Source organism: Odocoileus virginianus, chromosome 24 (genome assembly GCF_023699985.2).
Source record: "Odocoileus virginianus isolate 20LAN1187 ecotype Illinois chromosome 24, Ovbor_1.2, whole genome shotgun sequence".
In the NCBI taxonomy this organism is placed as follows: domain Eukaryota; kingdom Metazoa; phylum Chordata; class Mammalia; order Artiodactyla; family Cervidae; genus Odocoileus; species Odocoileus virginianus.
The window spans coordinates 20,364,839-20,509,017 of NC_069697.1; the positions used below are offsets into that span (position 1 = coordinate 20,364,839).

The 144,179-nt window shown below is 40.5% G+C and overlaps 1 long non-coding RNA gene across 1 annotated transcript; it reads right to left on the reverse strand.

Annotated features, from left to right (window-relative positions):
• Window positions 1-4,935: 4,935 nt before the first annotated feature.
• LOC139030910 (uncharacterized) lies at window positions 4,936-109,397 on the reverse strand. The gene is made up of 4 exons (XR_011483351.1): window positions 109,355-109,397; window positions 75,971-76,068; window positions 38,705-38,759; window positions 4,936-5,256 (listed from the first exon to the last, which is right to left on the reverse strand). It is a non-coding gene; the product is annotated as an uncharacterized lncRNA (long non-coding RNA).
• Between the last annotated feature and the right edge of the window lie 34,782 nt (window positions 109,398-144,179).

Consider the following 144,179-nt stretch of genomic DNA (forward strand, 5'->3'; position numbering starts at 1 on the left):
AGCACTGAGTATGTATCCCAAATAGTCTTTTACTTCATGGCAGGAAAACGCTGAAAATTAAAGATATATATATATATAGATAGAGAAAAACTACTTGAAATTTAGAACCATGAAATGTTATAACTCTAACTAGTCTAGAGATCACTTACTTCAATTCGCTAATGTTATAACTGAAGAAACCAAGTCTTAGAAATAAGAGACATACTCTCTATCACAGTACCCTGATTGCCAATCCAACTCTATGTCTACAAATTTAAGGGGAAACAAAATCCAGACTTCTAAAACATTCATATCTGGAATAAAGATACCACTTGAATTTTCCAGGGGGAAAAAAGCTAATCTTAACTACATATAATACACAAAGATCCACTTTGTTATGGTATAAGGCAAGACCATAACACTGCCCCTTAAGAGTTTTAAAGGATGAATTCCACTCTTTAGCATGCTCTGGCGTATTTTCACAGTATTTTTAACCTTGGTCTTCATAGTCTGATTGACATCAAGAAAATTACATGGATTCCTAAAGAAAAGAGAAGCCATATAGCTGTGCTTTTTAGTGTTGGTGAACTAACCACACAAGTCTTTGCGCTTCCTTTCAGATGTTTTATTTACTTCTTAGAACAGAAAAAGACTAGTTGGAGATGTGCTGATGCCTGAGATGGTCTTTGGTTGTGTCTCTACCAGCCATGCTGGGCCACATGAAGTTCCTCCAGGCCCAGTTTTGACCCATCTTTACTATATATATAAACTAAACTAGTGGTTTATATATATATAAAACCACTATATCATTTTTAAAAAAATCTATCTGATAAGATCAAGGTAAGGTTGAGATAAGAAAAGTTTGGAACGAGTCTCATTTGAGACTTATTTCCTGAGAAAACAAATTGCTTTTCATAATCTGAAAATGTATGGAATTTTGACATGCAAGTTTGTGTGTGTGTGTGTGTGTGTGTTCGTTCACCTTCTGAGGGATTCAAATTGAGTAAAACTGTGGTTGGGAGTGGCTGAAATGACCCAGGTGTTAGCTACTATAACCGCATCTTTAAATATTAAACTCAAACCCAGACTCCATGTTCTAACTCATACTGAAGCTTTATATGGCCTTGGAGTAGAGGTATAGTGATCTCTTGGGAGCAGCAAGGTCCAATTAAAATTCAGTTCACTGTCTTTAGGAAAGACATAAGCAGCTATATATCCTTTGAGAGAGTCTTAGGAAATACACACCTGAGCTTTAAATGGCTACTCATTTGACTGTGAAGTTGAATTTCAATTCATCTGGGAGACAGAGCATGAGAAAGAATTCAAATAACAACACTCTGTATTTCCTGGAGTGTTACCAGGGAGAAAAGAGCTCCTGGGAAATGAATGCCTTACACATTTGCAGATATTACCAGCCACTTATAAAAACATGACTATTGTTACGTGTAAAAGTCATTCCTTTTAGGGGACGCCTTAGAGTGAACTGAAATGTGGCTGACATTTCTACCATATGATAAAATGTTTTTTTTAATATCATGTTTAAGTTCTCTTAGTTAAAAAGAGAGAGAGAGAGAAAAGGAAAAGGAAAGAAAAAAATCTATAACCCAGTATTTATAAGCAATTCCAGGCACTTCACCCATAAAATAACTCCTGGGAAGATATACTTCTAAACACAAAAGCTATTAGCAGCCTTTTCTAATTCTCTTTCAGTTTAGTAAGGGAATTGTTGACTATATTTCCTATATAAAAAGACAAAAATATACAACAGATTGAATAGAAAACATACAGACAAATGCTTTCCATTTCATTCATCAGCTGACTACTAAGATGAAACACATCCACAATGTATGTATAAGAGTTTCCCCACTGCCACCTCCCTCAGAGGTTCTTCGACTTCCTTCTCTTTTTTATAGCATGGGGCTAATGTATTTTTTAAAATAAAAAAGAAAAGCTATTATATTGCCTCAAAGCTACTCTGTCTCACTGCCCCCACTTCAAATTCTTATTGACTATCACTGTTTTTACTTGAGACCACAGACAGATTGATGAAATGAGATGGACAGGTGTATCATATACCCATATTTAGGTATGAAATGGCATTGTCCTAGGAGTGGTTTAGTTACACAGCCCACTTACTCCTTCAACAAATATGCTGAACAGTAGTACCAGTTAAGGCAATGCAAATGGACATATTACGTAAACCCTTACATTTCAACGGGCAAATTTTATTACCATAAAGGTTTAATTATCATTGACAGAAGTAGTGCAATGAGAGTGACTTAGATTCAAACTCAGAATCCCTTCTCCCTGTGTTTCTTGCACCTTCTAGAGCCTCAGAGTCTTCTACATTTATCCCAGATAAGAGAAAAAATGCTTGTGAAGGGTCCCCTGCTAGTAATACCTTGTGTTCACACATTATTGAAATGAACAAATCACACAGTCACCCCTAGATGTGAGATGGATGTGAAGTGTATTTCCCAATGGGGCAGCCACCTTCCAGTGACAGCTTCATACTCTGGGAATGTTTTCAATACCTATGATAGGATACTGTGCTGGGCATTGCAATTTTCAAAAATAAATCAAACTGGGATCTTGTGTTCCAGTAGCATGCACTTTAGCAAATTTTTCCAAGTATCTTATTTCATTATCAATAATAATGGCTAATATGTATTAAAAGTTTGCTGTATGTCAAGCTCCCAAGGACCCAGAGGGTATATAGGTGGTATTTCAGGACTCAAACCCTGATTAAATGTTCACATGTTCTTACCTCCTGACCTCTGCTTTCTTCTAATCACCTTGAGGCAGGACTCAAGTCTGGTTCTCCTAAAAGTTCCTTTCACAACGCAGAGCCCACACCAGACAATTATAGCAAACAGAACCCTGGCACCTACTGGTACTTGGGTAGCTGGTGGTCAGACATCAGGGCCTGACTTCAACTCATAAAAAGCTGTATGGAATCTAGAAAAATGGTACTGATGAAGCTATCTGCAGGGCAGGAATACAGGCACAGAGGAAGAGAACGGACTTGTGGACATGGGCGGAAGGGGAGGTGGGGGACGAATTGAGAGAGTAGCATTGACATAGATACACCACCTTGTGTAAAACAGACAGCTAGTGGGAAGCTGCTGAATAGCCCAGGGAGCTCAGCATGGTGATGACCTAGAGGGGTGCAGTGGGAGAGCGGGATGGGGGCTCAAAGAGGAAAGGGATATATGTACACATAAGACTCATTCATGATGTACAGTAGAAGCTAACAATCATTGTAAAGCAACTATATCCCCCCAAAAAAGGGGAAAAAATAACCACAATAACTTATTAAAGAAAGATTTTCTAAAATATGGGGTGCCTAGACTAAAAAACTGATTAATCACTTAGAAACGAAAGCTGAGTCAATTGAGATGGATATGCTAATTCACTTGAGTAGAAAAGCACATGAGCATTAATGGGAAAAGAAGCCAGTTAAAAAAGTCCTCACAAGAGTGCAGGATGCCCAAGGCATGTCAACACAACACTTTAACCATGATGTTCTACCGTATTCTTCCTGCACATCCACCCTCAGTGGACATGCTTCCACATGATCCATTCCCAATTTGACCGCTTTTTCTCTCAAAGAAACAAAGACAGAATTTCTCTAATTCTGGCTTCATATGACAATTCTCTCAGATTTTAGGGGCAGGGTTTCCTAAGAAGGAATTTCAGATATAGAACAGTCCTTGATTTGAAGCAAAAAAGGTATGGATTCTAGTAAGCGATCTTCATACGCATAAATAACTTGAATATTAAGATATATTGGGGATAGATACCTATGTGTAGTGAGATTCTATCTGAAGACATGCTATGAGAAAAATGTCGTATGTCTATCAAAGGACATGCTACATAGTCAAAGCTATGGTTTTTCCTGTGGTCATGTATGGATGCAAGAGTTGGACGTAAAGAAAGCTGAATGCTGAAGAATTGAAGCTTTGCCATTGTGGTGTTGGAGAAGACTCTTGAGAGTCCCTTGGAGTGCAAGAAGATCAAAGCTGTCAATCCTAAAGGAAATCAGTCCTGAATATTCATTGGAAGGATTGATGCTGAAGCTGAAACTCCAATACTTTGGCCACCTGATGTGAAGAACCGATTCATTGGAAAAGACCCTGATGCTGGGTAAGATTGAAGGTAGGAGAAGAAGGGCATGACAGGATGAGATGGTTGGATGGCATCACCGACTCAACGACATGAGTTTGGGTAAACTCCAGGAGTTGCTGATGGACAGGGAGGCCTGGTATGCTGCAGTCCATAGGATCGCAAAGAGTCAGACACAACTGAGCAACTGAACTGAACTCAACTGATCAGAGGACAGCAACTACATGCAGTTCTGCAAAAAGAAGTGAATTGTAGCTAGGGCTTTTAGAAACATGTAAAATGAATGGAACTGACCACATGCGGAGAAAATAGGAAATTGCCATTTGGAAACATATGATCTGCTCAGTTACTCAACCAACAAATAAGTTGAGTGTCTCTCTGCAAGGTAGGGTGTAAAGTGCAGAGGGGAGGAGGGACTCTAAAAGTGTGCAAGACAGCATCTGCCATCTTAACTGTCAGCAGCTAAGAGCAAAACAGAGGAGAACAACTGGCATGTATGGAACACCCACCTGTTCCTGGCAACAAGCTAGATGCATCAATTGTATTATCTCATTTGGCATTAACACATGTAAACCACTCAGCCAGGTGCCTGGCACAGAAAGAGAGCAATGGTGGTAGCTGTGATTTCAATGCCAATTTTATGTGGAGGTTATTATCATCTCTGCTTTCAAAATATATATTTAAAACCCCTTAGCTGGAGAAATCAGACATAACACAGATGGAAAGTTCAAACATTCTGGGAAAATGGTGGCCCAAGCACCCACCCTGATACCCCCTCTCCCGTCGTCCCACTGCATTCCAATTCTAATCAACTTCTCCCTATTTTAAGCAGAGCATCTTTGGGGCAGGGTGATGGATGGGGTCTGGAGGATGCATGTCAAACCTCTCATCTGTGAGAGTCCACCTGGAGAGAGTGAGGCCCTGCGGGACCTGCGAACCCTTACAGGATAGTGTGGCCGCGGGAGGGACAGTCTGAAGGGTACCTGCTGGTCTCTTTCGCTTTGGGGAAGCTGGACAGATGGGCTCAAGTCCTCTCTGCCCTTGAGGCTGATCGACCACCTTGCAGCTTTGTGGGAAAGTGACTTCCTTGTGACAATTTGCCAACAGGAACCAGGACTGATGTAGCTCCTTCCATTTCTGCAACTCCAGGTCCTAAATGCTAAGCCAGGCAATTAGAAACAGGGGTCAGTAGTGAAGATAATGAACACCCCCAAGGGGACTTAGATCAGGGAAAAATAATCCACACACCAAGATGAATATTTTGTTAACATTAAACTTCCAGAGGATACAGAAAACCACTTTAACACAGAATAAAAAACACACTTACAGAAATGTAAAAGCAGCATTAATATAATTTTCTGGCAATCAAAAACACAATCTTTAAATTTTAAAAATTTAACTGAGTTAAGGAAAAGATAATCCCAGATGAAGAAGGCTCCCTAACAATATGAGGCAGGATACGGTAAATGCCCAGGGAGTAGTTTGAATTCTCAAACTGAGCTGGCTATTAGTCTTACCTGAGAAGCCTGTTAAAAATACAGATTTTCAACTTATTCAGTCCTAATAAATCAGAAGCTCTAAAAGTAGAGCCAAAGAAACTGCACTTTTGTTTGAAGTGGGCAGTGCTTTTGTTTGATGAGCACTGATTATGGGGAAGTGTTGAGATTTGGAGCAAACACAGAATAAGTTAGATCACCAGCCTGTGGGGGTGGTTGGAAGGGAGCTGAATTTGACTGTGATGGATGGGTAGTGTTTATAAATGGTGTGATGGTCTCGTCACTAGGTCGTGTCCAACTCTTATGACCCCATGGACTGTAGCCCACCAGGCTTCTCGGTCCATGAGATTTCCCAGGCAAGAATACTGGAGTCAGTGGGCATTTCCTTCTCCAGGGATCTTCCTGACTTAGGGATCGAACCCATGTTTTCTGCATTTCAGGTGGATTCTTTACCAACTGAGCCACTAGGGAAGTCCATTCAGTGTTTATAAATAATGGTTTACAAATATGAAACAAAGATTAATGAATGTTTGGTTTGCACAATCTCCACTTTTCATGGAATAGTCACAAACCTTTGTCATGATTGCAGACCAAATTATCAAGTCTAAAACTTTCTTATGTATAAGTCTAGTCTTAAATAATGTAAAATATATTGGAGAAATAAATTGAAGCACTTCAACTTTGAAAAAATTTTAAAAGCCTGAGCTCAGCCTGTCACTCTGTGATGACCTAGAGGGGTGGGATGAGAGGAGGGAGAGAGGCCCAAGAGGGAGGGGTATATGTATTTACATATGTATATATAAAGCTGTGACTGATTCATGTTGTTGTACAGTAGAAACCAACACATTATAAAGCAATTATCCTCCAATGAAAATTTTTTTTTAAAAAGTCTGGGCTCATCAAGTCCACATTTCCCTCACTCTGTGTTTAATAACTAAAATAATGCAAGTTAAGTTTTTGCAGTCTTATTTTTTTTTAATCCCTACAATAACAAGTGTCCACTTCTCTTCCAGTGTTCCATTTCAACAAAGATGGATCACCAGGTTAGCAAGGTATGAGGGAAAAACAGTAGGAATAATGGAGGCCTTGGAAGGCAAAGGTGAAGTGGTGTGCTCGGTTTAATAGAATCACCTTTCCATATTTTTCTCCTGCATTTCCTGAACCACAAAGGTAGACAACATAGCACCCTTTTTCCCTTCCACAAGTGGCTTCCAGCATCACTGAAGTAAAACATCAGGAATCAAAGGATTCATGGATCAAGAGAGATGGCTTCTGATCATTTCCAGTAAGTCCTACCCTGGGAGCTGATTTTTTCCAGGAGATGTGATGGATTTGAAGGAATGCATTCAAAAATTTTTACCACCCCCCAAGTTCCACCCCCACCCTGCTCTTATTTACTGAAAAAGCCAAACTCCATGAGGCTGACCTTCCAGTATCAAGACCCACAGCATGACTACTTCCTCCAGAGAAGTGAGCCCAACATTGCCTGCGTCAGAACCACACAATACCAGTCTCTCGAAATCCTCTGCAATGAATGAAAAGCACTCTGTTATCAAATTTGAAATGAGATGCAGACTTTGCCCTCTCTCAGAGGGCCCTGGGTCACATTAGCATGTGAGATTAGCATCTGAGCTTCTTTGGGTCTTGTAGCAGAAAAACTCTTTTAACTCAGAATTTCCCAAACTTATTTAACCACTGGTATGAAAATAGTTTGCTAGGGCCACTGTAAGAAAGTACCCAGAGGTGGTTTAAACAACAGAAGTGTTTTGTCTCCCAGTTCTGGGGACTAGGAGGCCAAGATGAAGGTGTGGGCCGAGTCTCTTCTGAGTGTTGTGAGGGAAAGATGTTCCAGACCTATCTCTGGGGCTTACAGATGTCATCTTCATGTTCACATGCTGTTCTCCCTGCATGTCTGTCCATGTCTGAGCACCACTTTCGGTAAGACACAAGTTATATTGGATGAGAGTTGACACAAATGATCTCATTTAAACTTGATAATCTCATAAAACCGTCTCCAAATAAGGTCATGTCCTTAGGCTCTGAGAATCAGGACTTTTGGGAGGGGAGGGGACACAGTTCAACTCATTACACCCCTCGATCCTCTGTCCAAATGTCATCTGCAGCACACATGTTAGGAAATGTTACTGCGACCTCCCAGGTCACACTCTGTCTCAGTCATTCCCAGATGCCATTTGCAGAACACACACAGAGTCACTGGGATGCTTTTCAAGATTCTAGATTCTTGGGTCTCACCTCCACAGATTGAAATTCACTAGATCTACGGAGCAAGTCAGGCACTTGCAATAGTAAAACCTGCCCAGGTTCAGATGTGTAACCAGATGGGAGTTCTACTGCCATTCAGCACTCTCCTATTATTTTGAGACATGATTTGAGCTGGATATCTTAGAATAGCTGCATGAAAATTGTACCTTTTCTTAAAACGGTATGAACATAGGATTGTTTCCTCATCTCTGGCTTTCATCCTATCTTATATCTGCCTCCATCACAATACAAACTACTTAGAGTACATATAGAGACCCTGTCTATTCTTCTTTTTTATTCTCAGTGCCTATCAGAGAGATGGCATGTAATGAGCATTTAAAAAGTGTTCACTGAATGAGCAAGTGCCTAAACAACCAATGTACAATGGTTTTACTGGGTTTTCTTTAAAAGTTCTTAATGTTGGCATATATGTAAGAGACTTCATCTATGCTTAATTTTAAAACATAACCCACACTATCTTCTTCCACTGCCCTTCTTTATTGCAGCCCTAATAAGGGCCTTTAGTTTTCAAGACATTTCATACTCTTTCTAGCCTTTTTGGCACCTGCTATATTGAAATCTTCTCTCTACCCACTTCACCCATCCCACCCCCAAATGTTTCCACTCTTTCCTAACTAATATTGGTCCTGCCCTTCAAATATGAAGTGGTGGCCCAGTTAAGCATTTTGATACAGTGTTTTGGTTTTCCACTGAGACACTGGTTATACTTGTGAAAATTAGTTCAAAGGATGCTCTCTTCACCAAATTCTAAGCTACATGTGGGCCAGCTTCATGTCTGTCATGTTTATTTCTGAAACTACAGAGGCTTACACAAAGTATGAACTCAAATATCAATTGAGCGATTCTGTACTTTATGGTGGTGACATGCTTTTCTCCACCATTAAAAAGGGAGCTTCTCTAGAGAAGGGACTGAGTTTAACTCATTTTTCTATTTTTGGCAACTGGCCTGGTGCCTAGAAGACAATGTTTTCAATAAATTTCTTTAAAATTGTTACAGCCTTTATTTGTATCTTTGTTTATTTACTTTTGCCTAGATGAAAGCCTGGGATAGAAATTTACGACAAAGAATAGATGTTACTGAAAATATAAAGATAGATTTGCTCTCTTGTCATTAAAGCCCAAACTTAAAATATCTTAAAAACAAGAATAACAGGAAATGTTTAACAGAATCAAGTCACCCCCAGACAGTCTGATAAGCTTCTAAAAAGCAGAAGGTAACAGTAAATGAACTAATGTTTTAAAAGTCAGTTTTCAGATTGCCAAAAGACCATTTGAAATGCAGCATTTGACAGTCATCTTCCATAAAACTGGAGTATTTGTGAGGTGATTCCACCAGTTCACTATTTCTTTTTTTTTTTTTTTCCATTTATTTTTATTAGTTGGAGGCTAATTACTTTACAACATTGCAGTGGTTTTTGTCATACATTGACATGAATCAGCCATGGATTTACATGTATTCCCCATCCCGGTCCCCCCTCCCACCTCCCTCTCTACCCGATCCCTCTGGGTCTTCCCAGTGCACCAGGCCTGAGCACTTGTCTCATGCATCCAACCTGGGCTGGTGATCTGTTTCACCCTAGATAATATACATGTTTCGATGCTGTTCTCTTGAAACATCCCACCCTCGCCTTCTTCCACAGAGTCCACAAGTCTGTTCTAAAGGCAGAAACCCCCCAAGGACACATACATAGTGACAGCTCTTTGGGACTGTGGCAACGACTAGACTTCAAGTTACAGAAGTGACTGGAACTTTGTGGAGCATACATCTCTCTTACTGAGGATGCTACTGTTTTTAACTGTTACGTTTTGTTCTTTCAGTGACAGTCCACAGCAGACAAATTGTTTCTTCTATAATATTGAAAACTGGTTTCCTGGTAACTTGCTGTTCCTGCTTTTGTACAATTATGTAAGGTAAGGGGAACAAGCACCTATTGCTGCAGGGAATGTGGAAACATCTCTTGTGTCTCTTCCTAATATTCCCAGTGAAGGTCACAGGGAATGGAGGAGGAATATTGCACTGGAACCAAGCTACCTCCTTAGAAGGAGAGAGGGTATAATTCCAACCATTTTCCTTGAAGATTAAACAGACTTTCAAATCGCTAATGGATTGGGATGATATGTGAGCCTCTTGGCAGTAAAAGGAACCAAAAAAGGGGCTCTTTCTTAGGGAAAAGATGTCTGGATTAGTTATACACCTCTAAGTCGGGGCTTGGGGGTTCTGGCACAGAGTGGGTAACTCTGGAGGCACCTCCTGATATAAATATGAAAGTGTCAGATAAATAGCTGAGCCCCTCGGAGAGGCCAAGATCATCCCTACCTGAATCACCAAGGCTCTGGCCCAGAAAGGCCATAACCACAGCTATAGGCACTTGTCGGCACTGAGATATTGTGAAACCCACAGCCATCTCTGGTGGATCAGAGTCCCCTCTCTCTTGCAGCACTGGCCTTTTTGTTCTAGACTGAGTCCTGAGATTCTGAGTTACAGAAAGAGAAAAGCCTCAAGGGAGAGAAAAGCGAAGGTTATAGTGATTCAATTTTTTCTTTCTTTTTTCTTTTTTTTTTTTTTACAATGTTAGCTTTCTTCAATACTCAAGGCTGATGAATGGACCATTTGACCACAGTGGCAAATAATGAATTATTGTCACTGTTAGAGTTTCTCATTACTGCCATAACAAATTAACACAAACATAGTGGCTTAAAAACAATACAAGTTCATTATTCTACAGTTCTGGAAGTCAGACGTCCAAACTGGATCTTACTGGGCTAAAATTAAAGTTTGTTGGAGCTGTGCTGCTTCTAGAGAGTCTAGGAGAAAATTTGCTTTGCTGGCTTTTTCAGGTTTTGGAAGCTGTCTACATTTCTTGCCTGGTGGCCTCTTCTTCCATCTTCAAAGTCAGTAATGTACCATCTTCAAAACTCCCTTTTCCTCACCTCTACCTCTCTCCTTTCTCTGTTTCCAGAGTCACATTTCCTACTCTTTTTAATCTGAGCCTCTTGCCTCTCTCTTAACAGGACCCAGCCAAAAAATTAGGATAGTTTCTCCATCTCAAGGTCTGTATCTTTCATCACATCTACAAAGTCCCTTTGGCCATGTGAGGTAACCTATTCACAGTTTCCAGGCACTAGGATATAGACATACTTGATGGAGATACATTATCCTGTCTACCACATGCACCCTTCATCATTTTAGCAATGAATGACATCACCTCAGCAGGCAATAGGGCTCTTTAAAAGGGCAATCTCTGGTCAGTTCAGTTCAGTTCAGTCACTAAGTTGTGTCCGACTTTTTGCGACCCCATGGACTGCAGCACGCCAGGCTTCCCTGTTCATCACCAATTCCCAGAGTTTACTCAAACTCATGTCCATAGAGTCGGTGATGCCATACAACCATCTCATTCTCTGCTGTCCCCTTTTTCTCCTGCCTTCAATCTTTCCCAGCATCATGGTCTTTTCCAATGAGTCAGTTCTTTGCCAAACTGGCAAAAGTATTGTAGTTTCAGCTTCAGCATCAGTCCTTCCAATGGATATTCAGGACTGATCTCCTTTAGGATGGACTGGTTGGATCTTCTTGCAGTCCAAGGGACTCTCAAGAGTCTTCTCCAACACCACAGTTCAAAAGCATCAATTCTTCAGCACTCAGCTTTCTTTACAGTCCAACTCTCAAGTGCATACATGACTACTGGAAAAACCAAAGCTGTGACTAGATGGACCTTTGTTCACAAACTAATGTCTCTGCTTCGTAATATGTTGTCTAGGTTGGTCATAAATTTTCTTCCAAGGAGCAAGTGTCTTTTAATTTCATGGCTGCAGTCACCATCTGCAGTGATTCTGGAGCCCAAGAAAATAAAGTCTATCAGTGTTTTCACTGTTTTCCCATCTATTTCCCATGAAGTGATGGGACCATATGCCATGATCTTCGTTTTCTGAATGTTGAGTTTTAAGCCAACTTTTTCACTCTCCTCTTTCATTTTCATCAAGAGGCTCTTTAGTTCTTCTTCACTTTCTGCCATAAGGGTGGTGTCATCTGCATATCTGAGGTTATAGATATTTCTCCTGGCAATCTTGATTCCAGCTTGCACTTCATCCAGCCCAGCGTTTCTCATGATGTACTTTGCATATCAGTTAAATAAGCAGGTGACAATATACAGCCTTGACATACTCCTTTCCCTATTTGGAACCAGTCTGTCGTTCCATGTCCAGTTCTAACCATTGCTTCTGGACCTGCATATAGATTTCTCAAGAGCAGGTCAGGTGGTCTGGTATTCCCAACCCTTTAAGAATTTTCCAGTTTGTTGTGGTCCACACAGTCAAAGGCTTTGGCATAGTCAATAAAGCAGAAGTAGATATCTTGACTCTCTGGTCAAGATAGGGGAATGAGGAATGAGACTTAAATGTGAAATCTCATTAGTGCAATGGACAAGACTTGGTGACTTTGGATTCTGTTTTGGATACACAAAATGGATGTAAGTGCCACTAAGTGAGGTCAGAAATAGTAAGAAGCCTTCAGAAAAAGAAATATATATATGATTTTAGATTTTTTTTGATTTGAGAGATAATGTGGCATAAATTAATCCAGTACTGGATACAAATGCAAATATCCTAACCATGTATTTTTGCAGGGTTTTGTGTATATACTGTTACAAGTCATAAGCTAACATAGTTCAGAAAAAGATCATGGCATTTAAGATACTGCAACATAGATAACACCTATGTCAATCACGTCTCAACTTTTTTTTGACCTCACACCAATCAAAATGCAGACGTAATTTTTCACCATTTTCAGAAGAAACAAACACAGTGGGCCTGTTGTGATTTTTGCAGTTTTTCCTGAAGGTTGACGGGGGTTTGGGGAGCAGTCACAGGGCACAGAGCTCTTCCATGCCCCTCCCCTTTTTTGCAGAGTTATTCCTCCATTATTTGAAGCCATGATCCAACCAACACTCAAGCTCTGGAAAATTGCCCCAGAGCAGATCTACCATGAAGCCAGTGAGAGTTACGCTTCAGGCCCCAATTTCACATACCCCATGAGTTCTGGAAGTCACCAGGAACCAAAGAGTTCTTGCCATTAGGCAAAAAACTAGATAGCAAAATGGGGCATTTCTGCAGAAATGCTTCAACAGAACTCAGAAACCAAGGACCTGTATCTCCAAGGCTTTAGTAATTTTTCTGTGGTTTCTACTCTTATTCTAGATAGCCACTTTTGAATCTGATTTTGAATTGATAATCTTATGTTTTCTCAAAAAGGACACTCCAAATTCCATCAGCTTTACAAAACCTATCATTTTATAAATCCTAATAAAAGTACTTATAAAACAGAGATGGCCCTCCCCCACGAGGCCTTTTCATACCGGACTCCTAGATAACAATGTTTCTGCATACAATTATGTCTAATTAATTTTCCTGCACCTGTTCTTTGTTGGCCAAAGTCATCCATGTCCAATTCATTTTTGTGTCCTCGGTGCCCAAAAAGTTATCAGGTGTTCGGTCAGAATTTTAGAAAACTATATTGAATTGTATAAAAATGCATCTTATTAATTTGTATTAGGTAAAAGGACAGATTCATTTAAATTAATTATTACACAGGATCTGATCTAATGGATAAAACTAGGGACTGAGCATGAGCACTCACTGTGCACTTGCATTCATCATGTTCCAAGAGTGGATAGAATTAGAGGGGCATCGCCAAGGCTGAAAAACAAGAGTTCTCAGCAGACCCTCATTTTTGCCTCCTCATACTGAGAGACACCTGGGAAAGGTCACAACATGTGGTTGGCTGGCCGCTCTACCAGTGACCAGAAGAGATAATTTAAAGTAGAAGCTTGGTTTTGACCACAGGTCAAGTCAGGGTCACTAATCCAGCTTTATTAGGAATAGTGACTCTTTCATCTCCCATCCACCTCCTGTCATCTGTTCAGCTTTCATAGCTCCTGGTGGGAAAGGGCACGTGTAATTATCACACTTAGCCCAAAACAATTCCTTCTGAAACACAGCATCTTATGCTCTGGTGTTGGCTTTGCTAGGAAATTCCTGCTCTGAAAGTTCCCGAAAAAGATCTGCCTAAATTTGAACTAATTTCAGGGAAAAAAAATCAAAACAAATCAAAAGTCCCTCCAAGGTTAAGAGGTGGCTTCTGACTAACAGCAAAATGAACAGGAAGGCAAGGAAAAGAGGCCTCAGGCCAAAGGGGAATGAAGAGAAGGATGGCGGAGCAGCCCAGGGGAGGATCAGGCGATGGAAAATTCGGGAAAAATTAGTGGGAGGACAGAACAGAACTGAGGGCCTGGAGGATCATGGGAGAAAGAATGACAGGAAGCAGAGCCAAGACTCTAGAGCCCAGAGAAATGGCCAGGCCCCCTGAGGGGTGAAGAGGGAAGGGGAAAAGGAGGCAGCAAGACAAATCGAAGAAAAGGGTAGAAAAATAAGGAGACAGCATTGACAGATTGTACACTGCTGGGGTGGAGACACAAATCCAGTTGTTGTGTTAATGTTTTTTGTTAACGTTTTTCATCTAGTTCCTTTACAATTTTAGTTTAGAACTTCTTTAAATAGTTCTAAAAACAGGACCATTAGCTGGGAGTTATTATAAATCAAAAACAAAACAAAACCATTGCTAACAAGTGGGAGTTCTCATACCCCTGATCAGAAAGGCCTGTGTCAGATTTCCAAGTCCTATCCCTAGAGACTATGAGAAGTTTTTTTTTTTTTTAATGATAGCATTTCCATAAAAGCCTAATTTAATACAATCACCACCCAGACCAAATGTGGAGGAAATAAAAAAGTGCTTTCAAGTTCAAGTCCTTCTTTGAAATTTAAAATTATATTCTAGGACACTGGTTCATATAAATTCTAAGGCAAGGGAACAAACTAAAAGCAGCCCAAAGAAGATTTTTTTTTTTTTTAAGTAGGGTACGAGAAAGGACAAGTCAGAGTCTGGTTACATCTACTCATGGAACAGGCTTCCCTGGTGGTTCAGATGGTAAGGAATCTGCCTGCAGTGCAGGAGACCGGGTTTCGATCCTTGGGTCAGGCAGATCCCCTGGAGAAGGGCATGGCAACCCCCTCCAGTATTCTTGCCTAGAGAATCTCATGGACAGAGGAGCCACTGGTGGGCTACAGTCCATGAAGTCACAAGAGTTGGACACGGCTGAGCGACTAACACAGACACTCATGGAACACAACAGGTCTCATGCATGTGAGATATAAGCCTAGCAGTTACAAGCCTTAGAGACTCATTTTAAGCAAACTACCTGGAGAAACACCATACTCAATTAAGGGTTCAGGAGTTGTACATTCCTAGTTTAGCAATATATTCAAAGTACGCAAAAAGCCTCCATAGTCACTAAAATGGTACAAGCTCCAGAAAACCCATTGCCAATCACAATAGCCAATGATTGGTAGAGCCTTCCTTTTTTTGATATCTGTTTGTAATTCTGCAGTTGGGAGGTGTTTATGTTCATACGAAAATAAACGTAAGCAAACCATCTTACAGTAAACATCTCTCCACAAAAAAAAAACTTCCATCTTTTTACATAAAAAAGGGCAATGGCAAGGTGAAGTTAATCCTGTTGGCTCATGACATGTACAACTATCTGGAAGCTCTTTAACACTGCCCTAAGAAATCATTAATTTGGATTATTTCAGGGTATATCTCTCTCATAAAGCTGCTCTGGGCAGCTGCAGCTTTTAATGAGGCTGATTAGATAACTGGAACAAATACTTTCTGGATTGAAAGCTGTCTCAACAAATGTGGAACAACTAACTGTATTTATTTAATTCAACCATTGGGTTTATTTCTACCCTTCCTCCCTCCAGAAAGGATTTAAGGCAGCTTAGCTAGTCTGAACGTATAGGGACTCCTGAAAGCCTCAGATTAGTATCTAGAACATATAACGTGTCCAGATAGTTTTCAATTATCAATGTGTTAATCAAAGCTTGGAAAGAGCTTTGAAACAGGAATGAAACATCAACTAGCTTTGAACTTGCATTTTTAGTAAGCTATTTTGTCATTTGGAGGCCTGCACAATAAAGCTTTTGTTCCTTTTTTAAAAAAAGAAATAAAGAAAGAAAAGCTTCTGGTCTTGCTTTTGTTCATCTTATCATCTCATCATTCAGCAGCCTATTCAGGATCACATGTGGGAAAGTATGTATGTAAGATTGAGCCTTATACTCAGTGCATGAATTCCTTGAAAAAAAAAAATCCTTCTTAAATGGGTAGCTATGTAAGAAAAAAGAGAAATTCTGCTTTTATGCTGAAGTTGGCTTTTTATTCCATATGTTGAAAATCTACTGTTTAAAATTAAGAAAATGGAAAGCAAACTATCTATGTGGATGTTTTCACACCCCATTTTTATGACAACAGCCTGCTTAACTGAGATTTTTAGTGGAGTCTTGCAATAAGAGCAAGGGAATATCATCTTTAAGACACTCCACTCTATTTCAATATCCCCTTGTTTCTGAGATTAAAGAGTGACAAAGTGATATACTTTCTACGGAATTATGCCAATATTACATGAATATTATGGGGATAAGAAAAGTCACTAAGCCTCCTAACTATGTCAGTGTGTATGATTTCAGGGTCCAAGACAGAATCAAAAAATAATAATTACTGTGTTCCAATCTCAACACTAAAACAGACTCATTTTGGAACTCTGATAACTGGAGTAAACCAACTTATACCTAGATTCCGTCTGGGAGATGTAGTGGGAACAAACTCTCACAATTGAAAAATACTCATTACAAATAACATTTACAGATGTGACAATCAGATGCTACTGGGCATTTAGAAATCTCACTGAATTTTTCCACTACATTTTGTGACAGCTGATTAATTAAAAAGCCCATTCTACAACTACCACAATTTTCCCTTGAACGATTTCACAGCTATCACTTCACTGAAAAGAAAAATGAATTAAGTATGATCTCAAGAGTATGTGAATAACTATCACAAACACATTACTTTCTACAGGGTTTACTCCTATCTTATACCATTGAACTTGACCATGGCCCAGGGTTCCATTACTAAGAGCAGAGGAAAGGCTATTGGGAAGCGAGTAGTGGACTCCAACCTCTAAGCCACCTAAAGTCTATGTACCCATTCTCACACATGGAACAAAGTTCATCTGTTTGCTACATCGTGCTGAAAACCTAGTCGCTGTGTGCTTTCCTGTCTGTCGGGTTCAGATGTGGCTGCTACAAGACTAAAAGACAAGTTATTACCCCCACTAAGCCAGATAGAAAATGGTAGTGAAGGCAATAGAAAAACTGCAATAAAGAATTCTGGGGAAAGAACAAAAAGGAAATACACAGCTGTTACAGTCCCCCAGCAACAAGCAAATTCTGAGGGGCAGAAGAGCACACCCATGGCGGGACTATGGCAAGGGGAGGTTGACTGTTGACCCAGTTGACAGCCCTTGGTCCTAATCTCTGGGAGAGTTTCCCTTGTCCATTGTCCTTTGGGACCCCAACACCAGTTACTCTAGGAAGTTCTTCTTTGTCCATTATCTTTCACAACTACAGCTGAGGTAGGCATTAGCAGAGTACTTCTTTCCTTATTATCTTAGCCCGGGGTGCCATAACGAGGCATAAAGTAAAGCAGGAAAAACCACTAGGCCTGTCAAGGTATGACCTAAATCAAATCCCCTGTGATTATACAGTGGAGGTGACGAATAGATTCAAGGGGTTAAATCTGTTAAACAGTGTGCCTGAAGAACTATGGACAGAGGTTCTTAATATTCTGCAGAAGGCACTGACCAAAGTCATCCCTAAGAAGAACCCTTAGGAGCAGATTAAAGTAGAGCTGGTGGAAAGGAAGACTAGGAATCCTTGGCATGTGTCTCCTACTCATTCCCTTACTCAAGTAAGGAGGTCTTTGTGCTCTCCTTACTCCAATTATCAAATCGTCTCACTGCTAGAATGCTAACTGGCCTGCTCAGCCCAACAGCCCATACCTGAGCTGTCCAATATGGCGGTCACTAGCCACATGTGGCTCCGGAGCATTTGAACATGGCTTACCTGAACTAAGCTGTAATGGGGATGTGAAATACACATCATAGTTTGAAAACTCAGTACAAAAAATGTAGACTATCTCAATAAATTTTATTGATGACTCTTACCTGAGCGATCTGATGAAGTTATCGATTCAACTTACATTGTAATTCAGCAACCCACTGGATCAGTCCCACCACTAATATTTGCTGCTAGAGATAGGAGATGGTCTGAAGGCAATCACTGAGACACCATGGCTTATTAACCATGACTTGAGCAGTGAATTTAAAACTTTGCACCTGACACTTTTTAAAGTTCTTTAGTTCAGTTACAAAAGGCCAACAAACCAGCTTTCTGTTCCTGGTTATAAAATAGTCATAAAAAGAACAAGTGCTAGAGTCCTATCACTTGGGGAACTCTGCTGGGAACAATAGTTTTGTGGAAACAAATGCATTGAAAAATAGTGAAAAATCCAGATTCCTCATCAGTTTTAAAGCAGCCTTCCTGGAAGGAATGCAATTCCCATCATTCCCCATGATTTTAGCAGCTTCCAATGATCTGAGGTGATATCCTTTTCTTTTTTCTCCATATGAATATCTATGTATAGTCAAATGTCATTTCGAAAATTTAAGTGGTCACCAGAGGATCCCAGATTATAATGTTCTCATTTTCCTTTATTCCTAAAGGGTACTGTTGTTTCTGGCTTTGGTTTAGATATATATTATATATACCAGGCTGAATAAGCCAAGCAAAATGTAAACCATCCACACCCAATACTCAAATGTATTTCTTCATTGTCATATAGGAAGAGTCAGTACTTAAAATAGATACTGACTGGTCTAACACTACTACAATTTTCAGAGAAAATATCATCAGAAATGTAAAGCCAAGAAGAGATTAGAAAAAAAATCACTTCTGTGGAATTTTTATCCATCATCAGAAAAATCACTTCTGTAGAACAGAACCTGAAGTCAGTGGTTCTAAAACTTTTGCTGACATCCTGTCATCTGGTGGGGGAATGAAGGAACAGAGAGACTTGTTGAAACAATCTGCTGAAATAAGCTCAATAAGCTCAATCCCAGAGCTTCTGATTCAGCAAGCATGAGGCAGGACCCAAGAATCTGCATTTCTAATAAGCTTACAGGTGATGCTGCTGATCCTATTGGTCTGGAGAACCCACCATGACAGCCATTTTTAAGGTTTCACTGGAAAGGAGAATGTGCTTCATCTGATCAGTTGTCCTGCAGCTGAAATGCTTCTTAGTGGGGCAAGGGGGAGGGTAAATGTGCAGTCAGCTTGTGATATAGAACCCTAACCTACCACCACCTCCCAGATCACCTTTTTGAGGGAGAAGGTGGCAAAATTGAGATATAGGAGATACTGCTTCAAACACTTATAAATAAGTGCAGCTTATTCATCACTCTTGGAGGAAACAGGCTTGAAATAAGATTCTCCTCAGAAATCTTCACTGATAAAGAATCGGGGAAACACATGACCTTTCAACTGCCACACTTGACAGAAATCTTAGGTTTTATGGCTCTTCCCAGGAGGAGAATCTAAGAAGCGCCAACAGAAACCCCTCAAAGATTCCAGCGACAGCAATGATCAGACTAAGTCCTGGTGTGCAGGAGTCAAACAGGACAGTTTCCTGTCTGGAGAAGAATCTCCAAGTCACAAGAACATGACTGATTTGGGTGTAGTTTCTGAGTGCCTACTCTATTCCTCACCACTAAGAGTACTCTAAGCATCTCACTCAGGGTCTTGTATATAGCAGGGCCTTAATGAACACTTAGTTAATTAGTTAATTATTAATTTAATTAATGTCACAGAGCACAGCAACCCACTCCAGTATCCTTGCTGGGAAAATCCCATGGACAGAGGAAGCTTGCAGGCTATAGTGCATAGGGTCACAAAGAGTTGGACATGACTGAAGCATCTTAGCAGGCACACTTGTTTGCTACATGATGTCACACAAGACCAATGAACTTGATGAGTTAAAGTCTGTGCTTTAGCAATATGCACCTCAACTTCTACACTTTCTATCACCAGTTACTTTGTGAGGAAGGCACAAATTGTGGCATCTGCCTGGCTCAAAGAAATGCTTCCAGTGTCCCCCCCAATTCATTTGGTTGCAGTCTTCTTAGCCACAGAGAGGGCAAGATCAATCAGTACATCCCATTTCCCTGGCCATGGGAAATTGTAGTCAGGCGACCCACCAGGGCCAGGAAGAGTCTTCCCCCAGGGTATTTGAAACTTAAATTCCAAAAGATAAATTATTTTTCCTTTCTAGTCGCATAGTGTATAGGATGTTACCCAGGCTGATGGCAATTAGGCAAGTACACAAGTTGAGTAGCAGTTAAAAGAAGGAAGTTTGCGGCCATAGGCAAAAAGATAAAAACTTATGAGTATGATTACAGACTCATCTGCAAACCTATCTGTTTTTCTTCCTGGGTTCAGATCTGGATTCACCTTTCCAGCCACCTCTGCAATTTAACCTAATCTAACCAGATGACAATTCTAGCCATGCATATAAATGTAAATGATAGATACAATTCCAGGCCTGGTCCACGAGAATCTACTGTGCCAGAGCCTTCATACTCTTTAAACTTTTTCTAGCTTGTTACAAACAAATATGACAACTTTAAAAGCTGTAAGTTAAAGACAGCAGAACCATACAATAGAAGGAGCCTAAATCTCCACCCTGAGGAGAGGTGTCAACTGATCAAAAACACCCAGGATGAACTTTCTGTCCATTAGAAATAGATGTCTACCAGGCTGCATTAGTCTGAATTTGTTAGGCAGCTAGCATTATCTTAGTAATGAAGAATATTTAATAGAAAAATGCCATTTTTTAATGCCACATTTAAAACATGAGGTTACATGACATATCCAAAGGAGTGGCTTTAGATCAGGGGTCCACAACCTCTGGGCCACAGACCAATATCCCCTGTCAGATCAGCAGCAGCATTAGGTTAGAAATAAAGTACAAGTAAAGTTAATGCTCTTGAGTCATCCCCAAACTATCCCCCTACTCCACCTCTGGTCCATGGAAAAATTGTCTTCCATGAAATCAGTCCCTGGTGCCAAAAAGTTTGGAGACCACTGGCTTAGACAGAGCAGAGAAGTGGTTTGAAGCCTAATCCCTGAGGCACTTCAACATTTAAAAATCAGAAAAAGTGAAAAATTAGTAAAGAAACCTGAGAATGACCATCTCAAGGAGTAGAAGAAAAACCAAGCAGGCTGCCACATTCTAGAACTAATGTAAAGAAAACGTTAGGGAAGGGATGGTTGATGTACTATATGCAGTTCCTGAGACCCTTTGCTTCTGTACCTCTTTTTTCAGTTTTTATAGGATACTTCTATTTCCTTCCAATAAATTTCCTATTTTCTTAAAATAATTTAAGCTAACTTCCTGTCTACCAAGAGTCCTTGACTAAGGCTGTTGTTTAGTCACTAAGTCATGACCTACTCTTCTGTGGCCCCTTGGACTGTAGCCCGCCAGGATCCTCTGTCCGTGGTATTTTCCAGGCAAGAATACTGGAATAGGTTGCTATTTCTTTCTTCAGAGGATCTTCCCAACCCAGAGATCTAACCTGCATCTCCTGCATTGCCAGGTGGGTTCTTAACCACTAAGCCACCAGTGAAACCCCTTTGACTATAGTAGGAATGCTCAAAGATGGACACCAGTGAATCCTGCCCACTGCTATTCATGCCCTTGTATCAATATTATCTCCCCCTTTTGAGTATGGCCTTACTGGTTCCCTTGTAATAAATAGATAGTGGCAGAAATGACAGAATGTCACTTCTGAAATTAGGGTATTTAAAAACATGGCTTTCAACTTGGGTGTACTCTCCCATGTGCAGAGGCACATATGGTATGGGACTCAGATCTGCCAACATCCACGAGTGAGCCTGGAAATAGATCCCTCATCCCAGCTAAGACTTCAGATGAAACTTCAGTCCCTGCCACCAATTTGAGGGAAACCTCACTAAAATATCTTGAGCCAAAATCACCAGCTAGGCCACATACAGTTTTATTGGCCCACAGAAATTGTGAGATATATATTATTTTCAGCCATTAAGTTTTTTGAGGCAATTTGTTATGCAACAATAGATAATTAATGCATTGACCAATATGAGTACAGGTTCCCTGAGAAAGGAATGGCTCCCTACTCCAATATTCTTGCCTGAAGAATTCCATAGACAGAGGAGCCTGGCAGGCCACAGTTCATGAGGTTTCACAGAGTTGGACACAACTGAAGCAATTTAGCACGCACGCACATGTTACTAGAAATCGAGAGGGGTCTTGGTCAAAGGTGGTGATGAGATTCATCTGCACTGAGGCAATTAAAATCTTGAGTCTGTGAGCCTCCAAGAAAAATGAAGAAAAGCAGTGTAGTTGACACAGTGGGTTCCCAACCACTATTCCCCACCTTGACCTTCCTAACTGAATTCTTAATTGGTTCCCTTATCCCACATTCTCTCAGCTATAAGCTTTATTCCAACTTGTACCCAGATCCAGAAGGTGGATCTCCATTAGTTGAAGCCAATAGTGGCCATTATTGTTGTTAGGAATGTGCATGGGACACAAATTTAGGCAATGAGATCTGACAAGTCCACTGAGAAGCTTGTAGGTAAGTCTAAGAGGAGATGGTCTCTTGTTTTCCTCTAGAAGTTGTTCTGTCTCTGTCTTGACATGAAACCTGGAGCTGCTCTGCCATCCTGGGCCCCTGGAGAGTCAGGCTTCACTGGGCACAGGCATCCAGTAACACAACCAGAAACCAAGCCTTGGGAAATTACTCTAGTTCAGAGATCTGAAAGAGGAGACAAAAACCAAAGAAACACAGAGAAGGGCTGGTCAGATGCTAGGAAGATAAAGAAAATCAAGTTAGCCTCTGAGACCAAGGTACCAGGGAATTGAAAAGCAGACAGACATGGACAGCCTGGGCCAGGGTGAAACATCCCAGTAGAGACAGATCTGCACTAGACCTGGGAGGGCACACTGGGAGACAATCATCATTTTGATTCAAAGTGCAGCTTCAAAGAGCTTCACTGGACAGAATTCCTGGGATGATTCTGGGGTCAGCAAAAGGATGTTTCTGAACTATTAAACACATTCTCTTCTTAAAAAGTAACATTCATGTTGGCCAGGCAAGTCATTCAAAAACCAGTCTCAATACTGCTATTATTCAGATTCACCCTGTCAGTGTGAGAATATGGGTTGAAATGGACTTTGCTACTTGAAATTAAGTGTGATCACACTCAGCAGCCTTGGGACGCTCTCCAATTTAGACCTCAATTACAAGAGGCTTGGAGCCATGGGGAGCTGGGAGCAGCATTCAGAAAAAGAGAAGGGTTTCTTTCTCTGCAATTTTCCCTGTTTGCAGCCTGAATCCCAAGTGAATGTTATTTCTCTTCGATCACTCTTTTTGTCTGCTTTCGGCATTTTCCTCTCACTTTTCCCTCACGGTTATCTCTCCCTTAAAGAGAGGGTCTGGACTCTTGGGTGAGAGCCACATGTGACTCTGCTGAGCAGTTGGAATTAACTAAAACTTACTCTTTCCCAATAAATCTCCCCCAAGCCATCACAGAGCAGCTGTGAATTCCCAGCATGGGATGTGGCTGAGGAACTAGCAAAAGCTGACTGTGTTCCTCAACCTTGTTCATCCTCTGTCCCCAAAGAATCAGCAGACATTGATGCTAAGAAAACTACACAGCTCTCTAAACACAACTCTTAATCCAACCCACCTTGAAGACGCGGTACTTAAGATTTCCCAGAAGTTTGGGCTGGGTTTACTTTGAGAAAAGGCAAAGCTGACAAGAGACAGAGCTCAAAAAATGGCGATCAAATACAAACCTTGATAGTTATAAGGCAAGATTCAAGCCTTCAGGAAATGAAAATAAAATTACTGAGGGTTGTTCAGGCAGTGGCTCATCAGAAGGGGAAGAAATAATTTGATTGTAAAGTTAGGGTACAGCCATTCTTTTCTGATTTAATACATTTGTGGGCAATTACTTCTTTCCTCAGCTATTACTCCTGGGTGTGTGTGGAGGGGGAGTGGTACTGAGGATGGAAGGTGTACAGAGTTACAGCAAATGTATAAAGCATTTACTAGCTAACGATGCCTCAGTTCAATTCAGTTCAGTCACTCAGTCGTATCCGACTCTTTGGGACCCCATGAACCGCAGCACGCCAGGCCTCCCTGTCCATCACCAACTCCCGGAGTTTACTCAGACTCATGTCCATTGAGTTGGTAATGCCATCCAACCATCTCATTTTCTGTCGTCCCCTTCTCCTCCTGCCCTCAATCTTTCCCAGCATTAGGGTCTTTACTCTGCTAAAATTGTGTTTGTTAAAAATATACTTCATTGTATTGTAGCAAAAATAAACCCCTCCCCAGTCCCTACGGAGAAAGGGTTTTGGGTTTCAGGGTGAGGTGCCAGCTAGTGTTTTCAGGGGCATTAATGTGCCAGCTGCTCCTGCAGTATTCATTTTATTTCCAGTCCCCAGGCTGGTTTTACACATTTTTTGCGTAAGGGAATCAGGATTAGGGAGTCTTTTGTTAGTGAAGGGGAGAGAGCGAGCAGCATCACCATTGAGCTCCGTACACAGGGGCAGCCTAGAAGGCAAGGCTCAAAGCTTTGATTTACTTCTTGCTTTCTGACGTTTTCAAAAAAAGAAAAGATCCATCGCATCAGGCTGCTCTGTTGGAAGCTTGTATGGCAGTGGATTGGGGTGACTGGTGCTTCCAAAATGCAGTTTACAGCCACCAGGCCAGGGTCACATTGGAACTCTGTGCAGATAAAACGTTCCCAACCTGCTAAGAAGAAATGCTCCTATAGGAAGAAATGCTTCTTCATTGCATGGTGAAAGGCATTATTGGGTGGTCCTTGTCTGAGAGCTGAAAGAGCATGTGGATTCCCACTTGCTTCTCTGAAGGAGCTAACATTATTTTTGCCCACTTGGAAATGCTGAGCCGCTACCCGTGTTCCGAGTACCCCCGCATTGGCCAGCTCGTCCAAGCGCAGTGACTTGCTCATACAATGCCAGTGAGCTTCTCCTCCACTGAGCAAATTCACAGCCTCCTAAAGAAAGAGGGGCCTCTTTTATGAAGCAACTCCTCGTAAGATGGGATTGTGAAACAGATACACATGCACACACCGCACGACATCGTTTTTTGTGTGTGTGTGTGTGTTTTTTTTTTTTTTTTTGGTTGTTTTTAAGACTGGGGACAAAATTACTAAGCAAAATTTCCCAATGAACACTTCTCTTATTTTTAAGGACAGAGAAAGGCAAAGTGAGAAAGGAGCCTCGCTTATCCTCCTTCCCTTCCCCCCTCACAGCCCAGACTCAAAACACTCATTCTGAGGATGGAGCAGAGGTGGCAAAGGTCAAGAAAATGGGGCCTTGTCTATTTACTGGCTCTGTAAGGAACTATTGTGGGGCAGCAGCTGTTCTTCGTGCTCCTTCGGAAGCCTTGCCTGCAGTGGATGTGGGGGAGGGAGGGTGAGACACTGGCAGGCAGGGGGTGTGGGGAGTGACATCTAATATTTTCTGCACCTCAAGAAAGATGGGCTTTGTTTCTTAAAAAGAGCAGAGATACTGTTTCTGGGTAGCTGTTATCAGAAACTGGTTTTAACCAAACACAGTTGGATTGTGTGTGTGTGTGTGTGTGTGTGTGTGTGTGTGTGTGAACGAGGGGGGGGAAGATACAGGAGACAGAGAGAATAAAGTCACAGTCCACTCAGGCTTTCATTCTTCATTTTTTTAACCTAGAAAAAAATGGAAAAATTTCAGCCGAATGAAAAGCAGTGAAATGGCTGAGAAAGACCTTGTGACTAAGAGAGGACTGCAGTGGAAAATATGTAAAAAGAGAAGTTAAACCAGCTGGCTTATTTAACTTTGGCTTTTTCCCCTCTTTTCAATTTTTTTTTTCTTTAGCTTAAATGAGGGGGAAATGTACTATGTAAATATCCAGTGTTTTTCCTAGTATTTAGCCCTAACAAACTTCTTCACAGGACTTAGTCTGGTGAATTTCTGGGGATCAGGTGTGATGGAGACTTTTCACACCTGGGTCACAGGCAGCTTCCTGTCCCATCCTGTAAGTTAAAATTCTCCCAATCCCATGGGTCTCCTGTGCGCAGGAGTCAGTTGGGGTATGAGTGGGAGATAGGAGTGTGAGGAGTGGGGAATGGGGGGTGGGGGAGCTCAAAAACAATTATTCCTCAATGATTTTTAGTGCGGTAACACACTTCTCTCCCCATTTTTATATTTATGAACTCAAAACTCTATGACAAAGTGCATATTGATTAATATTTCCAGCTTACCAAGTTATCCATGCATTCAATAAATATCATTTAAAAGCACTGTCTAGGTATTGTGCCTTGTGTTAACTGCTGGGGAAACCAAGATAACTAAAATATATCCCCTGCCTTCTACGTCCTCAAACAAGCAGGAGAGACATATCAGACCAATATCTATAGCAATTATGGTAAGTTTTATGAGAAAACAGAACACAGAGGGCATTGGAGGCACCCAGGAAGTGATGATATTGGAACTGAGTTTTTGGAGCTAACTGGGAGCACACCAGAAGACCAAGGAGAGAAAGAGTGTTCCAAGCAGAAGGAACAGTCGTGGAAAAGTCTTGATTTCCCCTTGGGGAAGGTGGCAAGTCTGCAATGGTGTACTCTGATTTGGGTTCTAGGAATTTAGGATGCAAAGTGGAGTGAAATGAGACAGGACTGGCCCATGGACTTCAGAGTTTAAAACCAAGAAGCCCCCAAGGGCAGAATTTACGAATAAAGGTAGAATTAAACCCAGTGGAAAATAATAACCACACGTGACCCTAATGGGACCAAGTAGGAAGGAAAGAAGCAGCAATAGCAACGCAGGAATTGGAAGAAACACAGGTTTGGGGCTAGGGTAGAAGGAAGAGCCTAGGGAAAAGCCTTTGTACTGAGCTGTAGGGTATTTTTAGAGGTAGGCTAAGGGGCTGTCGGGTTGTTAAGGGCAGCGTTAAAGGTACAGAACCTGTCCAGGCAGGCAAGACAAAGCAGAGAGTGAGTGCATGCATGCTAGGTCACTTCAGTCATGTCCAACTCTTTGCAACCCCATGGACTGGAGCCCGCCAGGCTCCTCTGTGCATGGGATTTCTCCAGGCAAGAATACTAGAGTGGGTTGCCATGCCCTCCTCCAAGGGATCTTCCAGACCCAGGAATCGAACCCGTGATTCTTATATTTGTTTCCTGCATTGTCAAGCGGGTTCCATACCACTAGCGCCACCTGGGAAGCCCCAAAGCAGAGCATATCGAGGGAGTTAAGCCAGTACTCACGACTGATGCCCAGACAACTGAAGAGGAAGATGGAAAAGAGGGAGTCAGGACCTCCATTGATGAACAGCCTTTAAAAGTACCCTTAGGGGATTAACATCATCCTCCTAGCTGGGGTTTCCCACAGGATGGCATGGGCCCCACCGGAAGTTGTCAATGTGCTGTTTCATGGTTTACAAATAATATTTTAAAGATTTTTAGGAGATTCCTTAAAAAAAAACACAACAACAACAACAACTAGGACTTCCCTGGTGGTCCACTGGTTGGGAGTCCACCTACGAATGCAAGTAATGAGGATTCAATCCCTGGTCTGTGAGGATCCCACATGCCACCGGGCAGCTAAGGCTGTGCCTCACGACTACTGCGCCCATGTTCTAGAACCCAGGAGATGTGACTACTGAGCCCATACGCTGCAAATACTGAAGCCCACACGCCCTAGAGCCTGTGCTCCACAACAAGAGAAGCCATCACAACTAGAGAGTAGCCCTGCTCGCCGCCAGCGAGAGAAAGCCCACACGCAGCAACAAAGCCAACCACAGCCAGAAATAAACAAAGCTTTCAAATCTGAAAATAGAACTGCCATATGATCCTGCAATCCCCTTCCTGGGCACAGACCTGGAGATGACCATAATTCAAAAAGATACAAGCCCCCCAGTGTTCACAGAAACAGTATTTACAATAGCAAAGACATGGAAGCAACATAACCATGAATGGATAAAGAAGATGTGGTATAGATATGTTACGGACTATTACTCAGCCATAAAAAAGAATGAAATAATCCATTTGCAGTAACATGGATAGACCTAGAGATTACCATACTAAGTGAAATAAGCTTGACAGAGAAAGACAAATATCAGATGACACTACTTATATGTGGAATTCTTTAAAAAATGAAACAAATGAACTTATGTTCAGAAATAGACCCACAGACATAGAAAAGGAACTTATGGTTACCAAAGGGGAAAGGAGTGGCAGAGGGATAAAACAGGAGTTTGATATACACACTGTAGGATGCTGTGCTGTGCTAATCAGTCAGTCGTGTCCGACTATTCGCAAGACCATGGACTGCAGCCCGACAGGTTCCTCTGTCCAGGGGATTCTCCAGGCAAGAATACTGGAGTGGGTGGCCATGCCCTCCTCCAGGGATATCTTCCCAACCCAGGGATTGAACCCAGGTCTCCTGCATTACAGGCAGATTCTTTACTGTCTGTGCCCACCAGGGAAGCCCTAGAATACTGGAGTGGGTAGCCTGTCCCTTTTCCAGAGGATCTACCCAACCAGGGAATCAAATCGAGGTCTCCTGCACTGCAGGCAGATTCTTTACCAGCTGAGCTATCAGGGAAGTCTAAACCATATAAATAGATAACCAAGGAGGACAAGAAACCATACTCAATATTGTGTAATAACACGTAAGGGAAAAGATCTGAAAAAAATGTATGTATGTATAACTGAATCACTTGCTGCATACCTGAAACTAACATAACATTATAAATCAACTATACTTCAATAAAAAAATTTTTAAAGATTTTTAGTATTTTGTATTTATTTTTGTACAAATTAGAAAAATACATAACTAGTACCTTAAATCCAAACTATATAGATACAAAAATTGTTTAAAAATAAAGTAAACACAGAACCATGGTAAGTTAATCTATAGTAAAAATTAAGAAAATACAAGAGACAGTATTATACAGATACAGCAAAAATTAAGAAGGTGGCTTATAAATGATTAAAGTCTGAAAATGTTGGTAATAAGCAATGGGGAGTCCGTGGAAAGTTTTAAGTATGGACTATATCCTAGAACACTATTTGTGTTGGGGCTAGGGGGTTGGGGAACTAGAGGCATTTATTAAAGGGGATTGCATTTCTCTTCCTGAACCAATGTAGACTACAAACTTTTTGAGTTCATGCTTTAGTATAAACTCTAATTTGAACCCTGAAGTCCTTAGACAATTCTCTAAGACCCTCCTTTTAATAATTTTAAATACCTATGGCTTCATTTGAGAAGGCAATGGTAACCCACTCCAATGTTCTTGCCTGGAGAATCCCAGGGACGGAGGAGCGTGGTTGGCTGCCATCTCTGGGGTCGCGCAGAGTCAGACACGACTGAAGTGGCTTAGCAGCAGCAGCAGCAGCATTTTCATCTTGAACAACTGGATATATATTTAAGTGAATAATTTTGGTAGAAATGTACAGTGGTCAAAATGACTTCTGTGGTGTACAGTAATGAGACACTAACCATGTCTACTGAATGCTGGTGATCTATGTAATTAGTTAATTTGATTTACATAGACCCTGGTGACTAGTTTTTAAAAATATGTCTGGTACATTACATATTGGGCTTCTCTGGTGGCTCAGTGGTGAAGAATCTTCCTGCAATGCAGGAGATGCAGGTTCAGTTCCTGGGTCAAGAAGATCCCCTGGAGAGGGAAAGAGCAACCCACTCCAGTATTCTTCCCTGGGAATTCCTATAGACAGAGGAGCCTGGTGGGCTATAGTCCATGGGGTTGTACATGACTTAGTGACTAAACAACAACAACATTATATATTAATCATGTTTTTTTTTTAATTTTCTATACTTCATGAAAATTTGACATCAGGGGCCTTGTGGACAGAGGAGGACCTACCCATTCCAGGCTTAGCTAATTCCTAGAGATAAACAATGTGCTTGTAAGCATACCTTTCATAAGCAAACCAACCCATGCTGAGTCAATACTCCCACCCACCTCCATAATCAGGCACCTGCAATCTGGGACACTACCCCCGGCCCTCAGTCACCCGAGAGTCACCCCTCACTCCTTCTGCCTCCTGACTAAACCTGCTGCTTCTCCAGCGGTCCTGTATGGCTTGGTGTATCTTCTCTTCCTGGGAACTATAAGCAAAATGCTCCTTTCAAAAACAGTTGTATCTGTGTCTGTTATCTTACCATATTTGACTAAAACAAGATTCTGGGTACATTTTAAAACACATTAAAGAAATTCAATAGACAAATATTTGTTAAATAAATGAGTAAATGACTATCTCTACCCACTTAAAACATGTCTCTCTTTTACCTTAATTATTCTCATGTGGTTAAAAGACATTTTCATTATTAATAGTTCTCTATGGTAATCATCTTCTCATGCAACCAAAGATTGGATTTGCAAGAAATTTGAGCTCAGAGTAACCTCAGTTCAGTTCAGTTCAGTCGCTCAGTCGTGTCTGACCTACACATGGTCAAATGACACCAAGAAACTATGGCCTGCAAGGCAGCATTATTTCTTGGTTCCAGGAAGAAATCCAAAAAGAATTGTCCCCAGCCAACAAAAGCATTTTTCTGTATCTTCCTACATGAGATGTTATTTTTGTATGCCAGAGTAGATTAACTGGCATAACAAACAACCCTAAATCTCAATTGCATATGATAATAAAATTTATTTCTTAATCATCAAAATCCATTGCAAGTGTTAATAGCTGGACAGCTCTCTTGGCTGCCTCTGTGACTCAGTAATCAAGGATTCTTTCATCATGCGATACTGCCAGTTTCAAATGTGGTCTTCAAAGTCATCAGAGAAGGTGAGAAAATTATGCAAAAGGCTTATCAGATACATATTCAACTCTACACACAAACGGCAATCAAAATGTCTACATACATTTTATTGGTGAGTAGTCATAACCCCCCTAGCCCTTCCAAAGATGCCAGGGACTAGGAAATGTCTCTCGCTTACCAGCAGTCACCTTGCACTAAAAAAGAGGAGCTCAAATCTTCAGCAGTCAGTTGACCTTCTTTCATTATTTCAAGACATGTGACCCACACCTGCATCCTGGTGACAGAGTAACTATGGGTTGGTCAAGTGATAATGCAAACCAATGGTTTTTAACTGCTTGGGAGATTGTGAATCTGATAAAATTTATGGACTCTCTCCCTAGAATAACATATAAGCATAATAAACACACACCATTTTCAAAGAACTTCAAGAGCTTCATGGACTTCCTAAATAGCCCATCATTGAAGTAATAAGAGGGCCATAAACCTATACTCCTGGTGTAACTGGCATATTTGGTTTGAGTTATATTTTGAATAGTGTTGTAAATCATGAACCATGGACAAACTTAGATTATTTTTCTTGCTGGATTGAGTTTTTAAATGTAAATGCTATAACTAAGAGATCCAGAATATCAGCAGTGTGTCATCCAACTTTTAGATGCCAGTTTTGTGCTGAGCAGAAATTTTTCTCTCTACTACTGCAAAAGAGTTTATGTTGGCATCCTGCCATCCGTTTGCCACTCTCCAATCCATTTTACATGCCAACCAGAGTGATATCTAAAAATTCTAATTTTTTCATGTCACTCCCTCCTAAAGACCTTCCAGTGGATAAAGACTTAACCCCCTAACATTGCGTGCTGCTCCATTTTTTCACTCCCTCCAACTGGCCTTTCCTTCCCTTCCTCCCACCTCAGGCCTCTGCACGCGCCTCTGCAGCTTCCGTAAGTTGCTTTCCTTTCATTCTGTATGTATATAGTTAACTTCCATTCCTCCTGCAGATCTCAGCTCAACTGCCATTTCCTCAGAGAAGCCTTCATAGACACATGGAGTAAGTCACGTCTCCTATATGTTCTTAGAGCACCCTGTAAATTTTCCTCCTAGTGATCATCATCGTTTATAAGCATGTGTGATTATTTGATTTGTCTGGGTCATTACCACTCAAAAGGAAGGTCCATGAGGGTACAGACTGTGGGTAAGCTCCTGGTGCCACAACTCGGCACTTGGCTTAACACGTGGACTATAATGGGCACTCATTATTTACTAAATATTGGATGAATGAGGATGAGTGAATGAACGACTGTTGCCTATGGTTTACTTTATATCTTGAGAAAGAAAGAACGAAGTGATGAAGGGTCTTATAATCAAATTATTTTCTCTTTCTGAGGAATGAATAGAATAACCAAATTAGTGAATGGTATGATTTTAAGGACCTTCACAGTTAGGCAACGACTTTACTGCTCTGTGCGGCAATCTCTTCTCTTAGATAACGTCTAATACAAGAGAAGAAACAGGTAGGAAAACATGTGTCTATCATTATTTTATACCTACCACAAAGGGAAGGGCTCATTGACAGAGTGAGGGCACCCCCACTGCTCTCACTACATCAATACAAGGAATTGGTAAGTAAGAGATTGTTGGATTCATCCAGGAAGATTTCCTGGGGGAGACAGTTTGAAGGCCTCGTTATGAAACTCCTTTATTGAAATATATTTGGTAGCCTGAATGCCAACAAAAGATTTTCCCCACAAATCTTGCTTTCTAGCTTTTCTGTGTTGTTATCACAAGGGTAAAGCCATAAATTAAGAGAAAGGCGGCAAGGCAAAAATCAGGATGCCATTCTAGTTCCCAAGCAGAGAATAAGACTTTATTTTACACACACACACATACACACACACACACACATAAAATTGAAATATAATTGATTTATAATCTTGTGTTAGTTTCTGGTATACAGTAAAGTGATTCAATTAAATACACATTTGTAAATGTATATACAGAGAGAGAATATAAAAAGATTGTATATATAAAGAGTATGTAAACATATTCTTATATCTCTTATAAATATATTCATGCATATATATTCTTTTTCAGATTCCTTTTCATTATAATTTATCATAAGGTACTGAATACAGTTCCTTGTGCTAGATGGCAGGGCCTTCCCCTGCTTCCATCCTGGTTTCCCCTCTGACAGCTGTAAGTTTGTTTTCTATGAGTCTATTTCTGTTTTGTAAATAAGTTCCTTTGTATCATTTTTTTAAGATTCCACACATAAGGGACATCATATAATACTTGTCTTTCTCTATCTGACTTACTTCATTTAGTATATAATTTCTAGGCATATCCATGTTGCTGCAAATGGCTTTATTTCACTCTTTATGGCTGAGTAATAGTCCATCACACATCTATGCCACATCTTCTTTATGCATCCAACTGTTGCTGGACATTTAGGTTTTTCCATGTTTTGGCTATTGTAAATAGTGCTGCTGCGAACATTGTGGCACATGTTATCTTTTCAAATTAGAGTTTTCTCTGGATTTATGCCCAGGAGTGGAATTGCTGGATCATATGGAGAACAAAACTTTAAATAGTTGTGTCTCATACTCTCTCTGGTAGATTTTATTATTTTTTAAAATATTCACTTCCACGTGGGGGGATTTTACATTCCTACAAATCACAGTCATGTGATTTTCTCTGGCAAATGACACAGCAGTGGCAGTGACATATATAGAAGCTTTGAGAGTTACTGTGAGGTTCCACCACCTCTCTCTTTGTCCTCTGACACAGAAGTCTACCATGTCCTCCATGAAGCTCTACCAACCTGGATGTCAAGGTGAAGAAGACGAGGAACAGAGCCATGACTGACCTACCACCTACATGTAACATGACCAACATGTTAGCTTTTATTCCTGTAAGGCGCTGGATATTTAGGGGTTTGCTACTGCAACATTACCCAGAAAAAGACGCCTGATAAACTCTCCTTCACAAAAACTGTATGTAATTCAACTCAAATTTAGAGCTATATGCCTAATGAAAGAATCATCATTCCTATTTGGATGGGCCATTTTTATCCAAGTGCCCAGCATCAAAAAGTATAACAGCAGTCACAAGGAAGAAAGTGGAATTCTCAACTACGGAGCCACTGGCCTGATTTCTGCACTCACTGACTGGAGAGATGGGGAAGCCAGCTTGTCTTGTAGCTCACTACTGGACATCCAGGAAGATTCTACTTTAGCTAGAGAGGAACACTAACAGTAGATGCCTGACAACTGGATGAGGACTTCCTTTCTGGGGAAGGAAAATCAATGGATAAATAAACCTGCTGATATTACTTAAAAAAAAAGAAAGCTGAGTCAAATCTCATCATGATATAATTTTTTAATAGTATCATCTCATAAAGAAATTTTAAAAAACTTATTCAAGACAAAAAAATTATAAAATTTGGCTAAGTTCTTGTGTGGGCTTCTCAGTTGTCTGAAGTGGTAGAAAGTCTGCCTGTCAATGCTGGGGCTGCAGGAGATGCAGGTTTGACCCCTGCGTTGGGAAGATCCCCTGGAGGAGGAAGTGGCAACCCACTCCAGGATTCTTGCTGGAGGGGTCACAAAGAGTCAGACACACGACTGAGCAAATAGGCAGAAGTTCTTGCTTAACACTCTTTCTTCCTTCTTGTCTCCTTTCCACTTCCTCCTGTTACTGCTCCTCTTCTCTTCTCTTTCTCCCTTGTCCTTGCCTAAAATCTACTCATGGCCATCTTTGAAAGATGCAAAGATGATAGAAATGAATAGACATAGACATACAGAATTTTAGATATATCCCTATTGAAAGCAAAAGATTAATATACCACTTATTTCTAGGGGTTCAGTTCATAATTCAAAAACATTAAAAGAACTTGCTTAACCCTAAACCTCTAAAGCTTGAAAGACTCTCTAAAAACTGCTTGAAATTTAAGACTTTTGACACTTTCTTTTAAGTATGCTGAAGTATATTCCCATTTCCCCCAGGGTTAGCTGCCATGAACAGCTTTAATTCAGCTTCATAAGCTTTCCTTGAGTGCACGCTAGGACCATAAATTCTTCATGTACAACTTGCAGTTTGAAAGTACAGGTTAACTTACTGAAGAGCCTTTTTATCATGAACTTTTTATCCCAAGATCAATTCAAGTTTAACAGCACCTCCCCCCAACACACACACTAATATTCCTGAATTTAAATTTTGGTATACATTACCAATTATTACTTCCTATTGTCAAGCAATACTGTCCACCTCTAAAATGTGGAAAGGTTTTTAAAAGCTGCATGTGCCAAGCTAGATTTACCATTTAATCATTCAAGTCACTTTCTGGAACCTGAGCATCTATGTGTAATTCAGACACCTCAGTGTTTAGTCCCTGTGAAACCCATTTAAAACTAGGAGTAGAAGCAGTTAGATTTATATGCCATGGTGTCTGAATCTGCAAAGGTTTTCTGGTAATCTGGTGATTCATACTAAATATTTTGTATTTACTTTTGTACTCAGCAAATATTTTGTAAATTTGTGAAAAAGGGCAAAGAGTCCTGGATATTGGGTTGGAACACAGGGATTTCTAAAAGGATTTTATATATAATATCTTTGTAACCTAACAAAAAATGTAAACGATTTACAATTTCATGACCATGAATATGATGAACTATTCTTTGTTCTGAATCACCCTAGTCCACTGTGAATGATTATAATTAGATAGATCTTCAAAGCCAATTATATATATATATGTATATATGAGAGTTGAATTTTCATAGTGGTTCTATGGTTTAAAACCACCAAGAGAAAGGGAGCATTGCAAAATACTCCAAATATACTACAGTGCATCAGTTAAGCAATACATGAAGCATATAATGATGATAATTCCTGGGTATGTCAACCAGGAAACAGAAAAGCTGGTTGTTAAGTTGCCTCACCAGGAGAGTAATGACCCTGTTTAGCTTGGGTAGGTCATTCCCTCTCCCAGCTCAGACCGTGAGGGAAGACAAAACAGGTTTGCTGAGCTGGCTCTTTTCTTTAATGCCAGATGACAAGTAAGACAGAGCCTTCAGATATCTGTGTCATCAAAACCACAAAACCCCCAGTTTATGACTTTAGAGAACACTAAGTGAGCAAAGGTTAGAACTGAGCAGAACTATCTGACATCTTGTAGTTTATTCTGTTCATTTTTAGTGATGCGATTACTAGGGCCCAGAGATGGGGGTGCCTTCTTTACCTGTACCAATAAAGCAATCACAAACATATAGAAAGGATTAGGCCCTTCTCCGTCACTCCCAGGACAGAGGTTTCCTCTCTCCCACGTCATTTGGCAACAATACCATTTCCCAAAACTGAACCCAGGAGTAAAAAGCATAAAATGTGAGCTTCTTACTAGTATTAAAATTTAAAACTGCAGTATATCTCTTGGAAATTTTAAATCTAGCAGCAATAACAAGAATGAGGTTTTATTATAAAAATTTCAAGTATGTTCATTTTTTCCCCCTGTGCTATAGGAAAAAGGACTTGCTACTCATATATCAGGCTACCAAGATAACTCCATAAATTATCTTCTGTTTGGGGTAACTTTGCATTACTCTTATCCATTCTGAAAACTCCTTAAAGGATTATAGTAAGGTATGGCAAAAAAAAAAGACATGGTTTTATCATAAAATTATCTCTAAACCAGAAGTGCTGACTTAATTTGACTTTTCTTATTATCAAACAATGTTAGAACATAATTTTTCCTATTATTAAATCTGAATATAAATTAAGAGCTATTGCTCAAATATATATATCATGTGGTTATAAAATTTGAAATGGAGTCTTATAAACACTTAAGTGAATTCAAACATACAAAAAATTACTATTAGGTCAAGAGACCACAAACTCAACATTGTCACAATTTTTGTTGATATAGCACTTGCTTTTTTGGAAATCACCTTTACAGCAATAAACTTACATAATCACATTTAATCTGATTCTTATAGTCACACCCTGTGTTTCATCAAAAATCTATGGCCTTTTTTAAAATCACTGATGTTTTTCTACAGACTCAGCTCCTAATTATTTCCTACTATTAAAAAAATGAAATTTGTCTTCAAAGGGTAACCATCTGTTACCAACCAAGATCACTTGGAAAGAATATTGATCAGGTTCTCTAAAATATTTAAAGAAAATCTGATTGGCCATGATAAAAACATCGGGATAAGTACACAGCTTTCCAATCTTGACTACAGGAAGAGATAGCTTTCATCGATATGAACACACTTTGGCACACTTTTAAAAATCAGTCTTTTTCACTTAAATAAGCAATGTCATGCTTGCATGAGTATACCTCTAAGTTTTTTCTAAAAGTGGTTTGAAGCCAAAGCTGAAAAATATTCTGCTATACATCTTGGACTATTTATTACTTCTCTTACTCTCTGTGCAGAAAAAGCAGAAACGTTAAGCTGTAATGATTTTCATCTGCTCAGTGCAGCCACAATGTGAAGAGATATCAATTGCTTAACGTTTGAAATATAAAATTCAAATGTGTACTCTACATATGTGTGTGCATTAATGTGTGTGGGTAAGGATGTGGGGGAAGTTATTTGTGGTTTAATTATTCTTAGTAAAAAAAAGTTTCTTCAACCTGCTCCAAACCAACTATTCCAACTAATCTGTGCTGGAGTTCTTTGGGGAAATTCGGAGAGGAGAGAAAGCCTTTCATTTCCCCTTTCTCCACTAGCCTACATCCTCCTTACCTCCTCCAGATACCCTGACTCAGCATGGGCTGCAGACTCAGATCCTCCTCAATGAGTAGGTTGCCCTTTCCTCCTGGAGGTAGGGCTGCCGTCTGAACAGGAGTAGAAAAGCTGTGGGCATCACCTAAGAAAGGACAGTTCCCTCTTTCTCTTAGAACTACATCCTGAAAATCCATAAAAATGAAAAGCCAGAACTTTCCTCGTGGTCCAGTCATTAAGACTTCACCTTCCAATGAAAGGGGTGCTGGTTTGATCCCTGATTGGGGAGCTAAGACCCCACAAGCCTCATGGCCAAAATATCAAAATGTAAAACGTAAGCAATGTTGTAATAGAGTCAATAAAGACTCTAAAAAACAGTCCACGTCAAAAATCTTCTAAAAAAAATAACTAAGTAAAACAGATAGCCAACAAGGACCTACTGTATAGCACAGGAAGTGTGAAGTTAAGTGAAGTCGCTCAGTCGGGTCCGACTCTTTGCAACCCTATGGACTGTAGCCTACCAGGCTCCTCCGTCCATGGGATTCTCCAGGCAAGAATACTGGAGTGGGCTGCCATTTCCTTCTCCAATAGCACCGGAAACTGCTCAATATTCTATAACAACCTAAATGGTGAAAGAACTGAAGAAGGATATAAAAAAAATAAATTAATTAAAAATTAAAATAATAAAAGCATAGGAAAGCAGACCATATGCCAGGTTGGTGGGCAATAGAATATAGGGAAGGTTCTCAGATGAGGCTCTGGAGTCAATGTGACTGAAACTGAATTCTAACTCTGAACTTCCTTTGTGAACCTAGACAAGATCTATAGATTATCTATGCCTCGGTCTCATCATCTGTAAAATGGGTATAATACTGCCTGTATTATAGAGTTATTATGTCATAGAGTCATTTGAACAGTTTTTGGTACATAATGAGCACTCAATCAATGTTAACTAAAGTTTTTTATTAAAGACTATCATCTATTGAGAGCTTACTGTGTTTCCAAGCACCCAGTTAATACAGCTCACACTTTCCTTAGAACTCTTCTCATGGATTTCTACCTTCCAAAGTGAAATCAATTCTCAACTAGCTCTTTAATGTTTCCTTTCTTTGGTTAGCGCAATCATTAGCTGATAGCACATAGAAACATGTCATTTTAATCTTTTTTTAACAGGAAATTTTACATTCTTCAATACACATGCCCACTCCTTGAAAGTTTAAAATGAGAATTTAACAATCATGAAAAAATGTATAGCCTTCACTCACCCAAACTGCATCTGCATTCTTTCATTCTTCAGTGTCAGCCAAGATAACTCACATCCTAAAGAAAAGGCAGGACAGAAACCAAAAGTATGACAACACATTCTGCCCAACTCCTAAGCATGGTTACTGAGCTAAATATATCCAGACTCTAAGGCAGTAAGGATTATACATTCTGCCAAAGGAGCCACAGCCATGACAGCAATTGTGAAAAGCTGGTGACCCTGCTAGAAACTGCAAGAGAGACTGTGTTAAGATACTTTGCGAGCTGTCAGGATGGAGTCCCAGGGCCTGTTTAAGAAACCAGGGCTTCAGTGGAAATGCCTCATCCTTTTGTAAATGAAAGGGCAGTGGTTTCCTTCCAACCCCTTCAGTGGCTTTCTTCAAGCTGCCTCAGCTCCAGAGCCTGAATCTAATTGCAGATATTTTTCATTTGTTCACCAACCACTACATTGACAACGGCAATTCAGGCCCAGGAACTTACTTACAGCATATCCAAATTATCTACTCTTCTGGAAAGCCATCTTGAAACCAGATTTTTAAAGGAAGTAGAATTTTGGGAGGGACCCACAATCCTGTTTTGCATCCTCAGGAAAACAGCTTCCCTGTAATCCCTTCATTTAAAAAAAAGTTCTCATGGATTAATCTCCCTTAGGCAGGTATAATGACTGGTATTTCAACTCCATAAACAATTCAACTGCAATAAATAAACTAAAATAATGATAATAATAATCTTTTAATAACTACATGTTTTACATGATCAATATCTTTCTTTCATTCTTTATAAACTGCTTTCTTATATATAAGATCTCTACCTTCCCATTCCTGTCACTATTTCCCAGCAGCTCTGATAAGAAAACACTCTCAATAACTCTGAGAAATGGCCAGTGGGATTATTCTAAAGGGCATAATTGCAGCTACTGAGAAAGAGACTCAATGTAATTAAGATTAAATTAGGATAAAATTGTTTTCAGAGACTGATAATTATACCGTGGGCTTCAAAATAACCAAATCTAGTGCCTGCAACCTCACCCAGACTGAGGGCAGGTGCCTTCCCACACATCTGCCATATTGTTTCAATGTCTCTTGAAGTGTGGCCAATCATAGTTTTGTGGACTTTTTTCCCACACTAGCACACAATTATATTTATCTAAGATAGTTTATATATTTGCAAATGATAGCCTTTTACAAGGGCTGCAGTGTCTATTGAGAAAATTAACCTGTATGCTATTGTTGGAGATGCTGCTCCCTCTCTCTGGGAAGTGTCTTTTGATTGCTTTCTCATGTCAACAGCTTTATTCTCTCATTGCCTTCGTTCAAGGCAACCCAAACTATATTGCTAGTGCTTACCAACAGCCATAACCCCTTCTTCTTGCCAGGCACAGAGTTAGGAAAAAATTTTCAGACTCTTTTTAAAAAAAAACAAAACAAAACAAAACACAGAACATATAGAGAAGTGATGGGTACCATTTCCAGTCCCGGGCCATGAGAACGTCCTCCTCATGACCCTTGCTCTCTTCTCTTGTCTGGATGGACCGAGAGCAGATGGTGGAGCCTTTAGATGGAAGGACTTGGTTCCTAAATGATTGTGCGGAACAGAGTCTATGCCACTGAACCCTACCATTTCACACTGAACTACGAGGTAAGGAGGGCTTCCCAGGTGGCATGAGTCGTACAGAACCCACCTGTCAATGCAAAAGACATGAGACACAGGTTCCATCACAGGGTTGGGAAAATCCCCTGGAGGAGGGCATGGCAACCCACTTCGGTATTCATGCCTGAAGAATTCCATGGACTGAAGAGCCTGGTGGGCTATAGTCCATGGGCTCGCAAAGACTCAGACATGACTGAAGTGACTTAGCTCTCTCGAACACATGATGTAAGAAATAAATCTTTGTTGTCTTGAGAAACTGAGACCTGATCTTGAAGGGTTCATCTGGTACGGGAACTAGCATTGTTCATCAAAGACAGCTATTTTTTCCATTTTCTTCTGTCTCTCCATCTCCACAGTCATCTCACATTTTCCTCCATTTCTTCCTTCTTTCATTTATACTGCAAAGAATTACTGTGTGCCCAACATACATGCTAGTAACAGAGTACACTGCACATTAACTGTGTTCAAAGTAGCCCAAATGAATAATTAACCACCTTACAATTCGACAAGCACAATTATGTGGGTCTACTAATTCTTTAGGAAAAGTGTCAGCAAACTACAATCTGGCTGTTTTGGTAAATTAAATTTTATGGGGACATAGCTGTGCTTATTCATTTACATCTTATCTGTAGTGTAGTGATCTTGGAACCTGCAAGACAGCAAGAATGACCAAGAAAGTCTTATGAACTGCAGCTTTCTTACCTCACTAGCTGAGTTGAATAGTGCTGACAGAGAAGGGTCTACAAAACAAAGTATTTTCTTGTCCTTAGCAGACAAAGTTTAAGAAAAAGCTTTAAAGATTTTGGAAAGGATTCTCAAAGGAGAGTATGCATGAAGTGGGTTTTGGAGTTCACTGTAGTAGAAAAAGAGGAAAAGTGCATTCTGGGGAAGGACAATAATAGCCAAGCAAAAATATGTGAGTTTAAGGTTCCTCAGCCAGCACTGAGAAAACACACAAGGGGGAGTGAGCATCCCCCCGGATCATCACTTACTAGTGGGAAGGAGCAGCAGGAAGCATCAGGCCAAAGGGAGATGATGCGAAATAAGCAAACCTGTTGACCTCAGACCCTTCATCCTATCTGGGTACCAAATTTTAATAAATAATATTTAATATTATATCAATACTAAATAGCATCAAGCTCAACTATAGATCAGTGAGCTGTAAGTCTTCATCTACCACTTATCAATAAACTGTAACATAGTTCTGTTTCCAGGTAATCTTACACAGACACAAAAGACCTTTTCATATATGGTAATCGTAAGAAATATTCAGACAAAATAAAAATCATACTTCTCTGCGAGATGTGCAGTGGCAGGTGCAAGGAAGACCTGATGAACTGAATTTCAGAGAATATGCCTTCTTAGATAAACAGAGTAAGTTCCCACACCTGGGTGTGAGCACACAGTCTGGGTAGAGGTGGACAGAGGAGCCAGCTTGCTGTAGTTTGGGATGTCTTGAATGAAAAAGAAATCAGACAAATGTTATTCAACATGAAGCCTAGCAGAGCAGACTAAAGCCTGATTGAGTCCTAGATGAAAAACTAATCTCTCTGTCTGACAGTGCTCTCCTTGACATACCCCCAGATTGTAATGAGAGGGAGACTGGAAGAAAAAACATAATTACCAAGTCTCTCACATTCTCATGATGCTCAAATTCTTGGGATCCTCCATATTTTGATTCAAAGATGAAACTACAGTCTAATCTCCTCCCAGCTCAAATACTGACAAGGTCAAAAGTCTGTGAAGGAAGTTGGAAATGTGGTTAATCACAGGTGAATACGATACAATGAAAGCTGTGATTCAGCACCAGCTGAACACCCCTATAGGAGAGAGATGAATTACTAGTCCCTCATTGTAATCAAAAAACAAAAGAAAGAATTTACACTCTCTGGATAATAAAACAAAAAATAATGTAACTCAGTCTCCACTATTCTTTCCTATATCCAGAAAACAGTAAGAAATTATGAGACAAAGAAAAAGGAAAATGTGACCATATTTAAGAAGAAAAGCATAGCCTATTCAGACTGACAGATGATCTAACTATTGGAATTAGCAGACAAATATTCTTATTAATAAACTAATTATTTTCCCCCTTTCATCATAGGGAACTGGAATGCAAAAGTAGGAAATCAAGAGATACCTTGGAAACAGGCAAGTCTGACCTTGGAGTACAAAATGAAGCAGGTCAAAAGCTAACAGAGTTTTGCCAAGAGAACACTCTGGTCATAGCAAATATCCTCTTCCAGCAACACAAGAGATGATTCTAAAACATGGATATCAGCAGATGATGAATACTGAAATTAGACTGATTACCTTCTTTGCAGCCAAAGATGGAGAAGTTCTACACAGTCAGCAAAAATAAGACCAGGAACTGCCTGTGGCTAAGATTATCAGCTCCTTATTGCAAAATTCAGGCTTAGATTGAAGAAAATAGGGAAAACCACTAAGTCATTCAGTTATGACCTAAATCAAATCCCTTATTATTATACAGTGGAGTTGACGAATAGATTCAAGGGACTAGATCTGGTAGACAGACTGCCTGAAGAACTACGGACAGAGGTTCATAACATTGTACAGGAGATGATGGCCAAAACCATTCCCAAGAAAAAGAAATGCAAGAAGGCAAAATGGTTGTCTGAGGAGGCCTTACAAATAGCTGAGAAAAGAAGAGAAGCTAAAGGCAAAGGAGAAAGGGAAAGATACAACCAACTGAATGCAGAGTTAATAGCAAAGAGAGATAAGAAAGCCTTTTAAAGTGATCACTGCAAAGAAATAGAGGGAAAACAACAGAATGGGAAAGACTAGAGATCTCTTTAAGAAAACTGGAGTTACCGAGGGAACACTTCATACAAAGATAGGCACAAAAAAGGACAACAATGGCTAGGACCTAACAGAAGCAGACGATATTAAGAAGATATGACAAGAATAATACACAGAAGAACTATACAAAAAAGCTCTTCATGACCCAGTCAACAATGATGATGTGGTCACTCACCTAGAGCCAGACATCCTGGAATGAGAAGTCAAGGGGGCCTTAGGAAGTGTTACTGTGAACAAAGCCAGTGGAGGTGATGGAATTCCAGCTGAGCTATTTCAAATCTTAAAAGAAGATGATGCTATGAAAGTTCTGCATTCATTAAGCCAGCAAATACGGAAAACTCATCAGTGGCCACAGGACTGAAAAAGGTCTGTTTTTATTCCAATCCCGAAGAAAAGCAATGCCAAAGAATGTTCAGATTACTGTACAATTGCACTCATTTCACATGCCAGCAAGATTTTGCTCAAAATCCTTCAAGCTAGACTTCAGTAGTATGTGAACCAAGAACTTCCAGATGTACAAGCTGGATTTCGAAAAGGCAGAGGAACCAGAGATCAAATTGCCAGCATATGCTGGATCATAGAAAAAGTAAGGGAATTTCAAAAAAACACCTACTTCTGCTTCATTGACTATGCTAAAGCCTTTGACTTTGTGGATCACAACAAACTGAAATATTCTGAAAGAGGGGGGAATACCAGACCACTTTACCTGCCTTATGAGAAATCTGTATGCAGGACAAGAAGCAACAGTTCAAACCAGACATGGAACAACAGACTGGTTACAAATCAGCAAAGGAGTACGTCAAGGCTGTATATTGTCACCCTGCTTATTTAACTTATATGCAGAGTACATCAGGTGAAATGCCAGGCTAGATGAATCACAAACTGGAATCAAGATTGCCAGGAGAAATATCAACAACCTCAGATATGCAGATGATACCACCTTAATGGCAGAAAGTGAAGAGGCACTTAAAGAGCCTCTTGATGAAGGTGAAAGAGGTGACCGAAAAAGCTGGCTTAAAACTCAACATTCAAAAACTAAGATCATGGCATCTAGTCCTATCACTTCATGGCAAATAGATGGGGAAAATGTGGAAACAGTGTCAGATTTCATTTTCTTGGGCTCTAAAATCAATGTGGAAGGTGACAGAAGCCACGAAATTAAAAGATGTCTGCTCTTTTGAAGAGTTTGAAGTTTAACTGTGTCAAACCTAGACAGTGTTTTAAAAAGCAGAGACATCATTTTGCCAACAAATGTTTATATAGTCAAAGCTATGGCTTTTCCAGTAGTCATGTATGGATGTGAGAGTTGGACCATAAAGAAGGCTAAGCACCAAAGAACTGACACTTTCGAACTGTGGTGCTAGAGGAGACTCTTGAGAGTCTCTAGGACTGCAAGGAAATCAAACCAGTCAATCCTAAAGGATATCAACCCTGAATATTATTGGAAGAACTGATGCTGACACTGAAGCTCCAATACTTTGGCCACCTGATGCGAAGAACTGACTCATTGAAAAAGACCCTGATGCTGGGAAAAAGGAGGGCAACAGGAGAAGGGGGCAACAGAGGATGAGATGGTTGGATGGCATCACTGACTCAATGGACATGAGTTTAAGCAAACTTGGGGAGATAGTGATGGACAGAGAAGCCTGGTGTGCTGCAGTTCATGAAGTTGCAAAGAGTTGGACACAACTTAGTGACTGACGAATAACAATTATTTTAACTATTACAAATCTTTTAAAGAAAAAATAAATGTAATAAATGAATAGATCGGGGATTTAAGAAAAGAAACAAAAACATTAAAAAGAGCCAAAAGGAAAATTATAGCACTAAAAACACAATATCTGAAATTAAAAATAATTAGATGGGCCTAAGAACACTAGTGGAGAAGGCAATGGCAACCCACTCTAGTACTCTTGCCTGGAAAATCCCACGGACGGAGGAGCCTGGTAGGCTGCAGTCCACGGGGTCTCGTAGAGTCAGACACAACTTCAACTTCACTTTCACTTTTCACTTTCATGCATTGGAGAAGGAAATGGCAACCCACTCCAGTCTTCTTGCCTGGAGAATCCCAGGGACGGCAGAGCCTGGTGGGCTGCCGTCTATGGGGTCGCACAGAGTCGGACACGACTGAAGCGACTTAGCAGCAGCAACAACTCTAGGTTAACCATAAATGGGTGCTGTTCAGACCTGCAGTATGAAACAAAACTGACTAAGAGCCCAGCAACTGTTCTCCGGATCTTTCATGGCAGTCATACAAAAGCCAAGCCTCCTACGGGCTTCTCCCAGCCAATGGCTGAGAATGACAGCTAAAAAGGCCCTTTCCTGTGAATTCCAGGAACTCTCCAATGGGTTACTTTGGATTGAGAAATTTCCATCAGCCTGGCAAAACTTTTTTACTTTTGGGTAACAAAGTCTAAATTTCCCATACAATCATGTTTCCATATCCTTTTCATCTCCTTCACAGGCACCAAACTTTACAATCTGAAAGTTCTTTCTCTTTTTTTTTTTTCTGCTCCCTCATCTTTTATCCTTCACAGATATTTTCCCAACATATCTTTTGGAAATCGAATCCCATCTTTACATTTGCTTTCTCAGACAATCCAAACAAACACAAAAGCACTGTACACTTCAGAAGAAATCATCAGTGGAATTAAAAACAGATCAGTAAAGATTTTCCAAAGCAAAAAAAAAAAGAGAAATGATTGAAAGAAAAAAGAACAGAATACGTCAGTGACCTAAGGGATCAAATCAAATGATCCAATAGACATACAACGGAAATCTCAGGAGAGGAGAGACAGAAAATATTATAAGGGCCAATAACTGAACAACTTTCTAGTTTGATTTAAAATATCCACTCCAAAAGTCAAGAAACTCAGTAAATTTCAAGCAGAAAGAATACAAGCCAAATAACACTGGGGTATATTATGGCCTAATTACTAAAAACCAAGGATAAAGAGAAAACCATATGCGATGAGTTAAGAGGGGACATTGTACACAGAGAAACAAAGACAGGGATATTTGCTTTTCTGCAGAAGCAAAGTGGGCCAGATGGCAATGGAATAACATCTCTGAGGTCCTAAGGAAGGGGGATTGTCAGAATGTAGTTGTAAAACCAGGAAAGATGTCCTTCAATTGTGGGAATGAGATAAGAGATGTTTTTAGACTGTTAAGGGTAAAAGAGGTTATTGCCAGAAGGCTCTCACTATAGAGCATGCTAAAGGAAATTCTTTAGGTTCAGGGAGGACCAGGGGGCATAGAGGTTCAGTTCTACAGGAAATACTAAAGCATACCAGAGATAACACATGTGGAGGTTTTTTTTATCTTTTTCTCAGTTTATTTGGTGGAAAGTTGACCATTTAAAGAAAAAAAGACAGCACTATGTTGTAGGGTTGGTAACATGTGTAGAATTAAAATGTATAAGGTTCACAGCACCAAGGCCATCCACCAAGGGTGGATGGAAGGATATTGTTGGGTTGTTGCCTTACGTACAAGGTGGCGTCATGTTATTTCAAAATAACTTGAAATGAGCTGCGGATATATATTATGTTCCAATAGAAAAGACTAGAAAAAAATTTTAAAGGGGTTAAAAAATAATCAAAAGTAATAACCTATAATGACTACAAGCATTTTGACCATGACCTACAATAATAAATATCATGTATCTATCACTACCTGAACACAAGGGCTCCACATCAATCTTACACACACAAACATATTTTAAAAACAGAAAAAAATTATTGAAAGTAATTATTAATTACTAAGTGCAAGGAATGCATTTTATTCTTTTTCATTTTTTAACATCAATCATTACCTATTGAATGAATGTTACTACTAATAATTTTTCTATACCATCAGCTTTGTGTCAGGCCATTTACTTAAAAATATTTTTAAATTTACTTTTGTTACTCAGTTGTTTATCAAAATACTCCAAAATATAAGTTATCCCAATTTTACCAGTTGAGCCACAAGGGAAGCCCCCATCCCTACTTTAGAAATGAGGAAACAGAGGTGGAGAAATTAAGATTCTTAAGATTGTAAGGTTAGTAACTGGAAAAAGTAGGATTTCAATACAGATATAGGAAGTCCATTTGCTGTGCTCTTAACCACTATATCACACTATCTCCAGCTTGGCCTCTATGTTTGGGGACCTGTGCACATGTAACTATTTGCATTTGGCGGGAGATAAATACTAGTTTTTATCTAACCTGGAAAAAGCTTAAGAATCACAGTACTACCACCCAAACCCAATTTACAGTTTGTTTTTTCCTACCAGATAACTAATATTTGTTCACACTGTCTGAGTAGATGCTTTAAAAAGCTCCAGCCACTTGACCATGAAAGAACTGTAACTTTTAACACTTTATAGCCTACTCTCTCCTTTGTATATGCTATTGGTAAGTGGCAACATAAATCTACGGAACATACAAATGAGAAACTTTAATCTACTGAAGCTATTTTTCAGTCCTAAGATTCTATAAACCTATAATTCTAATCAAGGACCCAGCCACCTGCTATTCTATAACTAAGCCACAAGATGGGCAGTTGTCTAAATTGCTCAGAAAGATATACAAAGGCAAGGTTTCCTTAGGTTCTTTGTTAGTCTGCCCTGAAGTTTTGCAAGGCCTAAAGTTAATTAGAGTCTCTTGGTGTAATTTAAGCATATTCCTCTTAGCTTATTGTCTGTCATACAGATGGAATAATCCAGCTTTCCTCAGGATAATCATTTTTATTCACATACTTATATAATTGAAAATAACTACGTATTTTCTATTTAGCTTTTCCTCTCTAGACTAAATAAATACAATCCCCTTAATCTTCCCCCATCAGTTTGACTTTCTCTGTAATCATTTCGGCCATGCCTCTTAGGAGATCCTCTGTAGTTTCCCCACATGCATGTTAAAGGGTGGAACTCCATATTGATTGCATTACTTTAATAAGGGCCTGACCAATGCCAAATATGGCTGGATAATCTGCCCTCTTGCCTGCCATGTTTTTGCTAACAGAGAGTTGAATATTACATTAACATTTCCAAAAGTATCATTGCCAGTCTTCTGGATCATCATCAGCTGAAGCTAAATCCCACTCATACAAACTGCCATAGACCAACTGAACAAATGCCCTGCATTCTCCATTTTAAAATATCTGTTCCGACGTTTTAAAGGCATTTAGAGTTCTTCTTTCATGACTTGAATTTTCTTTCTTCTGGGTTTTTGTTTTTTTTATGTTTTTTCTCTGTTGTGACATTATTGTTTTTATTGATTTCGAGTGCTCTTTATACTAAGGATTTCAGTCCTTTGGTGTTTGTCTATGTAGTTTTCTTTTTTTAATATTTGTGTGTGTGTGTGTGTTTAGTCACTCAGTCATGTCCAACTCTTTGCAACCCCATGACCTGTAGCCCACCAGGCTCCTCTGTCTATAGGATTTTCCAGGTAAGCATACTGGAGTGGGTTGCCACTTCCTTCTCCAGGGCATATTTTAAGGATTTCAATTCTTTGGTGTTTATCTACATACAGTTTTTCTTTTTAGATTTGTATATAATCAAATAGAATGCCAAATTTTTCTTTGTTCTTTCCATCATCATTTTTATGGAAAGTTCTTCCCAGTCCCAAGATCAACTAATAATTATCTGTATTTGTTTTAATGGTTTTTAAGATTTCATGCTTTTTTTGCATCAACTTAACTATATATCCTTAATTTTGGTAATTAAAATAGTGTGAGATATGGTAAAAAATCTCACATATGTGTATGTGAGAATTTGCCAACTTTTCCAATTTTTCCCTTTTTCATTGGTTATTGTACTTTAATATGTAAAATTCTCATATGACATATGTTTGAGAGTTGGTAGTGGTGGTTTATTCACTAAGTCATGTCCAACTCTTGTGACCCCATGGACTGCAGCCTGCCAGGCTCCTCTGTCCGTGGGATTCTCCAGTCAAGAATACTGGAGTGAGTTGCCATTTCCTTCTCCAGGGGATCTTCCTGACCCAGGAATCGAACCCAGGTCTCCTTCATTGCAGGCAGATTCTTTACCAACTGAGCTATGAGGGAAGCCCACAAAGTATCAATATACTTAGGGGCTTCACTGATAACTCAGTTGGTAGAGAGTCCATAGGGTCACAAAGAGTTGGACATGACTGAGTGACTTTCACTTTCAAATTTTTAAATCAATATACTTATTTATAAAAGGCTCTTCAGAAATAAGTCTTCCACAGAGGCATGGACAAAGACCATTCATAAAAAGGAAAGTTAAAGTTCTTTGAGACATGTGAAAAATACTCATCTTTATAACTAAAGAAGTAAAAAGCTAAAATTGTATATCATTCTTTTGAATCATGTGAGATCTTTTCAAAATTATTTTAATATTAGGATTATTGAGACTTGTTTTAAAATTCATGCTTTCAAACACTGTTGGCATTCTTTTTCCTAATATTTTCTTTTGCTAATTTTCAAACCTTCAAAAAATGTAAAAGTATAGTACAATGAATATCCAAGTACCTCTCATTTATAGTCATTAACTGTTAACATTTGTCCAATTTGCTTTCTCTCTCTGTATATGCATATGTATATCTGTGTGTTTATGTATACACACATATGTGATTTTATATATATATGTATATATATACACATGATATGTGTAATTTTTTGCTGAACCATTTGAAAGTTAGTTGCAGACACCATGATACTTAAAGATCTTACTTAAAAGGCTTAAAGATTTTAATCTGCAGATAGAAGTGTTTTAAACATGAACAATATCTTTTAAAAGCAATTTAGAAGATGCATCAAAGCCTTCAAGATATAAAATTAGCATAATAAATTCACTTCTGAGTATCTGTTCAAAAGGTTTTATTCTCATTCCTCAATGTCAGCCTCCTTTTTCATGGCATCCAGTATAATAATGGTTCTTATTTATGATTCATTAGAAAACTACTCAAGTAATTACAAAGAAGACATGTAAAATTAATTCTAGCTTCTGACACTAAAGGAATACATGTATTTGGTAGATTTTTTTCCCCCAGAAATTGGCTTTTTCATACACATGTACCAAACTCTTTGTTATAACCAAATAGATAAGATATGGACTTCCTCTCAAGAAGTTTGTGATCATTAATGCTTTTAAGGCCCTGCCTAGAAATTTAGACTTTTCTTAGAATGGAAAAGTCTAAGTCAATTAAACTATGAATCACTTATACTACAGAATATTGTGCTACTAAAAATATAATTGGTGGGATCCATATTACATGAGCAGAAGAGATGTCCAGAGGAGTTAGTAAGTGAAAAAAAACAAGCTTCAAATTCATGTGTATAGGGTGATTCCAATACACACACAGTTTCTCCATATATGAGGATGTGAATTTAGGTTTATTTGTATAAACAGGAAGAAAAAAAGAAATGTGAGGAAACCTATACATTAAACTACTGAGATTTGTTTTTCAGAGGAGGAAAAATGGATTGAACAGAATAAGATTATCAACTTTTTATATATACACATTCCAATGGTTTCAAACAGACTTTATATTAGTAATTTTTTAATTAATAAAAAACAAAGAATAACACACAAAGGGGTAACTCAAGAACTGTCAAGAAATGAACAGGTATCAGTGACTGACTTTTGCTAATGAAAACTGATTTTCATTTTCCTGTATTTTACAATGTATTTTATATATTACATCATATTTTACATAAAATATAAGTATAAAATATAAAAACATTGTTCAAATAAGAGCAAACATCACATCTCACCACTTAACAAAAAATTCTTTTCACATCAGTGGGTCATAATTTGCGCCTAAGTAGTTCTCATCACTGTAGGAGTCAGGCGTGCATGGGCATGCATAAAGTCAGATCCAGTGGGGCTGATCTGCATAAGAAACTGCAGGGCTTTTGAAGAAAATCTAACTTAAACAAGTTAGAATTGGACACATACTTTTGGTCAAACAGTGTTGGGAAGAGTGTGATGATTTGGAACACAGCATAAGGACACAGGTCAACATAACATCTTACCATTTAATGTTTTTGACCCAATTGAGAAGATCAGTTCAATTCAGTTGCTCAGTCGTGTCCGACTCTCTGCGACCCCATGAACTGCAGCATGCCAGGCCTCCCTGTCCATCACCAACTCCCAGAGTCCACCCAAACCCATATCCATTGAGTTGGTGATGCCATCCAACCATCTCATCCTCTGTCGTCCCCTTCTCCTCCTGCCCTCAATCTTTCCCAGCATCAGGGTCTTTTCCAATGAGTCAGTTCTTCGCATCAGGTGGCCAAAGTATTGGAGCTTCAGCTTCAGCATCAGTCCTTCCAATGAACACCCAGGACTGATCTCCTTGAGAAGATAAGGTTGTACAATTTGGGGACCTCAATGTAGGAGATGTGACACTAAAGTGAAAGCATATCACATCTAGTGTCACAACAGCAGCAGGCACACTTGCTGGGCAACGGTGGCATCGTGTAACACTGGAAGCTTTATCATGCATCTACAGCGTCTGCACCTACAGTTGCAAGATTCAGAGTGGCAGGAAGATGTGCTTCCATAAAGGGCATCGGAGGCTGCAGAAAGGCTCCTCTATATTTTGCTTTATTCATTTACCATTATGGAATCCTTTTCTACATCTCTATGGAGATGTCTATGTCTTCTTAAATGTCATTTTAAATGCATAAATAACATTACTTATACAATCTGTAAGGTTTGTTAACCTCTGTTTCTATTTTCTTTCCCTGGTATTGTAGAAGTTCACATGTATAGCTTTGCTTTAAGGTTCAACTATTTTCTTAGAACAAATTCCCAAGAGTACACTGATGGACTCAAAAGATTTGAACATTAGCATATGCACAGTGAAACACAACCTTGTTTTCTTATTTTTCCCAAATGCTGAACCAATTTAGCATGTCATCAGCAACGTTTGAATTATCAAGCTTTTGCCACAAACAGGGCAGCTAAGTGTTGTCTTTTACATTTAACAAACATTTATTGAGTAACTACTCTGACTAATCACTCTTAGTGGTGTAGGAGAGCAGCAAAATGAAATCCAAAACTCTTTGTCAGCACTGAGCTTAGATTTAGTGGAAGGAGGCTGGTTTATCAGACAAAAAGTCATTTTCCTGAAGTGCTATATCAGCTTCACGTGCTTGGGTACTCGTGAAGGTGATCTGTGTTCTGTTTCTTAGTTGGCTGTCATTGCTGGTGTATGAATTGCTTATTCATGTCTTTTTTTCCCATGTACTAAATGAGTTATTGATGTAAAAGCTCATGAGATGCCTCAGAGCTTCTGTTTCCCTCCAAGTTCCCACGTGGCCTCCTGAGTCCTGGGATTTTCCTTAGAAATCACTGTCCTGTCATCACCACATAAAGAATTCACTTACAGCTAAGAAAAATCCACCTCCCATGGCATCCTGTTTCTCCTGCTTACAGACCTTCCATTTTCCAGCGGAGAAACAATAGGAAACACCATTACACCACCTTCTCTACCCATGAAAGGAGTTACTCTCCTTGCCAGTGAGGTGGATTTTCTAGGCTGGCTCTTCTGATTTGCTCCACATCCAGACTGTATCCTCTCAGTTTTTCCTTCCTTTCTTCCTCTAGAGACAAAGACCTTCCAAGATACAAAATTTCTGGGTGGCCACATTCTGTCCTACCCGGGGACCACTCCAATCCACCAGCCCCCAGGGCCTGGCCAGAGCTCACCAAGCCGCAGGTCAGCCTTCTTCTCTGTGGGCACAGGCCACGTCCAATGCGGACACCCCAGGTGCATCCCCAGAACACAAGCCCTGCTCCCACTTGAAAGAGGGTCTTCTCTGCTCCCAAAGCTCAGCATGGAGAAAAGAACTGGTCCACTGCTTCCTCTTCTCCTTTGAGGGTTTCCACCACAGATGGCGGCCTCTGTCATGTCTGATGTGATCCTTTCCCATCTGGTGACCTAAGTTATTTTGTTCTTGTTGTTGTACATGTGTTTACAAGTTTTTATGTAGCCAAATCTGTCAGTCTTTCCCTTTGTGATTTCTTCTGTCACTTCATAGTAAAAAAATAATAATAACAGTAATAATGGTTTCTCCAGACATCTGACAGGCAATAAATTATCTGTTCTGCTATGTTCTCTCTTACCTATCATGTTAGCCATTCAAAACTTATTTCGATCATGAGGTATGAAATTGGGCTAGGAAGCTGATTTCTTTTTTTCAAAAAAGTGCTAGCTATGAATCTCAAGTAATGTAGATTAAATAAGTCATTCACTGTTCATTTAAAATGTCTCTTGTTATTTATTATATCCTTCTATACGATATGCTTATTTCTGGACTATGCTATTCCATTTATCTCACTGGAGATAAATGTTGTACATGCTCACTGAGGACTTCCCTTGTGGCTCAGCAGTAAAGAATCCACCTGCAATGCAGGAGACATGAGTTCAATCCCTGGATTGGAAGATTCCCTGAAAGGGGAAATAGCAACTCACTCCAGTATTCTTGCCTGGGAAATCCCAGAGACAGAGGAGCCTAGCAGGCTACAGTCCATGGAATTGCAAGAGTCGGACCTGACTCAGCAACTAAACCACCACCATCACATGTTTATTTGGGAAGACTAGCTCCACTTTAATGTTCCACTTTGCAAAGTGCTAGTTAATGCTCCTAGCTGAGCATGGTGGTACATGGGCGCTGGGCCTTTAGAACCCTGGCTCAACAATTTACTAGTCATCATGTGAACTTTCTATTGGCCTCTGTTTCCTTATTTATAAAATGAAGATAATAAAGATACTGTTTTATGTGAAGTGCTTATTCTATGTAAAACATTTAGAATAATGGCCATCACACAGTAAGTGCTCCAGAATGATATGTATTTTTGCAGAAACAAATTATAATCACCATTAAATTCAAAAATCCTATTCAGATTTTGAGTTGGATTATGTCTAACCTATAAATTGGCTGAATTAAATAGAAGTCTTTCTGATTTATCATCACTTTCAAGGATATTGTTTATTTTTCCATTGGTGTTCTCTAATATTATCTAATATTATTATCTAATATTTCTAAAGTTTTACACTTTTGTCTATATTAAATAAAACATGCAACTCCCTTATAAAAATATATATTATTGAATAATTTAGATGCTTTTTCATTATTCTGACCTGAGATAAAAGGTTCTTTGGGATTTGTATGTATTTATTTTGCATTCATCTCTCTGCTTTATTGATGCCTAGAGTTTTTTTTTTTAAGACTTTTGATTTTAGTTTTTAAAAGTATACAATCACAGCATGCAAAGATAACATTTTAATTTTGTTTTCAAATACTAATTCTTCTGATTTTTGTATCTTCCTGCACTGACCAGAACTCCAAAACAACATTTAACACATATTAGAAAGGTTGTCTTTTATTTTTAACTGATTTAAACAGGGACATTTCTAACAGGAAAAAGGAGACTTTGGAACAAGACTTGAAGTTTGCTTTATACTGATGGTGTCTCTCTTAGTTTGGAGTCCATAGCAAACCCACAGTCCCCCAGTTTCTTCATCAATAAGCTGATATAAATATCTCTTATAGCCATAGAAATAACTGAGATGTCATATGTAAAGTGCACTGATACACAAGGTAGAGACAATATATTTCAACCCCATTTATTCTTTATATTCCATATATCCATCTATTAAGGAAATCCATTATTCTGTTCCTAAATTTCTAATGTTCCTATTATAAATAGGTATTCAAATGGATAGTTCTTAAATGTATTTGTGACTTTGTGATTAAAATACAACTTGGAAACTATCACGTAGAGGAAAAAAAGGCATCTTCAGTTTCACGTCTCCTGGAATTTATAAGTCATCTCTAGCCCCTAAAATTATACTTCATAATACCTATGCAGTAAATATTTGCTGAATATTTTGTTGAATGAATAAGCCCAGTTAATTCCAAAAGGTCTCTAAGATTTTTTTCTCCAAGTATTTCATAGATAACAATTCACAATTGAAAATCACATTCTTTGTCAAATCCAGCAAAAGGAACGTGAAAACTGAGTAAATACACATACACATACATGTATACATAGGTAGACATGCATATGGGCTTCTCTGGTAGCTCAGCTGGTAGAGAATCCTCCTGCAATGCAGGAGACTTGGGTTCGATTCTTGGGTGAGGAAGATCCCCTGAAGAAGGGACAAGCTAGTCACTCCAGCATTCATGGGCTTACCTCGGGGTTCAGACAGTAAAGAATCTGCCTGTGATGCCAGAGACCTGGGTTTGGTCCCTGGCTTGGGAAAATCCCCTGGAGGATGGCATGGTAACCCACTCCAGTGTTCTTGCCTGGAGAATCTCCATCGACAGAGAAGCCTGGTGGGCTACAGTCCATGGGGTCACAATGAGTCAGACACGACTGAGCGACTAAGCACAGCACAGCACAGACATGCACGTGGGTTCCCCCATGGCTCAGTGCTAAAGAAGCTGCCCGCCATGCAAGAGACTTAGGAGAAGCTGGTTCAGTCCCTGGGTTGGGAAGATCCCCTGGAGGAGGGCATGGCAACCCACTCCAGTATTCTTGGCTGGAGAATCCCACGGACAGAGGAGCCTGGCGGGCTACAGTCCTTAGGGTCACAAAGAATCAGACACAGCTAAAGCAACTGAGCACGCATGCATACACGCGCAACATGTATACACATAATATTCAGAACTAAAATGTTTCTAAAAGTAAGAAAAGCTTTGCAGGCTAGGGAGAAGATAAAAAGGCTTTTTAAATAATTGTTTTACTTTCATGCACTGCTACTTATAAATTTTAAAGATTAACATAATTGAAAAAGTTAATCGAATTCATTAAATCATCAAAATTTTGCTAATCCAATGCCACCAATATAGAAATGATTAAAAATCAGTTCTTATGGTTACATTTAGTTTTCATTAGGATTTTTATTGTTGTTGTTTGTTTTTTGGCCACACCACATAATTTGCAGCATCTTAGCTCCCCAACCAGGAATCAAACCCATGCCTCCTGCAGTGGAAACAGAGCTCTAACTACTAGACTACCAGGGAATTCCCTTGTCTGTATTAGTTTTGCTCACTAAAAGTGTCACACTTTTAGCCTAGCATTCTAACATATCACATCTTGACTAAAAAAACATTTACTGTTTGAGTTCTTTTTCTCTTGATGACCTATATGAAACATTGGCAAACATGTTAAAATCAAATGGTAGACAGTGAGAGATAGACCATTAAGAAAGAGAAAAACTAAAAAGCAAAAGGAGAAACAATACAGACAACCAAATTTAGATTCTGCATATTTCCTTAACAATAACTAGCACACTTTACAGTATTTCAAGGAGTCATTTAGTTTTTCCTTTGAGCTGAATTGAAACTCTGACTACCTTTAATTGAGTACTAACCAAGCAGTTTCTGCACATTTATTCCTTTAATTCTTATCACCACACTGAAATGCAGGTACTTCTCATATCAGCTCCATTTCTTTAAAGATTTTTTTTTTAATGTGGACCATTTTAAAACTCTTAACCACTGGACTGCCAGGGAAGTCCCTTCATCTCCATATTTACAATGAGGCTCAAAGAGGTTATGCTATTAGACTGAGGTCATACAGCTGGTTAATGCTAATGGAAGTTAGAAATGAAGACAGATCTACTAGACTTCGGTACTTATAGCCCACACTTCCAGCCCATACTCACAGTCCTGTGCTCTGGAGCCCCTTCAAGAGGAAATGCATCTGTGAGTAGACTGAACCTCTCTGTATGGGAGCAACATAGTCACAGATCTACTAGCAGTGGCAAAATAGACCCTGATCGCTAAGCTATTTCTCTGTGAATTCTCCAGTGTTCCTTCACATACAGCATCACATACAGCTTAACAGACCTGAAATATCCAAATGTCAACTGTCAGGAAAATGCCAACTCAAGGTGGTGGCTACCTCTGGGAGGGGAGCGGAGGGGGAGGGCATTAGGCTAGAGGAGGAACGTATGGGGAGATGCAAGTTACTGATACTATTCTGGTACTTACATCGGGATATAGTTTCACGGGTCATCACTATATTATCGTACTCTAGTATGTCTCAAAGTTTATATAAAGTATAACTTTAAACTATTAAAGCAAGAAGAATTCTCTGGGCACACTTCAAATAAGCAATGAACAACTCCTATCCTTTCTGCCCTGACTCACCCTAAAGTGATCAAAGGTGTGTAAATCATGCCAAACTCCTGATTCTTTCCTCTTCAAAATCACAATATCCTGTTCAGAAGACCTATGAGCTACCAGACCTGGTTTTTGAAGTTTGTGTTGGAAAATAATGCAAAGTTCTTTCTTTTAAGGACTGGTTTCCTTTCATCAAGGCTTCAAGGAGCAAAGAAAGAAAGAGTTTAAGAAAGCATCTTGTTTCACTGCTACCAATTCATAAGCTCTTTGCCCAAGAGCTGGGCTCATTCTGACTTCTCTTATATTCCCCTCAAGGCACTCAGCACAAGGCATTGCATGGAGTAGGTGGACGATTGATGTTTGTGAATCAATGTATAAATGGATGAGTCAAGTCACACTATTTTCACGGAGAATCTTAAATGTCACTCTTCTTGAAATTTGACCATGCTGCTCAACCTACTAAAAATTTCATAATGAACCGCCTACAAGCACAATCTTGTATGAATATCCCCTGTGTTCCCCAAATCCTTTGTGACCTATGGACACAATTGCCGAATATGAGTCATGCTTCTACCACGCTCCCACACAAGTGGTATTTTTAATGCTCCAGCATTTCCTGAAGTCGCGCTCTCAGGAAATGGTTTTTTCAATAATGACCTCACCCTCCCCATGTTCCCTTCACCCCCACCACTGAATCCCAGAATAGCCGAACAGGTGTTCAGATACCCAGAATTACCCAAAACACTCCACAACCTGTCTTATGCCTCCTATCAAAGTCACGAGGATGACCTCTTGTCCTTTGGAGTTTGAAAGGAATATTCCTGCTTTATTTATAACTAGATATAGTTTATTATTAAAACTGGCAATAGCTACCATGCACCAGAACTAAATCAGTATAACATAGTGGTTAAGGTTATGGCCTCTGGGGTCCGACAGCCTTGGAGACCAAATTTTGACCCCATGGCTAACTATGGATTAACCATCACTAACCACAATGGATGTGGTTTCAGGCAACTCATTTAAGCTTTTAGAGCTTCAATGTTATCATCTGTAAAATGGGAATAATAGAAGAAATAATTTTCTTGGAATGCTGTGAACATCAAATAATGTTAATACAACTCCTATAAACTTCTGACCTCTGGCCTGAAAGAGCAACTGCTCAGTACTTGCTAATGGTTATTACTGTGTCAGGTTTTCCTGGACAGCAGGCCTGAGTTGTCTCTCTTGAAAATTGTTGACCACGATGTGGGCACTGTGACTGCCAGGAGTCTTTAGATGTCCAGATACCTTCAGAAACTTATCTGGCTCAACCCATTCTGGAGGGCACTGCCCTAGCACCCTCTGGGAATCAGAAAGGTCAAGGGAGAGCAGAGGGTGAGAAGTAAAGGATGAGAGGGGATGGGGGAGATTATATCAATAAAGCCACCTGGTCTCACCCAGGCTCAAGGCAAACAGAGAGGCTGCCACATGACAGTGGGAGGAGAGGTATTTACACAGTGAGGCTCCTTGCAACGATCATGATCAAAGTCCATACTTCTTTGGAAAAGAGTCTGTTTATCTTTTCTGTCTTTCTTATAAGAGAAACCCAATAGCAAAGATGATGCTGAAAATGGCAATTTGACTCTGAGAAACTATTCTCATCAGACCATCTGATAAGCTTCCCAAGGGACTTTTCTAGGCTCTCCAAACAGCACAGGACAAATAGCCAACTCTGAAAAGGATGCCCTGGTGTGTAGCCAAACTGCAATTGCCCTGGAAGTCAGATTCCAAAGGCTCACACACACGGGGCAAGGGCAGGATGCATCGATCCCCAGGCCATTCACCATTCAGCCCCAGGCAGGAGCACACACAAAGCGACCCCAGAAGAACTGCTTTGGAGGCACAGAGAGGAAGAAAAAGATCCTGCTGGCACTGCTGGGAAACACAGCGGTAACCAGCACACCCTGACCCTAGCAACCAGCAATGGACTGCCTCAGACTGAGAAATCCTTTCTGGGCACATGGCCTGAAAGCAAACCCCTCAGAGGCTCAGGCTCCATGAAGGCTAAGGATCAACAACAAAAAGACACTAACCCATCTCCTAAATGGTATTTCATGGCCATCAAACAGGCACAACAAGCCCATCAAGGGAGCAGCCCATGTCTGTAGGCTGGTGGAGATGCTCTGGCAATTGAGACAGTGGCAGTTCCAGGGAGGGAGCGCTGTCTGTGGGATCTCTCTACTTAAGAAGGCAGCACTTTGCATAACAAATGTTCCATGTATAATCTTTCCTTGGCATAATTCTTTCTGAACCCCATAATGAGAGTTACTCTCAGTCCTAACTGAAGGTCCTAATTATTGGAAAAATAAAGCAGCCAATACTTCTATAAATCAGCAAGTAGGATTAGCAGGATAAACAAGGAGCCCTCCAACTTGTTTCAGGAGATCTCCTGCTTGGTGTGAACCTGAGCATGTTAGATCTATCATTTGGGCTTCGAGCATGTGTGCTCAGTCGCTTTCTTTGAGTCCAACTCTTTGTGACCTCATGGACAGTAACTCACCAGGTTCCTCTGTCCATGGGATTGTTCCAGCAAGAATACTTGAGTGGGTTGCCATGATTTGGGCTTCAGTTTCCTCCTTTATAAACTTCTTCTTTAAGGGGACATCGTATGGGTTCTTTTGAATACTCCCATCCTAGCTTACTATTTTTTTCTTTCATAATTCCTTGTTGAGGCTTAGCACACATGCAATAAAGTACACAAAGAGAAATATTATTCTTTTATACCTTTCAGGGAGTGGAAGATGGTGGTGGGGTGACGCTGACTCACTCCCTATATCAGCATCAAAGGCCATTTTATAGATTTTGAGTTTAGATATCAAAGGCCCAGAGAACATGTCAGTCATAGCAGTCAGATTAGTGCTTCAAAGTCCTGACTCATGGTGTTTAGTCTCAGAGCCCTACCATGAGCTCCTGAAGCAGCTCTCCATGATGGGAATGACCTTGGTTGGATCACAGACAAGAATGAAAAGCAGTGGCAGAAGAGATTTTTAGGTCATAGCAGATGTCTGAAAAGGAATGAGTACCAACTTGTCTGGGAAATTATAATTCCTTTTGACCTTCAGGCTCTGCCATAATTTAATAGTTATTATTGATGGAGTGCTTATTGTGTGCCAAGCACTGCACAGTTTAACATGGATAATTTCATTTAATCTGCAAAATAACTCATGAGATGGACATTTTTATCAGCCAGTTTTATAGAAGAAAAACCTGAGGTGTGGGGAGATTAAACTACTATTCTCAAGTTATAGATGAAGCATGGCAGAGCTAGGATTTGACTTTACCTATGGCATTATTAGTTTCCCACAGCCACTTCCACCTTACCCTGGAACCAGGCACCATCATGAAATCACTGCCCCAAACAGATGGCACGCTTCACTTATGCCCTGTTGATTCACCATCCAGCTTGGCATGGTCTTCACCTCCCCTCTACTATCCAAATCCATCCTTCAAGACGAAATGTAAATACCATCTCCTAGGCATTCCATTCCACATAGAATATCCTCCCCTCTGAATTCATGTAACAGGCATCACCTATTTCATTCACTGGGAGTCTTTATCATTTTTTTACACGTATACATCAATCATTCATTCATTCAATGACATATACATGCACTGTCCTTTCTCCTCAAATGATTGTCAACTAGTAGATGTCAGGAACCATGTCATCTATTTTTTTTTAATATCTCTCAAACTATTTATCAGGGTACAGAATTTAAAAGTCAAATAACACGGTTCTGTACAGAGGCTTTGCAAATTATGTGACATTAGAGCCACACCTCGTATTGATGGCTAAATCACCTTCATTTATTTCCCAAGCATTTGATCCATTCTTCCCCAGTATGAATTATCTTTTAAAAGTTTTTTGCCTTTGTAAGACCATAACATTCTGTCTTGCTCTTTCTCTGTATTGCAACATTAGCAACTCTGTGTGTGCATGTGAAGAAACATGTATATGTGTATGAAAAACATATGCTTTGATAAAGTAAAGGACATAAGATAATAGCCCACTGCACCTGAGTTAAGCAAACCCCCTGGAGGGTGTTATTTGCATGCCAACCAGCAAACCTGCCTGGGAAGTAAGCAACTTTCTCAAGCCACTGGTCAGCCTGGTGTGTTGACAACCTTGGGAGAGAAGACAATAATTGCGGTCATAAAGTAATATCTACCTTCATTCCCTTTGGATTGCTTGTTTATAGACTGAAATTGCTGTACAGGTTCTGCTGGTTCTTCTTGTCCATTTGCTAAGCTTAAGTCAAGAAGGGAGAGTCCCAGGTTCACCCAACTGTAAACAGTACCTCTCAAGGCTAAGCTGGGGAGTCTGCACAGTGCTTTGGGGCTCTGGGGGTGGGAAGGCAGTTCTGGATGTAACATATGAGACAAATAAACTGCCCCACATGCCTGGACAGAGAGAAAAAGTGAACAGCAAACAACATCAGGGAGAATAGTGTTCACATTGATTGCTTACCACTTTTTGGCAAAACATGAAGGTGGACTTTTTCAAAGTAATTATACTCTTGACCTTTGCTTTATCCACTGTGACAACCTCAAGACTTTTTCTGTCATTATGCAAATGTTATTTGAAGTTACAGAGAGCACAGGCACAGCCTAGTAAGCTAGATATTAACAAAAGTTAGCCAAGGAAGTTGATGAGCCAGCCAGGATCAGAATGTCTTGAAAACAGACACATGAAACTGAGCTCCAAATGCATGGCTCTGATAGACTCAATTCACTGACAGGTACTGGCCGCTACTTTGTCCCAGGACCCTGGTGACACAGCACAGAACAACTTCAGGCTCTAGTTTCTAGAAGCTTGCAGTCAGAGGAGAGGAATAAACATGCATGCAGCCACCATTACACAGTAAGTCCATACAAACATAGAAGGCAAAGATGAGAAAACCTTTCAAAAACACTATTCACTGATTGTGGATCATCGTTTGGGTTTGTTTGTTTTTTTTTTAAGCCTCACTATCTGAACTTTGGGGCTTCCCAGGCAGCTCAGTGGTTAAAAAAAAAAACCCACCTGCCAATGCAAAAGATGTGGCAGGAGCCTCAGGTTTGACCCCTGGGTCGGGAAGATCCCCCAAAGAAGGAAATGACTACCCACTCCAATATTCTTGTCTGGAAAAATCCCATGAATGGAGGCCTTACAGCCCATGGGGTCACAAAAGTGTCAGACACAACTTAGTAACTAAACAACACCACCACCTAAACTTCAGGCTTATTTTTGCCTTTTTCTAACTGTAAGATCTGAGTCAAATCACATCAATGATTGGACCTCAATTTCCTCGTCTGTAAAATAAGAGTGTTGGTGCAGATCCGGGATTAGCAAATAACAGCCTGAGGGACAAATCCAGCTCCAACCTGTTTTGGAAATGATGCTTATTGGAACACACCCACGCCTGCTCATATATATATTGTCTATGGCTGCTTTCATTTTATGGCAGAGTAATTGTGACACACGGTTCACAAAGCCTGAAGTACTTACTATCTAGTCCTTTACAGGAACCATTTGCTGACTTCTGGCACAGACCATCTCTCAGGCCTCTTCCAGGGGTTTACAAGATTCATGTGGAAAGATGAAAGCACTCTGAACACTCAGGATAATCATACAAATGGAGGGAATTATCAAAAGGTGCATGCTGGTTCCAGGAAGATAAGGATTCATCATGCTCATTATCATCAACAGCAAAGATTTATTCCAGTGGGTCTCTAATCTGGATTCATATTAGGATCAATTGGAGAAATGTTTTAATGTCAATACCCAGTGTCTAGAGTTTCTAACTTACTGGGTATGTAGTGACTGGCTTCAGCATTTAAAAAAAAAAAAAAGCTCTGAAAAATTCTAGAAAGCACTCAGGGCTAAAAAATGCTGATTTATTTAAGGTCTGAACACAATACTATGATTGACTTTGAGAAGATTAGAAGTCATAGTTCTTCAAGTAATTTTAAATCAGGTTGTATGAGCTTGACTTATAAGACAGTCAATAAAATATGTATAATAACATTGTTGTGTAACAAGCAAAATATGTGACCAGTCCCCAAACTCAGATCTGTAGACTCTTGCAGAGACAGCTGCCTAAGAACTGTCTTGGGGAGAGGGATTGGATGGAAAGGGGGACAGGAGGGAGGATCGGGATGGGGAACACATGTAAATCCATGACTGATTCATGTCAATGTATGGCAAAAACCACTACAATACTGTAAAGTAATTAGCCTCCAACTAATAAAAATAAATGAAAAAAATTTTTTTTAATTAAAAAAAAAAGAATTGTCTTGGGGGAAAAAAGAATTGTCTTGAGAACCTGTGAGATACACAGCTTTGGGAGCCCAGTTCCAGAGATTCTCATTTGACATATCTGGGGAGAGATCCAGGCATCACTATTTTAAAAGCGACAGTGATGAGTCCATGAGTAAGTTTGTGAATCACATTCCAGGCGAACTGTGGTGAAGGGATTCAGTATTAGATAGAGAACTGCTAAAGCTCAGTCACACTTATTTTTGACCCTCCAAGGTCCAACCCAGCATCTAGAATTTAGTAGGTATTTGGTAAGTGTTTAATAAATAGACCTTGATTTAGAAAGTGACCAGTGAGTGTTATGGTGGACAGAGACACCAGCTTTAGAAATTTAAACTTGACCTGGAAAGAAATAACGTGAGAGTCATGTTCTACATGTTAAATAACCATCAACTGCACCTTCCCACCTACCCCTCACTTCTACATTGACTACCAACCTGAACAAAGATGGTTACGTTAGGATCACCAAGCTACTGAGGCCCTCTCAATCAGACTGAAGTTTACGATTACTTAAATCTTTTTTCCAGGAATAGCTCTTTTATACCAACTAACAGGGTTATTGCTCCATAAATTTACCTTTTGTCATTACCTTTGACTGTTGACACATGCAATGATTAGACAGAGTTGAGCAAAGGGTATTTTTGCAGTCTGTGGGGAAGAGTACAGAACATAAATAACCACTGTATCTCATTACAAAATCCTGAATGTGCAAGATACACTGGTCCAAGTGTCACAATTAGATAAGCACGTGCCACGCCCATTAACTTCAAAGCGAAATTGAAGCCAAACTCGGGCCCACATGCTCCCTGTCCTTACACTTAAGCAAGTCAGATGGTATCTATTTTCCCCTTCAGTTAATTTCTGAAACACCTATATGATAGTTATTGCTTTGGACTCTTATAATTCCCCCAGGCAGCCTTGCTCAAACAACCCATGAAATACTTTTCACCTACAATTTCTAGGGTTTCAGACGAGCCTTTGGCCACACCCTGAACATGTCCTTTTTAAAGACAGGTCCTTTTAAATGGCTGAGTGGCAGCCTCCCCCATCACATAAAGCCGTGATATTGATGCACAAAGACGCATGTGTTTTGTGTTAAGGGCAAATGGTAATTAAAGTGAATGGAATAAAAACTAAGGTGGACATTGGAAGGTTGAGATGACTGGCAAGGATTCTTTGAAGAATAGAGTTCTGAAGGCTTCTCTGTCTCGATCTATGATATTCTATTGGAAAACTGCCCTACATACTACATCACATTCAGCTCTAAACATCAGTGGTTCAAGGTGGGAAGCTCTAAGTAGTCTGAGAAAGAGCCACAGTCAGAAATTTTATTGTGCCTACATGATGCTACTGTGACTAGGAGATCCCAAAGTTATGATTCATTCAATGAGATGGTCTCCTCCGGTCAGAGTGCAATTTAGGCACAGGTGTAGGGAATGACTGGGCTTCCCAGGTGCGCTAGTGGTAAAAGAACCACTTGCCAATGCAGGAGACATAAAAGATGCGGGTTTGATCCCTGGGTTGGGAAGATCCCCAGAAGGAGGGCATGGCAACCCTCTCCAGTTATTCTTGCCTGGAAAATCCCAAGGACAGAGGAGCCTGGTAGGCTACAGTACATAGGATCACAAAGAGTTGGACATGACTGAATCGTCTTAACACATACACGTAGGGAATGACTGGCTACATAGAGTGGGTTCAAGGGCCTGAGAAGACCCCCCTGTTCAAATATGTCTTTACCACTTGAGTGTCGAAGGTCTTAGAATTCCTTCTGAGAACCCAGTTTCTCTATTCCCTTACAGTCATGGGAGCACGTAACGCAGAGAGGAGCACAAGCGGGAGGATCGAGAGGGCAGAGAGACACTTAGGATGAAAGAGGCTCACAGAGGGTCAAAAATATTCCTCCAGGAAGCCATGTTTCAGATGATAAAGTAAAATAAGTGACTTCCTCTGTAATATGAACTGATTGCTCCCTCCCTTTCCAGAAGCATCAGAACTGGCTGAAGGGGAACCATAGGTGGAGAGCTGGCTATGCATTGATTATGTGCATGCATGTTAAGTTGCTTCGGTCATGTCCAACTCTGTAAAGCCCCAGCCCTATGAACTGTAGCCTTCCAGGCTCCTCCGGCTATGGGATTCTCTAGGCAAAAATACTGCAGTGGGTTGTCATGCCCTCCAGCAGGGGATCTTCCCAACCCAGGAATTGAACCCATGTCTCTTAAGTCTCCTGCATTGGCAGGTGGGTTTTTTACCACGAGCACCACCTGGGAAGCTCATGCTTTGACTACAAGGTCTATCAATTCTCAAAAGCAGCAACTGAAGCAGAAAGCAGCACAAGCCCTCAGGAGATGCACGGGTGGGACACAGGTGGGAATTTCACTGGGAAGAATCAGAAGGGATTTTTGTCATTGCTGTTGCCATTTTCCAAGACTGAGCATATTACATGATGCTATATGGGCCATGGAGAGAACTCAAATCAGAATGTTCAGTGAAGTTTCAGGAGAGGGGTTAGGTGGGAAGTTGTGAAGCCTGAATCACCAAATTCCCCCTCCAGGTTATGAGATGAGTGGGAAGTTATTCAGAAGCAAAGGCAAAAGAAGAATTGTAAGTACCTATACCAGGGCTTCCTGGGTAGCTCAGCTGGTAAGAATCCACCTGCACAGAGGAGACCCCAGCTTGACTCCTGGGTCAGGAAGATCCCCTGGAGAAGGGAGAGCTGCCCACTCCATCATTCATGGGTTTTCCTGGTGGCTCAGACAGTAAAGAATCCACCTGCAAAGCAAGAGACCTGGATTCGACCCCAGGCTTGGGCAGATCCCTGGAGGAGGGCATGGCAACCCAGTCCAGTATTCTTGCCTGGAGAATTCCACGGACAGAGTAGCCTGTAGGGCTACGGTCCATGCAGTTGCAAAGAATCAGACACAACTGAGCGACTTAACACTTTCTAACACATACCATTCTGATAATAAGGGGCTTTCAGTTTCTGAAAATTCTAAATAACATTCTGTGGTGGGAATGCTTTTCCCCTGCTTCAAATATTGTCAGGAGAGCTGTTACTCAGCAAGACACTATGAAATTAATTACCTAGAGGAACACGAGAAACACTGCACAGACGATTTGTATATCGTATGTTAGACACTGACCTCTAAGCGGATATTTCGCCTTCAAATATTCTTGAGATAAGTAATAGTTCAAGTTAACATTTTAGTATGGAGATTCCTTCCAGTGACACACCAGGCCCAGGGCTGAGGTGACACATTTCAGGTGAAGCGAAATGAGACAGTGATAAAGAAAAAATATGGGAGGAAAAAAAGCCCTGACACAAAGTAGATATTTTCAGCATATGTCATGAATCCCAGGTACTTACTGGGCACCAGGAACAAGACAATGCGCCAGGCACTTGGGAGAATAAAGAGAGGTACAAAGATACCAAAGCCACCCTCAACTAGCTCAAAATACAGTGGGAGAAACAGCAGCAATGTAACTGTGATGAGGGAAAAATTAGAAACGTGTCATGGAACTGGCACAAGAGCCTGCTACACCAGCATCACCTGGAATTTGTTACAAATGTAGATTCTCAGGACTTCCAGAATTAAGATATGCATTTTACCAAAATGTCCTAGGCAATTTGTATGCATATTTGAGAAACGCTGGTCTAAACAAAAACATTGAAGACATCAGAGAAAGGGAGCGAGAGTAAGGGAAGGGGAAGGGAGAAGAAGATATTTATTCTCTAGGGACAGCAATAAGAACTGAGAAAAGGGATCATGGCCTCCAGGCTGCCTGGACAGCCTCTTGACAGTAGGGTCTGCAGAGGGGAGTGGGTGTGGAGGGGAGAGTTTGTGGTAGGAAGTGGGGACAGTAGGTGTGGGCGCTTTGTACCAGCTGGAGCAGGGGAGGATGAGCTTGGTTTTGCTATTTGAGGCCGTGGGTATAGACAACTTTCAGTTTCCTTATGAGGCAGCCTGGCTAGGTGCATTCCAGACATGCTGAAGTCACTACAGGGGAGGGATTCATCTTCAGTTGGCTTCCTACCAAATTCCCCAGGCACTATTTGACACTTTTCCTTAAGCCTTTGCCTCATGGCCCCCACCCTCCCTACCAGATGCCTTTGTCTCCTTTTTCTCTGAGACTGAGGCCACCACATACAGGCTCCATCAACTTCTCTCTTCTCTATCTCACTGTTTCTCTACATCTTCACCCACCTTTTTGGGAGAGGAAAGCTTCCGTCATTCCAAAAGTCAGTCCACCTAACTAGGTGATCCCTCTCGGTCTCCTACATAGATTTGTTCCATCAATCTCGCTCTCTCTTGCTCATTTAATTTCTCCCTCACTTTCATTTCATCATCTATTCCTAAACCAACAATTAAGTCTCTCAGATCCTGAAGAGTTCTCATTCAAGCTTGCTTGTCTTTTCAGCCAAACTCCACCTCTCTGGAATGTTACGCCCGGACCTCTTTGTTGGCTCACTGATTTCACCTCTGAGTGGTCCCCTGACCTCTCAGCCCTTGTTTTCTGGCTGCCTGGCCTGTCTATGTGCTTTTGGCCCTGCTACAGCCTTCCTCCATTCTAGAACGCTCACACCTCTGCCTGGCAGTGTGCTAGTACCCTCCCTGTTTCCAGATCCTACATCCCTCTTCCTGCCCTTCACCTGGAGTACAACCCTGTGCCAACCTACAGACCCACCCTGAGGCAGGCAGTCCAGACATACAGGTAACTCACCTCATCCCATGAGATGCAGCATGAACAAAGTCCTGCTGCTGTTCCAAGTTCAAGGACATCTTTACTGTGGGAAATATCTTGACTCTCAAGTGTGGGCCCAGTATTGGCTCCAGCACTGGTTCCCTTTTCATGCATCCTAATTATTGAGTATCTATGATGTGCCAAGCTCCGCAGCACTGCCTGTACATGATCTCACTGACTCCTCTCAGCACCCCTGACCTGGGGAGCCCTGCAGTCTGCAGACCCATGTTATAGAGGCTTTGAGAAACGTGCCCAAGGTCACGCAGCCAATAGATGGCAGAACCAGGACTCAAAACAGGCCTTCTGACTCTTGTGGCTATGCTTGATAAATAGCTGTCACTTTTAATAAAAGGGAGAGGGGGCGGTGTGTGTGTGTGTGTGTGTGCACACGTGTGTGTGTGTGAGTGTGGTTATGGATCTGGGAGTGATGGAGTGATGCTGGGAAAGCTTTCAGAGACCCTGCTACTGACACCAGATTTTCTGGTCCTGATTAGCTGCTGCCTGGCTGCCAGGAGCTGTTATTATCACTCATTCCGGTGCCCCATCCCTGGGCCTGTGGGGACTTGCCCTTCCTTCCTGCTCTTGGCCCGGTGATGTTGACAGCTGTACTGGGAAAGCACAAGCTGACTGTTGCCACGCTTAGGAGACACAGATGTACGTGCCACTTTGGACGTCCCGCCCACCTGGTCCCACGCCTGCCCCTGCACAGGCGGTCAGGCCGCTTCCGGGCCAGGCGTCTGCTCTGTCTGCTAACGCCTGTGTACGTAACTGAGTGCTCTCTAAGCCACCACATATCCGTGGTTCTTCCTGGCAGAATTCACCCTTCATACCCTCTTTTACATTCTTTTAACTGTTGACTTATTCTTTTTTCCTGGCTTTTTCCCCAATCCACCTTAGACTAATGCCTCACCTGTTTTGTTAACACCTTCTAATATTTAACTTTCTTTTTTTCAAATTTAAATATTTGTGTGTTGAATTAATTAGGACACATTCCTTCAAACAGGACGGTACAGAAAACCTCAAACTGTTAAGTTTGTTGAGTAAAATGAGTCACTGGGAGAAGTCTACCAGGAGAATAAAAACAATGATAATGAGAACAGTAATAACCAATAAGCAATATTTTCAAGGTGTCTTGCAATTACCAAACACAGACTCATCGCCTCATCCTCACTGTCCCAGAGGATGAGTTTTGTGATTCACTGAAAGCCAAACAAGTGTAATAGTGACAGGACTCAATTCCCAAGCTCTCACTCCAAAACCCATCTTCTCCCTAAAATGCCTTTTAAAGAAAAGATTTCTGTCTCATCAGCCAGCTCATCTGGGTCACCTGAAAACCTCAAGCAAAAACTCCCCAGGTCAGCATCATGCCTTCTCCAAGAGCAAGCATCTTCAAAAAGAAACCAAAAGCAATGAAAACCAAATAGTAATGGCTTCTGGCTTCTCTTCAGGGGTAGCAAGTCTTAGTTCTTTTTCCTTATTTCATGTGAAAAGTTATAACCGCCAAGGGGAGCTGTAGGCGTTCCAATGGTGGAGCAGAGACATGAGCTTAGGAAAAGCGACCTTCAAGGAAAGATGCTCTCCTTCCTCCCTCTACCAAGGCCAAGTACATATTCACATTCTTACATTTTATTTTACTGAATTTAAAGTCAGTGAGACCGTAAAGGACCACTTTTGTATTATATTTTCTTATACTTCTGCTGCTTCCATAGCAAAACTAAATATGTGGAATACCAAGTCTTTATGAATCTTGTCTCCAACAAGATGGGACTGAGTATGTACTTTTTGAGGACATCAGTTCATTCAAGATCATAAGACAACTTTAGGGGAAAAAATCCTTAAGGTAAGAGATCTATAGGTCAAATGGACTTCCCTTTCTGGTCTAAATGTCATGCTTGTGAAAGTGCTGTGGTATAAACAGCAAAGTACTGAAATGAGAAGTTATCCCCCTGCTGAATACACCAGACTCTTAGCTGACTGGTTTGTAGGTCTACCTTTCCACCTGTGGCTGGTACCTTCTCATCTCTTGGGTCTCCACACAAACATCACCTCCCAGGACAGGAGTCCCTAACCTGCAGAATCTAGTGTCTGACGATCTGAAGTGGAGCTGAGGCAATCACAATAGAAATAAAGCGCACAAAGAATGTAATGTGCTTGAATCATCCCCAAACCTTCCCCACCTCAGTTCGTGCAAAAATCGTCTGCCCTGAAACCTGTTCCTGGTGCCAAAATGGTTGGGGACCACTGTCCCAGGAGATACCTTCTAAGATTGCTCTTTCTCCATGACTTTCTCTCCCCTTATCCTCCTCCCATTATTTTATCACTAGTATTTATCACTCTGGCATTTTATTTTTATTTGTTTACTTGTTTATTGTCTGCTTTCTGCTAGAAGGTAAGACCTTTATGTGAATTTGTCTTAATTATTACTGTTTTCCCAGAAACAAGCTTCCTGAATTCAATTCCCTGAATAAACATGCAGGACGCCACTTATAAATCAAAGACTTCTATTTTTTTCTTTATATGTTGCCGAATTTGTAGAATCTGGGGATATCATCAAAGATAAATAGAAGGCCAACATCTGCACACTGCTAAGGATTTCATAGCACAGACACTCCAGACAGAGGTCTCTTTACTGAGAACGCTTCAGTTTCCTCAGCACAAACGCAATATTTGAGTAAGAGACACAAGCCCAGTAAATCTGCATCTTATCTCAAATTCTGAAGAAAAGAAAGTGAAACAGAGAAACATTTGTTCTGGATTTGCTGTGAAGACTTAAAAAAAACTCACAGTGCCTGAAATTCATTCTGTGGGTTCCTTTTAACGATGCAATTTGGTTTTGAAACCTTTTGCTCTTTAGAGGTAAAGAAGAGAGGAAGATTCATTTACTCATTCAACAAACAGCTCAAACATCACTGAAAGGGTTCCCTCATCCTAAGTTCTAATAGACTCCTGCCCTACCATTCCATCATTTTCTAGTTTATTATACTATTAATTGCCCGGGAGTACTTATCTCTAAAGCTTTATTTTTATGACTGTGCATGCGTGCTCAGTCATGTCTGACTCTTTAAGACTTCATGGACTGTAGCCCACCAGGCTTCTCTGTCCATGAAATTTTCTAGGCGAGCATACTGGAGTGGGTTGCCATTTCCTACGCTAGGGGATCTTCCCGGCCCAGGGATAGAATCTGCGTCTCCTGCACTGGCAGGAAGATTCTCTATCACTGCACCACCTGGGAAGCCTTACATTTTTATTAATGTTTTACATATTTAGTGTCTGATTCTTCCAGTTAGAACATAAGCTCCATGAGAGCAAGAGTCTTGCCTCTTCTCCACTAATGCTTCTCCAGAACCTAAGAGTTCACAACACATGGAATATTCTCAACAGGCAGCTGTTGAGTAAATGAAGGAATGAAGATGCGTGGGCTCTGTGAAGGCTTTTTTGACATCTCTTGCCTCATTTTGGCATTCTTGCATTTCGGAATACTCTGCATCCATCCTTCCTTCCCTTTCACCAGGAGTTCAGTCACGAGGGTTCTCTTCCCCAACAGTTGTGTAGGACCATTGAGTCTCTAGGCTTCCCTGGTAGCTCAGAGGGTAAAGAACCTGCCTGCAATGCAGGAGACCCAGGTTCAATGCCTGGGTCAGGAAGATCCCCAGGAGAAGGGAATGGCAACCCACTCCTGTATTCTTGCCTGGAGAATCCCTTGCAAAGAGGAGCCTGGCAGGCTACAGACCAAGTGGTCGCAAAGAGTCAGATAAGACTGAGCAACTAACACTACTACTGCTAGAGCCCTTTGCTGCTTCATTATACTGAACTGGCATAAACAACACAAGCTTGTCTGTGATTACTTCACACACTTCTATGTTGTTTTCCCACCAACACTGTAATCTGCCCAAAGAAAAGGCCTATGTCTTAGGCTAAGGAATAGAGAAGGAATAGAAGGGTTTTGAAAAATGATAATAAGTTTAAAAAATACTAAATTTGTATACCTAAGGTATATGCAAGTAGAAATGTCCAGTAAGAAGTTTATGTGTATGGATATGATGTCAGAAAAGGAGTTTATGCTCTAATTGTTCATTTGTAACTTGTCAGCATCTGTTCAGGATGACAAATTGAGTGCATGCGCTCACTCGGGGAGAGTGCAGATGTCGAGATGATGAGTAGCAAAGGATACAGCCATCGCACTGCCACCACTTCAGGGCCAGGGAGGGAAAGAAGGATGAGGAGGGACCATATTGGTGGGAGAGGGACCAGAAGAGTGTGTCCCTGTGGATGCCAAGAAAGGTGACACTCAAGATGGTACAGAATGGTCAATGACGGCAAGAGTCCCAAAGAATCCAAGTTGAAAAGACTGGAAAATGTCCACTGGATTTGGCAGCGGAGTCTTGCCACAGCAATTTCACCTGAGGAATGAGAACAAAAACCTGATTGAGAGGGACTGAGAATGGACTTTACTGGAAGATGAGTAATTCAGATGCTTAGCTTTGAAGATAAGAAGAAAGATAGGCTGGTACCTAAATTGGAGTTTCTATGGAAAATGAATTGAATTTATTACTCAAAAGTTGTTTTCCAGTTGGGCATTTGAAATGTGTACAGTTTATTTTATGCCAATTATACCTCAGTAAAGTGTTATTTTTTTTAAGGCACACTTTAGAATTTCACAAAATATCAGTATCTTCTCACTTGAGAATACAACTTTAAATTAATAATAACATATTAAGATATTTTCTGATATATAAGTGAGCAAAATCCAGTAGAAGTGAAAACCCAGAAATGTATAAAGTAATACTCCAGGTTTACAAATAATAAGAAGAAAACAATCAATAACAGAAGAACTTTTTTTCTTATGGTAGGGAGTATAAAGGCATTATGACCTGGAATATGGGCCTGCACAGAAAAAGGAGTGGAATTACATTATTTTAGATCTGCCTATGAGGCTAGGCTTTCCTGATGGCTCAGCCAGTAAAGAATCCACCTACAGTGCAGGAGACGTGTGTTTGATCCCCGGGTCAGAAAGATCCCCTGGAGGAGGAAATGGCAACCCATTCTGGTATTCTTTCCTGGAGAATCCCATGGACAGAGAAGCCTGGTGGGCTACAGCCCACGGGGTCGCAAAGTGTCAGACGTGACTGAGCCACTAAGCAGGCATGCATTAAACAGGCTAGAAAATGGACTAGATTATGACCTAAATCAAGGCAACTACAAGCCACATTAAGATCTTCAAGAAAGGCTCAAAGAGCTTCCTAAGCACAGGTGAAAAGGCCTTAATGCCATCGAAGCATCATTTAGGGTCATAACTAGAGAAAAAACATGTAGATACACATTGGATAGAGAAGGGAGGATAACATCTAAACTAAATACTCACCCTTTTCCAAAGATTCGGCAGCTATCCTAGCAGAGTTCTAAAAATTGCACAGAAGAAAATGTCAAGGCTTAAACAATTACTCAAGAGTTAGTAGATTCAAAGGTGAGACAGGTAGATAAAACTGAAGAGAAATATGAACTCAGTGAAAGCTGGTTTTTTGAATGTAGCCATATAGAATTTTCTCTACAGTGTTTTCGTGCAGAATAGAAAAAAATGACAAATTGAAAGCCAACAGATAAAATACTCATGTGTACAGCCTTTGATATTTTCTTAAAGCACACTTTTGCTCATTGAATCCTTAAAATAATTCAGAGAGATAGGCAGCATGCCAGAGTCACAGCAGCACCCACTGCTCCTTCAGTGATATTAATCTTTGTGTTTTCACACAATTGGACTCTGAGAGGTAATGTTTTTCCTTTGACCTGTCTTGTTTCTCCAAAACATTATCTAGGGGAGCAAATTTATCAGAGACTGAAAAATGCATTAGGATAAGCAGGGAAAAGTGGAGAAGAGACCTTGCATATCTGTTGAAATGTGTATTATCACATTATTAATAGAAAAAATACATCCAAGCACTAAAGATAAGTGATATGGTTACCAACTTACTAATTAGAGAACTAGACAGGAGGCTAAGTGATATAATCATCTCATTCCAGACTGCAATTCATAATTAGAAAACCAACTTGCAGTACCTGCCACAGAATTAATAGAGAGACATTATGACATTCTATACCCCTATGACCTCAGGGCAACCAGTGGGAAGTGATGCTCATAAAAGCATGGTGATGCACAAGACAAAATATTCAGCATCAATTTGGTATCCAAGATACTAGCATCTTCAGTTATTCATCACTTTCCACTCCTCCCAACCCAATGCTGTCTATTCCCCTCTAAAATAGTGGCCAGTATTAACAGAGGACTTACTAACCATTGTTTTAAGCACTTGATATATACTAAGCCACTTAATTATCATGACAACACTATGAGTAGGTGTTATTTTTTTTTATATATTCATTTATAGATGAAATGACCATGACACAATAGGTTAGGTAATCTATCCAGCTGGTATACAGCTAGTGAGTGTCAGGGCAGACATTTGAGACCAAGCAGTCTAGATTCAGAGCTCTGGTTCTCAATCCCTAGGCAACACTGTCTTCATTTTTATTTCAGGTCTTAATCATCTCTTTTCTGTACTATTACAAGAGCTTCCTAGCTGCTCTCCATGCAAGTTACCTCTTTTCACATTATTATTTTTTATTATAAAAATAATATGCAAATACATTCTCCAGATAAAATTTTATAATAGCATGAATTAGACAAAATCCCATTTGACCATCAGTTGCAATCCCAACTTTCTCCCCAGGGTCTGGTGTGTCTTTTTCTATAAGTTTTTTCTGCATATAATGTATGTACCTTTAAAAACCTTCAGCATTATTTGATAGATTATTAAATAAATATTATTGTATTAATTTGCAAGTTTATAATTTATCTATATGTTTTCAAGGGCATTCTAAATCTCTTGTGACCTTTTAAAGACCTCTAAAAGAAGAAAAATCCATTCCCTTTCTTGAAAAAACTACTCCCATCCCAAATGGAGATGATACAGCCCTACCGAAGTGCTCTACTACTTTCCTTTTATCATCAGTGGAATCAAGCAAATCCCCCAAGGAAAAGACTAGGAGAAAAATGGAAGGACCAACAGGGTGAGTGGTGTATACAGAGAAGGATGAGGAGGACAATTTTACAGCAACAAATCCATGGATGAAACAACCCATGAATGACGGCATGCTCATCTGTGGATGTGCCATGCAGTGAGGCCAGGTCCACTTCTGTAAAGTCTATGTAGGTAACCAGAACATTCAGGTCGCTAGTGCATCTCATTCCCATGGCAACCTAGTACATCAGGATAACATGACATTTCCACTCACTGAACTAGTCCCTTCATGAATGTGAATGTATTCGCCTCTTGTCTACTGTTTTCAGAGTATAAGAATTGCATCTCCTGCTCTGGGACCATTACTCAGCTCAGTACCTGGCATGCAGTTGGACCTCAATAAATACTTGGTGAATGAGTGAACAAAGCCAAGGGTGTATCAATAATTCTGATTATCAAGGTTCCATGAATCGCTACCTCGACTTTTCGAAGCTTCAGAAAACAGGATGATTTGATCACCCTTAGCCACTGTACATTGATCTAAACTGTTACAGGTGTACTAACAGACACTAATGACAACCCACCTAAATTACACCTACCTGTGGCAGAGTCAGTCACCTGAGTTAACAAACATCACCATGTGCTTGCTTTGTGACCTTGGGCAAGTATTGTAAAGTCTCTCTTCAGCTTCCTTTATCTGTAATAATGAACATAATACAACCTTTAGGATTTAGTGAGGACTAGGTGAACTACTACAATACACAAAAGCATTTAACAATAAATGAGACATGGAGTGAATCCTCAGTAAATGTCAGTCCTGTGTCTATTTCTCCTTCTGCCCCCTTGCCGCTCCCTTCCTAATAATAAGGCTTTGAGTTTATTTACCCTGATAAGCACTTCTCTTCTCTTATTTCCATTTGTGGCATTCTGGGCAACAGCTTCTTTCTTTTCCAGTGCTGACCTACTGTTTGGTTGGAATCAGTCCCAGGGCTCTGGGCTCTAGAGATTGCTGTTAGACTATGAAGCATTATGGATCAGATCCAAGTGCTACAGCATATAATGGCTCTGGCCATTAAAAAAAAAAAATCCAAACTGTTTTAGCTCTTTTATGGAGTGCAGCAGATACCCAAAAGTTTATAACAGGGTTACCAAATACAGCGTTTTAAAACACAAAAATCATCCAAAAATTACTCATCTCCTCATAGACATAACTTGCTGTGTTGAATATTAAAACAGACATCTCACTCTTGAGTTTAAAGTTTTCTCCCAAGTTCCCACAATTATAATTTCAAACCAGTGAATGTTATTCAAATAGGGAAAGGAAGAATCTTTAACTTACTTCCACCCTGTGAGACTCTTTATCCAACTTTCCTCATATTCCTGTAGATCTACCTAAAATTTCCTTATTTACAAAGTCTTAGAGTCCCAGAAACACTTAAATTTGTTCTGTCATGTACATACACTAACAAGTCATCCCAAGACTTTAAAAAAAATTTAAAGAGAAACACAGTCCTTCCCCTTTATAAATCTTGCTCCTCTCCAGCATTTAAGAATGCCTTCCCAGAGATCATTCAGGTCAGTTCAGTCACTCAAACGTTTCCTACTCTTTGAGACCCCACGGACTGCAGCATGCCAGGCTTCACTGTCCATCACCAACTCCCAAAGCTTGCTCAAAGTCATGTCCATTGATCCAGTGATGCCATCCAACCATCTCATCCTCTGTCATCCCCTTCTCATCCCAGCTTCGATCTTTCCCATCATCAGGATCTCTTCCAATGAGTCAGCTCTTCTCATCAGGTGGCCAAAGTATTGGAGTTTCAGCTTCAGCATCAGTCCTTCCAATGAATATTCAGGGTTGACTTCCTTTAGGATGGACTGGTTGGATCTCCTTGCAGTCCAAGGGACTCTCAAGAGTCTTCTGCAACACCACAGTTCAAAAGCATCAATTCTTTGGCACTCAGCTTTCTTTATAGTCCAACTCTCACATCCATACATGACCACTGGAAAAACCATAGCTTTGACTAGATGGACCTTTGTTGGCAAAGTAATGTCTCTGCTTGTTAATATGCTGTCAAGGTTGGTCATAGCTTTTCTTTCAAGGAGCGAGCATCCTTTAATTTCATGGCTGCACTTACCACCTGCAGTGATTTTGGAGCCCAAGAAAATCCAAGTCTCTCACTGCTTCCATTGTTTTGCCATCAATTTGCCATGAAGTGATGGGAATGGATGCCATGACCTTAGTTTTCTGAATGTTGAACTTTAAGCCAACTTTTCACTCTTCTCTTTCACTTTCATCAGAGGCTCTTCAGTTCTTCTTCACTCTCTGCCATAAGGGTGGTGCCATCTGCAAAGAGTCGGACACGACTGAGCGACTGAACTGAACTGAACTGATCTGCATATCTGAGGCTATTGATATTTCTCCCGGCAATCTTGATTCCAGCTTGTGCTTCATCCAGCCCAGCGTTTCTCATGATGTACTCTGTATATAAGTTAAATAAGTAGGGTGACAATATACAGCCTTGAGGTACTCCTTTTCCTATTTGGAATCAGTCTGTTGTTTCACGTCCAGTTCTAGCTGTTGCTTCTTGACCTGCACATAGGTTTCTCAGGAGGCAGGTCAGGTGGTCTGGTATTCCCATCTCTTTAAGAATTTTTCACAGCTTGTTGTGATCCACACAGTCAAAGGCTTTATCGTAGTCAATAAAGCAGAAGTAGATGTTTTTCACTGGGGCAGAGCTATAGGGTTGCTACCTGAATGATCTCCTAGCAATCAGACATGTCCTTAAAGCATGACATTCATTACTTCTTCATCCTGCCTTACAACCCTGAACAATGCCCTTTTTGATAAAGGCAGTGTTTCTACTATCCTGGTTAGATTACAACCTCACCCTTCAAGTGGAGATCTGTCTGGGTACCTTATAAATCTTGTTTAGAAAAATAAATCATGTTCTTGCTTTATGACCTGGGAAGTGTCAAGAATGGCTGGAGTACTTTCTTCATGTATCCTTTACCTAAAGATTACATCTTTTGCGCAAAGATTTAACAAGAGCCACCCAGTTAGAATTATAGTTGATAGGATTAACTAGGCATACTACACCCCAAAGGCAAGCAGCAGCCGGATCACTGTACCACAGCTCACCTATTTCTAAGAGCTGATCTCAGAGTTTCGCATTCACAGAAGGCTCAAAACCCTAAGGAACTCACACACCACTCATGTTGTTTTTATTCCGTCACTAAGTTGTGTCTGACTCTTTGCGACCTGATGGACTACAGCACACCTACCTGCCCCTCACTATCTCCTGGAGTTTGCCCAAGTTCAATTCCATCGAGTCAGTGATGCCATCCAATCATGTCATCCCCTGTCCCCACCTTGTCTTCCTGCCTTCAGTCTTTCCCAGCATCAGGGCCTCTTCCAATAAGTTGACTCTTCACATCAAGTGGCCAAAGTATAGGAGCTTCAGCTTCAGCATCAGTCCTTCCAATGAATATACAGAGTTGATTTCACTTAGGATTGACTGGTTTGATCTCCTTGCTGTCCAAGGGACTCTCAAGAGTCTTCTCCAACACCACAGTTTGAAAGCATCTATACTTCGGTGCTCAGCCTTCTTTATGGTCCAACTCTGACACTGGTATCATGCACCATTAAAAAAGAACTCTAAAGTGGCAATTAACAGCAAATGGGTCTGAATAGACCTGGGAAGAACCAGGCCTATTTTCTCACTTCTGAATTCCAGCTAGCTAAACATCAGTCCTGTGGGTCTAATAACTGCTTGGAGGTAAGGTTGAGGGACCCAATCAGGGGAGTTACTTCAGGACCACACCTTTCCAATGCCCCAATCATCCTTCATGTGTCAAATATCTTTCTAAGGCTTCATATGCACCTGTAGTGAAAAATGCCTGATAATCTTAACATACAGTGTGTTCTATGATACTATTAATTCCTTAAAGCAGCTTGTTAAAGTAGACTTAACTCTTTAAAAATGGAAAAGAGACAAAGAAACACAACTATAAAATTCATCCTCAGAATATTTCAACAGCTACTGGTTAACTATTAAATTCCATTAGTAATAAGATAAGGAAAAGATGAAAACAATAACTGAAAATAAGCACATTTCAAACTGATACAAATCCCAGCCCATTTAAAATTATAAATTAAAATTTAGATCTCCTATCTCTTTTTTAAAAAGCAATTTTTGTCCCAGTCCCAACACAAGTTAAAACACTAAGCCACTTAAATTACAATGGTGAAATCAAAGTTTTTGCACCATTCCAAGGAAACCCAGACACACCTTTAGAAAACGGTTTCTTTTTTGACCATGCAATGAATTTTAAACAGTCCATTATTTTGTTGTAGCCTTTATCCTGATGGTGAGGGGTGAGTTTGGGAGGGGTAGAGCAGTGGTTGGGAAATCTGTGAGTGAAGCACTTTTTCATGCCTCAATTAAAATGGTTAATTAGACACAACAGAGCCTAGATGCCCCTTAGATGCTTGTATCAAGTCCTTACTTTTGAGGAGAGTTCACTCCCATTTTAAATGATGTTGGTTAGATTTGCCATTTGACAATGCTGAAACTCAAAAAGCTCAGGAGAAAAAGAAAGCAAAAACACTGACAATTTAGACATACCAGCAGTTTTTCAAGGGCAAAGACTAAGACTCCTTCTCACACAAATCAACATAAAACACTTTGGGAGGAGTTAGGAGAATTATCTGCTTATGATATCAACCCTAAAAATGTCTCTATAATATGGTCATTGATAATTCTTCATCCACCAGTTTCTTACAACTAACAGGGCCCAGTTCAGCAGCTACCACTGCTGGCCCAAACTGTCTATAGGGAATTATACAAGTTTCTCTTCCCAAGAAGGGCTTCCCTGATGGCTCAGTGGTAAAGAATCCACCTGCCAATGCACGAGACCCAGGTGACATGGGTTGGATCCCCGAGTCAGGAAGATCCCCTGGAGTAGGAAATGGCAACCCACTCCAGTATTCTTGCCTGGAGAATCCCATGGACAGAGAAGCCTGGCAGGTTACAGTCCATGGGGTTCCAAAAGAGTTAGACATGACTGAGCATGCACACACAACAACCTCTTCCTAACAACAGCCACCAAAAAGAGGTAGAGAAAAAAATCTTGGGCCAGAAGAACTGGGTCACAGGATGAGAGAGACACCACTCTCTTCAATATCATTAATTCTTGATTTTTAAGGGAAAATGGTTCCCATTAGGCCTAAGAGAGTTTCTTAAATGTGACCTACATTCAAGCGTAATTATCTTTCTTTCCCAATTGGCAAACATACACTGCATAACCTTGTTATAAAATCCCATAATTAATACAGTTTTAAATGTTAAGAGCCAAATTATCTGACCTAAAATTTAGTAAGGCATATAATAGTTGAAGACAATCAGAAGAGTCTGACTCTACCTTAGCTCTGCCCCTGACATTTTGAAAGAATAGCTTTTCCTTTATGCAACATGACTTATTTTATCAGTGGAGATTATCCAGGAGTTCACTGAGAGGAGAAGCTGGGAATGCAATATCCTTAACAAATATTCAGGAATAGTTTTAAATATTATTTTAAAAGTACAAAAAAGAGTAGAACTAAAACATAACACATGAAGCTTTATGAGTGTAGGAATTTATTCTGTAGGCAGATTACATTATTTATTTATGCTGTTGTATTTACTGGATTTTACTAAGTGGTATCTAAGAGACATAATATGTCTTCATAGAAAAGAAATGAAAGGTTTGGATCTAAGAACCAGGCCAGCACTCACCAGATCTTAAGCTTATCACTCAAATCCATTCCTCATCTATAAAATGGGACCGTGGCAATACCTATTCCACTGTGTTGATTTAAAGAACAAATGTAATCAGTTGAAATAATTGATACCTCAAAAGATTAAACAAATGTTCAACTTGTTATTCTACCTTCACGTATTAAGAAAATAGCCAAAAAAAAAAAAGAAAAGAAAATAGCCAGTGAAATGACAGATGCCAAAAGATATCTTAAATATGTCCACTGAAAATACATTCTTACAAATGACGTGGTCTATAAATGAATACTGAAGATGTATTTAGAAGTTTCAGACCATAAAATAACACATTCAAAAATTAACATGGACTTCCAGATAAAGATGACAGAGTGTGCGCATGTATTTATGTTCTTTTCCATCCAGAAACCCATTAAAATGTCAGTGAAGAATGCAAGTAGGTATAAACTCATGAGATAAGAATAAATAGTGGTCTTTAGCTGACAGAAGACTTAAATTTTGGGGAAATGACAAGTAGATGGAGATACACTAACAGATGAAAGGTATATATTTATAAAGAAGTGAGCTTAGAGTAAAATAAAAGGGAAGTAGGTGGTATAGTAAGAGAGATGGAGATAGGCTACCCAGAAGAACCACTGAGATGTTCAGAATTCTGAAAATTCAGATGCACTAGGGGTTGGAATGACATATAAGACTGAAAAATAGGGGAAATCACTTAAAATTCTATTTATGACACAGCTGATTTCATTACTATGTAAATCAGAAACCCAGGCATGGTGTTTGCCTTACTCTGAAATGTGAACAGAAAACCCAAGACTACCATACATTTGAATAAATGCCTAATGTGAGATATTCTGACCAAAACAAACAAACAGGAAATACTGATTCCAAAATAAAAAGAGATAATGTGAAGAACAGAAATTTTTATAGAAACACTAACATCCTTAGAAAGATTGAAGAATACATTGCATCCATAAGACAAGAACAATATACTATGAAAAAAGAACAAACAGATTAAGAAGGAAACTTGATTTAAGGAATATGATTGTCAAAGGAAAAAGAAATGTTAGAATATAGAATTGAGAAATTCTCCCAGAAAACAAAGTTTTAAAAGACAAAAGGATTCAATCAGGAGAACTCATAGACAATTAACAGGAATTATGGAAGTAAGTAGCAAAAATAGAAGGGAGAAAAAATGGAAGGGATTAATATAGGAGAATTTTGGATAGCTGAAAGACTAAACATTTCAGATTAGAACAGCCCACCAGTGATTGTAAAAAAGCCTCTACTGATAACTTTTCCTGAAAGAAAAAATGCAGAAAGAAAAAGCAGATCATCAAAGAATGAGAATCAAGCAGGCACGAAACTGCACATCAGCAATACAGATGACCAGGAAAATGAAACACTGCCTTTAAAATTCTGTGGAATTTCATATTTTCTGTATCTAATTATTACTCAAGTGTAAACTTAGATCCCACTTGCAGGTGCTGATTTTCACACATTCAAAGAATCAAAAAAGTTGCATCTCACATATCCTTGCTTAGGCATTTTGATCGGTATGTACTGCATCAAAAAGAAGTCCATGAAGAAAGCAAAAGATTCACATTCCAGAAATGAGGAAACAAAGAAAAATAACACCAAGATGATTCCCATTAGCCAGCCTACATAACAAGTACTGATTAAGGGTAGCAAGATGAAGAGCTTCAAAAAAAAGTAGTTTCCGGAGAAACGTAACAAAATCCCTGAATGTACACCGCGCCCCCCACCGCCCCCCCCCAAAAATGCAAACACGAGAAAGGCAAGTACTGCAGAAAAAAAGGAAAAGACAATTAGAAACTCCAGAAAAATTAAAAACTGTGCAAGAAGTATAATGACAGTATACGATGTGATACTGTAATAAACAAGATTGAGTCTCAATATAAGCCCTACTTATCAGTTGACAATTTTAGAATCAACCTATAGACAAAGATGGTAGAATGACGATGAGAGGCAAATGCTAATAGTGTTGATATTGTAGAGATACAGATTACAAGAGGTACAGACTGGGAGGGAGACATGGGAGAGAAGAACCGGAAAGACAGGGGCACAAAATAAATAGTCTCTTGTTAAAAGAATAAGCATCTCACTTAAAGTTGCAAAGGGAATAAGTATTGTATCTAGAAGTGCATAGGTAACCAATAAAGATCTAAAGTCGAGATATGACTTTAGAGGTATTGAATGACTTAATCAAGTTACATTCTCATGTATCAGCATAGAAAGACAATACATAATACCCAAAACTGATAACCCAAGATTTAGCAGTATAAGGATATTGCTTAAAGATATGGAGGTAAATAACCAAAAGAACCCATTATAAAAGTTAAATTGTATCTGAGAAGAGCCTGAAGAAACAGTAGACAGAGAACCACTGTTTCTTAGTGCAAGGGTTTTTATCTTTTTTGTTGTTGCTATCATGTGTGGTTTTTGTTTCAATAAAAATGTTCAAATTATTAACATAAAAATACAAACATAGAAATTTTACTAAGCAATGTGTGATCCACTATTATACACAACTTGATCAAAATTATGTAAATATTAAGGGATAAAGTCTTCTACAATATTTTTAAATATATTTAATGCTGAGCTTGATTTTAGAGTGGGGAGATGCTCACTTTATTTTAATAAGCAGGCGCTAACCCACCCTCAAGTGTTCCAAACCTAGCAAGATCTAAAGTATCTTCAAATATCCCCTCCATTTGGAGACATCTGTGCTCATTGATTTACAATGTGCACAGGCTTCCTGATTATTTAATTATGTCACTTGCTACTACAGGAATAATTCATTATCATTTACCAGTAAGCTGAGAACACGTGGGGCTGATATCTTGATTCAGAACCCTAAACTTAAAAGGGATATAAGTACTTGGTAAATTTAGAAAAGCAGATTCTACTCTATAACCATGAACCTTCTTCATCTACCTTTCATAGACATTTATCACCAGGAACTACAGGCCCATTTTGTGAGCAGCAGAGAACAAAGGGAATTTCCTGCAAAACGATGCTGCAACATGATCGCTGCTGTCTATTATCGTGCCAGAACTTGCCTATTGAATACTGTCCCTAACTATTATTCAGAAATTGTTTCTTTGGATGGGTAAGACAAAGATGGGAAGTCCACTTAAATGCTCAAACAGTACCCTCTGCTGGTTGAGCCTAAGCTGAATATTTGATTTGTAACAGGGTTTAGTCACACTGACAACATGAGGAAAGAAGAAAAGAATGGAAGTCAAGGTAAACACCATAATCAACTAATTCTAGTTACATATAAGGAAACTGACATTGAGGCATCGTATCACATGTATGATGCACATGTACTTTATCAAATCCTTTGCTCTTGCAAAAAATTATTAATGAGGGATGTTGGGTATTACATTCAGATTCTCTGCTTTACAAAATGATTCATCACAAGTTCCCTCAGTGAGTCTCTGTAGTGTTCTGAATGTGTGGCGTGACTTACACTCTGACTGTGGGAATGTGTTAATTGTATAAAGTAAAGTGGTTTCTTGTATCACAGCCCAGGACTCTTAAACCATACCAGGGATGTCTGCATTACTTGACATGTTTATAAATGTTTAGGAAAAGTTCAGAAATAATTTGTGTTGTCTTGCTAAGGAGCAGTGGTTTGGAGATGGCAAGTTGAATTTATCTGACCAAGGAAGGAATGAGTAACATATATTTCTGGGACAAGGGCTATCTTATGATCTATCATGCTTCTCTCCTATATGGGAGAAATGCTTAATAAATTGAGTAGCAATTAAAAACAGGTACTGTCCTACATTTAGAAATGTAGACCAGCATTTCTTATATCTGTGACTAAAAATCAGTTTACATTCAGCTCTCCATGCCTATCATGGTGGGAGGTTCACAGTGTCTAAGGCATATCTTAGTCTCACTAAGCATTTGCAGTTGACAAGAAAGTCTACATATTTTAGGCCATTAACATGGTACATACTACTAGCCTTTATTCTGTTTCCACCAAAATAGGAGTGGGAGCAGGACTTAAATGCCCACATTTACCAAGAAATACGGTACATGCTGAGTTTGAGGGAAAGCACATGGTTCTCTCTGTCTAACTTTCATTTATTATCAAGACAGGGATACAAAGAAAGAATTCTCCAGTATAAGAACTGCAACAGTGCAAATATGATGACAGATGGTAACTGAAGCTTGCTTCAGCATGGGGAGACAAGAATGAGTGGAAGACTGGTGAAATGGAGAGTGTGTGCCCCACCTAAACTGGGCACACACTCAGTGTTTGTCACTGGTGCCATGAAGCCCTGAGGGCCAAGGGTTGTCAGACCTTATGCTTTTTTGAAAGGAGCTTGAAGTCAGAATATTTATGCAACATTTCCTTTTGAAGGCTCAAAATTTTCCAGAAGAGTCTGTGAGCCAAAACAAACATCTACAAACTAAATTTATCCCCCAGGCCAGCAGCATCTAGTGACCACAGACTACAAGTTCTTTCCTTCTGTTTCAGGCCTTTGCATATACCCTTCATTCTGCCAGGAATTTTCTTCTCCCAGGTCCCTTCCCTTCCTCCCAGTTAACTACATTCATCCTTCTGGTATTTACTCAGTCACCATTGCTTCCAAAAAGTTTTTCCTGATCTGCTAAATTAGGTTAGGTCCCCTTGTGATGTACTCATCCGTCTTTCTGTGCCTTTCCATCATAGCACATAGCATAGTTTGTTGTTAGAAGCTCATGTGTGTAATTATTTGACTTTTTCTCCTCCTCCACCATGATAGCAGAGGCCATGCCTCTTTTTGTTTAGGAGCCTATTGCCCATCCTAAAATAAGCAGTGGTAAGTAGTTGCTGAATAAACAGGTAATGACTTTAAAGTAATTCTTCATAGGTGTACCTGGAACTGCTCATCTACAGTTAATACCACATGATCTCTTAGATTCTGGCTTTGGAGGCAGAAAGGTCTGGATTTGAACCTCCAAGGAGCTTATCAATTGTCTGTGTCATGCAGTTGGTGAACCTCTGTGAGCCTGTTTCTCATTTATAAAGTGGAACCTCCTAGGTTTGTGCAGAGGACTAAAGACAGATAATGCATTCATTATACACTACAAACACATAGTCTTCAAAACATGTTAATTATTATTATTACCACTAACACTAACAGTCTACTCATGCTAGGTGGTCCATATTCCCCCTAGGCACAGTGGTGAAAGTTACTCAGTCGTGTCTGACTCTTTGTGACCCCATGGACTATACAGTCCATGGAATTCTCCAGGCCAGAATACTGGAGACGGTAGCCATTCCCTTCTCCAGGGTATCTTCACAACCCAGGATTGAAGCCAAGTCTCCCATGTTGCAGGTAGATTCTTTACCAGCTGAGCCACAAGGAAAGCCCAGGCACAGTGGTGAGGGCTTGGCAAATCTGAGCTTATAGGTCAATTTCTGTGCCTTTGGCCTCTGAACAGCACCAGCTCCCCTTCCACCATCACCCCCTCCAGCTCCTGTCCTTGCAGCAGCAACAGCATTATCCCACCAACCAAGCTAATCAGTATTTAGAGAAATCAGGCCTGGAAGAGGTTTTACAATATATTTTATCTTAACCATCAGTGCTTTTTTTTTCTTTTTTAATCAGAAAGACTTCACCACTGATCTTTCCAGATTATGTAGCTGATCTTAATCAACCCCTTAAAGATGCTTGATATGTATCCCAGGCGCACCTGCCAGGTATGAGCTGTGAACTTAAGATGGATCAATGGGCATTTATTCCTAGGGTAGGACACATGATCCTTGATTTAGGATATCTGGTAGGCAGAAATCATGGTGTGTGTGTCATGGAAAGAAGGTAAGAGTGGAGCCAGAGTCACTTGGGCTCACATTTTTGTCATTTTGGTTCAGCTCTGTGATCTTGGCCAAGTCCTTAGGCCCTTCTGTAAAACTAACCTCATAATACCTGCATAGAGTATTGTTCTGAAGACTAAAGATAAATGTGGCAAAGAGTCTGGCATGGAAGAGGTGCTCAATGAATGACAGTTATGTCACAAAAACGGAATCAGAGCATTAAACGCATGCCCCACCCCAACTTCCCTAAAATAAAATTCTACTTAATATACACAAGATAGCACAGACCACAACAGGCTGCGCTGTCGTCTGTAAACCATGGGATTTCAAACACACAGTGGAAGAAGTTGCACGATCTTTGGGAAGTTATGGATAAACTGGGCCACAAATTGTCATGAACCGCTCTTTATCCTCTACTTTGCAGAAAATCAGGGAGAAAGCTGAGCCCACAGACACTGCTTCCCTGGAAGGTTGGCTAGGAACCCAGCAGTCTCTAGTCACCATCCCATCACAACCCCTGTTTCCGGCATTTGCCTTCCAAGGTCAAAGCTGATCTGCTGCATCCCATGACTCCGTTCTACATCACTTGTAACAAAATGTCCATGAGTTCCGCCCTTCATTTATTTATTTATTTATTTTTCACTGTCTCACATTAGTCTCCTTGGCTTTCAGTCTCCCCTACAAATTGAGCCCAATATGGATTATCATTACCTCCTACTCTGACCTGCTGCGGCAGCTTCGGCCTACATGGTGGCGCTCCCCCAGTCTGACCTTCTACCCACTCATCCTCCTAAGAACACAGCATCGTTGTCTGATTTATCTTTGTTTTCCCAGCAGCTGGTACTCCGAAGGTGCTGGTTGTCGTTCAGTTGCTTAGTCATGCCTGACTCTGTGATCTCACGGACTGCAGCAGGCCAGGCTTCCCTGTCCTTTACTATCTGCCTGAGTTTGCTCAAACACATGTCCATTGAGTCGGTGATGCTGTCCAACCAACCATCCACAAAAGAAACTAACTGGCTGATTTAAGCGAGAAAGGAATGTATTCAAAGAAGGCTCAGTAGTTTCCTGCACCACTAGGAAGCCTGAAGATCCAAATTCTAGATCTCTGTGGCTAGAAACCAAAGCCCCAAAGAGCATCCAGTGTTCATCAGCAAAACACTTCTTCCCTCTCCCTCTGTTCCTTGGTAACAATTTCCCAGTTTAAAATCTGGGACAGCTCTCTAGGCCTGCCTACAGGGGAGCTGGGAAAGTGGATATCTGGCATTTTCAGCTTCTCACATGAGAGATGGCCTCCAGCCCAGCAAGACTTAAAAGGTAAAGAATTCCTACATAGGATAAGGTTCAAATGCAGGGCAGCCAAAATTAGAATACGGCGAATCATGACTGCAGCAACTTCTTAGCAATGACTTTCTAGCACTCAGAACACACCAATTATCAGCATGTTTGGGTTTGCTTACTGCTCACTACAGCTCCAGAAAATAACACGATCACCACCTGTTTACTGAGATAAATGAGCAGTGACTCTAACGCCACGTAGTCTCGGCCTGGATTCCCACAACATCCACACGGATTCCTCCTTTGCCCTGAACTTCAGAAGTGGCCCATTTCCCACGGTGCGGATGCCCAAGCCCGCCGGCCGAGTGCACAGCAGCCACGCTCAGCCGGGCTGCCCAGCCGCCCCCGGCTCTGTCGTCTCTTCTCTGTTGTTCCCTTGCCCTTTCAACTTGATGACTGCTTTTGGCTCACTTACTTTTTGACCCTAGGCACTTTGAAGTATTCCTAAACATAGGTACAAGACAATTCTTTGCTGAGCACAACTGCCCCTTAGGTTGCAGGATTTTTAACATCCCTGGCTGTCTTCATTCAATGTTAAGACAACTGTACAGTCTTGGTGACAAAAGAAATGGATATACCCTTCCAAACTGTGCCGGGTTTGTGGTGGGAAGTGTGGGGACAGCTGAAGCCCTGCCCGACAGAGACCCTGCACACACCCTCTGATTGCGCCCTGGTTGGATCACAGCCTGCCAACCCTGCACCTCAAGATTTGAGCCCAGCTGACTGCTGACCTGGACATTAGAGTCTTACATTTCCTTGGAGGGGGAAAGTTTAATTCCAAATTAACACTGGGAAAAAATTGTCATACAATAACTAAACAGAGTTGCACAGAACTGGATTTTGTATTCCTACTCTTCTGTGTTAATTTGGGCAATAATTTACCCACTCTGAGCTCAATTCCTTCTTTTGTAAAATGGGTAGTGTTTTAGGTCAGGCTACCTTTTTAGATGCAGAGCTTGAATTGGAGATTCCTGTTCAAGCTGTTTATTAGGAGAGTGGTCTCAGGAGAAGGGGAGTGAGAGAAGCAGGATGGGGTGGCTAGAAAAGCCAAACAAGGAAACTTTGAAGCATAAATTACATGAGAGTTAGTTCTGCTTTGAGATAAGGGAACTGGCCTTTTGTACCCCAGGTCAGCCTGGCATTGGGTAGGAAGGCACCTCCCATTGGCCAAGGGGAGCTCCCCTAACCCTGATCCCCAACGATGCTTCTCACAGCAGCGAAGGATGGATGGGTGAGTGGTAGGAAAGGAGATATGGGCACCACAGCACCCATCACAGGAAATGACAATACCCACCTCAAGAAATGTGGCGAGCACTGTTTGGTATAAAGCAAATTCTCAGCCAGTGGTTTTTCCTGAGTCACACGATGAGAGCATGCCATCGACGCTCTGACAGGTGTGGTGGGGGCACTGCAGGCCACTCTTCTCCTTGATGAGAAGGAGCCTCATCGAGCTCTCGTTTCCTCTCAGGAGCCCTGCCTTCCCTGGTCTAACCCCAGCTCTGAAGGGCCCCTCCTAGCTTCTGTGCCCTAAGGAATGGCACGGGCATAGAGTGCTCAAGTCTTCAAACACCAAAAACTCAAATGAGGAATCAATGAAGGAAGATGGTTGTCCAAGCTCTTAGTCTAGAGTTTTCCAGAGATACAGAGTGGGTGGATCTCCATAAAGAGAGGTATTCTTGCTTCTACTGGGAGGGGAGGAGGGAGAGAAAGAGGAAAGGAGGGGAAAAGGGAAGGAGGGATAACAGAAGGAAGGAAAGGAGGGAGGGAGGGAGGAGAAATACCAGGAGACCTATGTGGAACATCAAAAAAATCATGAATTTGGTAACACTGATGGTGCTAGTGGTAAAGAATCCACCTGCCAATGCAGGAGATGCGGGTTTGACCCCTGGGTCGGGAAGATCCCCTGGAGAAGGGCATGGCAACCCACTCCAGTATTCTTGCCTGAAGAATCCCGTGGGCAGAGGAACCTGGCGGGCTACAGTCCATGGGGTTGCAAAGAATCCAACACAACTGAAACGACTTAGTACACACACAGCAAAAAGAAACGGAAATAGAACCAATGACGGCGCACAGGGACCGACTTTCTCCAAAGAAGGAGCCAACAACGAATGTTTCAGTGAAGTCACATAATGCTCTGGCTCCTGCGAAGACAGGAAGACAAGCAGAACTAACAGAAGGTGACTTGCAAGGTCACCTGCGCCTTCCAAAGACGTGAAAATTTTCTTGGCAATAAAGCATTTTATGTGGGGGAAGACAGATACAAAGAAAGATACTGACAGAAGAGACGTTGTGCTCAGGGCTGTCACATAGCAGGGCTTGTGACTTCATCTCTGTGGTTTGTTAACGTTCCTGAGGGCTCCCCAGGAGATGCTATAAAATTCTCAGGCTCGGCTCTTAGGCACTAGTCTCCCATCGCAGGCCCCTTCCTTACGGGGATAAACGACCCAATACTGCACTCACTGTGCACACACCTACCTGCGTGCACCATTCAGTTCCTGTAAAAGACACTGTAAACTTTTTAAATATTTGAAAAATTTAAAAAAAATTAAAAAAATTTCTAACAGTAATAAATGCTGATGGAAAAAAAAAAATCAGAAAACCTGCATAAGGAAAAAGAGGAAATAAAAATCACCCACTACACACAATGATTGTTAACATTTTGTTGTGTATGCTTGCAGATATTTCCTGGGCATGTATGTGTGTCCACATACATGCACGCACATTACCTCGTACCCTCACACATCCTCATGATCATGCTGTGCACTATTTTGTAATCTGCTCTTTCCACTGGCATCTTTTACATCAACCGATATCACATGAAATGATATCATTTTAATGGCAACACAGAATTTCATTATATGATTATAGCATAACTTTCTTAATCAATATATTTGATACACACAATTGCTTTGCTATTGTAAACAATGCTGTGATGAACATCCTTAGCTAAAACGTGAAGTATATTCATAATTAGTCACTTGGGATAGTTTCTTAGAAATGGTATTACTGGGTCAAAGACTTTTCACCTGTGCAATTTTATGCATATTGTCAAATAACCTTCCAGAAAGGCTGCAACTATTTTTATACCCACAACTTGTATGTGAGAATACAACTGACCCTTCCTTTCATCAACACTGTGTGATTTAGCCTTTGCCAGTTTCGGAGCAAAAATGGTGTATGATGTAAATTTCAAATATTTCAAAGGAAATGCCCACTGTTTAAACAACTCAACACACATGGGTTTCTCCCAGATTTCTGCCTAACTATATATATATATATTTTTGTGTTTATAGTATCAGTTAGCATAGACATTTTGAAAATACTGGCCTAAAAAATTATATCTAAGGATACACACATTGAGTGAGCAACTTTCAGGTTTATGAAATAGGTTTTTAATAGTAATTGACATCTACATTACTTTCAGAAGTTTAGGGTTTAACTCAAGATAAGCAACTTGCCAATCACAGTTATCGCTCACCTGGCTGGTTAACAAATAAGAATTTGTTTTTAACCAAAAGTTGAAAATTTGTCCAAGTAAGTAGAATGGAGAGGATAAAGCACACAAAGATACTTGATGAAACAGTAACTGTATTCAGCAAATAAACAAAGTTTGGCATTAGAGAACTTAGTTTCCTCCCAGCTTTGTCCCTGATTTTTCTGGCCTTTGAGAAGTTACTTAAATGTGTCCTCAAACAGAAAAGTAGAAATGAGTCCTACATTCCTACTTTTCTCCACCCCAGTCCTCACTGGACATGCTTTTTGTAAGAGTTTATTATAAACTATCTGCTAATCACTTTGAACTTCTTGCAAAGGAATGCTTATATTTAGAATTTTATCCTACGGGGTTCTTCACTAGTTGAGTAAATGTCTTATGTTTCTTAAAAAGTATTACATGAGTGACTCAATAGGACAATAACAAAAGTTGTCCATTCTCACAAACTACCAGTTTCTGGAAAGATTCCCCAAGATTGTCTCCTTTTATAAATACCTAGAAATATTAATGGGCTTTCCAGGTAGCTCAGTGGTAAAGAATCTGCTTGCCAATGCGGGAGATGCAAAAGACATGGGTTTGATCTGAGTTAGAAAGATCCCCTGGAGGAGGAAATGGCAACCCACTCCAGTATTCTTGCCTGGAAAACTCCATGGACAGAGAAGCCTGGCAGGCTATAGTCCATGGGGTCACAAAGGGTCGAACATGACTGAGCACACACAAGAAACATTTATAATACTTTTCTGTGACAACTTTAAACATTTCTCTTTTTCCCTCTCAAATTAAGATTCAACTAGAGGGGCTTCCCTGGTGGCTTAGTAGTATACAATCCGTCTGCCAATGCAGGAGATACAGATTTGATCCCTGGTCCAGGAAGATCCCATATGCTGTGGAGCAACTAAACCCATGTGCCACAACTACTGAGGCTGTGCTCTGAAACCCGTGCTCTGCAACAAGAGAAACCACTGCAGTGAGGAGCCCATGCACCTCAACTAGAGAAAAGCTCCTGCAGCAACAAAGACCCAGCACAGACAAAAATAAAATAAATAAATAAATAAAAATTCTTTAAAAGATCTTGCAGAAAAAAAAAAGATTCAACTCTATATAAGCCATTTTTCTGAGTAAATAAAATGTAACAGTAAAGTTAAATATCCTCTTCTAAGACAGTATTGATCCTAGAATTTACCTTCAGTATAATGATAGCTTTATTAAATAAAAAGGAAAGGTTACAATAAAAGTACACTTAGATTGCAAGTCTGGTTCCAAGTTTAGACACATTAAAATGAAATAGGGAATGCACATCACAGAATAGGAGAAATGTGGAAACAGTGACTGTGGCTAAAAACTATGAGGCGGATCCCAAAATGCTGGGCACTGGGCTGAGTCGCTTATGCCTGTCACCTTCTTTATCCTCACTATGACCCCAGGTTCTTGTGGACAGGACCAGGGCAGGGCCACATGGGCTTAGGGCACAGCGTCTGACTCCTAAGTCCAAGGTTCCGACCACCGGGCTCTCTGCCTCTGCACGGAGTCACTCACACTTCCATTCCTAGGGCGCCACACTGTCCAAGGAAGGTTTCCAGGGACCAGCTTGCTTTGCTCCCAGATGGCCACGCCTTGGTCTGCTCCACTTCCTCCGCCCACGCCCCCGATCTCCCCACTTCCCCCTGAGACTTTCTTGTTGGTTACAAAACAGCAGTAGGGGCAGGGACTCTGTGGAATTATAGCTGCAATGCGTATTCTCCGAAACGAAGCGTTCCCTTTCTTAGCACATTACTTAGATTAATTAAACAATATCTATGATTCCTCTTATTTCTCCACTCTGTGTATGTGTCCCTCTTCCCAAAATGACTTCTATTTATATAAATGAGATCTTTCAGCAAGTATTAATTGGGATGCTCTCCAGACTCAGTATTTATTGGGGTCTACTATTGTATATACCGGTGCTGGGGATGAAGCAGTGGGGAAAACAAAGGCACAAACAATTTGCTCAAGAATCAACAATCTAATAGGGGAATTAGAAATTAAATAAATACATCCACGAATAAACTTATATATACAAACTGTAATCAATGCTCTAAAAACCAACCAAGCATGCAGGGCTCCATGTGTCTTAAGACCAAGTGTCTTAACCTTGTCAGGTAGATCGAGGAGTGTCTTCCTGGAGCAAGTGACACTGAGAGATGGGTAGGATTCCAGGTGTGGAAGGTGCAGAAAGGAGAACTCAGAGGAGCAGGTAGCACCTCTGAGCACCCTAAGACGGAAAAGACATTCAATCTAAATCCTACATCAGCTCAAAGCTCAGCACAAATAAGATCTTCTCCTGGAAACTTCCTAAAAATTTCCCCATAGATATTATCCCTCTACTACATCCCTTCTGCAAATTCTTGTACTATTTTATCACCCTTTCATAACGATAACAAGGACAACAATCATTTAATTAAGACTTACAATGTGTCGTTCTCTTCTTAAGCACTTTACCCATTTTTCCCCATTTCTCCTTCACAACAAATCTCTGAGGGAGTTACTGTTGTTAGCTCTATTTTACAGGTGGATAAACTAAACAGAGACAGTTAAATAAACCATCCCAGTTCCCAATTAGTAAGTGGAATGGTTGGGCTGGCACTTTTTAAAAAAAATTTATTTGTTTGTTTATTTTTGGCTGCACCGGGTGTTTGTTGCTGCGAAAGGGCTTTTTCTAGTTGCAGCAAGCAGGAGCTACTCTGTAGTTGGACATGCAGGCTTCTCTTTGCGGTGGCTTCTTGGTGCAGAACACGAGCTTCAGTAGTTGGGGCACACTGGCTTAGTTGCCCTGCAGCATAGGTAATCTTCCCATACCAGGAATGAAACCTGTGCCCCTGCATTGCAAGGCAAGTTCATAACCACTGGACCAGCAGGGAAGTCCTAGGCTGGCACTCTTAACAGCTCTCCATACAGCCTCTTCATACATGTTTTTCTCGTCATTTTTGTGCACGTCGTACTGCTTCTACCAAATGATAAAGTCTTCAAGAAGGGGCCAGGGTATGTGACCCATTCACTAATTCATTCACTCAGACAACACTGATGACTAGCATAATGACTATTTGCCAGGTACTGTATACCTCCATGTACTCACCCCAGTGCACTGAATGAATGAATGGTGCGTGACCAAACTGTACAACTCAAAAAGCCCTGTCTAGGGCAGGAGATGAAAAGTAGAATCTTTAATGGAGATCAGGAGCAGCAAAGAAAGACACATATGTCATCAGAAGGCACCTCGCATCATTGCTTCGAGCAAGAGGAGCCCCCAGTATCTGACACCATGTTAGGGAGCTTTGTATATTACCTCGCTTCTGGTACAACAGCCTTGTTTGTAGGGTCTGTCATCACAATTGCACAAATAAGGAAACCGAACTGAAACTGAAGTATCTGTGACCTACGCATGACCTATGTTGAAGCTATGCATGCATGCTCCATTGCTAAATCATGTCCGACTCTTTGCGATCCCATGGACTGTATGCCTCCAGGCTCCACTGTCCATGGGATTCTCCAGGTAAGAATACTGGAGAGAGTTGTCATGACATACTCCAGGGCATCTTCCTAACCCAGGGATCAAACCTGTGTCTCCTGCTTTGGCAGGTGGATTCTTTACCACTGAGCCACCAAGGAAGCCTGTTGAAGGTGTGCAGCTAGGAGACGGCAAAGCGGGGGTTTGCCCCCAGCCGTGTTCAAGACCAAAATCTCTTTCATGCAGCATCTCAGATTTCATTATGGAGTCTTTCTTTGTTAAGCTGAAGAGGGTCAAAGGCTTAATGGATGAAACAATCAGAACACACACACACACACACACACACACACACACACGGAAATGATCATCAACCAGGTCAGAACAGGGGTTATCTTCAGAGAAAAGACGTGGGTGTGTTGGAAAGCAATGCTCAGCAAGCTTCTGAGGTGCTGGCAACGTCCTTGTCCTTCCTGAGTAGCAATTATGTGAGCAATCACTTTATAATTCCTTTGTTGCTGTTGATGTTAAGTCACTAAGTTGTGTCCAACTCTTTGCAACCCCATGGACTGCAGCACACCGGGCTTCCCTGTCCTTCACTATCTCCCAGAGCTTGCTCAGATTCATGTCTATTAAGTCGGTGATACCATCCAACCATCTCATCCTCTGTCGCCCCCTTCTCCTATTACCCTTAATCTTTCCCAGCATCAGGGTATTTTCCAATGAGTCAGCTCTTCACATCAGTTAGCCAAAGTATTGGAGCTTCAGCTTCAGCATCAATCCTTCCAATGAATATACAGGGCTGATTTCCTTTAGAGTTGACTGGATTGATCTTCTTTGTGTCCAAGGGGCTCTCAAGAGTCTTCCCCAGCATCACAATTCAAAACCATCAATTCTTTGGCGCTCAGCCTTCTTTACGGTCCAACTCTCACATTTGTATATGACTACTGGAAAAACCATAGCTTTGACTATACAGACCTTTGTTGGCAAAGTGATATCTTTTCCTTTTAATATGTTGTCTAGGTTTGTCATAGCTTTTCCTTCAAGGAGGAGCAAGCATTTTTTAATTTCATGGCTACAGTCACCATCCACAGTGACTCTGGAACCCAAGAAAATAAAATCTGTCACAACTTTCACTGTTTCCCCATCTATTTGCCAAGAAGTAATGGGACCAGATGTTATTATCTTGGTTTTTTGAATGTTGAAAAGCCAACCTTTTCACTCTCCTCTTGCATCCTCTTCAAGAAGCTCTTTAGTTCCTCGTTGCTCTCTGCCATTAGAGTGGTATTGTCTTATAATTCGTTAAGATATAAATTTGTGTAGTGCATTTTTGTGTGTGTCATATGTCACAATGAAAAAGTTTTCAAAGAAAAGTCTCACCATTTCCTGCAGCAAAATATAGCCTGCCATAGATGATAGAGGTTGGTAGTCCTGGTGAAAAAGGCATTGATGTTGAGTTGCTTTTCAGCAAGACACGAAAGGACAAATTCTTGAGAGAGTGGCCGAGATGAGATGAACTCATCTTCTCCCCAGCCCAGGCTGTAGGCCCCAGGTTACTCTGGTCCCTATAAGAGCCCAAAATACAAGAGCACACAGAGACCAGATGATGTTCCAGCCTGAGGTCATGGAGGGTGGGGGCTTTACTATAAGGACCTGTACCTCTGGAAATGCACCAAGAATAACTAAAGGACCCAGGGCAAAGTCACAGTCTACAAGCAATTGTTTGTGCAAAGTAACATCATACACTCCCCAGTCTGCTGCCCCTTGAGCCACTGCTCTTGGGTTTGGTATGCAGGAGCCTCATCGCTCCATTTACTAGGACAGGAGGGGTCCAATGGAGAAGGCAGTGGCACCCCACTCCAGTACTCTTGCCTGGAAAATCCCATGGATGGAGGAGCCTGGTGGGCTGCAGTCCATGGGGTTGCGAAGAGTCGGACACGACTGAGCGACTTCACTTTCACTTTTCACTTTCATGCATTGGAGAAGGAAATGGCAACACTCCAGTGTCCTTGCCTGGAGAATCCCAGGGACAGGGGAGCCTGGTGGGCTGCCGTCTACGGGGTCACACAGAGTCGGACACGACTGCAGCGACTTAGCAGCAGAAGCAGCAGCAGGAGGGGTCCAAAGGTCAAGAGTGTGAAAGGCCCGAGACTCTACTAGAGGAAGCCCCTGGGGGAGAAACTGTCCCGGCCAGAGCACTGCCACAGAGGAGATTCTGAGAACTGTCCCTCAAACACAACGTGCTCCTTTGCCACAAGTCTCCATTTTCTATTTTTTCCCTCATATTTTTGGCTGATTATTTTAGGTGCAGTGGGTCTATTCTGGTTTTCCCAAAGTAATATTTTAACCATAGAACATCTGTCAGCCTTGAGAGACCGAGTGCAACTGTCCATCATTTTGTAACAAAATTCTAATGTATCAGATATTGACCCTGTTTGTGAATACCTAAATATGCAGAGTGCACCCAGTTCAGAAGAATACAGACCCAACAACACACACACACACACACACACACACACACACACCCCCCTTGTTCTAACTGTTCCATGTGCCATACTCTATGACATTTGTGTCCCAAAAGGATTCTCATCAATTGTTTTAGTTTATTTCTTTTTGCTGTTATTTTTTTAAAGTTTTAATCCATTTTTATAATTGTTCAAAATGTATTAATCTAATAAGCAGCATTTCAAAAATTTTTTTTTTTTTAGGAAAAAAGGCATTGATAGTGAATTTCCCTACTCTCTTGATTACCTTGGGTTTCCCTGGTAGCTCAGCTGGTAAAGAACCCGCCCGTAATGCAGGAGACTCCAGTTCAATTCCTAGGTGGGGAAGATCCCTTGGAGAAGGGACAGGCTACCTGCTCCAGGATTCTCCGGCTTCCCTGGCGGCTCAGACAGAAAAGAATTCGCCTGCAATGTGGGAGACCTGGGTTTGATCCCTGGGTTGGGAAGATCCCCGGGAGGAGAGCATGGTAACTTTCTCTGGTATTCTTGCCTGGAGAATCCCCATAGACAGAGGAGCCTGGCAGGCTGCAGTCAGTGGGGTCCCAAAGAGTTGGGACACGACTGAGCAAGTAAGCACAGCAGCAGCTTGACTGCCTTAAAAATCAGGTAAGTTACTGGCTGGGTGCAAATAATGCAGAGGACTGTCTCTGGATAACCAGGAGACCTGGACATGAGATTTAGCCTCTCTCTGCATCAGTTTCATCTATAACTAGAAGTGATGAGTGGCTCGCAGGACTGCAGAAGAATTCAGTGAGATAACATATGTAAAGCAGATAGCACAGTGCTTGGCAAACTTCTGTGGTTAATAACTGTCAGTCCTCTCCCCTTCCCCCTCAGTTTATTAAGATCTCTGGAGGCTATAGCAAATAAATACAAATGACACTATGCATCCTGTGGATTAAAAACATGATGTTCTAAGGCATAGGGTGTTTTCATTTCTAAAACCACCACTGGACACCTAAGAATAGCTGTTTATGACTGTGTATTTTTATCCATCTGAGTTCACTCAACCCTTAACATATCAGTTAGTCTTTCATATCAGGTTAAATTTCATTTCTCCCAAAGATATCTTCCCCAAGCATATCAGCTCACAATGATCTCTCACTTTCTAAAATCCCTTCTTTGCTGTACAACAAAAACTAACACATAGTTACTGTCAAGAAACTATATGGTAATTTTAAAAATCAATTAATTAAATGAAAATTCCTCCCTCTCTGAATGCATTTATGTACCTCATGTGTATGTCCTGTGTATGTGTGTATAATTTGTGTGCATTATAATTTTTCTTAATCCAACTATAAACCTCTAAAGCAAAAATAGTGACCAATCCCCGTCTGTATTCTCAGAGCCTAAAACAGTGCCCTGCATTCACACAGCTGTTAAATACATGCTTGTTGGTTGATCGACTGATTGACTGATAGACAAGGAGTTAAGTCCTCTGTTTTAACTGTGTAACAGGCCTGTACAAGTTAGACTCCATACAGGGAGCAGCATTTTCCCAAGGAGCCCAATCATCAATTCCCTAACAGCCTCTAAATGGTACCCCTTGGAGTAGCTGAGGAGGGCATCTTTCAGGATCTATGAATTGAGCCCATCTGAGATCTACTGTAAATTCAACAGTTTAATCCACTGCTTCCCTAGCGAAGCTAGAAGCAGTGTTTCTCCTCCACTGGAAACAAAAACATTTGTCCAGTTTAGCAAATGTCAGCATGGCAGCATGAAGAAGAGAAAATCGAGTGCCATTTTCATGAAGCAAAGTTACTGAGCCAACAGCAGATGTGTCTGTTGGCACCAGGCAAGGTCCATTATGTAAGCAGTGGTAATACCAGAGATCAAGAGCAGACAAAACCCAAGCTTTCAGGCCTGGTAAAAAGACCCATCTATTGTCTCTGGCAGACAGTGCCAGAGATAAAGTATCCTGGAGACACAGTGTAAGGCAGGCTGAAAATGCATGTGCCAAGCCCAAACGAAAGCAAGACTGCACAATGGTGACTGCTGAAGGAGCAGCTGGCCCTGGTGGCACCAGACTGTGTCTTTCAGCCCATGTCATCAACACTTGTCCACACAGTAAACATTTGCTGAAAAGGTGTCTGTCAGTTTCCATTTATTTATAAATAAGTGAATGAATAGCATCCAACTTACACATTCTTCATGGTCTCCTCCCCCCCCCCCCCTTTAAATTCCGAAACCAGATGAGAAAGGACACCACATTGCAAAGTGATAACACAAGAAGAATGCCGCTCTGTCCTGGAAGGAGAATTGACGATTGACAGATGATACACGTTGAGATAATGGAACGAGGCAGTTGCAAACTCTTGTTAGAACAAAAGGAGGTCAAATCTTATTCTTTTCTCCTGCCAGGACACAAAGTGTTGGGTCACAACTCTTCTATAAAAAGAAGAAGAAGAAGGATGCATTCCTAAATCAAGGCTTCCCAGGGCAGCGGGAACAATCGCAGCACTCCTTAGCTACACTATCCTGGTTGGTGGACAACTATTTCTGACCTTTTATGTTGAACTTGCAATCTTCTTGGGCAAAGCTCCCACTCTAAGGAAAGTTCCTTTTACATGCAAATTAGCAACAGTCATCTCATTGCTCCATCTCTTCTTGGAAATATCAAAATGACAGTGAAAAGATAAAGCTGTACACAAGCAGAAACACCCTTCACAGAGGTGTGTAGAGTCCAGTAGTCACTGAGTAGGATTCCTATCAGTAGCAATATCATTGGAATTCTTCTCTGCTTACCACCTCCTTATTTACGAAATAAAATATAAAATTAAATGAATTAAGTCAAATCCATCTTGAGTCAGAAGGTGAACTGGAAACAGCACAAAGATGCAGAGGATTAAATAAATGCACTTTCTTTGAAACCAGTGATGACAATTCCCAGGATCAATTAAAATGGAGCACTTTCTAACAAAGTTTCATGGTACACAAAGATTGGCCTGCCAGAGCTTCAGATTTAAATCTTAGTTGGCATTTACTAGCCAAGTTGATAGACGGATTGCATTAATCCCCCAAATTCTGATGCTGGTCATAGCCAGGTGACTTTCTTTCGATAGGTTGCTACCAGATATGTTGTACGCAGAGGGTTAAAAAGGTACTTGCATGTTTCAGGTTGTGCTCTTGTCCTCTGCCATGAGAACATGCCAGGGCTAGCCTACTGGATGATGAAAGACAAGTGGAGCATAGCTAAGGCCTTCTAATCATCCCAGCCAAAGCAATTCCAATCTGCTGATAATCAGCTGCCTCCCAGACATGTAATGAGCCCAGTGCAGACTGAAAGAACTTCCCAGCTAAATCACCAACCTGCAGACCTGTGAACTAATTAACCAGTTGCTATTTTAAGGCTAGGCTTTGCAGTCATTTTTATGTAGCATTAATGTGGCAAAAGATAACTAATATACTACATGATACTGGACGAAGCACTTCACCCTACAAGCTTCGCTTTTCTTTAATTCTCTCACCTGCAAAATGGGTCTGCAATGACTTCTTCACAAAGTACCTGCCATGATTAAGCTCATTAAATTAGACAAGGTATATGAAAATGTGCCTGGTACATAATTGGCATTTAATCAGTGAGAGTTCTTTCTGTGCCTGTTGTTCTGCTTTTAGATTTCTCCCACCAGAAGAAATGCCTTCTTAATGTTCTCACTATTGATCTTCACACACTGTAGAAGTTACAATCAGCCACAATTATGCCTTGTTTGAAGTACTTCAGTAGAGTCCTCAGGGGAGATTGCCCGACATTGAAACAGAAAATCACTTGTAATATCCAGAAGATCCCTATAATGTGCCTGGAATTCTCAGGACACATCAAAGACTTCATTCACTCAAGACCACAAACCTAGAAGGACGCCTAGAGAAATACTGCTGACTTCCACTGCCTGATGGCTATCTCAGCAGGCAGGAGCCCACTCTGCTTGTAATGGGGCAGTTCTTAAGCACCAACTCTCAAGTAATAATAGAATTTTGAATAAACACACACACTGCCATTATGGGATCCAAGAAGTCCCATGATTTGCCGTCTGCTACCTCAAGAATCAGGAAAGCTGGTGGTGTCATTTGATCCAAGTCTGAAGGCTGGAGAATTGGGAAAGCTGATAGCTGAATTCCCGGGCTGAGTTCAAAAGCCCAAGAATCAGGAGCAACACTATCTGAGAGTGGGAGAAGATGAATATCTCAGTTGAAGCAAAGAGAGTGAATTCACTCTTCCACTGCCTTTCTGTTCTGTTCAGGGCCTCAGTGGATTAGATGACCGATGTCTACCTGCATTGGCAAAGGTGATCTTCTTTACTCCCTTTACTGACTCAAATGCTAATCTCTTCCAGAGATATCCTCACCATCACCCCCTGAAACAGTGTTTACCAGCTATCTGAGCATCTCTTAGCCCAGTCAAGTTGACACATAAAGTTTACCATCAGACACTGTGTAGCAAGTTTTTGCTCACATGGAAATTTCTAGACATAATTGTGATCTTGGGGGTCCCAAGGCCTTCATACAGTTCTCTGTAAAATTCATCATTATTGAGCTCAGCTGCTGAATTAAGATTTCTAAAAATGTAAGTTTATAATGCACAGAGTAGAAGTTAACCAGGCAGGTTTTAGAGACTGGATAAGATTTCAACTGGTAGAGCTGATGACTTGAAAATGACTTGATGACTTGATTAAATGGGGAAATACAAGTAAAAGCAAGTTGTACAGGAAATAGTAAGTTGTCATTCTGACTGTAAAGTGATGAGAGTAAGTGCAATGGACTAATGGAGCTGACGTGTTGGGTGTTTACAATATGCCAGGTACTATCATAACCATTTTACATGTAATAATACTTTGTTAAAATAAGAAAAGACAAGCCAAATAATGAGTAATGTTTAAATACAGAAAACTTTGACTATCATCTATCAAATTATTCTTTATTTGCTTATTGATGGAGATTCATTAGTGATTGATATGTATGACATATCTGACATCTCAAAGTCATTTTGTAGTAATATTAAGCTGGTAAAAGCAGGCTATAAATCTAGAAGAGGAAAAAGACAGGGTACAGAGACTGTATAGATCATCTCTAGAGATATCTATGAGAGTTTTCAAAGAGAGATCCGTAAGACAAGGGCCTTCTAGATGGCGTGACAAACAAGAAGGAATAAAAAATTAATCCATAGATTTGATTATGATTGGTTAACCAAAGGAGTAGAAAGTGTTAAAAATGAAAATGTGAGGAATGGCTAAATAAATTATGATAAATCCAAGTTGATATTATTAGATGGCAATAAGTAGCATGTCTATTCTATGCCTAAATCACCTGAAAAATAAGGCAAATGAGTAAAACAATTAGAGACCAAAATTTTATCTATATTATTGATGAACTTGATATTAAATGAAGTGGCTTACATCTGATTAAGAAAGGCAAGTGGACTTTCTCATACTAAGGCACGGAATTAGACAGACTGTCCACTGTGCCATGCTGGTCCAGAGAGGCCGTCATGGCAAGTGCATGCTCCCTGCAGGCAGCTGGTTCCCAAAGAGAAAGAAAAGAGAAAGGGGGCATGCCCACATTCTCTTGTAACCTCACCAATCATTTCAAGTCACTCATTTCCTTTCCCAAATGTAGAGTTAGTGAGGGGGTAGAAAAAGCAAGTTCTTACGCTAACAGAGTTCAGCCCACATGAAAGGGCACAAAATGTGAAGAATAAGTAATCCTCCCTAACCGTTTACACCAGGGTTTGGCAAATTACATCCCATGGCCAAATCCTGCCTGCTTCCTGTCTTTGTGCAGTCCCAAACTAATAAGAATGGCTTTTATATTTTTAAGTGGTAGAAAATATCAGAAGGGTGGTATTTCATCACATGTGAAAATTACACAATGTTCAAACTAGTATAAATCAGTTAGGTTTTATTGGAACACAGGCATATCCATTCATTTATGTATTATCCATGGCTACTTTCACACTACACCACAGTGTTGAGCAGTTAGGGCAGAGACTGTAGGGACCACATCAAAAATACTTACTCTCTGATCTTTAAAAGAAAATGATTGCTGACCCCTGTTTACGCTACTGAATTCTATACAGCCATCAAAACAGAGAGGAAGAACCATATACTGATCCTAAAGGCAGCCGTCCATTTTCCACAACAAACAAAAAGTTATGATGCATTAGATAAATAGTACAAGCCTATTTTATTAAAGGTGAATATACAGGTTGGTAGAAAGATGTTTATATATATATCTAACAATCCTCACCAAACTGTTAGCTGTGATGACTTGGTGAATGGGAAAGAATGAAGAAGAAAGAGGAGGCCACAGACATATGTACGCTTTGTATTTTTTAAAATTTTTCATAATGATCATTATTTTTGTATGTACACAAAACAGAAAGATAAACATAACATGAACACAGTGAAGGTTTGAATATCTCAGGATTCAGAAGCACCCTGGTCTAAGAGCTCATCTGATGTCTGAATCATTGCTACAACAACCTGAGTTTGAATACCTCCAGCAGCAGGAAACTTGCTATTACCCACAGCAACCCACTTCATCTCTGGGTAATTCCAGTGATAATAAAATCCACCCTGATTTGTATTAAAATTTTACCTCATTGTAGCTTTTACTTGTTTCAAATTCTCCATTTTAGACTTATAAGAAAAGTAATCTGTCCCTCATCTCAGAGACCTTATGAATCTGAACACAAGTTACATGGCAAACTGGAGTCTTCTCCAAACTAAGTATCCCTCTGTCCTTCAACCATTCCACATGTGGTGGTAAAGGGAAGAGGTTAAAAAGAATCATGAATCATGAAACAGAAAGGGTAAGTATAACATAAATGCTTTTTGGAAACCTTAGCAGATATGGCTACTTCCGCTGCTATGAGTTCAGCTGGTATCTTAAGAAAAAGAACTAAAATTTCAAGAGGAAACAGGTATTATGAGGAAAATGGGAGATGTGAGCATACACCTACCTAGAGGTATTAATATCAGCAGGAAAAGATCTGGGATAAGCAATGGATGTGACCGTGAATGGGCTTCCCAGGTGGCACTAGTGGTAAAGAACCTAGCTGCCAATGCAGGAGATATAAGAGATTTTGGTTTTGATCCCTGGGTCAGGGAGATCCCCTGGAGGAGGCCATGGCAACCCACTGGAGTTGGGTTCTCCAGGCAAGAATCCCAGGGACAGAGGAGCCTGGCGGGCTATAGTCCATAGGGTCCCAAGGAATCCAACATGACTGAAGTAACTTAGTACACATACATGACCATGAATCCAGGCAAAGAGGAAAGAAGAGATGCCGAATAGAAGAGTGAGAAAGCAGAAGATTTTGGGGAGAATAAATAAGCTAAATTTAAACAATCTTCCAGGAAAACAGGTTGGTGTGCCATTTCCTATCAGAGGAGGAGGCTAGCAATGTGTGATAAGTGGGGTGGAGGAAGAGATAAGAAAAAGTGAGGAAGGCATTGTCGAGTTGAACACTGAAGTATTACAGTGGCCACCAAAGAAACAGAAGAAGGAATCAACAGGCATTAAACAGATAAATGATACTTAGCTTTGGTGAGGATTGAGTATAGGAAAGAGCAGACAGGTCTCAAGGTTTAGCGAGTTTTTCCAACAGCATTTAACGACTCAAGGTAAATGAATTAGCCTGCCTCATTCCTACCCCCACCCACTACCCCTCAATCCTCCTTCCCCACCAAATGCAAGGCCCAGAGATGCACTCTTTATTGCCAGCAGGTGAATCGCAGAAGATAGCAATGGCTAGGAGTGTGCCTTTGTGCATGGAGAACTACAAGTGTGTGTCCCAGCAGAAACATTATATTCTATGTGCTTATTAAAGCATCTAACACCTTCCAAAATTGCCCAAACCACAATAGAAGTCCAGGGTTCAACAATGGGAACTGTTTGACCTATTCAGTCAGAAATAATGGGAAGTATATTACAAGTGCCACCTTTTCGTGCACTTAACAGAATGCTTTTGAATTTCCCGTGGCATCCCAGTGAAGTACTATGAATTATTGTGCAGGTACAAAATTCTGTTTGTTTTCTCTCCTTAGACTATAATCTTTGAAAAAAACAATGTATTTATCAAGAACTGAAGTGACTTGTTTCTCCACTCACCTTCCCTGGAGGTGCACAGAACAGCATGTAGGAAACCCAGTGTTTAACAAGCTAGGACATTAGAAGGGCTCTTTCCAGGTATAGGACTTCCTGGTAGCTCAGACGGTAAAGCGTCTGCCTACAATGTGGGAGACCTGGGTTCAATCCCTGGGCCAGGAAGATCTCCTAGAGAAGGAAATGGCAACCCACTCCAGTACTCTTGCCTGGAAAATCCCATGGACAGAGGAGCCTCGTAGGCTACAGTCCACTGGGGTCACAAGAGTTGGACATGACTGAGCAACTTCACTTTTCACTTTTCCATGGATAAGTCAGCAGTTATTCTGTTCCTTTCTGGTTGACTTTTTGGTCTATTCCTCAGCCCCATGGTTGTCCTTCTAAAGTTCATCCAAGTTTGCATCTCACTCTCTACACTGTTTACTCTCTAGGCTATCTTCTCTTATTACCTGTACGAGGATACCCCCAGGTCCCCAACCCTTTCAATAATCATGAATTTTCAGAGTGCTGGGCTCTGTTAAAGAAGACACAGACTTGTCAGACTCAAGAGATTATACAGATATGATAGTGCCCCAGCGCCATAGGAACTATGCTAACATCACCTGCCCAGCTATCAAAACAGACTTTCTCATCAAGGTTTCTATACCTTATAATGGTGGCCTTCCCTTTCAAGCATTGTCATGAGTGACCTCCAGCCATTTCCTCCCTAAGAACTCTTCGCATTTTTTGACAAGCACCTTAACATCTTGCAACTTGGGCCCAGAAACAATAGGCCAAAAATAACAAGCAAAGGAAATGTGCATTCTTTGTTTTTTCCCCCGGCCAAGTCCTTACTCACTTATAGCATTAACTATAAGTGCCAAGCATGGTCCCTCCAGCTGCAAAGGAAGGAACCACAGAGAAACCAGGATGGAATAAAAGTGAATTGGCTGTATGGAGAGTGTCAGATTCTTGGTTTTAATGTGGAAAGGAGTGAAGAGAGCAGCTTTTAAGGGGGCTCTGTCTGCAAGCTAGTTAATCACATTTCACACCAGTTTTATCTGAACATAGCCTTTTAAGTCCACTAAGCCTCTTCTTCTATTTTACTGAGAAAATCAAGGCCATCTGATAAAAGCATCCCAAATTTCCCCTTTCTTTATCAGCTTTTTATCAGTAGGTGAGGGATGAGTTCTCCAGGCACAGATAGACCAGAGTTTAAATTGAAGAATTCTCTGACATTTATTAGCTCCTGGGAAAGTTCCTTGATCTTTCCATGTTTCTAAGAAGTTCCCTCATTATAAAAAGCTAAAAATAATGCTGATTTTGCAAGATTGTTCTGAAGTTTTATTTAGATCATGTATCAAAAGCTCCTGGTCTTTTTTTTTTTTTCAGTATGAGTTTAAAATGGCACCTTAAAATTCCTGGTTATTCATCTGTAGTCAATAACGTGGGCCAAATTATGTGTTTAATAATTGTTATTATTCTAATTTCTTTGTTTTCTTTGCTATAAATATGGAAAACAATTTTTTAAATTAACAAACTACTCTTGGTTGAAGTGATTTATCACCATACTAATGTCCAAAACAATTGTAACTAGATCTGACAAGAGATTAGCCTACCCCTACCCAACAGAAGTTATCAAGATTATTTGGAAAACGGATTTATATGCGCCATCCTCAACAATGAAGGACACTCTAAGTGTATAATGAATCATTAGCTACAATTTTAGCAAGACACTTAAAAACGAAGCAGCCAGAACACAAACAGCATGGTTTTTAGTGACATAAAAATTGAAAATCAACTTGAAATATTTTAAATATAGTTTATCTTGCTCCTTTTGATACCAACTTTTATATTTAACATTATGCAAAAGTTGTTAGTAGAAGAATGCATGGCAGAAACATAGATGGACCTAGAGATTATCATACTAAGTGAAATAAATCATACAGAGACAGAAAAATGTTGCATGATATTACTTAAATAGAATCTCAAAAATAATACAAATGAATCTATATACAAAACAGAAACAGACTCACAGGTATAGAAAGCAAACTTAAGGTTACCAAAGGGGAAAGAGAGATGGGACAAATAAATTAGGAGTATGGGATTAACATGTACAAACTACTACACATAAAATAGACAAGCAACAGGATTTATTTTATAGCACAGGGAACTATATTCTATATTTTATAATAACATTTAATGGAAAGTAATTTGAAGTATACATATCTAAGTATATATATTTTATATGTATAAACAGAATCACTTTCCTACGCACTTGAAATTAATACAATATTGTAAATGAACTATATTTCAATAAAAAAGGATGCATGGATAGAACTTACAAATAAACAGATATGCATATGTTAGCAGGTCATACTCATTCTTCACCAACAGAGTGCACCATCAAAAGTTTAAAGAATATGATCTACCCTGATCCCATGTGTTAACTCCACTCCTTGGGTTATGTCATACCCCTACATAAAGATCTATCTTTGATAGTTCTCCATTTCCAAATGAGCATGATCTGAGCTGCTTACATGCATGCAAGGCCTTTCCTAACTTCGTCCCCAGCCCTCTACTATCTCTCCAAATCCAGGCAGGAAACAGACTGGCATAGAAAAGTTAAAGAGAGATTAAGAGACTACCTATAAAGGCACAGGTAAAGTATAGAAAAACCTAAAGGGTAGTGACACCACCTCTGAAGTGATCATGCTTATGATGATCCAGGGACATGCACCACAATGTTAATTGGAGCACCATTCACAATAGCCAGGACATGGAAGCAACCTAAATATCCACCAACAGAGGAATGGATAAAGAAGATGTGCTACCTACATATAATGGAATACTACTCAGTCATAAAAAAGAACAAAATAATGCATTTGTAGCGACATGGATAGCTGTAGAGATTGTCATACTGAGTGAAGTAAGTCAGACACAGAGAGGAAGATAAACATCATATGATACTGCTTATATATGGAATCTACAAAAAGGGTACAAATGAACTTACCTACAAAACAGAAATAGAGTTATAGATGTAGAAAACAAACATGATTATCAGGCGGTGGGTTGAGGGGATAAATTGGGAGATTGGGACTGACATATACTCACTGCAAAAACAGACAACGAATCAGAACCTGCTGTTATAGCACAGAAGACTCTATTCAGTACTCTGAAATGGCCTATGTGGGAAGAGAATCTAAACAAGAGTAGACATACAAATACGCTTAACTGATTCACTCACTGTACTCCTGAAACCAACACAGCAGTGTAAATCTGAAAAAAAAAGGAGCTAATGTGGTTGGTGGTTATGAAGTAAAAACAGCCTGGGGAGGTGGACAGGGGCTGGCTCCCACCAGAATCTGCTGGCTGAGCTGAGAGCGTGGGCGATGGCAAGCTAGGCGGTGCCCTACTATTGACCACTTGGTGAACCCCGCCTCCGTGCCTCTGCACACGCAGTTTTCCCCGACTTAACACTCACCTCTCTTCTGTTCAGCAGTGACTCATTCTCTGACCCACCCTGCACGTCACTTCCTGCCTGAGCCTTCCTCATCCCCTCAGGCTGCCTCAGTCACTTCCTTCCGCATGCCCCCTCTGCACTCCGCAGGATTCTCACGCTCGGTCACCACTTGTTTACTGGCCGTCTCTCTCAGACAATGAGCTCTTTGAAGGCAAGACCATCCATGTTTATTTCCATCCCCACCCTACCCCAGCTCTCACTGCCTAGCCCTCTGAGTGTGGAAACCACATCTTACTCAGGTTTGTGTCCTCACCCTCCTCCTCCCACCCCCGGTTCACCTGACTCGGGATGTGCCACGTTAATCACACTCAAGAAAGCATGTCGACAGAATAAAGTCCAGAAAACAGACCTTCTACCAGCTCTGGTCTCCAACAAGCAAAAAGTGAAAGAAAGTGAAAGTCACTCAGTCCTGTCCGACTCTTTGTGACCCCATGGACTATACAGTCCATGGAATTCTCCAGGCCAGAATACTGGAGTGGGTAGCCCTTCCCTTCCCCAGGACCTTCTCAACCCAGGGATGGAATCCAGGTCTCCCGCATTGCAGGCAGATTCTTTACCAGCTGAGCCACCAGGGAAGCCCAGGAATACTGGAGTGGGTAGCCTACCCCTTCTCCAGCGGATCTTCCCGACCCAGGAATCGAACTGGTATCTCCTGCATTGCAGGCGGATTCTTTACCAACTGAGCTACCAGGGAAGACCCTAACAAGCAAAGTCATCCCAAAAGAGGCTATCGGTGGTTGGCAATGTCTAAAAGCTTCCGAACGTAGAAAGAGATGGCTGTTGCAATCCATAGCAATCAGAAGGACTGCTTTGTTTGCTTGTCTTAATAAAGATACTTAATTACATATTTAACAAATTATTCAAATTAAACAATAACAAGTCACAGTTTACAATAAATTAGTTGCATAAATACGTCTGCCACAAATTTTTCAAGCTTATTTTTCTGAGTAGGCAAGGACAGCGTCTTTTTAAAAAATTATTTATAACTTTTGTGTCCACAAAGCCTAGCATAGAGTAAATGCATATTGAATAAGTACATGAAAAAACAAGAATTAGACATCAGATGTGCTCTGTCTAGACTGTCTACATATTTATTGGTGGTGACGTTTAATCATGGTTGATGTATGGTTATCTATGTCTGCATAACAAATTATTTCAAGCTGTAGCTGCTTCAAATAACAAATACTTACCAGATCCTGTTTCAAACAATTAGAAGTTTGATGTGTATCTGGATTTGGAGGATGCCTTTAATCCATACGAGAATAATAATAGTTAATATTTATTAAGTGCTTACTATTAATATATGCTAGACTATTCTATCAGTTGCACATATTTACACATTTAATCTTCAGAACATTCTGAAGTATTTACTCTTATTTACCTACTCTACAAACGCAAAAAAAAAAAAAAACCTGGCCACAATGAGGTTAACTAACTCAATGAAGGTCATGCAACCAGTAAAAAGCAAGCCTATAGACTTCCTGGCAGGCCAGTGGTTGAGACTCTGTGTTTCCAATACCAGGGGCGTGGGTTTGATCCCTGATCAGGGAACTAGGATCCTGAGTGCCATGTGCTGCAGCAAGAAATTTTTTAAAAAGCAAGGCTGGAATTCAGACCCAGGCAGTCCAGCTCCAGAGCCCAAACTCTTAATCGCTAATAGACTGCTTTCAAAGATAGGAAAAATAACTACTATTTACTCTTTAAGGACAAAGTTAATACAATGAAGGCTCCTCCCTCTCATCATTGTCACATATAGATTACTTCATCTCTTCAAGAGATATTATTGCCCACGGTGGTGGTGGTTTAGTTGCTAAGTTATGTCCAACTCTTGCGACCCCACAGACTATAGCCTGTTAGGTTCCTCTGTCCATGGGATTCTCCAGGCAAGAATAACAGAGTGGGTTGCCATTTCCTTCTTCAGTTTTCAAAAAAAAATTTTTTTAAATGACCAAAGGAGTTGGCAAACAATGATTTTAGAAAGCAGGTTTCCTGTAAATGTGGTTAAGACTTCAGCACTTAGAGGGTCTTTATTGTCTACCCCTCCCCATCAAAGAAATAGGAAAATCTCCCCCTCTCTCACACAGGTATTTTGCATGAGAGGATGCATATTTTTTCAATCAAATCAAACCAAACAGTGGGATGAGCAATGGGTCTTGAGTGAGGAGAACTGAGTTTGAGTTTGAGTTTCTGTGCTTCACACTAGCTGACTCATCATAGACACAGCTTTTCACCACTTTGAACATCAGCTTCCTCATTATAAGAGAAAAAAAATGGATGAGAAATTCAAGACCATATCTACCTCCAAAAATCAGTGACCTTAGAAATACAAGTCCACATAAAATTAACACTGCTTCTTTTATTCAGGTGACAGATACTATTATGCTTTGCAGTAGTCTGCTCATTAACTAAATGACTAAAAATCTCACAAAACAGAATATAAGAATTTAACACTTAACAGAAGCCAGACAAAATGCCAGTTCTGAGAAAGAGAGCAGTATTCAAACAACCCAAGACCTGCAGAGAGTTTCTTATCACTCGATTCTGTCACATGGCAGGGGAGTACAATACAAGATGACTAGACAGACTCCACTTCCCTGCTCCCCTCCCACCCACTGTCCATCATGGAATCAGACCCTTGCCCACAGGGCACATTCGGGAGCAGCGGCCTTTGAGGAAGTCACACCTGGTGTTCCTCACTGCACCCTCATGTGTACATGGAGTCAGAAGTTTTTCTTTAGGCTGTTATGAGAATTGCAATGGTGGGGATGAAGTCTACTAAATAACAAGGAAAGAGTAAGATTATAAATAGAACCCTGTTGACAAGAGCAATAGGAAGGATTAGAGTGGAGCTCAGGAAACAGGAGAAGGAAATGGCAAGCCACTCCAGTTCTTGCCTGGAGAACCCCAGGGACGGCGGAGCCTGGTGGGCTGCCGTCTATGGGGTCGCACAGAGTCGGACACGACTGAAGTGACGTAGTAGCAGGACACAGGAGGGTCATCACGGACACTCCAAGTACAATGTAATGGAAAGATCATATGTATGGGGAGCAGGTCCACCCAGTAACCAACTGCATGGTTCTGGGTAAGTCATCTTATTCCTTGTTTATAAAATGAGGACACTGCATTAGATTAGTAGTTTTCAAACTGAGTCCTTAGAACAGTGGTATCTCATGGAAAAACCAGGTGGGTGGAGAGAGTCACAAACCCAAGGGGGTCATGCTCTCACCATCGCTTAAACAATCACTTTTACTTTTACCTGTTTTTCACTGAAGTTGAACAAAAAGTTCAAAAAAAAAAAAAACGAAAGAAAGTTGTGCTATTAAAGTCTTTGAAACCATGTAGACTGAATGACCTCAGACATCCCCAACTCTATGAGTCTACCCAAATATTAACCAATAAAAAAGCATTCACTTGTTATCTCAATTCAGTTTGCACTCCCATAGCAAACATCTCGGGGTAAATTAAAAGTAATTTTTTTTTTAAATTTGACTCATTTTTTTCTCATGTCAAGTGGATTTGGTAGCTCCTTGACAAAGGTATCTAAATTATGAAAATTACTAGGGTCTTCTCTCCACTAGAAAAATGAAGTTCTTCATAAATTTTGGCCCTAAAACTGATGTAATTTGTTCTATCAACTTCCTCAAGTCATTATTCCCCTTCTGTTTCACCATGAAAATTATCATTATTATTGATGAAGTCATGGCAGAGTCCTTGAATAGCCAACTCTAATATCACACATCAGACTTCCTATCTGTACAACCTGAGCAGAGGTTGGCAGCATCCTACCCAAGCTTCCATCAAAATGTTGCCACTCTCTGATGAATCCAAACTAGTCTTCCATTTCTCTGGCAACCCAAAATATTTTATACAATCACCAGAATCTTCTTTTGGGTAGGGAAGAAAAAGCCATCATTTGCTGGTAAAGGTTCAGAGGTAGTGGAAGGGATGATAGAGCCAAATTAAATTGAAATGAGTAAACAGAAAGCAAAACAGTCTTTGCGCATTTAGAATAAAATGGGAGAAGTTGAGAATGGCCCACTGTATCACCAAGTGCAGCCATATAATTTGACTTCATGGCAATTAGCCCTGGCAGACCAGTGGAACTTGACCAATCTTTATCAGGCTGATTTTGTATCTCTAACGGATCCCAGAGCAAAACTGCATTAACAGCCCAGAGGGCGTTTTAGTTATTATCACTGAGCTTTGGTTCCAGTATCATGGTCAAAGGAAGGAACAGATACAACAGTGTATTCCAGTTCTTGGAATCCATCCCAAGTTTTAATCACAGAGACAGTCCTCTTCAAAGTTTAGTGCTTGTTCCATTTTGCAGGTTTTGGAATGATATATCTAGCGCCACACATGCTGAGACATTTATCCAATTCATTTTCTAGACCTGAAGGATGCAGAGGGTCGGCAGATACTTGGCCTGGCTGCTGCCACAGTTCCTCTTGCATCCAAGGTACACACTAAAAAACTGATGACAGCAGACTTTTCACTCAATCCAGATGCGGCCTCCAAAAGAGCTTTCTGAGCATTCACTAAAAATTAATCAGAGTTGACAGTTAAGATGAAACTTATTCCTCACCCTGGACATACCCCTTGGTATTCGTGGGTATAACATTTATAATTTCAACCATTCAGAAGCTCTCTTCAAGATCATGATAGCTATATAACTCGGCTGAGTCACAGAGCTAAATCACATATGCTGAAAAGATCCCTCAGCTGATGAATGAACCTAACCCACTCCCAACATCTATATCTCAACACAACTTTTTGTCTCTCTTTTCCTTGCTCTCAAAAGAAGCATTTTATGGGAATTCCCTGGTGGTTCAGTAGTTATGACTCCATGCTTCCACTACCGAGGACATAAAAACTCAAAAGAGGCATTTTATGAGGGAAAAAAAAAGTGGACTATGCTATTATTTATTAATTTGAAGATTTCATAAAGGCTTTTTTCCTCCAAAAAAATCCACTATTAGAACTACCACTATTAATATCCGAACATACCATCTCCCCTATTCTAAACTCGTTCCTCCTCAACTGTCACTATCTCAATCAACAGCATGAATATTCAAAAGGCTGTTCCGAGAAGAAACATGGAGGTTATGAGTAAAGGATCCCCTTAATTGCTCACCCTCCAATCCAGGAGAAAATCCTACTAATTCTATCTCCAAAAAAACAGTGATCAGTCCACTAGTCCTCCACTTCTATCGCCACCATCTTGGTTCAGGCCATTGCCATCTCTTCCCTAGATTGCTGGTCCTGACTCACTCTTCGCCTGCCTCTTTCCACTCCACCCTCTGTTCTATAGCCAGAGAAATTATTTTGAAAAGTGAATTCAGTCACTCCATAACATCCTCCCACCAACTCCCTCACCACCACATATTCTCATTCATGTGCACTGAAGATCCTTCAGTGTTTGTCCATCATATTCTCAAAGTGTCAGTCCTCATCAAGGTAAAGAATTTACATCAGAACATCAATATAAAGCTGCCCACTCCTTCCTTTACTAAGAAAGCCTTTGCTACATGTGTGTGTGTATAAGCATACTAAAAGCATCCAAGGTGACATAGTTGATGTCTATGTGCATGACTCTTTTTCTGATCACAGACAGTGGCCAATAATTTGCAGACCTGCAGTCCATGTGCAGACCACAAATACAGCAGCACTGGTTTCACAATCCCAAATAACGAAGGCTACTATCTCAGACTTCATTTTGAGCCCCCTCCTGCTTTGCGTCCCCTCTTCCAGCCACAAGGAACTCCTTTTGTGTCCTGGACGTAATCCTGCTAACTTTGAGACATGACCTTAACCGCTACCTGTCCTAGAGACCTTGAACTTACTTTTCCTCCATTGTCCTACCTTTATACTTCAGAGATGCATCCTCAGGCTTTCCTCCCTGACCACGTATGTACAGCTCCCTCTTTGTTCTCCATTGTTATTCTGTCTCCAGTTTGACACCACCTTTTCAATCGTTAAGTACATAATTATGTGTGTATAAGATCACCAGTCTCCCTTCCTAGATGAGAGATTCCATGAGGCAGAGCCCCCATTGGTTTCTCTGGTTTTACTGCTCAGAGAACCAGAGCTTTGGGCATGTCCTACCGTTCCAGTACAATATGGTAGATGGAAGTCTGGAGAATTCATAGCCAGCTGTGCTGACACTCCAAACTGTTAACTGACTTCTTCAAAGTTTCCTAAGAGCATCTGGAAAACCTGAGTAAGAATTGAATTCTTAGACCCAGTTTTTCCAATCTCTGAAGCCTCATCACCTTTACTTTGTAGTTACAACTCTCAGCCAGTTTAAGGTTAGGCAGTGTATAAAGGAGAAACAGAATTACTTCATGTGAGTAAGAAATTCATGTCCTTACACAGGATTTTCTCAGCCTAAATCACTGCAATGTTTGCATGTACATTTGTATCCCTGCCATTCTCTTAGAGGCCCCATCATATAATAGATAAAATTTACAAATAGCCAAAAATGTAGATGCCAAATGTGAGGAACCCCTTCAGGGAACAAGACCACCCAGACCCGCCTTCACAGAGCTTATGGTTCAGAGAGAAAAACAGATGTTAACCAAGTAATAAAATAAGCATGAAGAGTGGTGAGTGAGAAGAACGCAGTGCTACAGGAATACATCACAGGACCCACTAACATTTTTTAGGGGTCATGGAAGACTGGCACCTGAGGATGACCAAGTGGCAGGTAACAGCGTCAGAAGAGTGATTCAGCCAGCCACAGGCTGGTAAAGAGGCCAGGGAAGATTGGCTTGGTAAATTCTGGGATCTAAAATGAGTCAAGAGGGGCTGGAAAGCAAACTAAGGGGAAAGAGGAGGACTGAAGCCAGGGGGTTGGCCAGGGGCCAGATCTTACAAGACGTAGCACAGAACCTGAACTTTGTCCTTTCATGTACCACCTTCCATCCCCTAACTTCCTACTTATAAACCATTCACAACAAAGCTGGGCCTGTACACTTGCCAAATAGGATTAGGAACTATTCAGTTCAGTTCAGTTCAGCTCAGTTGCTCAGTCGTTTCCGACTCTTTGTGACCCCATGGACTGAAGCATGCCAGGCCTCACTGTCCATCACCAACTCCCAGAGTTTACCCAAACTCATGTCCATAGAGTCAGTGATGCCATCCAACCATCTCATCCTCTGTCGTCCCCTTCTCCTCCTGCCTTCAATCTTTCCCAGCATTAAAGCTTTTCAAATGAGTCAGCTCTTCACATCAAGTGGCTAAAGTATTGGAGTTTCAGCTTCAACATCAGTCCTTCCAATGAACACCCAGGACTGATCTCCTTTAGGATGGACTGGTTGGATCTCCTTGCAGTCCAAGGGACTCTCAAGAGTCTTCTCCAACACCACAGTTCAAAACCATCAATTCTTCTGCACTCTGCCTTCTTTATAGTCCAACTCTCACATCCATACATGACTACAGGAAAAACCATAGCCTTGACTAGACAGACCTTTGTTGGCAAAGTAATGTCTCTGCTTTTTAATATGCTATCTGGGCTGGTCATAACTTTCCTTCCAATAAGTAAGCATCTTTTAATTTCATGGCTGCAATCACCATTTGCAGTGATTTGGGGGCCTCAAAACATAAAGTCTGCCACTGTTTCCACTGTTTCCCCATCTATTTCCCATGAGGTGATGGGACCAGATGCCATGATCTTTGTTTCTGAATGTTGAGTTTTAAGCCAACCTTTTCACTCTCCTCTTTCACTGTCATCAAGAGGCTCTTTAGTTCCTCTTCACCTTCTGCCATAAGGGTGGTGTCATCTGCAAATCTGAGGTTATTGATATTTCTCCCAGCAATCTTGATTCCAGCTTGTGCTTCATCCAGCCCAGTGTTTCTCATGATGTACTTGGCATATAAGTTAAATAAGCAGGGTGACAATATGCAGCCTTGATGTACTCCTTTTCCTATTTGGAACCAGTCTGTTGGTCCATGTCCAGTTCTAACTTTTGCTTCTTGACCTGCATACAGATTTATCAAGAGGCAGGTCAGGTGGTCTGCTATTCCCATCTCTTTCAGAATTTTCCACAGTTTATTGTGATCCACACAGTCAAAGGCTTTAGCATAGTCAATAAAGCAGAAATAGATGTTTTTCTGGAACTCTCTTGCTTTTTTGATGATCCAGTGGATGTTGGCAATTTGATCTCTGGCTTTCTACATCCACCTTGAACATCAGGAAGCTCACAGTTCACATATTGCTGAAGCCTGGCTTGGAGAATTTTGAGCATTACTTTACTAGCATGTGAGATAAGTGCAACTGTGTGGTAGTTTGAGCATTCTTTGGCATTGCCTTTCTTTGGGATTGGAATGAAAACTGACCTTTTCAGTCCTGTGGCCACTGCTGAGTTTTCCAAATTTGCTGGCATATTGAGTGTCTTTAGATGTTCATTAAAGAATATTGAGCAATGGACAAAAAAAAAAACTGAGACAATATTAACATCAAGGAAGGAAAATTATAGAAGAAAGGAAATTAATCAGTACCCTATATGGCTCAGCTATGAGGAACATTATATTTGAAAGATTTGTAGATAGTCAATAGATAATACTGGAAATCAAAAAATATCTGTAGTTATTACTTAGAAATAAGAAAGCAAATACCAAATATAAAAGTAAAAGTTTTCTAAGTGTATTTCCAAGGTAAGGGATTAGAAACGGGAGGCAGGATGGAGTAAAGTGGGGCTGGGCAGGGTCTTTATTAAAATCCTTGTAAATGTATTACTTTGTCATTTTTTGTGATTACGAATCACATATATCTTTTTATATAGAAGCATAAGCTAAACACACACACACACACACACACACACAGGCCCAGCAAATACGAAACAGCAGGGAAGAGGGAGGCAGTCATGATGCCCCCTATTGGCCTTGATGAGTCCTATTACCCCATCCAGACTTGCCTGATTTCTAAACCTTTCATGTCAACAGCAGGGAAACAGCAGTCTCTGCCCTTCTGTTGTTAAGTGTCAAGAATGGGGCTGCTATGCAGACACAGAGAACAGGCTTGCAGACACAGCAGGGGAAGGAAAGGGTGGGACAACTGGAAGAGTCATACTGAAATGCAATTACCGTATGCCAAATAGATAGCCCGTGGGAACCTGCTGCATGATGCAGAGAGCTCATCCAGGTGCTCTGTGACAACCTAGAGGGTGGGATGGGGTGGGAGGGAGGTTCAAGAGGGAGGAAATATATATGCCTGTGACTGATTCACATTGTTGACCAGCAGAAACCAACACTGTAAAGCAATTACTCTCCAATTAAAAATAAATAAAAAAGAATGGGGCAGCCAGTGCTAGGGGGACCCAGTAGCTGTCTGCTTAGATCCCAGGTTGCCTCCATCCAATGGATCCAGAGCACAGGCCAGAGCTCCAGTGAAGCCGATCCACTGGAAGTTCCAGAGCTCTCAGGATCTTCAGAAGAAGCCAGGCCAAGAGGAAACCATGAGCTCCAAGTAGGTGAACTGAGATCCAGAGAAAAGGCACCTACTCTCTTTGATGTTGTTGACATATCCACTCTCACTGGATGGAGATACTGAAGTGTCACGGCAATGAGGTGTTTAACATCTCATTTCTTCCTCCCCCACTTACCGAAGGTGTGCAGTACTTAAGAAGGACAAAACACAACCTGTCTTTTACTACCTATGAAGGGGAAAACACTGGAAGAAAGATCATAATTGAAACTATCTATTGAAGAGAGGGGGCTTTCCAAGTAGTGCTAGTGGTAAAGAACCCGCCTGCCAATGTATGAGCGATAAGAGACACAGGTTTGATCCCTGGGTCAGGAAGACCTCCTGGAGAAGGGCAAGGCAACCCATTCCAGTATTCTTGCCTAGAGAATCCCATGGACAGAGGAGCCTTGAGGGTTACAGTCCACCGGGTCCCCAAGAATTGACTGAGAGAGGAAGAGATTTTAAGTATTTACAAGAACTTAAGAAGGACCTCTTTTACTGACAATGTTAATTAAAAATCCTTTTTATTTATTACAGTAATTCTCCTAATTTTCTCTACCAGACAAAAGTTTATTAGACTTGCAGTGACTAGATATATTTGAAAGCAAAAGAGGTATTAAAATGTCTTACAGATGAGAGTTTTTACTTCTTCAGAATAAGCTTTACATGTCAGTTCAGTTGCTCAGTCGTGTCCGACTCTTTGTGACCCCATGAACCACAGCACGCCAGGCCTCCCAGTCCATCACCAACTCCCGGAGTCCACCCAAACCCATGTCCATTGAGTCAGTGATGCCATCCAACCATCTCATCCTCTGTAAGAAATCTTTTAAGTGAGGGTTATATGTCCTAAAACAATTTCCCCCCACTTAAAGTCAATGAGGATATTTATCTCCTTAGAGTATAGGGTTTCTTGGGTTTCTTGGGTTTTTTTACTAAAAACAAGATATTTTCTCAAAACATATGCCAACTATTTCTTCATTTTCTCTTAAAAGAATAACTTCCATGTAAGTAAATGTTCATGTTAAAAATTATTAAGTACAAACAGCATAATAACTAAAAATAGCTCAAATCTTCTAGCTACATTTTGTCAACAGTCTTGCTCTAGCCAAGTTCCCTATTAATTGCACAATCTATATTTTGGGAAAGACAGAACTTAATTGTTTCCAAACAAAATTTTAAGTCTGCATACTGTTTCCTTCCTCTGGTTGGTTTCAGTTAAATGAATTAATCTTTTAAACGGGAGAAGGCAGAAAGGGGAACTTTTTAAAAAACTTATTCAACATGTGCATTTCATCAAGCACTTTAATTACAAAGTTGCAATGGATAACTTTTGTTGCAATCGTCCTTGGAGAGATTTCAGGTTTTTTTAGAGTATTACTTTCATCTTTTGCCTTACACTTTGTACTGACAAATAGCAAACAGCAACTGCCAATTTAAAGGAAAAAATATTTAATGCTTAAGGACCTGAAAGCAAAGGCAAAAAAAAATTCTAATGTTCAAGCAACATTATACAAAAAATCTTTATCAGCACATTCAATTGCCTCTTCCCAAAGTAAAAAAAAAAAAAAAAAAGTAAAAATACAAGTAACTCATTTAGAACAGTGAGTAAACATTTTCTCAGTTGATGAATGTTACTTTATGGACTTCTCAAGTACTCTTTCAAAAATCATATTTTTAACATTCAAAGCATAGCATGTATATACATGGGTAATATGAAGAAGTGTAAAATACAGTTACTACTCCCAACCTGATTAAATCTTGTTGGGAAAAATAATCCTACTGTAGGTACTTACTCTATCTCAACTGAGCTAGACTTTTCCATCCAGAAATCACCTATAAACCAGAGGAGTAACAGCAGTGGTCATGTGAAGAATTAAAGGACTAGAGCATCAAGGTAGCAGAGAGAGAAGTAATAGGAATAGATGCACACTAGATCCTGACGTGTTACCCTTAAAGGGGCCTTTAAAATGGGGTCCTTAAAAGATATGTCCTGACACAGGAATTTCTATAATAAACAGTGCTAGGCTTTACGTAAATTCTCACGTAATCCTCGTAACACTTTGAGGGACATCCGCTAGTTATTCTCCGTTTACAGATGAAGAACACATAAACGAGGTCAATAATTTTCCCAAGGTCATGTAATCCACTGACTGGCAAAGTCAGGAATTAAACCAGGGCAGTTTGGCTGCAGTGCATGTGCTTTAGACAAACACTAATAGAATTTTTAATCTCACTTTAGTTTGATGGAATTACTTATGCATAATAGAGGCACATATTTGCACAGGGAAAAAAGGGCATGAGTTGTTGTTGTTGCTGTCATTATAAATGTCTTCTCTAGATGGTAAGATTTAAAATAACTTTTCCTTCTTGCTTACATGAAATTATAATAATGGTTGTATATTGCTCATGTAATAAAATACATACAAAATATTATTTCAAAAATAAAATTATATGGTGAAAATACAAGCTGATTTAGTTAATGACTAAATGAAGATGATGGGTTCTATTCTCCTGTTATTAATAAAAAATAGCTGTTTGAGGGAATTTGTTTCTAGAAGAACACTGTGCTAACTCCTGTACCTACATTATCTCATTTGATCCACAGAATTTTCTTACAATGTAGATGTTGCTACTATCCTCCCTTCATAGAACAGTGAAAATGAGACCCAGAGAGTTTCTGCCCCAGGTCTCATCGCCGTAAGTGGCCAAACTATCATCTGAAGCTAGTCTCCTGAGCTTAAACTCCTAACCAGCATAACAGCAGTCTCTCCTGTGACACAGGAGTTCCAACTGCAGACAGAAGGTGCTTGCAGGCATGACGGCTATCTGGATTGGGAGACAGAGAGACGTCAAAGGAGAACTAATGTCAATCTAAAGTCAAGGCTAGACAGCTGGAGTCTTTCTCTGGATTCACGTCCTAAGTAGAAAAATATAAACCATTTTGGAGGTCTCTGGATGCATTGTGGGAAGAGTATCTTACTAATCTCTAGTATTTTTTAGGCATGAAACCCTTTTACAGTTAAAGTACTGTATTTTTGTGACAAATTTTAATTTTCATAAGTAAAATACAGTGCGTGCATGCTCAGCCATGTCCGACTCTTGCAACCTCACAGACTATAGCCCACAAGGCTCTTTAGTCCATGGGATTTCCCAGGCAAGAACACTGGAGTGGACTGCCATACCTTCCCCTCCAGGGGATCTTCCCAGCCAGGGATCAAAAAGGCATCTCCTGCGTCTCTTGCATTGGCAGGCAGATTCTTTTACCACTGAGCCACCTGGGAAGCCCCCTTGGCACATAGTAGGTGCTCCAAAAACATCTGTAGACTGAATGAGTCTAGCATGTCCTCTGTCTGTTGCTTATTTCACCTTTTCCTCTCCATTCCAGCTCTTCCCCCATCAAGTGCAGGGCTCCCGGAGGGGAGAGAGGACTGGGAACCTTCTTCCCTGTGCTGCGGGGATGGGGCCAGGCCTCTGTGAGCTAAGGACTTCAGACCATCAAGCCTCCCCTGGTCTGACTGAGGTTCAGAGATGGAGCAGTAAGAGGACCCAGCCCCGACCCAGGTTGTGAACACATTCTAGGATCCCCTTCTAGAAGCCTACTCAGGGGCACCGAGAGATGCACAGGTGACGAACATTACCTTCTCGCCAGCGACAAACTCATGTCAACAGCTAGTGAAGTACAGAGTGTGAGGTTTTTCAAAAATATTTCCATGATTTGAATTGTTCTAAATCCCAAATTAGAAATCTTTGCATCTCATCCTGAAACCAAATTTAATATTTGTTTACAGTGAGACCTTATATTTAAAAGTGTCATTTAAATTACCTAAGCATTCAATAAGAATATGTTAGATTCCAAACCACCAAAGCCAAGATTTTAATGGGAACAAATTCTTTACTATTATCCCATAAGAGATAATTATGGAAGTTCATATGTGTGATTGCAAATGGGTTTTAAATAAATTATGATGACATTAATTTATCTTGAAATCTAAGAAATTACTCCTGAGACCTGTTCATTTTGCCTATATATATATATATATATATACATACACACATGTATATATATATATGTTTTTATGTCTTTTAATTAACCTTATGCTAAGAGATTCTGCAGATAATATTCTTCTTGGATATTGTTGGAAGGGCTGCCTAAATTGTAGGAGCAATGGCATGCATAGCTATGGAATGAACATTAATATGTTTTGTTTTGCTTATAGTGATGTTTAACTAAATATCTCCTGAAGCCAACTTTTGGCAGGTGGAAAAATCTATGCAGGAACCACCATCTAGTTCTTAAAACAGGATGGAAAAGAGGCTTGAGACAATTCTTTCCAAGTGAGTGTCTTGTGAACAATCGAATACATTTCCTCCTAAGAGCATTAGGAAAAGTTTCAAAGCTTGCTTATGAAAAGAGAATCTCCCTTTCTCATGCAGAGACTTCATGTCATTAAGCTCCTCATTTCATATTTTTATCCCTCAGTGAGTTATTAGGCTGGTTTCTTTGCCAGAACACAGGAAGAATTGTTCATTCCATCTATACTTCACTAGTTCATTCCATCTGTACGTCATAGAACACCACTAGGATACATGTCAAGCCCTAACCATACATGCATGTTAAAAATAATTACATACTGCCTGTCACCCACCATAATAGTACTGTCTGATGGTCCCATTAAACTGTTACTAGGTCTTCCAGTCCCACAGAATCTATCAAGCTCTTTGCTTGCCACTGGAAGGGTCTGAAAAGCCAAGTGACATTCTCCTCTCTTTTTCCTCTCCCCACACTTAATCATCTTTCCTACATTTAGCCGAGTTCTTAATCCCTTTCACTCCTTTAGGAGAAAAGGGAAAACAGCTGTCACAGGGAGAAAAAAAAATTTTCTTGCCTTTCCATCTCCAGGCAGATGAATCAATAAAATATGAAGACAAAAGTGCTCCATCTTCTGGCCAAATACGGATGTCCACCAGCATATTTCCTGTTGTATTAAAAAAAAGGAAGCATGATGTTGCCGGGACAAGATACTGAAGACAGCTATTGATGAATCCTCTAATATCACGAAGAATAAAACATCCTTCTCTTTGTCTCACAAACTTGAAATATTTTTCTTCCAATCTTCTTCTCTTATTTCCTTCACTCACAACTACTACCCTGCTAATAGTGTGGGATCTGGCGTGGCATCAGGCGAAGCTGTCCCCTCTCTGCCCTTTCATGTCCCAGCAGAAGGTACTTAACCTTTCAAATCCTCCGCACCCTCATTGTAACATAAATTTAATAATGATTTTCACTTCTGACCAATTGTGAGCACTAAATACAATCGCATGAGACACATAGCAGCCAATAAATTTGAGGTACTCTAATTATAAGTATTGCTATGACTATTTTTTTTTTTTTTTGCCATTTGAATTCAATACAATTTTTTAACTCTTTACTGTGGTCAAGATGCTGAGCACAGTAGTAGAATTTTTTCTGGTGGAGCCTTTGCTTTCAAAAATTAATAATCTACAAGTGACAAAGAAAAACACCTTTAATAAGCAGGATATGGTAGGTGACAAAGAGGGCTATAAAGTGTTCCAAGACAGTGCTTCTTAAATTGTAACGTGTGTATCAATCACCTTGAGATCCTGTTAAAATGTGTATTTTGGAACCCTCCCTGGAGGTTCAATGGTTACAACTCTGCACTTCCAGTACAGTGGGCTTGGGTTTGATCCCTGGTCAGGAAACTAAGATCCTACATGCAGCATGGTGCAGCCAAAAAATAAATTAAAACTAAAATAATCTTTTAAAATGCATATTTTGCTTCAGAAGGTCTGGGTGGGGCCTGAGAGTCTGCATTTCTAATAAGCACCAAGGTGATGCTGATGCAGCTGTGAGGTCTACCCTTGGTGTAACATAATTCCAGGATACTCAAGGATAATATAGACAGGGTTTGTGCTTAGCTGACGTGCACTGCGTATCTGTACTTGTTTCTTAAAGGCTGTAGACGTTCTGACTGGTCATTATCTATGATAATTCTACTGCTAAACCTTTTGCTAGGTATCACTCTAGATACAGATATTACAGTCCTCCAGTACACAGCACAGATGTCAACAGCTCATTTTAAAGCAAAAGGGTCAAGAGTAAGTGGGGTTTAAGAATGGTCTTGAAAGATTAGTAGAATTTTATTCAATTCCACTTGCTTGCCTAGTATACTTCCCAAACACCGCAACTGCTGTTCATTTGGACTATAAAGTACCTTTTTATAATTTTCCTCTAAAATAGCATTCCTTTGAACTTTTGAGAACAGACAACTTCATTGGAAGAATGGCTGTTCCCACAGTCTCAAGCCTTCATTGCTGTTGTTTCTGGCTTTGCGATACAATTAGACAACAAAAAAAGTGCAGAGGCAATCCTCTGTCTTAGAAGCTAAACCTCAGCCCTTCTCAAGCTGAGGCCAGCCCATAGGTATGTTCTGGTGCCAGAAACCAACTAGTGAATTGCATACCAATTTTTAACTGGGGACTTTCACATCAACAACTAGATGCCCAGCTTGAAGATTGGGAAATCTAGCTGCCCAAGGCCCACATTTGCAGCTGGATCAGAAGAGCCAGACCATGGAAGTGGCGGGGCGGGGCGTGGGGTGGGGAGGGAGTGCTGTGCCTCAAATCTCATTCTCTCTCCTTGACCCACTTCACTCTCTCCTATTACTTGGCCTATGTAAGTATTTGAGTTTGTGATTCTATCTATGTAAAGCTCAGGAGTTACATTCCTTTGGAAAAAAAATATTGTCTTAATGACATGTAACTACTATACATGGTAATTTTCAAAATACAAGGCAACTTTTTTCCTACGAAAACAAATCTTTCTATAATAATCGCACAATATTAAAAGCTAGTACACTTTAGCATTTGTTGTCCCCAGTCTTTATTTCTACTCATTATTTCAGGATTTTGTTTTCTTCCATTCCCTACTTTTGGACTGAAAGAAAATCTAGGTATGAAGGAGAAAAAGAATAAACAAGGAAATCAATACCCCATTTTGTAAGACATTTCTTAAGGCTATTGGAGCAAATTTATGAATCAGTAGTGGATTCATATAAATTAAAGGAACCAGAGAAAAGTGTGTTTTTCTCCCAACCTAGGTTCTCTATGTCCAGAATTTTATTACAGTAAAATGTGGGTAAATCTCTTTGGTTTCTTTTGCCTCACTTACTCATAAGACAGAGAGAGATAAAGAAAATAGCTTTGGATCATTTCAAAAACATCTTCTGGCTACTGCTAATATATATGTATTTTTAAATCAAGGCACTAATTTATTTACTTAAAGCATATTTTATTCAAGATTTTTTATTTCTACATCTAAGGTTGAGCTATTTCAAATCCTAAAAGATGATGCTGTGAAAGTGCTGCATTCACTGTTTATAACAGCCAAGACATGGAAGCAACCTAGATGCCCATCAGCAGACGGATGAATAAGGAAGCTGTGGTACATATACACCATGGAATATTACTCAGCCATTAAAAAGAATTCATTTGAATCAGTTCGAATGAGATGGGTGAAACTGGAGCCCATTATACAGAGTGAAGTAAGCCAGAAAGATAAACACCAGTACAGTATACTAACACATATATATGGAATTTAGAAAGATGGTAACAATAACCCTATATGCAAAACAGAAAAAGAGATACAGATATACAGAACAGATTTTTGGACTCTGTGGCAGAAGGCGAGGGTGGGATGTTTCAAGAGAACAGCATCAAAACATGTATATTATCAAGGGTGAAACAGATCACCAGCCCAGGCTGGATGCATGAGACAAGTGCTCAGGCCTGGTGCACTGGGAAGACCCAGAGGGATTGGGTGGAGAGGGAGGTGGGAGGGGGGATCGGGAAGGGGAGTGCATGTAAATCCATGGCTGATTCATGTCAACGTATGACAAAACCCACTACAATATTGTAAAGTAATTAGCCTCCAACTAATAAAAATAAATGGAAAAAAAAAAAGAAAGAAAGAAAGTGCTGCACTCAATATGCCAGCAAATTTGGAAAACTCAGCAGTGGCTACAGGACTGGAAAAGGTCAGTTTTCATTCCAGTCCCAAAGAAAGGCAATGACAAAGAATGCTCAAACTACCGCACAATTGCACTCATCTCACACGCTAGTAAAGTAATGCTCAAAATTCTCCAAGCCAGGCCTCAACAATACGTGAACAGTAAACATCCAGATGTTTAAGCTGGATTTAGAAAAGGCAGAGGAATCAGAGATCAAACTGCCAACATCCGCTGCATCATCACAAAAGCAAGAGCGTTCCAGAAAAACATCTACTTCTGCTTTATTGACTACGCCAAAGGCTTTGACTTTGTGGATCACAATGAACTGTGGAAAATTCTGAAAGAGATGGGAATATCAGACCACCTGACCTGCCTCTTGAGAAACCTGTATGCAGGTCAGGAAGCAACAGTTAGAACTGGACATGGAACAACAGACTGGTTCCAAATAGGAAATGGAGTATGTCAAGGCTGTATATTGTCACCCTGCTTATTTAACTTACATGCAGAGTACATCATGAGAAACGCTGGGCTGGAAGAAGCACAAGCTGGAATCAAGATTGCGGGAAAAATATCAATAACCTCAGATTTGCAGATGACACAACCCTTATGGCAGAAAGTGAAGAAGAACTAAAGAGCCTCTTGAGGAAAGTGAAAGAGGAGAGTAAAAAAGTTGGCTTAAAACTCAACATTCAGAAAACAAAGATCATGGCGTCTGGTCCCATCACTTTATGGAAAATAGATGGAGAAACAGTGGCAGACTTTATATCAGGGGGCTCCAAAATCACTGCAGATGGTGACTGCAGCCATGAAATTAAAAGCTGCTTGCTCCTTGTGAGAAACGTATGACCAACCTAGACAGCATATTAAAAAGCAGAGACGTTTGTTTGCCAACAAAGGTCTATCTAGTCAAGGCTATGGTTTTCCCAGTAGTTGTGTATGAATGTGAGAGTTGGACTATGAAGAAAGCTGAGCGCTGAAGAATTGATGCTTTTGAACTGTGGTGTTGGAGAAGACTCTTGAGAGTCCCTTGGACTGCAAGGAGATCCAACCAGCCCAGCCTAAAGGAAATCAGTCCTGAATATTCACTGGAAGGACTGATGCTGAAGCTGAAATTCCAATACTTTGGCCACCTCATGCAAAGAGCTGACTCATTTGAAAAGACCCTGATGCTGGGAAAGATTGAAGGCGGTAGGAGAAGAGGACGACAGAGGATGAGATGGTTGGATGGCATCACTGACTCAATGGACATGAGTTTGAGTAAACTCCGGAGTTGGTGATGGACAGGGAGGCCTGGTGTACTTCAGTCCATGGTGTTGCAAAGAGTCGGACACGACTAAGCAACTGAACTGAACTGAACTGAACTGAACATCTAAAGTCAGTCAAAGCTACATTGACACCAGGAAAAAAAAGAGGCACTAACTGCCTTCTTTAAGCTACAAAAATTTTTCCAACTTTTTAAAAATTCCATTAATAGACAACCCATTCCCCATCATAACTTTTTGACAACTGGAAAAGCTGAGAGGCTTCTAGAGGAAGACAGGGTCACTTCCCTGAATATAGCTTTGAAATGAATACACCCTGACCACACTATTTAAACTGGGCAGCTGATGGCTAGAGGAAGCTGGCTTCTTTCCAAGTTAGAAAGTAACAAAATACCTTGACCAATATCTGGCTCTCATTTCAAATCTATAGATTCACAGATCTGCTCAACACAACGCATGAGCACTGGGGTTCGGAGTCTTGGAGTCTACAGCCCTCTGAACCTGGGCACTTCTGCGCAGCTCAGGGGCAATGACCACTCCCTCCCATATCTGAAGGCCAGATGGAATGAATATCACATCCCAAGGCTGTAAAGGTCAAGTAGAGAGATGGAATTATCTGGACACTGAAAAGGGCACCAGAAACGCAAGACATCATTTGGTAAGTAAAACGTCTGAAATAGTGCATGGTACACTGTAAATTCTGGGCTTCCCTGGTGGCTCAGCAGTAAAGAACCTGCCCGCAATGTGGGAGACAGAGGAGATGTGGGTTTGATCCCACACTGGAAAGATCCCCTGGAGAAGGGCATGGCAACCCACTCCAGTACTCTTGCCTGGAAAATCCCATGGACAGGGAAGCCTGGCGGGCTACAGCCCACAGGGTCGCAAAGAGTTGGACACAACTGGAGTGACTTAGCACGCACATTGTCAATTCTACATATGTCCTGTTGGTTTAAAAAAAAAAAAAAGATCTGTGGTACTAAAGTCTAGTATGAATTTCTGAGTAATTAGCTACACAGAATATTTCCCTGGTTGGCCTACTCCCCACTCACTTCTTATCCCACTCTTAACACTTCTGGCAACAGCGGAAGTACAAGCCAGATTTAGCCTTGTTAGCACTCTTACCAAAGTTTATTCAGAAAAGATGCTTAGTTCATGGGATTAAATGATACATAAGCTAATTAATGCATTAAATTAAAGGGATATCATATGGAAGCTGAAGCTCAGTATGCGCTTCAAGGTCTCATCACTGGGGGTCCCTGCTGCTGCGGTCCCTAGGCTCACTAACTGGGAGAAAGAGGGACCTTTACCAGGTCAGCATCGGCAGTGATCCTTGTTCTAGTCCCTCTGACGCAGCAACCTGCCTCTCCCCTTCCTCCCAGCACACTCTCAGCTGTATGCTTGCCTCCTTGGACTTCTCTGCCCTCCACCCACTGAGCATCTCCAGCCTGAGAACGTGGACTTCTGTCTCCAATGTCCCTTCCTGCTCCCTAGCTGCTTAACAAGACACCCTTCTCCTTTTGACCTGACTTAGGTTACACAACATCAACATTCATGTGTGATGTTGTAGATAAACTGTCAGCTTCCAATGTGCCACTGATGTCATACACACTGCACATTGATTACATGCTTACTGTATACCAGGCACTGGTGCATACAAAGACAAACAACTTCATGTCTGCAAGCAACTTACAACAACTAAGACGTTAATGTCATTTTCTCACATATTAAAAATATGTAATTTTTAAAGTGTGATTATATTTTATAGAAGCACAAAAAAAAGAGCTTGTATTCTCCTCACTGACCTTTCCCCCAACTTTCTAGCCACTTCCCCTCCTTTATTTCATTTATTACCTTATCTCCTCAACTTACCTGATATGTTACATATCTGCCTTTTGATTATTTATCATTCAGTTCAGTTCAGTTCAGTTGCTCAGTCGTGTCCAACTCTTTGCAACCCCATGAATCGCAGCACGCCAGGCCTCCCTGTCCATCACAAACTCCTGGAGTTTACTCAGACTCATGTCCATCGAGTCGGTGATGCCATCCAGCCATCTCATCCTCTGTCGCCCCCTTCTCCTCCTGCCCTCAATCCCTCCAAGCATCAGGGTCTTTTCCAATGAGTCAACTCTTCGCATGAGGTGGCCAAAGGATTGGAGTTTCAGCTTCAGCATCAGTCCTTCCAATGAATACCCAGGACTGGTCTCCTTTAGGATGAACTGGTTGGATCTCCTTGCAGTCCAAGGGACTCTCAAGAGTCTTCTCCAACACCACAGTTCAAAAGCATCAATTCTTGGGTGCTCAGCTTTCTTCACAGTCCAATTCTCACATCCATACATGACCACTGGAAAAACCATAGCCTTAACTAGACGGACCATTGTTGGCAAAGTAATGTCTCTGCTTTTTAATATGCTATCTAGGCTGGTCATAACTTTCCTTCCAAGGAGTAAGCGTCTTTTAATTTCATGGCTGCAATCACCATCTGCAGTGATTTTGGAGCCCCAAAAAATAAAGTCTGACACTGTTTCCACTGTTTCCCCATCTATTTCCCATGAAGTGATAGGACGAGATGCCATGATCTTAGTTTTCTGAATGTTGAGTTTTAAGCCAACTTTTTCACTCTCCTCTTTCACTTTCCTCAAGAGGCTCTTTAGTTCTTCTTCACTTTCTGCCATAAGGATGGTGTCATCTGCATATCTGAGGTTATTGCTATTTCTCCCGCAATCTTGATTCCAGCTTGTGTTTCTTCCAGCCCAGTGTTTCTCATGATGTACTCTGCATATAAGTTAAATAAGCAGGGTGACAATATACAGCCTTGAGGTACACCTTTTTCTATTTGGAACCAGTCTGTTGTTCTATGTCCAGTTCTAACTGTTGCTTCCTGACCTGCATACAGGTTTCTCAAGAGGCAGGTCAGGTGGTCTGATATTCCCATCTCTTTCAGAATTTTCCACAGTTTATTGTGCTCCACACAGTCAAAGGCTTTGGCATAGTCAGTAAAGCAGAAATAGATGTTTTTCTGGAACTCTCTTGCTTTTGTGATGATCCAGCGGATGTTGGCAATTTGATCTCTGGTTCCTCTGCCTTTTCTAAAACCAGCTTGAACATCTGGAAGTTCATGGTTCATGTATTGCTGAAGCCTGGCTTGGAGAATTTTGAGCATTACTTTACTAGCGTGTGAGATGAGTGCAACTGTGTGGTAGTTTGAGCATTCTTTGAGATTGCCTTTCTTTGGAATTGGAATGAAAACTGACCTTTTCCAGTCCTGTGGCCACTGCTGAGTTTTCCAACTTTGCTGGCATATTGAGTGCAGCACTTTCACAGCATCATCTTTCAGGATTTGGAATAGCTCAACTGGAATTCCATCACATCTACTAGCTTTGTTCGCAGTGATGCTTTCTAAGGCCCACGTGACTTCACACTCCAGGATGTCTGGCTCTAGGTGAGTGATCACACCATCGTGATTATCTGGGTCGTGAAGATCTTCTTTGTATAGTTCTTCTGTGTATTCTTGCCACCTCTTCTTAATATCTTCTACTTCTGTTAGGTCCATACCATTTCTGTCCTTTATCGAGCCCATCTTTGCATGTAATGTTCCCGTGGTATCTCTAATTTTCTTGAAGAGATCTCTAGTCTTTCCCACTCTGTTGTTTTCCTCTATTTCTTTGCACTGATCGCTGAGGAAGGCTTTCTTATCTCTCCTTGCTATTCTTTGGAACTCTGCATTCAAATAGGAATATTGTTCCTTTTCTCCTTTGCTTTTCACTTCTCTTCTTTTCACAGCTATTTGTAAGGCCTCCTCAGACAGCCATTTTCCTTTTTTATTTATTACTGGCTATCGCCAACTCCCAGAATGTAAACTGCATGTGAGCAGGGACTCTTATTCTTATTCACTGATGCGTCCCCAGCTCTCAGAATACCATCTGGTCCAGAGAAGGCACTGGATAAGCAGATCTTCCAGAAGTGGCATTTGAGTTGAACTTTAACCAACAAGAGGGGTTTCAATAGGTGAGAAATGGGGGAAGGAATATTCTAGCAGGAGGAATTGGCTTGGACAGTACAGTATAACTGAGGTCACAAAGTGGCTCACAGATGGAGAAGTGAAAGAACTGGTGGAATTTAACCATTTTAAATTAATTTCATGATAGAAAATAATTTTTGTATGAACAGTATTATATTTTAGGTATTTCAGTGATATTTATGGGCCAATCTAAGTACTTTTAGTGTGATCTAGATCCCAACGGGGTAAACAGCAAGTTAAGATATATCTGTTAATATCAAGGAGAACAGATTGAATCCAGAAAGTAGGGAAGCTGGGAAATCACTTAATGATGATATATTTTTTAATGCTTAAACCTTTTTAAATAGTATTTGTTTAAATGGTTTATATCTAAATCATTCCTCTGGAATTAACTCACTTGCAAGAAATGTTTGATGTCCCACTGTTTCTAATTGTCCTGAATAGGCTGTGATTTTTATGTCTCCATCTTTTATGTCTCTTTTCTCAAACGTAAGCCTCCCCCAGCACTACGACTGATTGAATCAGCTCCGGGATGAATATCAAAAACTGGGCCATACCCTAGGTGATGTGGGCCCAGCTTTTGTTTTGGTCCGGCTTTCAGCCATGTCTTCCCAGTCCATTTCCTGGTACAAAATTTAAAACTTGCTGTCTCAAATGTCTCTGAGGGGAGGGTCTCCTGTCCTCACCGGGGGAGGGGGTGGATTATGGCATGCATCGCAGCTGCCTCAAGTAGGGAGTTGTGTGTGTGCTGAAGAGCAGTTTATCCAAGTTCACCAGGTCTCAATTACTGAGAGGACACAGCAAAGAATTTGAAATTCACAGCCAACTAGAAATGCCCACTTGGCCTCTAAAACAAGAAAATCCCTTGGGAAAGACTATGTTGCTCCTCACTTGCCTCAGAAAACAGATTAATATGACAATTCCAGGAACTTGGGAATGGAGCTCACCAACCAACCACCCCGAGAGGATGCCAACCCACAACACTGCCTGCAACCAACCAGCTGGGTGTTGTGGGTTAGACCAACTCTGGGAACATTTTCAATGCTCACAAAGAGCCTAAGAAGACCAAATAGAAAATGTGGTTAAAAGGGTCCAGTGGCTTTTTTTTTCCTATCATCTTCTTGAAATAAAAACGGACTTTTTTTTAAATGCAAGCTAGAGAATAACTACTTCCATTCTTGCAATCCAGCCAGGTTTGGGATGAAAGCAATTACTTCAGGAGAAAAAGGATAAAACGGCAGCACACAAACTATGGAGGCGAGAAAGGGTTAGAAGACAAAAACTCTTAAGCGTAGTCAAAACAAAAACTTGATCAAAGCACACACCTCCCAGTCTTGAAACTTAGTATAAAACTTTATTGTAGAGAACAAAAGACTCTGAAAGAAAGAATGAAAACAAAAGAATGGCCAAAGGAGGGGGGGGGGGGGGGCGAGACACTGACATTCTTCCAAGACCAGGAACTAAATTCATCCTAGAAAGAAAGGGCACAAGAGAAAGGCAACTACTAATACAAAAATGGAAACAGAAAATGACTATGACATGTTGGGCCAGGAAGCCAATATGACAATATTTTCTCATAAAGTGATATTCTATTTCATCACCATATGCTTTAGGAAAATCCAATATGTTCCTGACAGACTTCTAACACTTTTTCCCAAGATGGTTAAAGCTTTAGGGAATGTGTCAAAGATACTTTTGAATATTACACGTTGGTAATTCTCTGGTTCATGAATTTTAATAATAGCATTGCAATTCAGTTTGCCAATCACTCTCCCCAGCACTAGCTGATAAAAACACACAACAGCAGATCCTGTTTTGGTTTTGTTCCAGTATACTGTTGAATCTACAAATGGAAATTATTCATATACATATAAATATATGTAAATTTACATACATTATATATATACTTGTAACATTTTTAAGGCAAACGTATGCTAAGATGGGATGTAAACATTATTTGAAAGAATTATTTCAAAATGCTGGTTGATGATATCTTAAAATATCACTCACTGGCTATTGCAGAAAGAAGTGAACATTAATGTTTTAATCATTCAGTCATAGATACACTGCTCCGAACTAAATAACACAAATTACTAAGAGAACTAAATGGGAGATTAAAATGAGTCATTTTGTGCCGTCTGCTCTGCACACTTCCATGTGGGAGATGTTATAAGCTATTCCCCAGCCTTTTCCTCACATTCTACCTGTATTTGCATATCTCTAACCAACTGTGGATTTCCAGTAGACTACTGCATCATCACAAATGGCTTACTCTCCCAGGGATAGCACCCAGTAAGCTATATTATATGAACACTGAACAAGATGCTTTACCATTAATTATGATGTATTAGTGTAAAAATGAAATAATCCACTTTGCCTTTTGTCTGGCTTCCCTTTCTTCTTCTATTTTACTTCTGTCAAAGGCTAACATTATGCTTGAAGACACCTGAGTTTCAAATGTCATCCTCCTTCTTTCTTCCTTTTCCCACTTCACCTCCCCAAGGTAGCAAACTGCTAATTTTCTATTAGTTCGATCACTAATAAAGCTTTTAAATTACATGTCCACTTTCTCTTTCCACTTCCCAAAACCAGACCCTCATCTGCTATAAATCTCTTAAGAGTATTCAGCTTCTGGTTTGGGTTCTCTCCCATTCATTCCTTTTGTTGACAGCTCACAGAACTTTCTAAAAATGCTAGTTCAATCTTGTCACTCCTCTGCTCAAAAACAAAGGTAGCCACTCTTTACAGGATAAAGAGCAAAATTCCTATTCTGTAGCCCAGGGCCAGGACAGACAGCCCAGATTCTTGCAGCTCTATCTCCCACTACTTCTCTAAAAGCAGCTCCTTGCGGCAGGTGGGTGCTCCACCACCCCCACCCCACCCCCCAGGATCGCCAGGGGCTGCGTGCTGTGCCTGAGCATCTTCTTCCCCTTCCCACCTGTCTGAATCACAGTTCCCTGTTAGGCCCAGAAAGCTTCCTGAGCCACTTTTGCCCACCGGTTCTCTCCACCTGGACACTCATCTGATGCTTGTTCAAAGTCTGATGTGTATCACAAGGCTGGAAGACTACCTTGTCACTGTCAAATCTGTAACTGGGTCTTTTATTTTTCCTAAATGGATGTAAGCTTCGTGGGGGTAGGAACCCGTCTATAACACTTATTGAGCACCTGCTGTGTGCAGAACCCGGCTTGAGGTACCACAGAAATAGGAAGGTATCTTAGTCCATTCAGGCTGCTATATATAACAAACTACCACAGACTAGGTGGCTTATTTTTAAAATAGAAATTTATTTCTCACTGTCTGGAAGCTGAAAGTTCAAGATGAGGGTACCAGCATGGCCGGTTCTAGTGAAAGCATTCCAGGTTGCAGGCTGCAGACTTCTTGTTCCCTCCCAGGATGGAAAGGGGCAAGGGAACTGTGAGGAGCTTCTTGTATAACGGCTCTAGTCCCACTGTGAGAGCTCTGTCCTCCAGATCTAACCACCTCCCAAACCCCCACCTGCAAATACCATCATCACCTTGGGAGTTAGAATGTCAGTATGAATTCTGGGGGACACATTCAGGGCAAAGCAGGAGGGTTACACTGCTTTGGCGCTTTATAAAAACAGATACAATATTGTGTACATCATAGCTGCCCAACGTATATTTTGAATGAACTGATTTCCATAACTGATATTTTTAAAATGTGATTTTTAGAATTAAGCTTTCAAAGTTAAATCCCATAAATGTCTTTTTCATTTTACAGTAGAGAAACTATGGTAAAGAAAGCAAAAATGTCTTATGAAACCAATGTTTTGGTAACAAAGTAAATATCTAGATGTACGTGTTTGTTTTCAGTTCTGCTACTCCAACTGCCAAGGCCTTCTCACCTCTTCAAGAAAAACACTGTATCCTGGATTCAACTTTTCTTTCCACTGGTAATTAATGAATTGCTCTTCTGCCTGAGACACTTTGTAGCTTCAGTCTCCTGTCCAACAAGACTCTGAGTCATGCTTTCTGATCTTTCATTTTCTCATATGATTCTCCTTATTTAGACCCAATCACAGGATACCCAAATCCCATGAAACTGAAGCCAAAGTCAAATAAATCAAAATAGATGTTTTCTTACTCCCACAGTTCACATTGCCAGAAAATTCACATTAACAGATAATTCCTGAGTTTTCCTGATAATTATAAAAATTCTCCCAAATCAGCTTGATTACACACCTCAACTACTTTCCATTAGACAAAACAGGCATATATCCAGGAAAAGTTTATCATGAAGAGATTTTGGTGCAGGAGGGATTGATAAACCCATGCTTCATCTTTACATCATGTTATTTGGAAGATGAGAAAACACGAAATGATAAATATTCACACTCGTTTAGTAGAAAGAAGTGACTCAACACTTAGTAAATCAAACAGTCCAAATAAAAGGTGATTTTAAAATACATCAAATATTATCAAAAGTGTAGAAAACCAAAAAAAAAGATAGACAAAAAAGCGCTAATACATTAACAAAGTTTTCTTTCCTAGTACCTTCATTCATTTATCATACACTCTTGGAGAACTTACCAAGTGCCAGATACTGTGTTAGGTTTTGAGTTGTGAGACCCTTTTATCAGTTCTCCAAAATTCCATAACTGCATGTGTTAATTTTATGATGAAAAATAAGCTTTCTAATTGTAATATAATTGTGATGGTTAATTTTGTGTCATGTTGACTGAGCCACACAGTACCCAGGTATTTGATTAAACATTATTCTGGGTGTGTCTAGAAAGGGTGTTTTATGTTTGTATACATGTAATGTATAATATATGTAGGGAGGAAGGTATCAACATTTATCTTTAAACATAAAGCTTAAAGAAAATTTGATAATCCTTGAGACTTCATTAAGAATGTGTGTTTATTAAAGGACATTACTGAGAGAAAGAATATGCACTGAGACTTAAAGAAGATACGTGCAATGTACATATCTGTAAAAGTACTTGTACCCAGAATATATCAAGTATACCTATAAATCTGCATGTAAAAGACAACCGAGTAAAAATTGACAAAAAAACCTGAATAAGCACTTACAAATATCAACTATAATTAAACACATCAAAAGGTGCTGAATATTATTAGTCATCATGAAAATGCAAATTAAAATTATAACCACCTACCACTATGCATACCAGAATGGCTTAAAACTTATAAAGTCTGACAATTCCAAGTGTTGGCAAGAATGTGAAGAAATTGTAATTCTCATGCAGTCTCAGTTCAGTTCAGTCACTCAGTCGTGTCCGACTCTTTGCAACCCCATGAATCACAGCACACCAGGCCTCTCTGTCCATCACAAACTCCCAGAGTTTACTCAAACCCATGTCCATTGAGTCAGTGATGCCATCCAACCATCTCATCCTCTGTCGTCCCATTCTCCTCCTGCCCTCAATCCCTCCCAGCATCAGGGTCTTTTCCAATGAGTCAACTCTTCACATGAGGTGGCCAAAAGATTGGAGTTTCAGCTTCAGCATCAGTCCTTCCAATGAACACCCAGGACTGATCTCCTTTAGGATGAACTGGTTGGATCTCCTTGCAGTCCAAGGGACTCTCAAGAGTCTTCTCCAACACCACAGTTCAAAAGCATCAATTTTTCAGCGCACAGCTTTCTTCACAGTCCAACTCTCACATACATACATGACCACTGGAAAAACCATAGCCTTGACCAGATGGACCTTTGTTGGCAAAGTAATGTCTCTGCTTTTTAATATGCTATCTAGGTCGGGCATAACTTTCCTTCCAATGAGTAAGCATTTTTTAATTTCATGGCTGCAATGACCATCTGCAGTGATTTTGGAACCCAAAAAAATAAAGTCTGACACTGTTTCCACTGTCTCCCCATCTAGTTCCCATGAGGTGATGGGATCAGATGCCATGATCTTAGTTTTCTGAATGTTGAGCTTTAAACCAACTTTTTCACTCTCCTCTTTCACTTTCATCAAGAGGCTTTTTAGTTCCTCTTCGCTTTCTGCCATAAGGATGGTGTCATCTGCATATCTGAGATTATTGATATTTCTCCCACAATCTTGATTCCAGCTTGTGTTTCTTCCAGCCCAGCGTTTCTCATGATGTACTCTGCATATAAGTTAAATAAGCAGGGTATGTCATCCCTGTCAAGCAGCCTTGACATACTCCTTTTCCTATTTGGAACCAGTCTGTTGTTCCATGTCGTTCTAACTGTTGCTTCCTGACCTGCATACAGGTTTCTCAAAAGGCAGGTCAGGTGGTCCGGTATTCCCATCTCCTTCAGAATTTTCATGCAGTCTAGTGGTAGTTTAATGGTAGCTGGTAAAAACATTTTGGAAAAGTGGCATTACCTACCGAAGCTGAGCATTTATATTACCTGTGTGCCAACAATTCTATTCTCAAGCAAATGCCCAAGAAAAATGTGTTCACCAACAGACATGCACAAGAGTGTTCACAGTAGCATAACATATATATAGCCAAAACTTGAAAACCATCCAAGTGCTCATCAATAGTAGATTCAAAAAATAAACTGCATTTACAGAAATGAAAAATAACAAATTACTGCTCCTAAAGGCAATACATATAAGCATCACAAACACAATGATTGAAAAAAAGTAGAAACAAGAGAGTAACAACACTAAATGATTTCATTTAAATAAGGCTTGATCAGGCATAACTAATCTACGGTGCTGGAAGGTGCAACTGTGGTTTCCTTTGTGTGTAGGGATAGAATAGTGAAGCTTCTGGGGTGCTGGTGGTTTTCTGATTGAAGTATTGGTTACATAAGTATTTATGTGTGCTAAAATTTCGTTGAGCTATACACTTGGGATTTATGCATTTTTCAGCATGTATGTTATACAACTATTTAACAAAAAGTTTAGGAAGTGCCACCACACAGTCTGCTAAACAGGTCTCCTCCTCATATGGCATCTAAGGTTCCACAGAGACAAGGATCTGGCAAAAGCCTTAATTCTCATTACTCACCAACTATAGTCACATTCCACACATTCTTGGTGCTTTCACTAACAACCACCTTTTGGCCTGAGTTGTATTTCTCCACCGATTTCTTCCTGTCAAAATTTCTATTTTCCCTTTAAGAGTGACTAAACAATCCAGTCTTCTTTCTGAAGCATTCTTTGATTTCTTGAGGAAGCATTTTGATCACATTCTACTGTATCATGTTCCACTGATCATGTTCACTACATCTTTATAATTCCCAGTATACCATTTTATGGCAACTTTTTTTCCTTTAATTATTAAGTACTTGTGACATTCTGCCTTCTTATTTTAATTAGTTTTATTTCCATGCTTTTCACCCTTTAAGGGAAAATATTGTATCTCAATCATTTTTTTATTAGCATCCTTTCCATTACATAGTCTCTTGGGCCTACATATACTATTTATACTTACACAATTTTACACAAATTTACACCTTTAACCCAGTCCTCTCCCGGCAACTCCAGTCCTGTGTATCCATACGCCAACTCCTTATCTCCACTAAAATTTCTAACAGGCATCTTAAACTTCACATGCCAGTCCCCGACTCCTAACCATTCCCCTCAAACCTGTCTCTTCTGAATGAATAGCAACTCCATCAGTTTATCAGGTCAAAAAACCTTAGAGCCATCTTTAACTCATCTCTCTCACTCAACATCCTGTATCTGATCCATCAGTAAATCCTGTCAATGGTACCCTCAAAAGAGAACCCGAGGCTGAACCCTTCTGGACACTTCTACACTAGAACCCTGTTTCAACTCACCATCACCTCATGCCTGGAACAGTGAAATGATCTCTTGCCTATGACTTTGCTCTTCAGTCTGTTCACACCCTGGCCAGCATATCCTTCGAAAAATCTAAGTCAGGTTACAACAGTCCTCCACTGACAATTCTGAAATGGCTTCCCATGCTCGCAGGTCAAAAGTACTCTACCAGAATCTTCGCTACCAAAAGCATCTCCTACGATTCCTCTCCCAGCTCCTGGTTGACGCCCTGCCTGCCCACCAAACTGTTGGTCCATGGCCTTGGGCATAGCTCTGTCCTTGGGAATTCTCACTTGCCATCCCCTTGGCCAGGAATGCTCATCCTTCATTGAGCCAAGGAGCTCGCTCCTTCACCTCCTTTAAGTCCGTCCTCAGAAACCACCACCTCCATGAGACAATGAGAGTGTCCCTGGCCAGCCTACCTTAAACTGCAATAACACTCTCCGCCCCACTCCTTTTCCTCTTTCCTTACCTAATTTTTCCCATAGCACTTAACACTGTCTATATCCTATACATGAGACACCAGGGAAGCCCCTGAACATTCTACATGTTTACTTTTTTTTCTATCATCTATTTTCACCAACTAAAATACGAGCAGCACAATGTCAGATATGTCACAATGTCAGAAATGTATACCTAATGTGTTCATTGGTGTTTCCCCAGAGTACAGAATAGTGCTTGACACACAGTTGTTGTTGTCCAGTAGCTAAGTCGTGTCTGACTCTTTGTGACCCCATGAACTGCAGCATGCCAGGCTTCCCTGTCCTTCACTATCTCCCAGTTCAGTTCAGTTCAGTCGCTCAGTCGTGTCTGATTCTCTGTGACCCCATGGACTGCAGCACGCCAGGCTTCCCTGTCCATCACCAACTCCCGGAGTTTACTCAAACTCATGTCGTTGAGTCAGTGATGCCATCCAACCATCTCATCCTCTGTTGTACCCTTCTCCTCCCACTTTCAAAATTTCCCAGCATCAGGGTCTTTTCCAAAGAGTCAGTTCTTCGCATCACGTGGCCAAAGTACTGGAGTTTCAGCTTCGGCATCAGTCCTTCCAATGAGTATTCAGAACTGATTTCCGTTAGGATGGACTGGTTGGATCTCCTTGCAGTCTAATGGACTCTCAAGAGTCTTCTCCAACACCACAGTTCAAAAGCATCAGTTCTTCAGTGCTCATCTTTCTTTATAGTCCAACTTTCACATCCATACATGACTACTGGAAAAACCATAGCTTTGACTAGACGGACCTTGTTGGCAAAGTAATGTCTCTGCTTTCTAATATGCTCTCTAGGTTGGTCATAGCTTTTCTTCCAAGAAGCAAGTGTCTTTTAATTTCATGGCTGCAGTCACCATCTGCAGTGATTTTAGAGCCCCAAAAGATAAAGTTTTTCACTGTTTCCACAGTTTCCCCATCTATTTGCCATGAAGCAATGTGACCCAATGTCATGATATTAAATTTTCTGAATGTTGAGCTTTAAGCCAACTTTTTCTCTCTCCTCTTTCACTTTCATCAAGAGGCTCTTTCGTTCTTCTTCACTTTCTGCCATAAGGGTGGTGTCATCTGCATATCTGAGGTTATTGCTATTTCTCCCAGCAGTCTTGATTCCAGTTTGGGCTTCATCCAGTCCAGCATTTCTCATGATGTACTCTGCATAAAAGTTAAATAAGCAGGGTGACAATATACAGCATTGATGTACTCCTTTCCTGATTTGGAACCAGTCTGTTGTTCCATGTCCAGTTCTATCTGTTGTTTCTTGACCTGCATACAGATTTCTCAGGAGGCAGGTCAGGTGGTCTGTTATTCCCATCTCTTTTTTTAAATTAATTAATTTATTTATTTTAATTGGAGGCTAATTACATTACAATATTGTAGTGGTTTTTGCCATACATTCACATGAATCAGCCACGGGTGTACATGTGTTCCCCATCCTGACCCTCCCTCCCACCTCCCTCCCCATCCCATCCCTCAGGGTCATCCCAGTGCACCAGCCCCGAGCACCCTGTTTCATGCATCAAACTTGGACTGGCGATGTTTCACATATGATCATATGCATGTTTCAATGCTATTCTCTCAGATCATCCCACCCTTGCCTTCTCCCACAGAGTCCAAAAGACTGTTCTTAACATCTGTGTCTCTTTTGCTGTCTCGCATATAGGGTCATCGTTAACCATCTTTTAAATTCCATATATATGCATTAATATACTGTATTGGTGTTTTTCTTTCTGAATTACTTCACTCTGTAAAATAGGCTCCAGTTTCATCCACCTCGTTAGAACTGATTCAAATGCATTCTTTTTAATGGCTGAGTAATATTCCACTGTGTAAATGGTACCACAGCTTTCTTATCCATTCATCTGTCAGTGGACATCTAGGTTGCTTCCACGTCCTGGCTATTGTAAACAGTGCTGTGATGAACACCGGGGTACACGTGTCTCTTTCGGATCTGGTTTCCTCAGTGTGTATGCCCAGCAGTGGGATTTCTGGGTCGTATGGCAGTTCTATTTCCAGTTTTTAAGGAATCTCCACACTGTTCTCCATAGTGACTGTACTAGTTTGCATTCCCACCAACAGTGTAAGAGGGTTCCCTTTTCTCTGCACCCTCTCCAGCATTTACTGCTTGTAGACTTTTTGATAGCAGCCATTCTGACCAGCATGAGATGGTACCTCATTGTGGTTTTGATTTGCATTTCTCTGGTAATGAGTGATGCTGAGCATCTTTTCATGTGTTTGTTAGCCATCTGTATGTCTTCTTTGGAGAAATGTCTGTTTAGTTTTGGCCCATTTTTTGATTGGGTTGTTTATTTTTCTGGAATTGAGCTGCAGGAGCCGCTTATATATTTTTGAGATTAATTCTTGGTCATCTGCTTCATTTGCTATTATTTTCTCCCACCCTGAAGGCTGTCTTTTCACCTTGCTTATAGTTTCCTTCATTGTGAAAAAAGCTTTTAAGTTTAATTAGGTCCCATTTGTTTATTTTTGCTTTTATTTCCATTACTCTGTGAGGTGGGTCATAGAGGATCCTGCTGTGATTTATGTCAGAGAATGTTTTGCCTATGTTTTCCTCTAGGAGTTTTCTAGTTTCTGGTCTTACATTTAGATCTTTAATCCATATTGAGTTTATTTTTGTGTATGGTGTTAAAAAGCGTTCTAGTTTCATTCTTTTACAAACGGTTGACCAGTTTTCCCAGCACCACTTGTTAAAAGATTGTCTTTTTTCAATTGTATATTCCTGGTATTCCCATCTTTTTAAGAATTTTCTACAGTTTGTTGTGATCCACACAGTCAAAGGCTTTGGCGTAGTCAATAAGGCAGAAGTAGATGTTTTTCTGGAACTCTCTTGCTTTTTTGATGATCCAGTGGATGTTGGCAATTTGATCCTTGTTCCTCTGCATTTTCTAAATCCAGTTTGAACATCTGGAAGTTCACAGTTCACGTACTGTTGAAGCCTGGCTTGGAGAATCTTGAACTTTACTAGTGTGTGAGATGAGTGCAATTGTGTGGTAGTTTGAGCATTCTTTGTCATTGCCTTTCTTTGGGATTGGAATAAAAACTGACCTTTTCCAGTCCTGTGGCCACTGCTGAGCTTTCCAAATTTGCTGGCATATTGAGTGCAGCACTTTCATCACATCATCTTTCAGGATTTGAAATAGCCTCAACTGGAATTCTATCACCTCCCCTAGCCTTGTTCATAGTGATGCTTCCTAAGGCCCACTTGACTTCACATTCCAGGATGCCTGGCTCTAGGTGAGTGATCACACCATCGTGATTATCTGGGTCATGAAGATCTTTTTTGTACAGTTCTTCTGTGTATTCTTGCTACCTCTTCTTAAAATCTTCTACTTCTATTAGGTCCATACCATACCTTTATTGAGCCCAACTTTGCATGAAATGTTCCCTTGGTATCTCTAATTTTCTTGAAGAGATCTCTAGTTTTTCCCATTCTATTGTTTTCCTCTATTTCTTTGCATTGATCACTGAGGAAGGCTTTATTATCTCTCCTTGCTATTTTTTGGAACTCTGCATTCAAATGGGTACATCTTTCCTCTTCTGCTTTGCCTTTCGCTTCTCTTCTTTTCACAGCTATTTGTAAGGCCTCCTCAGACAATCATTTTGCCTTTTTCCATTTCTTTTTCTTGGGGATGGTCTTGATCACTGCCTCTGTACAATGTCACAAACTCCATCCATAGTTCCTCAGGCACTCTATCAGATCTAATCCCTTGAATATATTTTTCACTTCCACTGTATAATTGTAAGGGATTTGACTTAGGTCATAC